Here is a 144,179-nt window from a genome sequence, read left to right on the forward strand (position 1 = left end):
TGGAATGAAATGGAATGGAATGGAATGGAATTCAATGGAATGGAATGGAATGGAATGGAATGGAATTCAATGGAATGGAATGGAATGGAATGGAATGGAATGGAATGGAATGGAATGGAATGGAATTCAATGGAATGGAATGGAATGGAATAGAATGGAATCGAATGGAATCGAATGGAATCGAATGGGATCTAATGGAATGGAATGGAATGGAATGGAATGGAACGGAACGGAATTCTATGGAATGGAATGGAATTCAATGGAATGGAATGGAACGGAACGGAACGGAATGGAATGGAATGAACCCGAGTAGAACGGAATGGAATGGAATGGAATGGAATGGAATGGAATTCAATGGAATGGAATTCAATGGAATGGAATGGAATGGAACGGAATGGAATGGAATGGAATGGAACGGAATTGAATGGAATGGAATGGAATGGAATGGAATGGAACGGAATTCAATGGAATGGTATGGAATGGAATGGAATTCAATGGAATGGAATGGAATGGAATGGAATGGAATGGAATGGAATGGAATGGAATGGAATCGAATGGAATCGAATGGAATCGAATGGAATCGAATGGAATCGAATGGAATGGAATGGCATAGAATGGAATCAACCCCAGTAGAACGGAAGGGAACGGAACGGAACGGAACGGAACGGAACGGAACGGAATGGAAGGGAATAGAATGGAATCAACCCGATTAGAACGGAATGGAATGGAATTTAATGGAATGGAACGGAATGGAACAGAATGGAATGGAACGGAACGGAACGGAAAGGAATGGAATGGAATGAACCCGAGTAGAACGGAATGGAATGGAATGGATTGGAATGGAATGGATTCGAATGGAATGGAATTGAATACAATGGAATCAACCCGAGTAGAATGGAATGGAATGGAATGGAATGGAATGGAATGGAATGGAATGGAATGGAATGGAATGGAACGGAACGCAACGGAATGGAACGGAACAGAATGGAATGGAACGGAATTCAAAGGAATGGAACGGAATTCAATGGAATGGAACGGAATGGAACGGAATGGAACGGAATGGATTGGAATGGAATGGAATGGAATTCAATGGAATGGAATGGAATGGAATGGAATTCAATGGAATCGAATGGAATGGAATGGAGTGGAATGGAATGGAATTCAATGTAATGGAATGGAATGGAATCTAATGGAATCGAATGGAATCGAATGGAATCGAATGGAATGGAATGGAATAGAATGGAATCAACCCGAGTAGAACGGAACGGAATGCAACGGAACGGAACGGAGCGGAACGGAACGGAACGGAATGGAAGGGAATAGAATGGAATCAACCCGATTAGAATGGAATGGAATGGAATTTAATGGAATGGAACGGAATGGAACAGAATGGAATGGAACGGAACGGAACGGAAAGGAATGGAATGGAATGAACCCGAGTAGAACGGAATGGAATGGAATGGATTGGAATGGAATGGATTCGAATGGAATGGAATGGAATACAATGGAATCAACCCGAGTAGAATGGAATGGAATGGAATGGAATGGAATGGAATGGAATGGAATGGAATGGAATGGAACGGAACGGAACGGAATGGAACGGAACAGAATGGAATGGAAGGGAATTCAAAGGAATGGAACGGAATTCAATGGAATGGAACGGAATGGAACGGAATGGAACGGGATGGAACGGAATGGAATGGAATGGAATGGAATGGAATTCAATGGAATGGAATGGAATGGAATGGAATTCAATGGAATCGAATGGAATGGAATGGAGTGGAATGGAATTCAATGGAATCGAATGGAATGGAATGGAATGGAATTAAATGGAATGGAATTCAATGGAATTCAATGGAATGGAATGGAATGGAATGGAATGGAATGGAATGGAATGGAATGGAATGGAATTCAATGTAATGGAATGGAATGGAATCTAATGGAATCGAATGGAATCGAATGGAATCGAATGGAATGGAATGGAATTCAATGGAATCAACCCGAGTAGAACGGAACGGAATGCAACGGAACGGAACGGAACGGAACGGAACGGAACGGAATGGAATGGAATGGAACGGAATTCAATGGAATGGAATGGAATGAAATGGAATTCAATGGAATGGAATGGAATGGAATGGAATGGAATGGAATGGAATTCAATGGAATGGAATGGAATGGAATGGAATGGAATGGAATGGAATGGAATGGAATGGAATGGAATGGAATTCAATGGAATGGAATGGAATGGTATCGAATGGAATCGAATGGAATCGAATGGAATGGAATGGAATGGAATGGAATAGAATGGAATCAACCGAGTAGAACGGAACGGAACGCAACGGAATGGAACGGAATGGAACGGAACGGAACGGAATGGAATGGAACGGAATTCAATGGAATGGAATGGAATGGAATGGAATTCAACGGAATGGAATGGAATTCAATGGAATGGAATGGAACGGAATGGAATGGAATGGAATTCCATGGAATGGAATGGAATGGAATGGAATGGAATGGAATTCAATGGAATGGAATGGAATGGAATCGAATGGAATCGAATGGAATCGAATGGAATCGATTGGAATGGAATGGAATCGAATGGAATGGAATGGAATAGAATGGAATCACCCCGAGTAGAACGGAATGGAATGAAATGGAATGGAATGAAATGGAATGGAATGGAATGGAATTCAATGGAATGGAATGGAATGGAATGGAATGGAATTCAATGGAATGGAATGGAATGGAATGGAATGGAATGGAATGGAATGGAATGGAATTCAATGGAATGGAATGGAATGGAATAGAATGGAATCGAATGGAATCGAATGGAATCGAATGGGATCTAATGGAATGGAATGGAATGGAATGGAATGGAATGGAATGGAACGGTACGGAATTCTATGGAATGGAATGGAATTCAATGGAATGGAATGGAACGGAACGGAACGGAATGGAATGGAATGAACCCGAGTAGAACGGAATGGAATGGAATGGAATGGAATGGAATGGAATGGAATGGAATGGAATGGAATGGAATTCAATGGAATGGAATTCAATGGAATGGAATGGAATGGAACGGAATGGAATGGAATGGAATGGAACGGAATTGAATGGAATGGAATGGAATGGAATGGAATGGAACGGAATTCAATGGAATGGTATGGAATGGAATGGAATTCAATGGAATGGAATGGAATGGAATGGAATGGAATGGAATGGAATGGAATCGAATGGAATCGAATGGAATCGAATGGAATCGAATGGAATCGAATGGAATGGAATGGCATAGAATTGAATCAACCCCAGTAGAACGGAAGGGAACGGAACGGAACGGAACGGAACGGAACGGAACGGAATGGAAGGGAATAGAATGGAATCAACCCGATTAGAACGGAATGGAATGGAATTTAATGGAATGGAACGGAATGGAACAGAATGGAATGGAACGGAACGGAACGGAAAGGAATGGAATGGAATGAACCCGAGTAGAACGGAATGGAATGGAATGGATTGGAATGGAATGGATTCGAAAGGAATGGAATTGAATACAATGGAATCAACCCGAGTAGAATGGAATGGAATGGAATGGAATGGAATGGAATGGAATGGAATGGAATGGAACGGAACGCAACGGAATGGAACGGAACAGAATGGAATGGAACGGAATTCAAAGGAATGGAACGGAATTCAATGGAATGGAACGGAATGGAACGGAATGGAACGGAATGGATTGGAATGGAATGGAATGGAATTCAATGGAATGGAATGGAATGGAATGGAATTCAATGGAATCGAATGGAATGGAATGGAATGGAATGGAATTCAATGTAATGGAATGGAATGGAATCTAATGGAATCGAATGGAATCGAATGGAATCGAATGGAATGGAATGGAATAGAATGGAATCAACCCGAGTAGAACGGAACGGAATGCAACGGAACGGAACGGAGCGGAACGGAACGGAACGGAATGGAAGGGAATAGAATGGAATCAACCCGATTAGAACGGAATGGAATGGAATTTAATGGAATGGAACGGAATGGAACAGAATGGAATGGAACGGAACGGAACGGAAAGGAATGGAATGGAATGAACCCGAGTAGAACGGAATGGAATGGAATGGATTGGAATGGAATGGATTCGAATGGAATGGAATGGAATACAATGGAATCAACCCGAGTAGAATGGAATGGAATGGAATGGAATGGAATGGAATGGAATGGAACGGAACGGAACGGAATGGAACGGAACAGAATGGAATGGAACGGAATTCAAAGGAATGGAACGGAATTCAATGGAATGGAACGGAATGGAACGGAATGGAACGGGATGGAACGGAATGGAATGGAATGGAATGGAATGGAATTCAATGGAATGGAATGGAATGGAATGGAATTCAATGGAATCGAATGGAATGGAATGGAGTGGAATGGAATTCAATGGAATCGAATGGAATGGAATGGAATGGAATTAAATGGAATGGAATTCAATGGAATTCAATGGAATGGAATGGAATGGAATGGAATGGAATGGAATGGAATGGAATGGAATTCAATGTAATGGAATGGAATGGAATCTAATGGAATCGAATGGAATCGAATGGAATCGAATGGAATGGAATGGAATTCAATGGAATCAACCCGAGTAGAACGGAACGGAATGCAACGGAACGGAACGGAACGGAACGGAACGGAACGGAATGGAATGGAATGGAACGGAATTCAATGGAATGGAATGGAATGAAATGGAATTCAATGGAATGGAATGGAATGGAATGGAATGGAATGGAATGGAATGGAATTCAATGGAATGGAATGGAATGGAATGGAATGGAATTCAATGGAATGGAATGGAATGGAATTCAATGGAATGGAATTCAATGGAATTCAATGGAATGGAATGGAATGGAATAGAATGGAATCAACCCGAGTAGAACGGAACGGAACGGAACGGAACGGAACGAAACGGAACGGAATGGAATGATCAACCCGAGTGGAATGGAATGGAATGGAATGGAATGGAATGGAATGGAATAGAATGGAATCAACCCGAGTAGAACGGAACGGAACGGAACGGAACGGAACGGAACGGAAAGGAACGGAACGGAATGGAATGAACCCGAGGAGAAAGGAACGGAAAGGAACGGAACGCAGCGGAGCGGAGCCTAGCAGAGCGGAATGGAATGGAATGGATTGGAAAGGAATTCAATAGAATAGAATGAAATGGAATGGAATGGAATGGAATGGAATCGAATCGAATCGAATGAGATCGAATGGAATCGAATGGAATCGAATGGAATGGAATGGAATAGAATGGAATCAACCTGAGTAGAGCGGAACGGAACGGAACGGAACGGAACGGAACGGAATGGAATTCAATGGAATGGAATTCAATGAAATTCAATTGAATGGAATGGAATGTAATGGAGTGGAGTGGAGTGGAGTGGAGTGGAGTGGTGTGGAGTGGAGTGGAATGGAGTGGAGTGGAATGGAACGGAATGGAGTAGAATGGAATGGAATGGAATTCAATGGAATGGAATGGAATGGAATGGAATGGAATGGAATGGAATGGAATTCAATGTAATGGAATGGAATGGAATCGAATGGAATCGAATGGAATCGATTGGAATCGAATGGAATCGAATGGAATGGAATGGAATAGAATGGAATCAACCCGAGTAGAACGGAATGGAATGGAATGGAATGGAATGGAATGGAATGGAATGGAATGGAATTCAATGGAATCGAACGGAATGGAATGGAGTGGAATGGAATTCAATGGAATCGAATTTAATGGAATGGAATGGAATGGAATTCAATGGAATGGAATTCAATGGAATGGAATGGAATGGAATGGAATGGAATGGAATAGAATGGAATCAACCCGAGCAGAACGGAACGGAACGGAACAGAACGGAACGAAACGGAAAGGAATGGAATGATCAACCCGAGTGGAATGGAATGGAATGGAATGGAATGGAATGGAATAGAATGGAATCAACCCGAGTAGAACGGAACGGAACGGAACGGAATGGAACGGAACGGAATGGAATGAACCCGAGGAGAAAGGAACGGAAAGGAACGGAACGCAGCGGAGCGGAGCCTAGCGGAGCGGAATGGAATGGAATGGAATGGAATGGAATTCAATAGAATAGAATGGAATGGAATGGAATGGAATCGAATGAGATCGAATGGAATCGAATGGAATCGAATGGAATGGAATGGAATAGAATGGAATCAACCCGAGTAGAGCGGAACGGAATGGAACGGAACGGAACGGAACGGAATGGAATTCAATGGAATGGAATTCAATGAAATTCAATGGAATGGAATGGAATGGAATGGAGTGGAGTGGAGTGGAGTGGAGTGGAGTGGTGTGCAGTGGAGTGGAATGGAATGGAGTGGAATGGAACGGAATGGAATGGAATGGAATGGAATGGAATTCAATGGAATGGAATGGAATGGAATGGAATGGAATGGAATGGAATTCAATGGAATGGAATGGAATGGAATCGAATGGAATCGAATGGAATCGATTGGAATCGAATGGAATCGAATGGAAGGGAATGGAATAGAATGGAATCAACCCGAGTAGAACGGAATGGAATGGAATGGAATGGAATGGAATGGAATGGAATGGAATGGAATGGAATAGAATGGAATGGAATGGAATGGAATTCAATGGAATCGAATGGAATGGAATGGAGTGGAATAGAATTCAATGGAATCGAATGGAATGGAATGGAATGGAATTCAATGGAATGGAATTCAATGGAATGGAATAGAATGGAATCAACCCGAGTAGAACGGAACGGAACGGAACAGAACGGAACGAAACGGAAAGGAATGGAATGATCAACCCGAGTGGAATGGAATGGAATGGAATGGAATGGAATGGAATGGAATAGAATGGAATCAACCCAAGTAGAACGGAACGGAACGGAACGGAACAGAACGGAATGGAATGAACCCGAGGAGAAAGGAACGGAAAGGAACGGAAGGGAGCGGAGCGGAGCCTAGCGGAGCGGAATGGAATGGAATGGAATGGAATGGAATTCAATAGAATAGAATGGAATGGAATGGAATGGAATGGAATGGAATGGAATGGAATCGAATGAGATCGAATGGAATCGAATGGAATCGAATGGAATGGAATGGAATAGAATGGAATCAACCCGAGTAGAGCGGAACGGAATGGAACGGAAAGGAACGGAACGGAATGGAATTCAATGGAATGGAATTCAATGAAATCCAATGGAATGGAAAGGAATGGAATGGAGTGGAGTTGAGTGGAGTGGAGTGGAGTGGAGTGGTGTGGAGTGGAGTGGAATGGAATGGAGTGGAATGGAATGGAATGGAATGGAATGGAATTCAATTGAATGGAATGGAATGGAATGGAATGGAATTCAATGGAATGGAATGGAATGGAATAGAATGGAATCGAATGGAATCGAATGGAATCGAATGGCATCTAATGGTATGGAATGGAATGGAATGGAATGGAATGGAATGGAATGGAACGGAATTCTATGGAATGGAATGGAATGGAATTCAATGGAATGGAATGGAATGGAATGGAATGGAATGGAATGGAATTCAATGGAAAGGAATTCAATGGAATTCAATGGAATGGAATGGAATGGAATGGAATGGAATGGAATGGAATGGAATGGCATGGAATTCAATGGAATTGAATGGAATGGAATGGAATGGAATCGAATGGAATGGAATGGAAACGAATGGAATCGAATGGAATCGAATGGAATCGAATGGAATGGAATGGAATAGAATGGAATCAACCCAAGTGGAACGGAACTGAACGGAACGGAACGGAACGGAACGGAACGGAATGGAGTGGAATAGAATGGAATCAAACCGAGTAGAACGGAACGGAATGGAATGGAATTGAATGGAACGGAATGGAACAGAACGGAATGGAACGGAACGGAACGGAACGGAATGGAATGGAATGGAATGGAATGGAACGGAACGCAACGGAATGGAACGGAACAGAATGGAATGGAACGGAATTCAAAGGAATGGAACGGAATTCAATGGAATGGAACGGAATGGAACGGAATGGAACGGAATGGATTGGAATGGAATGGAATGGAATTCAATGGAATGGAATGGAATGGAATGGAATTCAATGGAATCGAATGGAATGGAATGGAGTGGAATGGAATGGAATTCAATGTAATGGAATGGAATGGAATCTAATGGAATCGAATGGAATCGAATGGAATCGAATGGAATGGAATGGAATAGAATGGAATCAACCCGAGTAGAACGGAACGGAATGCAACGGAACGGAACGGAGCGGAACGGAACGGAACGGAATGGAAGGGAATAGAATGGAATCAACCCGATTAGAATGGAATGGAATGGAATTTAATGGAATGGAACGGAATGGAACAGAATGGAATGGAACGGAACGGAACGGAAAGAAATGGAATGGAATGAACCCGAGTAGAACGGAATGGAATGGAATGGATTGGAATGGAATGGATTCGAATGGAATGGAATGGAATACAATGGAATCAACCCGAGTAGAATGGAATGGAATGGAATGGAATGGAATGGAATGGAATGGAATGGAATGGAATGGAACGGAACGGAACAGAATGGAACGGAACAGAATGGAATGGAACGGAATTCAAAGGAATGGAACGGAATTCAATGGAATGGAACGGAATGGAACGGAATGGAACGGGATGGAACGGAATGGAATGGAATGGAATGGAATGGAATTCAATGGAATGGAATGGAATGGAATGGAATTCAATGGAATCGAATGGAATGGAATGGAGTGGAATGGAATTCTATGGAATCGAATGGAATGGAATGGAATGGAATTAAATGGAATGGAATTCAATGGAATTCAATGGAATGGAATGGAATGGAATGGAATGGAATGGAATGGAATGGAATGGAATTCAATGTAATGGAATGGAATGGAATCTAATGGAATCGAATGGAATCGAATGGAATCGAATGGAATGGAATGGAATTCAATGGAATCAACCCGAGTAGAACGGAACGGAATGCAACGGAACGGAACGGAACGGAACGGAACGGAACGGAATGGAATGGAATGGAACGGAATTCAATGGAATGGAATGGAATGAAATGGAATTCAATGGAATGGAATGGAATGGAATGGAATGGAATGGAATGGAATTCAATGGAATGGAATGGAATGGAATGGAATGGAATGGAATGGAATGGAATGGAATGGAATGGAATTCAATGGAATGGAATGGAATGGTATCGAATGGAATCGAATGGAATCGAATGGAATGGAATGGAATGGAATGGAATAGAATGGAATCAACCGAGTAGAACGGAACGGAACGCAACGGAATGGAACGGAATGGAACGGAACGGAACGGAATGGAATGGAACGGAATTCAATGGAATGGAATGGAATGGAATGGAATTCAACGGAATGGAATGGAATTCAATGGAATGGAATGGAACGGAATGGAATGGAATGGAATTCCATGGAATGGAATGGAATGGAATGGAATGGAATGGAATTCAATGGAATGGAATGGAATGGAATCGAATGGAATCGAATGGAATCGAATGGAATCGATTGGAATGGAATGGAATCGAATGGAATGGAATGGAATAGAATGGAATCACCCCGAGTAGAACGGAATGGAATGAAATGGAATGGAATGAAATGGAATGGAATGGAATGGAATTCAATGGAATGGAATGGAATGGAATGGAATGGAATTCAATGGAATGGAATGGAATGGAATGGAATGGAATGGAATGGAATTCAATGGAATGGAATGGAATGGAATGGAATGGAATGGAATTCAATGGAATCGAACGGAATGGAATGGAGTGGAATGGAATTCAATGGAATCGAATTTAATGGAATGGAATGGAATGGAATTCAATGGAATGGAATTCAATGGAATGGAATGGAATGGAATGGAATGGAATGGAATAGAATGGAATCAACCCGAGCAGAACGGAACGGAACGGAACAGAACGGAACGAAACGGAAAGGAATGGAATGATCAACCCGAGTGGAATGGAATGGAATGGAATGGAATGGAATGGAATAGAATGGAATCAACCCGAGTAGAACGGAACGGAACGGAACGGAATGGAACGGAACGGAATGGAATGAACCCGAGGAGAAAGGAACGGAAAGGAACGGAACGCAGCGGAGCGGAGCCTAGCGGAGCGGAATGGAATGGAATGGAATGGAATGGAATTCAATAGAATAGAATGGAATGGAATGGAATGGAATCGAATGAGATCGAATGGAATCGAATGGAATCGAATGGAATGGAATGGAATGGAATGGAATAGAATGGAATCAACCGAGTAGAACGGAACGGAACGCAACGGAATGGAACGGAATGGAACGGAACGGAACGGAATGGAATGGAACGGAATTCAATGGAATGGAATGGAATGGAATGGAATTCAACGGAATGGAATGGAATTCAATGGAATGGAATGGAACGGAATGGAATGGAATGGAATTCCATGGAATGGAATGGAATGGAATGGAATGGAATGGAATTCAATGGAATGGAATGGAATGGAATCGAATGGAATCGAATGGAATCGAATGGAATCGATTGGAATGGAATGGAATCGAATGGAATGGAATGGAATAGAATGGAATCACCCCGAGTAGAACGGAATGGAATGAAATGGAATGGAATGAAATGGAATGGAATGGAATGGAATTCAATGGAATGGAATGGAATGGAATGGAATGGAATTCAATGGAATGGAATGGAATGGAATGGAATGGAATGGAATGGAATTCAATGGAATGGAATGGAATGGAATGGAATGGAATGGAATTCAATGGAATCGAACGGAATGGAATGGAGTGGAATGGAATTCAATGGAATCGAATTTAATGGAATGGAATGGAATGGAATTCAATGGAATGGAATTCAATGGAATGGAATGGAATGGAATGGAATGGAATGGAATAGAATGGAATCAACCCGAGCAGAACGGAACGGAACGGAACAGAACGGAACGAAACGGAAAGGAATGGAATGATCAACCCGAGTGGAATGGAATGGAATGGAATGGAATGGAATGGAATAGAATGGAATCAACCCGAGTAGAACGGAACGGAACGGAACGGAATGGAACGGAACGGAATGGAATGAACCCGAGGAGAAAGGAACGGAAAGGAACGGAACGCAGCGGAGCGGAGCCTAGCGGAGCGGAATGGAATGGAATGGAATGGAATGGAATTCAATAGAATAGAATGGAATGGAATGGAATGGAATCGAATGAGATCGAATGGAATCGAATGGAATCGAATGGAATGGAATGGAATAGAATGGAATCAACCCGAGTAGAGCGGAACGGAATGGAACGGAACGGAACGGAACAGAATGGAATTCAATGGAATGGAATTCAATGAAATTCAATGGAATGGAATGGAATGGAATGCAGTGGAGTGGAGTGGAGTGGAGTGGAGTGGTGTGCAGTGGAGTGGAATGGAATGGAGTGGAATGGAACGGAATGGAATGGAATGGAATGGAATGGAATTCAATGGAATGGAATGGAATGGAATGGAATGGAATGGAATGGAATTCAATGGAATGGAATGGAATGGAATCGAATGGAATCGAATGGAATCGATTGGAATCGAATGGAATCGAATGGAAGGGAATGGAATAGAATGGAATCAACCCGAGTAGAACGGAATGGAATGGAATGGAATGGAATGGAATGGAATGGAATGGAATGGAATAGAATGGAATGGAATGGAATGGAATTCAATGGAATCGAATGGAATGGAATGGAGTGGAATAGAATTCAATGGAATCGAATGGAATGGAATGGAATGGAATTCAATGGAATGGAATTCAATGGAATGGAATAGAATGGAATCAACCCGAGTAGAACGGAACGGAACGGAACAGAACGGAACGAAACGGAAAGGAATGGAATGATCAACCCGAGTGGAATGGAATGGAATGGAATGGAATGGAATGGAATGGAATAGAATGGAATCAACCCAAGTAGAACGGAACGGAACGGAACGGAACAGAACGGAATGGAATGAACCCGAGGAGAAAGGAACGGAAAGGAACGGAAGGGAGCGGAGCGGAGCCTAGCGGAGCGGAATGGAATGGAATGGAATGGAATGGAATTCAATAGAATAGAATGGAATGGAATGGAATGGAATGGAATGGAATGGAATGGAATCGAATGAGATCGAATGGAATCGAATGGAATCGAATGGAATGGAATGGAATAGAATGGAATCAACCCGAGTAGAGCGGAACGGAATGGAACGGAAAGGAACGGAACGGAATGGAATTCAATGGAATGGAATTCAATGAAATCCAATGGAATGGAAAGGAATGGAATGGAGTGGAGTTGGGTGGAGTGGAGTGGAGTGGAGTGGTGTGGAGTGGAGTGGAATGGAATGGAGTGGAATGGAATGGAATGGAATGGAATGGAATTCAATTGAATGGAATGGAATGGAATGGAATGGAATTCAATGGAATGGAATGGAATGGAATAGAATGGAATCGAATGGAATCGAATGGAATCGAATGGCATCTAATGGTATGGAATGGAATGGAATGGAATGGAATGGAATGGAATGGAACGGAATTCTATGGAATGGAATGGAATGGAATTCAATGGAATGGAATGGAATGGAATGGAATGGAATGGAATGGAATTCAATGGAAAGGAATTCAATGGAATTCAATGGAATGGAATGGAATGGAATGGAATGGAATGGAATGGAATGGAATGGCATGGAATTCAATGGAATTGAATGGAATGGAATGGAATGGAATCGAATGGAATGGAATGGAAACGAATGGAATCGAATGGAATCGAATGGAATCGAATGGAATGGAATGGAATAGAATGGAATCAACCCAAGTGGAACGGAACTGAACGGAACGGAACGGAACGGAACGGAACGGAATGGAGTGGAATAGAATGGAATCAAACCGAGTAGAACGGAACGGAATGGAATGGAATTGAATGGAACGGAATGGAACAGAACGGAATGGAACGGAACGGAACGGAACGGAATGGAATGGAATGGAATGGAATGGAACGGAACGCAACGGAATGGAACGGAACAGAATGGAATGGAACGGAATTCAAAGGAATGGAACGGAATTCAATGGAATGGAACGGAATGGAACGGAATGGAACGGAATGGATTGGAATGGAATGGAATGGAATTCAATGGAATGGAATGGAATGGAATGGAATTCAATGGAATCGAATGGAATGGAATGGAGTGGAATGGAATGGAATTCAATGTAATGGAATGGAATGGAATCTAATGGAATCGAATGGAATCGAATGGAATCGAATGGAATGGAATGGAATAGAATGGAATCAACCCGAGTAGAACGGAACGGAATGCAACGGAACGGAACGGAGCGGAACGGAACGGAACGGAATGGAAGGGAATAGAATGGAATCAACCCGATTAGAATGGAATGGAATGGAATTTAATGGAATGGAACGGAACGGAACAGAATGGAATGGAACGGAACGGAACGGAAAGGAATGGAATGGAATGAACCCGAGTAGAACGGAATGGAATGGAATGGATTGGAATGGAATGGATTCGAATGGAATGGAATGGAATACAATGGAATCAACCCGAGTAGAATGGAATGGAATGGAATGGAATGGAATGGAATGGAATGGAATGGAATGGAACGGAACGGAACGGAATGGAACGGAACAGAATGGAATGGAACGGAATTCAAAGGAATGGAACGGAATTCAATGGAATGGAACGGAATGGAACGGAATGGAACGGGATGGAACGGAATGGAATGGAATGGAATGGAATGGAATTCAATGGAATGGAATGGAATGGAATGGAATTCAATGGAATCGAATGGAATGGAATGGAGTGGAATGGAATTCAATGGAATCGAATGGAATGGAATGGAATGGAATTAAATGGAATGGAATTCAATGGAATTCAATGGAATGGAATGGAATGGAATGGAATGGAATGGAATGGAATTCAATGTAATGGAATGGAATGGAATCTAATGGAATCGAATGGAATCGAATGGAATCGAATGGAATGGAATGGAATTCAATGGAATCAACCCGAGTAGAACGGAACGGAATGCAACGGAACGGAACGGAACGGAACGGAACGGAATGGAATGGAATGGAACGGAATTCAATGGAATGGAATGGAATGAAATGGAATTCAATGGAATGGAATGGAATGGAATGGAATGGAATGGAATGGAATTCAATGGAATGGAATGGAATGGAATGGAATGGAATGGAATGGAATGGAATGGAATGGAATGGAATTCAATGGAATGGAATGGAATGGTATCGAATGGAATCGAATGGAATCGAATGGAATGGAATGGAATGGAATGGAATAGAATGGAATCAACCGAGTAGAACGGAACGGAACGCAACGGAATGGAACGGAATGGAACGGAACGGAACGGAATGGAATGGAACGGAATTCAATGGAATGGAATGGAATGGAATGGAATTCAACGGAATGGAATGGAATTCAATGGAATGGAATGGAACGGAATGGAATGGAATGGAATTCCATGGAATGGAATGGAATGGAATGGAATGGAATGGAATTCAATGGAATGGAATGGAATGGAATCGAATGGAATCGAATGGAATCGAATGGAATCGATTGGAATGGAATGGAATCGAATGGAATGGAATGGAATAGAATGGAATCACCCCGAGTAGAACGGAATGGAATGAAATGGAATGGAATGAAATGGAATGGAATGGAATGGAATTCAATGGAATGGAATGGAATGGAATGGAATGGAATTCAATGGAATGGAATGGAATGGAATGGAATGGAATGGAATGGAATGGAATGGAATTCAATGGAATGGAATGGAATGGAATGGAATGGAATGGAATTCAATGGAATCGAACGGAATGGAATGGAGTGGAATGGAATTCAATGGAATCGAATTTAATGGAATGGAATGGAATGGAATTCAATGGAATGGAATTCAATGGAATGGAATGGAATGGAATGGAATGGAATGGAATAGAATGGAATCAACCCGAGCAGAACGGAACGGAACGGAACAGAACGGAACGAAACGGAAAGGAATGGAATGATCAACCCGAGTGGAATGGAATGGAATGGAATGGAATGGAATGGAATAGAATGGAATCAACCCGAGTAGAACGGAACGGAACGGAACGGAATGGAACGGAACGGAATGGAATGAACCCGAGGAGAAAGGAACGGAAAGGAACGGAACGCAGCGGAGCGGAGCCTAGCGGAGCGGAATGGAATGGAATGGAATGGAATGGAATTCAATAGAATAGAATGGAATGGAATGGAATGGAATCGAATGAGATCGAATGGAATCGAATGGAATCGAATGGAATGGAATGGAATAGAATGGAATCAACCCGAGTAGAGCGGAACGGAATGGAACGGAACGGAACGGAACGGAATGGAATTCAATGGAATGGAATTCAATGAAATTCAATGGAATGGAATGGAATGGAATGGAGTGGAGTGGAGTGGAGTGGAGTGGAGTGGTGTGCAGTGGAGTGGAATGGAATGGAGTGGAATGGAACGGAATGGAATGGAATGGAATGGAATGGAATTCAATGGAATGGAATGGAATGGAATGGAATGGAATGGAATGGAATTCAATGGAATGGAATGGAATGGAATCGAATGGAATCGAATGGAATCGATTGGAATCGAATGGAATCGAATGGAAGGGAATGGAATAGAATGGAATCAACCCGAGTAGAACGGAATGGAATGGAATGGAATGGAATGGAATGGAATGGAATGGAATGGAATAGAATGGAATGGAATGGAATGGAATTCAATGGAATCGAATGGAATGGAATGGAGTGGAATAGAATTCAATGGAATCGAATGGAATGGAATGGAATGGAATTCAATGGAATGGAATTCAATGGAATGGAATAGAATGGAATCAACCCGAGTAGAACGGAACGGAACGGAACAGAACGGAACGAAACGGAAAGGAATGGAATGATCAACCCGAGTGGAATGGAATGGAATGGAATGGAATGGAATGGAATGGAATAGAATGGAATCAACCCAAGTAGAACGGAACGGAACGGAACGGAACAGAACGGAATGGAATGAACCCGAGGAGAAAGGAACGGAAAGGAACGGAAGGGAGCGGAGCGGAGCCTAGCGGAGCGGAATGGAATGGAATGGAATGGAATGGAATTCAATAGAATAGAATGGAATGGAATGGAATGGAATGGAATGGAATGGAATGGAATCGAATGAGATCGAATGGAATCGAATGGAATCGAATGGAATGGAATGGAATAGAATGGAATCAACCCGAGTAGAGCGGAACGGAATGGAACGGAAAGGAACGGAACGGAATGGAATTCAATGGAATGGAATTCAATGAAATCCAATGGAATGGAAAGGAATGGAATGGAGTGGAGTTGGGTGGAGTGGAGTGGAGTGGAGTGGTGTGGAGTGGAGTGGAATGGAATGGAGTGGAATGGAATGGAATGGAATGGAATGGAATTCAATTGAATGGAATGGAATGGAATGGAATGGAATTCAATGGAATGGAATGGAATGGAATAGAATGGAATCGAATGGAGTCGAATGGAATCGAATGGCATCTAATGGTATGGAATGGAATGGAATGGAATGGAATGGAATGGAATGGAACGGAATTCTATGGAATGGAATGGAATGGAATTCAATGGAATGGAATGGAATGGAATGGAATGGAATGGAATGGAATTCAATGGAAAGGAATTCAATGGAATTCAATGGAATGGAATGGAATGGAATGGAATGGAATGGAATGGAATGGAATGGCATGGAATTCAATGGAATTGAATGGAATGGAATGGAATGGAATCGAATGGAATGGAATGGAAACGAATGGAATCGAATGGAATCGAATGGAATCGAATGGAATGGAATGGAATAGAATGGAATCAACCCAAGTGGAACGGAACTGAACGGAACGGAACGGAACGGAACGGAACGGAATGGAGTGGAATAGAATGGAATCAAACCGAGTAGAACGGAACGGAATGGAATGGAATTGAATGGAACGGAATGGAACAGAACGGAATGGAACGGAACGGAACGGAACGGAATGGAATGGAATGGAATGGAATGGAACGGAACGCAACGGAATGGAACGGAACAGAATGGAATGGAACGGAATTCAAAGGAATGGAACGGAATTCAATGGAATGGAACGGAATGGAACGGAATGGAACGGAATGGATTGGAATGGAATGGAATGGAATTCAATGGAATGGAATGGAATGGAATGGAATTCAATGGAATCGAATGGAATGGAATGGAGTGGAATGGAATGGAATTCAATGTAATGGAATGGAATGGAATCTAATGGAATCGAATGGAATCGAATGGAATCGAATGGAATGGAATGGAATAGAATGGAATCAACCCGAGTAGAACGGAACGGAATGCAACGGAACGGAACGGAGCGGAACGGAACGGAACGGAATGGAAGGGAATAGAATGGAATCAACCCGATTAGAATGGAATGGAATGGAATTTAATGGAATGGAACGGAATGGAACAGAATGGAATGGAACGGAACGGAACGGAAAGGAATGGAATGGAATGAACCCGAGTAGAACGGAATGGAATGGAATGGATTGGAATGGAATGGATTCGAATGGAATGGAATGGAATACAATGGAATCAACCCGAGTAGAATGGAATGGAATGGAATGGAATGGAATGGAATGGAATGGAATGGAATGGAACGGAACGGAACGGAATGGAACGGAACAGAATGGAATGGAACGGAATTCAAAGGAATGGAACGGAATTCAATGGAATGGAACGGAATGGAACGGAATGGAACGGGATGGAACGGAATGGAATGGAATGGAATGGAATGGAATTCAATGGAATGGAATGGAATGGAATGGAATTCAATGGAATCGAATGGAATGGAATGGAGTGGAATGGAATTCAATGGAATCGAATGGAATGGAATGGAATGGAATTAAATGGAATGGAATTCAATGGAATTCAATGGAATGGAATGGAATGGAATGGAATGGAATGGAATGGAATGGAATGGAATTCAATGTAATGGAATGGAATGGAATCTAATGGAATCGAATGGAATCGAATGGAATCGAATGGAATGGAATGGAATTCAATGGAATCAACCCGAGTAGAACGGAACGGAATGCAACGGAACGGAACGGAACGGAACGGAACGGAACGGAATGGAACGGAATGGAACGGAATTCAATGGAATGGAATGGAATGAAATGGAATTCAATGGAATGGAATGGAATGGAATGGAATGGAATGGAATGGAATTCAATGGAATGGAATGGAATGGAATGGAATGGAATGGAATGGAATGGAATGGAATGGAATTCAATGGAATGGAATGGAATGGTATCGAATGGAATCGAATGGAATCGAATGGAATGGAATGGAATGGAATGGAATAGAATGGAATCAACCGAGTAGAACGGAACGGAACGCAACGGAATGGAACGGAATGGAACGGAACGGAACGGAATGGAATGGAACGGAATTCAATGGAATGGAATGGAATGGAATGGAATTCAACGGAATGGAATGGAATTCAATGGAATGGAATGGAACGGAATGGAATGGAATGGAATTCCATGGAATGGAATGGAATGGAATGGAATGGAATGGAATTCAATGGAATGGAATGGAATGGAATCGAATGGAATCGAATGGAATCGAATGGAATCGATTGGAATGGAATGGAATCGAATGGAATGGAATGGAATAGAATGGAATCACCCCGAGTAGAACGGAATGGAATGAAATGGAATGGAATGAAATGGAATGGAATGGAATGGAATTCAATGGAATGGAATGGAATGGAATGGAATGGAATTCAATGGAATGGAATGGAATGGAATGGAATGGAATGGAATGGAATGGAATGGAATTCAATGGAATGGAATGGAATGGAATAGAATGGAATCGAATGGAATCGAATGGAATCGAATGGGATCTAATGGAATGGAATGGAATGGAATGGAATGGAATGGAACGGTACGGAATTCTATGGAAAGGAATGGAATTCAATGGAATGGAATGGAACGGAACGGAACGGAATGGAATGGAATGAACCCGAGTAGAACGGAATGGAATGGAATGGAATGGAATGGAATGGAATGGAATGGAATGGAATGGAATGGAATTCAATGGAATGGAATTCAATGGAATGGAATGGAATGGAACGGAATGGAATGGAATGGAATGGAACGGAATTGAATGGAATGGAATGGAATGGAATGGAATGGAACGGAATTCAATGGAATGGTATGGAATGGAATGGAATTCAATGGAATGGAATGGAATGGAATGGAATGGAATGGAATGGAATGGAATGGAATCGAATGGAATCGAATGGAATCGAATGGAATCGAATGGAATCGAATGGAATGGAATGGCATAGAATTGAATCAACCCCAGTAGAACGGAAGGGAACGGAACGGAACGGAACGGAACGGAACGGAACGGAATGGAAGGGAATAGAATGGAATCAACCCGATTAGAACGGAATGGAATGGAATTTAATGGAATGGAACGGAATGGAACAGAATGGAATGGAACGGAACGGAACGGAAAGGAATGGAATGGAATGAACCCGAGTAGAACGGAATGGAATGGAATGGATTGGAATGGAATGGATTCGAAAGGAATGGAATTGAATACAATGGAATCAACCCGAGTAGAATAGAATGGAATGGAATGGAATGGAATGGAATGGAATGGAATGGAATGGAATGGAACGGAACGCAACGGAATGGAACGGAACAGAATGGAATGGAACGGAATTCAAAGGAATGGAACGGAATTCAATGGAATGGAACGGAATGGAACGGAATGGAACGGAATGGATTGGAATGGAATGGAATGGAATTCAATGGAATGGAATGGAATGGAATGGAATTCAATGGAATCGAATGGAATGGAATGGAATGGAATGGAATTCAATGTAATGGAATGGAATGGAATCTAATGGAATCGAATGGAATCGAATGGAATCGAATGGAATGGAATGGAATAGAATGGAATCAACCCGAGTAGAACGGAACGGAATGCAACGGAACGGAACGGAGCGGAACGGAACGGAACGGAATGGAAGGGAATAGAATGGAATCAACCCGATTAGAACGGAATGGAATGGAATTTAATGGAATGGAACGGAATGGAACAGAATGGAATGGAACGGAACGGAACGGAAAGGAATGGAATGGAATGAACCCGAGTAGAACGGAATGGAATGGAATGGATTGGAATGGAATGGATTCGAATGGAATGGAATGGAATACAATGGAATCAACCCGAGTAGAATGGAATGGAATGGAATGGAATGGAATGGAATGGAATGGAATGGAACGGAACGGAACGGAATGGAACGGAACAGAATGGAATGGAACGGAATTCAAAGGAATGGAACGGAATTCAATGGAATGGAACGGAATGGAACGGAATGGAACGGGATGGAACGGAATGGAATGGAATGGAATGGAATGGAATTCAATGGAATGGAATGGAATGGAATGGAATTCAATGGAATCGAATGGAATGGAATGGAGTGGAATGGAATTCAATGGAATCGAATGGAATGGAATGGAATGGAATTAAATGGAATGGAATTCAATGGAATTCAATGGAATGGAATGGAATGGAATGGAATGGAATGGAATGGAATGGAATGGAATTCAATGTAATGGAATGGAATGGAATCTAATGGAATCGAATGGAATCGAATGGAATCGAATGGAATGGAATGGAATTCAATGGAATCAACCCGAGTAGAACGGAACGGAATGCAACGGAACGGAACGGAACGGAACGGAACGGAACGGAATGGAATGGAATGGAACGGAATTCAATGGAATGGAATGGAATGAAATGGAATTCAATGGAATGGAATGGAATGGAATGGAATGGAATGGAATTCAATGGAATGGAATGGAATGGAATGGAATGGAATTCAATGGAATGGAATGGAATGGAATTCAATGGAATGGAATTCAATGGAATTCAATGGAATGGAATGGAATGGAATAGAATGGAATCAACCCGAGTAGAACGGAACGGAACGGAACGGAACGGAACGAAACGGAACGGAATGGAATGATCAACCCGAGTGGAATGGAATGGAATGGAATGGAATGGAATGGAATGGAATAGAATGGAATCAACCCGAGTAGAACGGAACGGAACGGAACGGAACGGAACGGAAAGGAACGGAACGGAATGGAATGAACCCGAGGAGAAAGGAACGGAAAGGAACGGAACGCAGCGGAGCGGAGCCTAGCAGAGCGGAATGGAATGGAATGGATTGGAAAGGAATTCAATAGAATAGAATGAAATGGAATGGAATGGAATGGAATGGAATCGAATCGAATGAGATCGAATGGAATCGAATGGAATCGAATGGAATGGAATGGAATAGAATGGAATCAACCTGAGTAGAGCGGAACGGAACGGAACGGAACGGAACGGAACGGAATGGAATTCAATGGAATGGAATTCAATGAAATTCAATTGAATGGAATGGAATGTAATGGAGTGGAGTGGAGTGGAGTGGAGTGGAGTGGTGTGGAGTGGAGTGGAATGGAGTGGAGTGGAATGGAACGGAATGGAGTAGAATGGAATGGAATGGAATTCAATGGAATGGAATGGAATGGAATGGAATGGAATGGAATGGAATGGAATTCAATGTAATGGAATGGAATGGAATCGAATGGAATCGAATGGAATCGATTGGAATCGAATGGAATCGAATGGAATGGAATGGAATAGAATGGAATCAACCCGAGTAGAACGGAATGGAATGGAATGGAATGGAATGGAATGGAATGGAATGGAATGGAATGGAATGGAATGGAATGGAATTCAATGGAATCGAACGGAATGGAATGGAGTGGAATGGAATTCAATGGAATCGAATTTAATGGAATGGAATGGAATGGAATTCAATGGAATGGAATTCAATGGAATGGAATGGAATGGAATGGAATGGAATGGAATAGAATGGAATCAACCCGAGCAGAACGGAACGGAACGGAACAGAACGGAACGAAACGGAAAGGAATGGAATGATCAACCCGAGTGGAATGGAATGGAATGGAATGGAATGGAATGGAATAGAATGGAATCAACCCGAGTAGAACGGAACGGAACGGAACGGAATGGAACGGAACGGAATGGAATGAACCCGAGGAGAAAGGAACGGAAAGGAACGGAACGCAGCGGAGCGGAGCCTAGCGGAGCGGAATGGAATGGAATGGAATGGAATGGAATTCAATAGAATAGAATGGAATGGAATGGAATGGAATCGAATGAGATCGAATGGAATCGAATGGAATCGAATGGAATGGAATGGAATAGAATGGAATCAACCCGAGTAGAGCGGAACGGAATGGAACGGAACGGAACGGAACGGAATGGAATTCAATGGAATGGAATTCAATGAAATTCAATGGAATGGAATGGAATGGAATGGAGTGGAGTGGAGTGGAGTGGAGTGGTGTGCAGTGGAGTGGAATGGAATGGAGTGGAATGGAACGGAATGGAATGGAATGGAATGGAATTCAATGGAATGGAATGGAATGGAATGGAATGGAATGGAATGGAATTCAATGGAATGGAATGGAATGGAATCGAATGGAATCGAATGGAATCGATTGGAATCGAATGGAATCGAATGGAAGGGAATGGAATAGAATGGAATCAACCCGAGTAGAACGGAATGGAATGGAATGGAATGGAATGGAATGGAATGGAATGGAATAGAATGGAATGGAATGGAATGGAATTCAATGGAATCGAATGGAATGGAATGGAGTGGAATAGAATTCAATGGAATCGAATGGAATGGAATGGAATGGAATTCAATGGAATGGAATTAAATGGAATGGAATAGAATGGAATCAACCCGAGTAGAACGGAACGGAACGGAACAGAACGGAACGAAACGGAAAGGAATGGAATGATCAACCCGAGTGGAATGGAATGGAATGGAATGGAATGGAATGGAATGGAATAGAATGGAATCAACCCAAGTAGAACGGAACGGAACGGAACGGAACAGAACGGAATGGAATGAACCCGAGGAGAAAGGAACGGAAAGGAACGGAAGGGAGCGGAGCGGAGCCTAGCGGAGCGGAATGGAATGGAATGGAATGGAATGGAATTCAATAGAATAGAATGGAATGGAATGGAATGGAATGGAATGGAATGGAATGGAATCGAATGAGATCGAATGGAATCGAATGGAATCGAATGGAATGGAATGGAATAGAATGGAATCAACCCGAGTAGAGCGGAACGGAATGGAACGGAAAGGAACGGAACGGAATGGAATTCAATGGAATGGAATTCAATGAAATCCAATGGAATGGAAAGGAATGGAATGGAGTGGAGTTGGGTGGAGTGGAGTGGAGTGGAGTGGTGTGGAGTGGAGTGGAATGGAATGGAGTGGAATGGAATGGAATGGAATGGAATGGAATTCAATTGAATGGAATGGAATGGAATGGAATGGAATTCAATGGAATGGAATGGAATGGAATAGAATGGAATCGAATGGAATCGAATGGAATCGAATGGCATCTAATGGTATGGAATGGAATGGAATGGAATGGAATGGAATGGAATGGAACGGAATTCAATGGAAAGGAATTCAATGGAATTCAATGGAATGGAATGGAATGGAATGGAATGGAATGGAATGGAATGGAATGGCATGGAATTCAATGGAATTGAATGGAATGGAATGGAATGGAATCGAATGGAATGGAATGGAATGGAATGGAATCGAATGGAATGGAATGGAAACGAATGGAATCGAATGGAATCGAATGGAATCGAATGGAATGGAATGGAATAGAATGGAATCAACCCAAGTGGAACGGAACTGAACGGAACGGAACGGAACGGAACGGAACGGAATGGAGTGGAATAGAATGGAATCAAACCGAGTAGAACGGAACGGAATGGAATGGAATTGAATGGAACGGAATGGAACAGAACGGAATGGAACGGAACGGAACGGAACGGAATGGAATGGAATGGAATGGAATGGAACGGAACGCAACGGAATGGAACGGAACAGAATGGAATGGAACGGAATTCAAAGGAATGGAACGGAATTCAATGGAATGGAACGGAATGGAACGGAATGGAACGGAATGGATTGGAATGGAATGGAATGGAATTCAATGGAATGGAATGGAATGGAATGGAATTCAATGGAATCGAATGGAATGGAATGGAGTGGAATGGAATGGAATTCAATGTAATGGAATGGAATGGAATCTAATGGAATCGAATGGAATCGAATGGAATCGAATGGAATGGAATGGAATAGAATGGAATCAACCCGAGTAGAACGGAACGGAACGCAACGGAACGGAACGGAACGGAACGGAACAGAATGGAATGGAACGGAATTCAATGGAATGGAATGGAATGGAATGGAATGGAATGGAATGGAATGGAATGGAATCGAATGGAATCGAATGGAATCGAATGGAATCGAATGGAATCGAACGGAATGGAATGGAATAGAATGGAATCAACCCCAGTAGAATGGAAGGGAACGGAACGGAACGGAACGGAATGGAATGGAATAGAATGGTATCAACCCGACTAGAACGGAATGGAATGGAATGGAATGGAATGGAACGGAATGGAACAGAATGGAATGGAACGGAATGGAACGGAAAGGAATGGAATGGAATGAACCCGAGTAGAATGGAATGGAATGGAATGGAATTAAGTGGAATGGATTCGAATGGAATGGAATGGAATACAATGGAATCAACCCGAGTAGAATGGAATGGAATGGAATGGAATGGAATGGAATGGAATGGAATGGAATGGAACGGAACGGAACGGAATGGAACAGAATGGAACGGAATAGAACGGAATTCAAAGGAATGGAACGGAATTCAATGGAATGGAACGGAATGGAACGGAATGGAACGGAATGGAACGGAATGGAATGGAATGGAATGGAACGGAATTCAATGGAATGGAATGGAATGGAATGGAATTCAATGGAATGGAATGGAATGGAATGGAGTGGAACGGAATTCAATGGAATCGAATGGAATGGAATTGAATGGAATTAAATGGAATGGAATTCAATGGAATTCAATGGAATGGAATGGAATGGAATGGAATGGAATTCAATGGAATGGAATGGAATGGAATCGAATGGAATCGAATGGAATGGAATGGAATAGAATGGAATCAACCCGAGTAGAACGGAACGGAATGCAATGGAACGGAACGGAACGGAACGGAACGGAATGGAATGGAATGGAACGGAATTCAATGGAATGGAATGGAATGAAATGGAATTTAATGGAATGGAATGCAATGGAATGGAATGGAATTGAATGGAATGGAATGGAATGGAATGGAATTCAATGGAATGGAATGGAATCGAATGGAATCGAGTGGAATCGAGTGGAATCGAATGGAATCGAATGGAATGGAATGGAATAGAATGGAATCAACCCGAGTAGAACGGAACGGAAGGCAACGGAATGGAACGGAACGGAACGGAACAGGAACGGAACGGAATGGAAAGGAACGGAATTCAATGGAATGGAATGGAATGGAATGGAATGGAATGGTATCAAATGGAATCGAATGGAATCGAATGGAATCGAATGGAATGGAATGGAATAGAATGGAATCAACCCCAGTAGAACGCAAGGGAACGGAACGGAACGGAACGGAACGGAATGGAATGGAATAGAATGGAATCAACCCGGTTAGAACGGAATGGAATGGAATGGAATGGAATGGAACGGAATGGAACAGAATGGAATGGAACGGAACGGAACGGAAAGGAATGGAATGGAATGAACCCGAGTAGAACGGAATGGAATGGAATGGAATGGAATGGATTTGAATGGAATGGAATGGAATACAATGGAATCAACCCGAGTAGAATGGAATGGAATGGAATGGAATGGAATGGAATGGAATGGAATGGAATGGAACGGAACGGAACGGAATGGAACGGAACGGAACGGAATGGAACGGAATTCAAAGGAATGGAACGGAATTCAATGGAATGGAATGGAATGGAATGGAATTCAATGGAATCGAATGGAATGGAATGGAGTGGAATGGAATTCAATGGAATCGAATGGAATGGAATGGAATGGAAATAAATGGAATGGAATTCAATGGAATTCAATGGAATGGAATGGAATGGAATGGAATGGAATGCAATGGAATGGAATGGAATGGAATGGAATGGAATGGAATGGAATTCAATGTAATGGAATGGAATGGAATTGAATGGAATCGAATGGAATCGAATGGAATCGAATGGAATGGAATGGAATAGAATGGAATCAACCCGAGTAGAACGGAAAGGAATGCAACGGAACGGAACGGAACGGAACGGAACGGAATGGAATGGAATGGAATGGAACGGAATTCAATGGAATGGAATGGAATGAAATGGAATTCAATGGAATGGAATAGAATGGAATGGAATGGAATGGAATGGAATGGAATGGAATTCAATGGAATGGAATGGAATGGAATCGAATGGAATCGAATGGAATCGAATGGAATCGATTGGAATGGAATGGAATCGAAGGGAATGGAATGCAATAGAATGGAATCAACCCGAGTAGAACGGAATGGAATGGAATGGAATGGAATGGAATGGAATGGAATTAAATGGAATGGAATTCAATGGAATTCAATGGAATGGAATGGAATGGAATGGAATGGAATGGAATGGAATGGAATGAAATTCAATGGAATGGAATGGAATCGAATGGAATCGAATGGAATCGAATGGAATCTAATGGAATGGAATGGAATAGAATGGAATCAACCCGAGTAGAACGGAACGGAACGCAATGGAACGGAACGGAACGGAACGGAACGGAACGCAATGGAATGGAATGGAACGGAATTCAATGGAATGGAATGGAATGGAATGGAATTCTATGGAATGGAATGGAATGGAATAGAATGGAATGGAATTCAATGGAATGGAATGGAATTCAATGGAATGGAATGGAATGGAATAGAATGGAATCGAATGGAATCGAAAGGAATCGAATGGGATCTAATGGAATGGAATGGAATGGAATGGAATGGAATGGAACGGAATTCTATGGAATGGAATGGAATGGAATGGAGTGGAATGGAATTCCATGGAATCGAATGGAATGGAATGGAATGGAATTAAATGGAATGGAATTCAATGGAATTCAATGGAATGGAATGGAATGGAATGGAAAGGAATGGAATGGAATGGAATGGAATGGAATTCAATGGAATGGAATGGAATGGAATGGAGTGGAATGGAATTCCATGGAATCGAATGGAATGGAATGGAATGGAATTAAATGGAATGGAATTCAATGGAATTCAATGGAATGGAATGGAATGGAATGGAAAGGAATGGAATGGAATGGAATGGAATGGAATTCAATGGAATGGAATGGAATGGAATCGAATGGAATCGAATGGAATCGAATGGAATGGAATGGAATAGAATGGAATCAACCCGAGTAGAACGGAACGGAATGCAACGGAACGGAACGGAACGGAACGGAACGGAACGGAACGGAACGGAATGGAATGGAATGGAACGGAATTCAATGGAATGGAATGGAATGAAATGGAATTTAATGGAATGGAATGGAATGGAATGGAATGGAATGGAATGGAATGGAATTCAATGGAATGGAATGGAATGGAATGGAATGGAATGGAATTCAATGGAATGGAATGGAATGGAATCGAATGGAATCGAGTGGAATCGAATGGAATCGAATGGAATCGAATGGAATCGAATGGAATGGAATGGAATAGAATGGAATCAACCCGAGTAGAATGGAACGGAACGCAACGGAACGGAACGGAACGGAACGGAATGGAACGGAATGGAATGGAACGGAATTCAATGGAATGGAATGGAATGGAATGGAATGGAATGGAATGGAATGGAATCGAATGCAATCGAATGGAATGGAATGGAGTGGAATGGAATTCAATGGAATCGAATGGAATGGAATGGAATGGAAATAAATGGAATGGAATTGAATGGAATTCAATGGAATGGAATGGAATGGAATGGAATGGAATGGAATGGAATTCAATGGAATGGAATGGAATGGAATCGAATGGAATCGAATGGAATGGAATGGAATAGAATGGAATCAACCCGAGTAGAACGGAACGGAATGCAATGGAACGGAACGGAACGGAACGGAATGGAACGGAATGGAATGGAATGGAACGGAATTCAATGGAATGGAATGGAATGAAATGGAATTTAATGGAATGGAATGGAATGGAATGGAATGGAATTGAATGGAATGGAATGGAATGGAATGGAATTCAATGGAATGGAATGGAATGGAATCGAATGGAATCGAGTGGAATCGAGTGGAATCGAATGGAATCGAATGGAATGGAATGGAATAGAATGGAATCAACCCGAGTAGAACGGAACGGAACGCAACGGAATGGAACGGAACGGAACGGAACGGAACGGAACGGAATGGAATGGAACGGAATTCAATGGAATGGAATGGAATGGAATGGAATGGAATGGAATCGAATGGAATCGAATGGAATCGAATGGAATCGAATGGAATGGAATGGAATAGAATGGAATCAACCCCAGTAGAACGCAAGGGAACGGAACGGAACGGAACGGAACGGAATGGAATGGAATAGAATGGAATCAACCCGGTTAGAACGGAATGGAATGGAATGGAATGGAATGGAACGGAATGCAACAGAATGGAATGGAACGGAACGGAACGGAAAGGAATGGAATGGAATGAACCCGAGTAGAACGGAATGGAATGGAATGGAATGGAATGGATTCGAATGGAATGGAATGGAATACAATGGAATCAACCCGAGTAGCATGGAATGGAATGGAATGGAATGGAATGGAATGGAATGGAATGGAACGGAACGGAACGGAATGGAACGGAACGGAACGGAATGGAACGGAATTCAAAGGAATGGAACGGAATTCAATGGAATGGAATGGAATGGAATGGAATTCAATGGAATCGAATGGAATGGAATGGAGTGGAATGGAATTCAATGGAATCGAATGGAATGGAATGGAATGGAAATAAATGGAATGGAATTCAATGGAATTCAATGGAATGGAATGGAATGGAATGGAATGCAATGGAATGGAATGGAATGGAATGGAATGGAATGGAATGGATTTCAATGGAATGGAATGGAATGGAATCGAATGGAATCGAATGGAATCGAATGGAATCGAATGGAATGGAATGGAATAGAATGGAATCAACCCGAGTAGAACGGAAAGGAATGCAACGGAACGGAACGGAACGGAACGGAACGGAATGGAATGGAATGGAACGGAATTCAATGGAATGGAATGGAATGAAATGGAATTAAATGGAATGGAATAGAATGGAATGGAATGGAATGGAATGGAATGGAATTCAATGGAATGGAACGGAATGGAATCGAATGGAATCGAATGGAATCGAATGGAATCGATTGGAATGGAATGGAATCGAAGGGAATGGAATGCAATAGAATGGAATCAACCCGAGTAGAACGGAATGGAATGGAATGGAATGGAATGGAATGGAATGGAATTAAATGGAATGGAATTCAATGGAATTCAATGGAATGGAATGGAATGGAATGGAATGGAATGGAATGGAATGGAATGGAATGGAATGGAATGGAATGGAATGGAATGAAATTCAATGGAATGGAATGGAATCGAATGGAATCGAATGGAATCGAATGGAATCGAATGGAATCTAATGGAATGGAATGGAATAGAATGGAATCAACCCGAGTAGAACGGAACGGAACGCAATGGAATGGAACGGAACGGAACGGAACGGAACGCAATGGAATGGAATGGAACGGAATTCAATGGAATGGAATGGAATGGAATGGAATTCTATGGAATGGAATGGAATGGAATGGAATGGAATGGAATGGAATTCAATGGAATGGAATGGAATTCAATGGAATGGAATGGAATGGAATAGAATGGAATCGAATGGAATCGAAAGGAATCGAATGGGATCTAATGGAATGGAATGGAATGGAATGGAATGGAATGGAACGGAATTCTATGGAATGGAATGGAATGGAATGGAGTGGAATGGAATTCCATGGAATCGAATGGAATGGAATGGAATGGAATTAAATGGAATGGAATTCAATGGAATTCAGTGGAATGGAATGGAATGGAATGGAAAGGAATGGAATGGAATGGAATGGAATGGAATTCAATGGAATGGAATGGAATGGAATGGAGTGGAATGGAATTCCATGGAATCGAATGGAATGGAAGGGAATGGAATTAAATGGAATGGAATTCAATGGAATTCAATGGAATGGAATGGAATGGAATGGAAAGGAATGGAATGGAATGGAATGGAATGGAATTCAATGGAATAGAATGGAATGGAATCGAATGGAATCGAATGGAATCGAATGGAATCGAATGGAATGGAATGGAATAGAATGGAATCAACCCTAGTAGAACGGAAGGGAACGGAACTGAACGGAACGGAACGGAACGGAACTGAACGGAATGGAATGGAATAGAATGGTGTCAACCCGATTAGAACGGAATGGAATGGAATGGAATGGAATGGAACGGAATGGAACAGAATGGAATGGAACGGAACGGAACGGAAAGGAATGGAATGGAATGCACCCGAGTAGAACGGAATGGAATGGAATGGAATGGAATCGAATGGAATCGAATGGAATCGAATGGAATCTAATGGAATGGAATGGAATAGAATGGAATCAACCCGAGTAGAACGGAACGGAACGCAATGGAACGGAACGGAACGGAACGGAACGGAACGCAATGGAATGGAATGGAACGGAATTCAATGGAATGGAATGGAATGGAATGGAATTCTATGGAATGGAATGGAATGGAATGGAATGGAATGGAATTCAATGGAATGGAATGGAATTCAATGGAATGGAATGGAATGGAATAGAATGGAATCGAATGGAATCGAAAGGAATCGAATGGGATCTAATGGAATGGAATGGAATGGAATGGAATGGAATGGAACGGAATTCTATGGAATGGAATGGAATGGAATGGAGTGGAATGGAATTCCATGGAATCGAATGGAATGGAATGGAATGGAATTAAATGGAATGGAATTCAATGGAATTCAATGGAATGGAATGGAATGGAATGGAAAGGAATGGAATGGAATGGAATGGAATGGAATTCAATGGAATGGAATGGAATGGAATGGAGTGGAATGGAATTCCATGGAATCGAATGGAATGGAATGGAATGGAATTAAATGGAATGGAATTCAATGGAATTCAATGGAATGGAATGGAATGGAATGGAAAGGAATGGAATGGAATGGAATGGAATGGAATTCAATGGAATGGAATGGAATGGAATCGAATGGAATCGAATGGAATCGAATGGAATTGAATGGAATAGAATGGAATCAACCCGAGTAGAACGGAACGGAATGCAACGGAACGGAACGGAACGGAACGGAACGGAACGGAACGGAACGGAATGGAATGGAATGGAACGGAATTCAATGGAATGGAATGGAATGAAATGGAATTTAATGGAATGGAATGGAATGGAATGGAATGGAATGGAATGGAATGGAATTCAATGGAATGGAATGGAATGGAATGGAATGGAATGGAATTCAATGGAATGGAATGGAATGGAATCGAATGGAATCGAGTGGAATCGAATGGAATCGAATGGAATCGAATGGAATCGAATGGAATGGAATGGAATAGAATGGAATCAACCCGAGTAGAATGGAACGGAACGCAACGGAACGGAACGGAACGGAACGGAATGGAACGGAATGGAATGGAACGGAATTCAATGGAATGGAATGGAATGGAATGGAATGGAATGGAATGGAATCGAATGCAATCGAATGGAATGGAATGGAGTGGAATGGAATTCAATGGAATCGAATGGAATGGAATGGAATGGAAATAAATGGAATGGAATTGAATGGAATTCAATGGAATGGAATGGAATGGAATGGAATGGAATGGAATGGAATTCAATGGAATGGAATGGAATGGAATCGAATGGAATCGAATGGAATGGAATGGAATAGAATGGAATCAACCCGAGTAGAACGGAACGGAATGCAATGGAACGGAACGGAACGGAACGGAATGGAACGGAATGGAATGGAATGGAACGGAATTCAATGGAATGGAATGGAATGAAATGGAATTTAATGGAATGGAATGGAATGGAATGGAATGGAATTGAATGGAATGGAATGGAATGGAATGGAATTCAATGGAATGGAATGGAATGGAATCGAATGGAATCGAGTGGAATCGAGTGGAATCGAATGGAATCGAATGGAATGGAATGGAATAGAATGGAATGAACCCGAGTAGAACGGAACGGAACGCAACGGAATGGAACGGAACGGAACGGAACGGAACGGAACGGAATGGAATGGAACGGAATTCAATGGAATGGAATGGAATGGAATGGAATGGAATGGAATCGAATGGAATCGAATGGAATCGAATGGAATCGAATGGAATGGAATGGAATAGAATGGAATCAACCCCAGTAGAACGCAAGGGAACGGAACGGAACGGAACGGAACGGAATGGAATGGAATAGAATGGAATCAACCCGGTTAGAACGGAATGGAATGGAATGGAATGGAATGGAACGGAATGCAACAGAATGGAATGGAACGGAACGGAACGGAAAGGAATGGAATGGAATGAACCCGAGTAGAACGGAATGGAATGGAATGGAATGGAATGGATTCGAATGGAATGGAATGGAATACAATGGAATCAACCCGAGTAGCATGGAATGGAATGGAATGGAATGGAATGGAATGGAATGGAACGGAACGGAACGGAATGGAACGGAACGGAACGGAATGGAACGGAATTCAAAGGAATGGAACGGAATTCAATGGAATGGAATGGAATGGAATGGAATTCAATGGAATCGAATGGAATGGAATGGAGTGGAATGGAATTCAATGGAATCGAATGGAATGGAATGGAATGGAAATAAATGGAATGGAATTCAATGGAATTCAATGGAATGGAATGGAATGGAATGGAATGCAATGGAATGGAATGGAATGGAATGGAATGGAATGGAATGGATTTCAATGGAATGGAATGGAATGGAATCGAATGGAATCGAATGGAATCGAATGGAATCGAATGGAATGGAATGGAATAGAATGGAATCAACCCGAGTAGAACGGAAAGGAATGCAACGGAACGGAACGGAACGGAACGGAACGGAATGGAATGGAATGGAACGGAATTCAATGGAATGGAATGGAATGAAATGGAATTAAATGGAATGGAATAGAATGGAATGGAATGGAATGGAATGGAATGGAATGGAATTCAATGGAATGGAATGGAATGGAATCGAATGGAATCGAATGGAATCGAATGGAATCGATTGGAATGGAATGGAATCGAAGGGAATGGAATGCAATAGAATGGAATCAACCCGAGTAGAACGGAATGGAATGGAATGGAATGGAATGGAATTAAATGGAATGGAATTCAATGGAATTCAATGGAATGGAATGGAATGGAATGGAATGGAATGGAATGGAATGGAATGGAATGGAATGAAATTCAATGGAATGGAATGGAATCGAATGGAATCGAATGGAATCGAATGGAATCGAATGGAATCTAATGGAATGGAATGGAATAGAATGGAATCAACCCGAGTAGAACGGAACGGAACGCAATGGAATGGAACGGAACGGAACGGAACGGAACGCAATGGAATGGAATGGAACGGAATTCAATGGAATGGAATGGAATTCTATGGAATGGAATGGAATGGAATGGAATGGAATGGAATGGAATTCCATGGAATGGAATGGAATTCAATGGAATGGAATGGAATGGAATAGAATGGAATCGAATGGAATCGAAAGGAATCGAATGGGATCTAATGGAATGGAATGGAATGGAATGGAATGGAATGGAACGGAATTCTATGGAATGGAATGGAATGGAATGGAGTGGAATGGAATTCCATGGAATCGAATGGAATGGAATGGAATGGAATTAAATGGAATGGAATTCAATGGAATTCAGTGGAATGGAATGGAATGGAATGGAAAGGAATGGAATGGAATGGAATGGAATGGAATTCAATGGAATGGAATGGAATGGAATGGAGTGGAATGGAATTCCATGGAATCGAATGGAATGGAAGGGAATGGAATTAAATGGAATGGAATTCAATGGAATTCAATGGAATGGAATGGAATGGAATGGAAAGGAATGGAATGGAATGGAATGGAATGGAATTCAATGGAATAGAATGGAATGGAATCGAATGGAATCGAATGGAATCGAATGGAATCGAATGGAATGGAATGGAATAGAATGGAATCAACCCTAGTAGAACGGAAGGGAACGGAACTGAACGGAACGGAACGGAACGGAACTGAACGGAATGGAATGGAATAGAATGGTGTCAACCCGATTAGAACGGAATGGAATGGAATGGAATGGAATGGAACGGAATGGAACAGAATGGAATGGAACGGAACGGAACGGAAAGGAATGGAATGGAATGCACCCGAGTAGAACGGAATGGAATGGAATGGAATGGATTCGAATGGAATGGAATGGAATACAATGGAATCAACCCGAGTAGAATGGAATGGAATGGAATGGAATGGAATGGAATGGAATGGAATGGAATGGAATGGAACGGAACAGAACGGAATGGAACAGAACGGAACGGAATGGAACGGAATTCAAAGTAATGGAACGGAATTCAATGGAATGGAATGGAATGGAACGGAATGGAACGGAATGGAACGGAATGGAATGGAATGGAATGGAAGGGAATTCAATGGAATGGAATGGAATGGAATGGAATTCAATGGAATGGAATGGAATGGAATGGAGTGCAATGGAATGGAATTCAAAGGAATCGAATGGAATGGAATGGAATGGAATTAAATGGAATGGAATTCAATGGAATTCAATGGAATGGAATGGAATGGAATGGAATGGAATGGAATGGAATGGAATGGAATTCAATGGAATGGAATGGAATGGAATCGAATGGAATCGAATGGAATCGAATGGAATGGAATGGAATAGAATGGAATCAACCCGAGTAGAACGGAACGGAATGCAACGGAACGGAACGGAACGGAACGGAACGGAACGGAATGGAATGGAACGGAATTCAATGGAATGGAATGGAATGAAATGGAATTCAATGGAATGGAATGGAATGGAATGGAATGGAATGGAATGGAATGGAATGGAATTCAATGGAATGGAATGGAATGGAATGGAATGGAATCGAATGGAATCGAATGGAATGGAATGGAATAGAATGGAATCAACCCGAGTAGAACGGAACGCAACGGAACGGAACGGAACGGAACGGAATGGAACGGAATGGTATGGAACGGAATTCAATGGAATGGAATGGAATGGAATGGAATGGAATGGAATCGAATGGAATCGAATGGAATCGAATGGAATCGAATGGAATCGAATGGAATGGAATGGAATAGAATGGAATCAACCCCAGTAGAACGCAAGGGAACGGAACGGAACGGAACGGAACGGAATGGAATGGAATAGAATGGAATCAACCCGATTAGAACGGAATGGAATGGAATGGAATGGAATGGAACGGAAAGGAACAGAATGGAATGGAACGGAACGGAACGGAAAGGAATGGAATGGAATGAACCCGAGTAGAACGGAATGGAATGGAATGGAATGGAATGGAATGGAATGGAACGGAACGGAACGGAACGGAACGGAATGGAACGGAACGGAACGGAATGGAACGGAATTCAAAGGAATGGAACGGAATTCAATGGAATGGAATGGAAAGGAATGGAATTCAATGGAATCGAATGGAATGGAATGGAGTGGAATGGAATTCAATGGAATCGAATGGAATGGAATGGAATGGAATTAAATGGAATGGAATTCAATGGAATTCAATGGAATGGAATGGAACGGAATGGAATGCAATGGAATGGAATGGAATGGAATGGAATGGAATGGAATGGATTTCAATGGAATGGAATGGAATGGAATCGAATAGAATCAAATGGAATCGAATGGAATCGAATGGAATGGAATGGAAAAGAATGGAATCAACCCGAGTAGAACGGAAAGGAATGCAACGGAACGGAACGGAACGGAACGGAACGGAACGGAATGGAATGGAATGGAACGGAATACAATGGAATGGAATGGAATGAAATGGAATTCAATGGAATGGAATAGAATGGAATGGAATGGAATGGAATGGAATTGAATGGAATTCAATGGAATGGAATGGAATGGAATCGAATGGAATCGAATGGAATCGAATGGAATCGATTGGAATGGAATGGAATCGAATGGAATGGAATGCAATAGAATGGAATCAACCCGAGTAGAACGGAATGGAATGGAATGGAATGGAATGGAATGGAATGGAATGGAATGGAATTCAATGGAATGGAATGGAATGGAATGGAATGGATTGGAATTCAATGGAATGGAATGGAATCGAATGGAATGGAATGGAATGGAATTAAATGGAATGGAATTCAATGGAATTCAATGGAATGGAATGGAATGGAATGGAATGGAATGGAATGGAATGGAATGGAATGGAATGGAATGGAATGAAATTCATTGGAATGGAATGGAATCGAATGAAATCGAATGGAATCGAATGGAATCGAATGGAATCTAATGGAATGGAATGGAATAGAATGGAATCAACCCGAGTAGAACGGAACGGAACGCAACGGAACGGAACGGAACGCAACGGAACGGAACGCAATGGAATGGAATGGAGCGGAATTCAATGGAATGGAACGGAATGGAATGGAATTCTATGGAATGGAATGGAATGGAATGGAATGGAATGGAATGGAATGGAATTCAATGGAATGGAATGGAGTGGAATGGAATTCAATGGAATCGAATGGAATGGAATGGAATGGAATAGAATGGAATCGAATGGAATCGAAAGGATTCGAATGGGATCTAATGGAATGGAATGGAATGGAATGGAATGGAATGGAACGGAATTCTATGGAATGGAATGGAATGGAATTCTATGGAATGGAATGGAATTCAATGGAATGGAATGGAATGGAATGGAATTCAATGGAAAGGAATTCAATGGAATTCAATGGAATGGAATGGAATGGAATGGAATCGAATGGAATGGAATGGAAACGAATGGAATCGAATGGAATCGAATGGAATGGAATGGAATAGAATGGAATCAACCCAAGTGGAACGGAACGGAACGGAACGGAACGGAACGGAATGGAGTGGAATAGAATGGAATCAAACCGAGTAGAACGGAATGGAATGGAATGGAATTGAATGGAATGGAATGGAACAGAACGGAATGGAACGGAATGGAACAGAACGGAATGGAATGGAATGAACCCGAGTAGAACGGAATGGAATGGAATGGAATCGAATGGAATGGAATGGAATAGAATGGAGTCAACCTGAGTAGAACGTAATGGAACGGAATGGAACGGAATGGAACGGAATGGAACGGAATTCAATGGAATGGAACGGAATGGAATGGATTTCAATGGAATGGAACGGAATTCAATGGAAAGGAACGGAATGGAATGGAACGGAACGGAACGGAATGGAACGGAACGGAACGGAATGGAATTCAATGGAATGGAATGGAATGGAATGGAATGGAATGGAATTGAATGGAATTCAATGGAATGGAATTCAATGGAATGGAATGGAATGGAACGGAATGGAATGGAATGGAATGGAATGGAATGGAATGGAACGGAATTCAATGGAATGGTATGGAATGGAATGGAATTCAATGGAATGGAATGGAATGGAATGGAATGGAATGGAATGGAACGGAATGGAATCGAATGGAATGGAATGGAATAGAATGGAATCAACCCGAGTAGAACGGAACGGAATGGAACGGAACGGAACGGAACGGAACGGAACGGAATGGAATGGAACGGAATTCAATGGAATGGAATGGAATGGAATGGAATGGAATGGAATGGAATGGAATCGAATGGAATCGAATGGAATCGAATGGAATCGAACGGAATGGAATGGAATAGAATGGAATCAACCCCAGTAGAACGGAAGGGAACGGAACGGAACGGAACGGAACGGAACAGAACGGAACGGAATGGAATGGAATAGAATGGTATCAACCCGATTAGAACGGAATGGAATGGAATGGAATGGAATGGAACGGAATGGAACAGAATGGAATGGAACGGAACGGAACGGAAAGGAATGGAATGGAATGAACCCGAGTAGAATGGAATGGAGTGGAATGGAATTAAATGGAATGGATTCGAATGGAATGGAATGGAATACAATGGAATCAACCCGAGTAGAATGGAATGGAATGGAATGGAATGGAATGGAATGGAATGGAATGGAATGGAATGGAATGGAATGGAACGGAACGGAACGGAATGGAACAGAACGGAACGGAATGGAACGGAATTCAAAGGAATGGAACGGAATTCAATGGAATGGAACGGAATGGAACGGAATGGAACGGAATGGAATGGAGTGGAATGGAACGGAATTCAATGGAATGGAATGGAATGGAATGGAATTCAATGGAATGGAATGGAATGGAATGGAGTGGAATGGAATTCCATGGAATCGAATGGAATGGAATGGAATGGAATTAAATGGAATGGAATTCAATGGAATTCAATGGAATGGAATGGAATGGAATGGAAAGGAATGGAATGGAATGGAATGGAATGGAATTCAATGGAATGGAATGGAATGGAATCGAATGGAATCGAATGGAATCGAATGGAATGGAATGGAATAGAATGGAATCAACCCGAGTAGAACGGAACGGAATGCAACGCAACGGGACGGAACGGAACGGAACGGAACGGAACGGAATGGAATGGAATGGAACGGAATTCAATGGAATGGAATGGAATGAAATGGAATTTAATGGAATGGAATGGAATGGAATGGAATGGAATGGAATGGAATCGAATGGAATGGAATGGAGTGGAATGGAATTCAATGGAATCGAATGGAATGGAACGGAATGGAATGGAATGGAATGGAACGAAATTCAATGGAATGGAATGGAATGGAATGGAATTCAATGGAATCGAATGGAATGGAATGGAGTGGAATGGAATTCCATGGAATCGAATGGAATGGAATGGAATGGAATTCAATGGAATGGAATTCAATGGAATTCAATGGAATGGAATGGAATGGAATGGAATGGAATGGAATGGAATGGAACGGAATGGAATGGATTTCAATGGAATGGAATGGAATGGAATCGAATGGAATCGAATGGAATGGAATGGAATGGAATGGAATGGAATGGAATAGAATGGAATCAACCCGAGTAGAACGGAAAGGAATGCAACGGAACGGAACGGAACGGAACGGAACGGAACTGAATGGAATGGAATGGAAAGGAATTCAATGGAATGGAATGGAATGAAATGGAATTCAATGGAATGGAATGGAATGGAGTGGAATGGAATGGAATGGAATGGAATTCAATGGAATGGAATGGAATGGAATCGAATGGAATCGAATGGAATCGAACGGAATCGATTGGAATGGAATGGAATCGAATGGAATGGAATGGAATAGAATGGAATCAACCCGAGTAGAACGGAATGGAATGGAATGGAATGGAATGGAATGGAATGGATTGGAATTCAATGGAATGGAATGGAATGGAATGGAATGGAATGGAATGGAATGGAATCGAATGGAATGGAATGGAATAGAATGGAATCCACCCGAGTAGAACGGAATGGAATGGAATGGAATGGAATGGAATGGAATGGATTGGAATTCAATGGAATGGAATGGAATCGAATGGAATGGAATGGAATGGAATTAAATGGAATGGAGTTCAATGGAATTCAATGGAATGGAATGGAATGGAATGGAATGGAATGGAATGGAATGGAATGGAATGGAATGGAATGGAATCAACCCGAGTAGAACGGAATGGAATGGAATGGAATGGAATGGAATGGAATTCAATGGAATGGAACGGAATGGAATGGAATTCAATGGAATGGAACGGAATTCTATGGAATGGAATGGAATGGAATTCATTGGAATGGAATGGAATGGAATGGAATGGAATGGAATGGAATTCAATGGAAAGGAATTCAATGGAATTCAATGGAATGGAATGGAATGGAATGGAATTGAATGGCATGGAATTCAATGGAATTGAATGGAATGGAATGGAATGGAATCGAATGGAATGGAATGGAAACGAATGGAATCGAATGGAATCGAATGGAATCGAATGGAATCGAATGGAATAGAATGGAATCAACCCAAGTGGAACGGAACGGAACGGAATGGTACGGAACGGAACGGAACGGAATGGAGTGGAATAGAATGGAATCAAACCGAGTACAACGGAATGGAATGGAATGGAATTGAATGGAACGGAATGGAACAGAACGGAATGGAACGGAACGGAACGGAACGGAATGGAATGGAATGAACCCGAGTAGAACGGAATGGAATGGAATGGAATGGAATCGAATGGAATGGAATGGAATAGAATGGAGTCAACCTGAGTAGAACGGAATGGAACGGAATGGAACGGAATGGAACGGAATGGAACGGAATTCAATGGAATGGAATGGAATGGAATCGATTTCAATGGAATGGAACGGAATTCAATGCAATGGAACGGAATGGAATGGAACGGAACGGAACGGAATGGAACGGAACGGAACGGAATGGAATTCAATGGAATGGAATGGAATGGAATAGAATGGAATGGAATTCAATGGAATGGAATTCAATGGAATGGAATGGAATGGAACGGAATGGAATGGAATGGAATGGAATGGAATGGAATGGAACGGAATTCAATGGAATGGTATGGAATGGAATGGAATTCAATGGAATGGAATGGAATGGAATTCAATGTAATGGAATGGAATGGAATGGAATCGAATGGAATCGAATGGAATCGAATGGAATGGAATGGAATAGAATGGAATCAACCCCAGTAGAACGGAAGGGAACGGAATGGAACGGAACGGAACGGAACGGAACGGAATGGAAGGGAATAGAATGGAATCAACCCGATTAGAAGGGAATGGAATGGAATGGAATGGAATGGAATGGAATGGAACAGAATGGAATGGAACGGAACAGAACGGAAAGGAATGGAATGGAATGAACCCGAGTAGAATGGAATCGAATGGAATGGAATGGAATTGGATGGATTCGAATGGAATGGAATGGAATACAATGGAATCAAACCGAGTAGAATGGAATGGAATGGAATGGAATGGAATGGAATGGAATGGAATGGAATGGAACGGAACGGAATGGAACGGAACGGAATGGAATGGAACGGAATTCAAAGGAATGGAACGGAATTCAATGGAATGGAACGGAAAGGAACGGAATGGAACGGAATGGAACGGAATGGAATGGAATGGAATGGAATTCAATGGAATCGAATGGAATGGAATGGAGTGGAATGGAATTCCATGGAATCGAATGGAATGGAATGGAATGGAATTAAATGGAATGGAATTCAATGGAATTCAATGGAATGGAATGGAATGGAATGGAAAGGAATGGAATGGAATGGAATGGAATGGAATTCAATGGAATGGAATGGAATGGAATCGAATGGAATCGAATGGAATCGAATGGAATGGAATGGAATAGAATGGAATCAACCCGAGTAGAACGGAACGGAATGCAACGCAACGGGACGGAACGGAACGGAACGGAACGGAACGGAATGGAATGGAATGGAACGGAATTCAATGGAATGGAATGGAATGAAATGGAATTTAATGGAATGGAATGGAATGGAATGGAATGGAATGGAATGGAATCGAATGGAATGGAATGGAGTGGAATGGAATTCAATGGAATCGAATGGAATGGAACGGAATGGAATGGAATGGAATGGAACGAAATTCAATGGAATGGAATGGAATGGAATGGAATTCAATGGAATCGAATGGAATGGAATGGAGTGGAATGGAATTCCATGGAATCGAATGGAATGGAATGGAATGGAATTCAATGGAATGGAATTCAATGGAATTCAATGGAATGGAATGGAATGGAATGGAATGGAATGGAATGGAACGGAATGGAATGGATTTCAATGGAATGGAATGGAATGGAATCGAATGGAATCGAATGGAATGGAATGGAATGGAATGGAATGGAATGGAATAGAATGGAATCAACCCGAGTAGAACGGAAAGGAATGCAACGGAACGGAACGGAACGGAACGGAACGGAACTGAATGGAATGGAATGGAAAGGAATTCAATGGAATGGAATGGAATGAAATGGAATTCAATGGAATGGAATGGAATGGAGTGGAATGGAATGGAATGGAATGGAATTCAATGGAATGGAATGGAATGGAATGGAATCGAATGGAATCGAATGGAATCGAACGGAATCGATTGGAATGGAATGGAATCGAATGGAATGGAATGGAATAGAATGGAATCAACCCGAGTAGAACGGAATGGAATGGAATGGAATGGAATGGAATGGAATGGATTGGAATTCAATGGAATGGAATGGAATGGAATGGAATGGAATGGAATGGAATGGAATCGAATGGAATGGAATGGAATAGAATGGAATCAACCCGAGTAGAACGGAATGGAATGGAATGGAATGGAATGGAATGGAATGGAATGGATTGGAATTCAATGGAATGGAATGGAATCGAATGGAATGGAATGGAATGGAATTAAATGGAATGGAGTTCAATGGAATTCAATGGAATGGAATGGAATGGAATGGAATGGAATGGAATGGAATGGAATGGAATGGAATGGAATGGAATCAACCCGAGTAGAACGGAATGGAATGGAATGGAATGGAATGGAATGGAATTCAATGGAATGGAACGGAATGGAATGGAATTCAATGGAATGGAACGGAATTCTATGGAATGGAATGGAATGGAATTCATTGGAATGGAATGGAATGGAATGGAATGGAATGGAATGGAATTCAATGGAAAGGAATTCAATGGAATTCAATGGAATGGAATGGAATGGAATGGAATTGAATGGCATGGAATTCAATGGAATTGAATGGAATGGAATGGAATGGAATCGAATGGAATGGAATGGAAACGAATGGAATCGAATGGAATCGAATGGAATCGAATGGAATCGAATGGAATAGAATGGAATCAACCCAAGTGGAACGGAACGGAACGGAATGGTACGGAACGGAACGGAACGGAATGGAGTGGAATAGAATGGAATCAAACCGAGTAGAACGGAATGGAATGGAATGGAATTGAATGGAACGGAATGGAACAGAACGGAATGGAACGGAACGGAACGGAACGGAATGGAATGGAATGAACCCGAGTAGAACGGAATGGAATGGAATGGAATGGAATCGAATGGAATGGAATGGAATAGAATGGAGTCAACCTGAGTAGAACGGAATGGAACGGAATGGAACGGAATGGAACGGAATGGAACGGAATTCAATGGAATGGAATGGAATGGAATCGATTTCAATGGAATGGAACGGAATTCAATGCAATGGAACGGAATGGAATGGAACGGAACGGAACGGAATGGAACGGAACGGAACGGAATGGAATTCAATGGAATGGAATGGAATCGAATAGAATGGAATGGAATTCAATGGAATGGAATTCAATGGAATGGAATGGAATGGAACGGAATGGAATGGAATGGAATGGAATGGAATGGAATGGAACGGAATTCAATGGAATGGTATGGAATGGAATGGAATTCAATGGAATGGAATGGAATGGAATTCAATGTAATGGAATGGAATGGAATGGAATCGAATGGAATCGAATGGAATCGAATGGAATGGAATGGAATAGAATGGAATCAACCCCAGTAGAACGGAAGGGAACGGAATGGAACGGAACGGAACGGAACGGAACGGAATGGAAGGGAATAGAATGGAATCAACCCGATTAGAAGGGAATGGAATGGAATGGAATGGAATGGAATGGAATGGAATGGAACAGAATGGAATGGAACGGAACAGAACGGAAAGGAATGGAATGGAATGAACCCGAGTAGAATGGAATCGAATGGAATGGAATGGAATTGGATGGATTCGAATGGAATGGAATGGAATACAATGGAATCAAACCGAGTAGAATGGAATGGAATGGAATGGAATGGAATGGAATGGAATGGAATGGAATGGAACGGAACGGAACGGAATGGAACGGAACGGAATGGAATGGAACGGAATTCAAAGGAATGGAACGGAATTCAATGGAATGGAACGGAAAGGAACGGAATGGAACGGAATGGAACGGAATGGAATGGAATGGAATGGAATTCAATGGAATCGAATGGAATGGAATGGAGTGGAATGGAATTCAATGGAATCGAATGGAATGGAATGGAATAGAATGGAATCAACCCGAGTAGAATGGAATGGATTGCAACGGAACGGAACGGAACGGAACGGAATGGAATTGAATGGAACAGAATTCAATGGAATGGAATGGAATGAAATGGAATTCAATGGAATGGAATGGAAAGCAATGGAATGGAATGGAATGGAATCGAATGGAATGGAATGGAATGAAATGGAATGGAATGGAATGGAATGGAATGGAATGGAATGGAATGGAATGGAATGGATTTCAATGGAATGGAATGGAATGGAATCGAATGGAATCGAATGGAATGGAATGGAATGGAATGGAATGGAATGGAATGGAATAGAATGGAATCAACCCGAGTAGAACGGAAAGGAATGCAACGGAACGGAACGGAACGGAACGGAACGGAACGGAATGGAATGGAATGGAAAGGAATTCAATGGAATGGAATGGAATGAAATGGAATTCAATGGAATGGAATGGAATGGAGTGGAATGGAATGGAATGGAATGGAATTCAATGGAATGGAATGGAATGGAATCGAATGGAATCGAATGGAATCGAACGGAATCGATTGGAATGGAATGGAATCGAATGGAATGGAATGGAATAGAATGGAATCAACCCGAGTAGAACGGAATGGAATGGAATGGAATGGAATGGAATGGAATGGAATGGAATGGAATGGAATGGAATCGAATGGAATGGAATGGAATAGAATGGAATCAACATGAGTAGAACGGAATGGAATGGAATGGAATGGAATGGAATGGAATGGATTGGAATTCAATGGAATGGAAAGAATCGAATGGAATGGAATGGAATGGAATTAAATGGAATGGAATTCAATGGAATTCAATGGATTGGAATGGAATGGAATGGAATGGAATGGAATGGAATGGAATGGAATGGAATGGAATGAAATTCAATGGAATGGAATGGAATCGAATGGAATCGAATGGAATCGAATGGAATCGAATGGAATCTAATGGAATGGAATGGAACAGAATGGAATGGAACGGAACAGAACGGAAAGGAATGGAATGGAATGAACCCGAGTAGAATGGAATCGAATGGAATGGAATGGAATTGGATGGATTCGAATGGAATGGAATGGAATACAATGGAATCAAACCGAGTAGAATGGAATGGAATGGAATGGAATGGAATGGAATGGAATGGAATGGAATGGAATGGAACGGAACGGAACGGAATGGAACGGAACGGAATGGAATGGAACGGAATTCAAAGGAATGGAACGGAATTCAATGGAATGGAACGGAAAGGAACGGAATGGAACGGAATGGAACGGAATGGAATGGAATGGAATGGAATTCAATGGAATCGAATGGAATGGAATGGAGTGGAATGGAATTCAATGGAATCGAATGGAATGGAATGGAATAGAATGGAATCAACCCGAGTAGAATGGAATGGATTGCAACGGAACGCAACGGAACGGAACGGAACGGAACGGAACGGAAAGGAATGGAATGGAATGGAACGGAATTCAATGGAATGGAATGGAATGGAATGGAATGGAATTCAATGGAATGGAATGGAATGGAATGGAATGGAATGGAATGGAATTCAATGGAATGGAATGGAATGGAATGGAATGGAATGGAATGGAATGGAATGGAACGGAATTCTATGGAATGGAATGGAATGGAATTCAATGGAATGGAATGGAATGGAATGGAATGGAATGGAATGGAATGGAATGGAATTCAATGGAAAGGAATTCAATGGAATTCAATGGAATGGAATGGAATGGAATGGAATGGAATGGCATGGAATTCAATGGAATTGAATGGAATGGAATGGAATGGAATCGAATGGAATGGAATGGAAACGAATGGAATCGAATGGAATCGAATGGAATCGAATGGAATGGAATGGAATAGAATGGAATCAACCCAAGTGGAACGGAACGGAACGGAACGGTACCGAACGGAACGGAACGGAATGGAGTGGAATAGAATGGAATCAAACCGAGTAGAACGGAATGGAATGGAATGGAACTGAATGGAACGGAATGGAACAGAACGGAATGGAACGGAATGGAACGGAACGGAATGGAATGGAATGAACCCGAGTAGAACGGAATGGAATGGAATGGAATGGAATCGAATGGAATGGAATGGAATAGAATGGAGTCAACCTGAGTAGAACGGAATGGAACGGAATGGAACGGAATGGAACGGAATGGAACGGAATTCAATGGAATGGAATGGAATGGAATGGATTTCAATGGAATGGAACGGAATTCAATGGAATGGAACGGAATGGAATGGAACGGAACGGAACGGAATGGAACGGAACGGAACGGAATGGAATTCAATGGAATGGAATGGAATGGAATGGAATGGAATGGAATTCAATGGAATGGAATTCAATGGAATGGAATGGAATGGAACGGAATGGAATGGAATGGAATGGAATGGAATGGAATGGAATGGAACGGAATTCAATGGAATGGTATGGAATGGAATGGAATTCAATGGAATGGAATGGAATGGAATGCAATGTAATGGAATGGAATGGAATGGAATCGAATGGAATCGAATGGAATCGAATGGAAACGAATGGAATCGAATGGAATCGAATGGAATGGAATGGAATAGAATGGAATCAACCCCAGTAGAACGGAAGGGAACGGAATGGAACGGAACGGAACGGAACGGAACGGAATGGAAGGGAATAGAATGGAATCAACCCGATTAGAACGGAATGGAATGGAATGGAATGGAATGGAAAGGAACAGAATGGAATGGAACGGAACGGAACGGAAAGGAATGGAATGGAATGAACCCGAATAGAACGGAATGGAATGGAATGGCATGGAATGGAATTGAATGGATTCGAATGGAATGGAATGGAATACAATGGAATCAACCCGAGTAGAATGGAATGGAATGGAATGGAATGGAATGGAATGGAATGGAATGGAATGGAATGGAATGGAATGGAACGGAACGGAACGGAATGGAACGGAACGGAACGGAATGGAACGGAATTCAAAGGAATGGAACGGAATTCAATAGAATGGAACGGAAAGGAACGGAATGGAACGGAATGGAACGGAATGGAATGGAATGGAATGGAATTCAATGGAATCGAATGGAATGGAATGGAGTGGAATGGAATTCAATGGAATCGAATGGAATGGAATGGAATAGAATGGAATCAACCCGAGTAGAATGGAACGGAATGCAACGGAACGGAACGGAACGGAACGGAATGGAATGGAATGGAACAGAATTCAATGGAATGGAATGGAATGAAATGGAATTCAATGGAATGGAATTGAAAGGAATGGAATGGAATGTAATGGAATCGAATGGAATGGAATGGAATGAAATGGAATGGAATGGAATGGAATGGAATGGAATGGAATGTACCCGAGTAGAATGCAATGGAATGGAATGGAATGGAATGGAATGGAACGGAACGGAACGGAACGAAACGGAAAGGAACGGAACAGAATGGAATGCAATGGAATGGAATGGGATGGAATGCAGTGGAATGCAATGGAATGCAGTGGAATGGAATGGAATGGAATGGAATGGAATGGAATGGAATGGAATGGAATGGAATGGAAATGGAACGGGAGTGGAAATGGAACGGGAGTGGAAATGGAACGGGAGTGGAAATGGAACGGGAGTGGAAAGGGAACGGGAGTGGAAATGGAACGGGAGTGGAAATGGAACGGGAGTGGAAATGGAATGGGAGTGGAATGGGAATGGGAGTGGAAATGGAAGGGGAGTGGAAATGGAACGGGAGTGGAAATGGAACGGGAGTGGAAATGGAAACGGGAGTGGAAATGGAACGGGAGAGGAAATGGAACGGGAGTGGAAATGGAACGGGAGTGGAAATGGAACGGGAGTGGAAATGGAAGGGGAGTGGAAATGGAATGGGAGTGGAAATGGAATGGGAGTGGAAATGGAATGGGAGTGGAAAAGGAACGGGAGTGGAAATGGAATGGGAGTGGAATGGGAATGTGAGTGGAAATGGAATGGGAGTGGAAATGGAACGGGAGAGGAAATGGAATGGGAGTGGAAATGGAACGGGAGAGGAAATGGAACGGGAGTGGAAATGGAACGGGAGTGGAAATGGAAAGGGAGTGGAAATGGAACGGGAGTGGAAATGGAAAGGGAGTGGAAATGGAACGGGAGTGGAAATGGAACGGGAGTGGAAATGTAACGGGAGTGGAAATGGAAGGGGAGTGGAAATGGAACGGGAGTGGAAATGGAACGGGAGTGGAAATGGAATGGGAGTGGCATGGGAATGGGAGTGGAAATGGGAATGGGAATGGGAATGGAATGGGAATGGAATGGAATGGAATGGAATGGAATGGAATGCAATGCAATGGAATGGAATGGAATGGAATGTACCCGAGTAGAATGCAATGGAATGCAATGAAATGGAATGGAATGGAACGGAACGGAACGGAACAGAACGGAACGGAACGGAACAGAATGGAATGCAATGGAATGGAATGGAATGGAATGCAGTGGAATGCAATGGAATGCAGTGGAATGGAAAGGAATGGAATGGAATGGAATGGAATGGAATGGAATCTACCTGACTAGAATGGAATGGAATGGAAATGGAATGGGAGTGGAAATGGAATGGGAGTGGAAATGGAATGGGAGTGGAAATGGAATGGGAGTGGAAATGGAACGGGAGTGGAAATGGAATGGGAGTGGAAATGGAACGGGAGAGGAAATGGAACGGGAGTGGAAATGGAACGGGAGAGGAAATGGAACGGGAGTGGAAATGGAACGGGAGTGGAAATGGAAAGGGAGTGGAAATGGAACGGGAGTGGAAATGGAAAGGGAGTGGAAATGGAACGGGAGTGGAAATGGAAAGGGAGTGGAAATGGAACGGGAGTGGAAATGGAACGGGAGTGGAAATGCAACGGGAGTGGAAATGGAAGGGGAGTGGAAATGGAACGGGAGTGGAAATGGAACGGGAGTGGAAATGGAAAGGGAGTGGAAATGGAACGGGAGTGGAAATGGAACGGGAGTGGAAATGGAACGGGAGTGGTAATGGTACGGGAGTGGAAATGGAACGGGAGTGGAAATGGAAGGGGAGTGGAAATGGAATGGGAGTGGAAATGGAATGGGAGTGGAAATGGAATGGGAGTGGAAAAGGAACGGGAGTGGAAATGGAATGGGAGTGGAATGGGAATGGGAGTGGAAATGGAATGGGAGTGGAAATGGAACGGGAGAGGAAATGGAATGGGAGTGGAAATGGAACGGGAGAGGAAATGGAACGGGAGTGGAAATGGAACGGGAGTGGAAATGGAAAGGGAGTGGAAATGGAACAGGAGTGGAAATGGAAAGGGAGTGGAAATGGAACGGGAGTGGAAATGGAACGGGAGTGGAAATGTAACGGGAGTGGAAATGGAAGGGGAGTGGAAATGGAACGGGAGTGGAAATGGAACGGTAGTGGAAATGGAATGGGAGTGGCATGGGAATGGGAGTGGAAATGGGAATGGGAATGGGAATGGAATGGGAATGGAATGGAATGGAATGGAATGGAATGGAATGCAATGCAATGGAATGGAATGGAATGGAATGTACCCGAGTAGAATGCAATGGAATGCAATGGAATGGAATGGAATGGAACGGAACGGAACGGAACAGAACGGAACGGAACGGAACAGAATGGAATGCAATGGAATGGAATGGAATGGAATCTACCTGACTAGAATGGAATGGAATGGAAATGGAATGGGAGTGGAAATGGAATGGGAGTGGAAATGGAATGGGAGTGGAAATGGAATGGGAGTGGAAATGGAATGGGAGTGGAAATGGAATGGGAGTGGAAATGGAATGGGAGTGGAATGGGAATGGGAGTGGAAATGGGAATTGAATGGAATGGGAATGGAATGGAATGGAATGGTATGGAATGGAATGGAATGGAATGGAATGGAATGGAATGGAATGTACCCGAGTAGAATGCAATGGAATGGAATGGAATGGAATGGAATGGAATGGAATGGAATGGAATTCCAAGGAACGGAATGGAATTCCATGGAATGGAATTCAATGGAATGGAATGGAATGGAATGGAATGGAATGGAATGGAATGGAATTCAATGGAATGGAATGGAATGGAATCGAATGGAATCGAATGGAATCGATTGGAATCGAATGGAATCGAATGGAATGGAATGGAATAGAATGGAATCAACCCGAGTAGAACGGAATGGAATGGAATGGAATGGAATGGAATGGAATGGAATGGAATGGAATGGAATGAACCCGAGTAGAATGCAATGGAATGGAATGGAATGGAATGGAATGGAACGGAACGGAACGGAACGGAACGGAACGGAACAGAACGGAACAGAATGGAATGCAATGGAATGGAATGGGATGGAATGCAGTGGAATGCAATGGAGTGCAGTGGAATGGAAAGGAATGGAATGGAATGGAATGGCATCTACCTGACTAGAATGGAATGGAATGGAAATGGAATGGGAGTGGAAATGGAATGGGAGTGGAAATGGAATGGGAATGGAAATGGAATGGGAGTGGAAATGGAATGCGAGTGGAAATGGAATGGGAGTGGAAATGGAATGGGAGTGGAAATGGAATGGGAGTGGAAATGGAATGGGAGTGGAAATGGAATGGGAGTGGAAATGGAATGGGAGTGGAAATGGAATGGGAGTGGAAATGGAATGGGACTGTAATGGGAATGGAATGGAATGGAATGGAATGGAATGGAATGGAATGGAATGGAATGTACCCGAGTAGAATGCAATGGAATGGAATGGAATGGAATGGAACGGAACGGAACGGAACGGAACGGAACGGAACAGAATGGATTGCAATGGAATGGAAAGAAATGGAATGCAGTGGAATGCATTGGAATGCAGTGGAATGGAAAGGAATGGAATGGAATGGAATTCAATGGAATGGAATGGAATGGAAAGGAATGGAATGGAATTGAATGGAATGGAATTCAATGGAATAGAATGGAATGGAATCGAATGGAATCGAATGGAATCGAATGGAATCGAATGGAATCGAATGGAAAGGAATGGAATAGAATGGAATCAACCCGAGTAGAACGGAATGGAATGGAATGAAATGGAATGGAATGGAATGGAATGGAATGGAATTCAATGGAATTCAATGGAATGGAATGGAATGGAATGGAATGGAGTGGAGTGGAGTGGATTGGAGTGGAGTGGAGTGGAGTGGAGTGGAGTGGAGTGGAGTGGAATGGAATAGAGTGGAAAGGAATGGAATGGAATGGAATGGAATGGAATGGAATGGAATGGAATTCAATGGAATGGAATGGAATGGAATGCAATGGAATGGAATGGAATGGAACGGAACGGAACGGAACAGAACGGAACGGAACGGAACAGAATGGAATGCAATGGAATGGAATGGAATGGAATCTACCTGACTAGAATGGAATGGAATGGAAATGGAATGGGAGTGGAAATGGAATGGGAGTGGAAATGGAATGGGAGTGGAAATGGAATGGGAGTGGAAATGGAATGGGAGTGGAAATGGAATGGGAGTGGAAATGGAATGGGAGTGGAATGGGAATGGGAGTGGAAATGGGAATTGAATGGAATGGGAATGGAATGGAATGGAATGGTATGGAATGGAATGGAATGGAATGGAATGGAATGGAATGGAATGTACCCGAGTAGAATGCAATGGAATGGAATGGAATGGAATGGAATGGAATGGAATTCCAAGGAACGGAATGGAATTCCATGGAATGGAATTCAATGGAATGGAATGGAATGGAATGGAATGGAATGGAATGGAATTCAATGGAATGGAATGGAATGGAATCGAATGGAATCGAATGGAATCGATTGGAATCGAATGGAATCGAATGGAATGGAATGGAATAGAATGGAATCAACCCGAGTAGAACGGAATGGAATGGAATGGAATGGAATGGAATGGAATGGAATGGAATGGAATGGAATGGAATGGAATGGAATTCAATGGAATCGAATGGAATGGAATGGAGTGGAATGGAATGGAATGGAATGGAATGGAATGGAATGGAATGGAATGGAATTCAATGGAATGGAATGGAATGGAATCGAATGGAATCGAATGGAATCGATTGGAATCGAATGGAATCGAATTGAATGGAATGGAATAGAATGGAATCAACCCGAGTAGAACGGAATGGAATGGAATGGAATGGAATGGAATGGAATGGAATGGAATGGAATGGAACGGAATTCAATGGAATCGAATGGAATGGAATGGAGTGGAATGGAATTCAATGGAATCGAATGGAATGGAATGTACCCAAGTAGAATGCAATGGAATGGAATGGAATGGAATGGAACGGAACGCAACGGAACGGAACGGAACGGAACGGAACAGAATGGAATGCAATGGAATGGAATGGGATGGAATGAAGTGGAATGCAATGGAATGCAGTGGAATGGAATGGAATAGAATGGAATGGAATGGAATGGAATGGAAAGGAATGGAATGGAATGGAATAGAATGGAATGGAATGGAATGTACCCGAGTAGAATGCAATGGAATGGAATGGAATGGAATGGAATGGAATGGAATGGAACGGAACGGAACGGAAAGGAACGGAACGGAAGGGAAGAGAATGGAATGCAATGGAATGGAATGGGATGGAATGCAGTGGAATGCAATGGAATGCAGTGGAATGGAATGGAATGGAATGGAATGGAATGGAATGGAATGGAATGGAATGGAATCTACCTGACTAGAATGGAATGGAATGGAAATGGAAAGGGAGTGGAAATGGAATGGGAGTGGAAATGGAATGGGAGTGGAAATGGAATGGGAGTGGAAATGGAATGAGAGTGGAAATGGAATGGGAGTGGAAATGGAATGGGATTGGAAATGGAATGGGGTTGGAAATGGAATGGGAGTGGAAATGGAATGGGGGTGGAAATGGAATGGGAATGGAAATGGAATGGGAGTGGAAATGGAATGGGAGTGGAAATGGAGTGGGTGTGGAAATGGAATGGGAGTGGAAATGGAATGGGAGTGGAAATGTAATGGGAGTGGAAATGGAATGGGAGTGGAAATGGAATGGGAGTGGAAATGGAATGGGAGTGGAAATGGAATGGGAGTGGAAATGGAATGGGAGTGGAAATAGAATGGGAGTGGAAATGGAATGGGAGTGGAAATGGAATGGGAGTGGAAATGGAATGGGAGTGGAAATGGAATGGGAGTGGAAATGGAATGGGAGTGGAAATGGAATGGGAGTGGAAATGGAATGGGAGTGGAAATGGAATGGGAGTGGAAATGGAATGGGAGTGGAATGGGAATGGGAGTGGAAATGGAATGGGAGTGGAATGGGAATGGAATGGAAATGGAGTGGAATGGAAATAATGGAATGGAATGGAATGGAAGGGAATGGAATGGAGTGGAATGGAATGGAATGGAATGGAAAGGAATGGAATGGAATGGAATGTACCCGAGTAGAATGCAATGGAATGGAATGGAATGGAATGGAACGGAACGGAACGGAACAGAACGGAACGGAACGGAACAGAATGGAATGCAATGGAATGGAATGGAATGGAATGCAGTGTAATGAAATGGAATGCAGTGGAATGGAAAGGAATGGAATGGAATGGAATGGAATGGAATGGAATGGAATGGAATGGAATGGAATCTACCTGACTAGAATGGAATGGAATGGAAATGGAATGGGAGTGGAAATGGAATGGGAGTGGAAATGGAATGGGAGTGGAAATGGAATGGGAGTGGAAATGGAATGGGAGTGGAAATGGAATGGGAGTGGAATGGGAATGGGAGTGGAAATGGGAATGGGAATGGGAATGGAATGGGAATGGAATGGAATGGAATGGAATGGAATGGAATGGAATGGAATGGAATGGAATGGAATGTACCCGAGTAGAATGCAATGGAATGGAATGGAATGGAATGGAACGGAACGGAACGGAACGGAACAGAACGGAACGGAACGGAAGAGAATGGAATGCAATGGAATGGAATGGAATGGAATGCAGTGGAATGCAATGGAATGCAGTGGAATGGAAAGGAATGGAATGGAATGGAATGGAATGGAATGGAATCTACCTGACTAGAATGGAATGGAATGGAAATGGAATGGGGTGGAAATGGAATGGGAGTGGAAATGGAATGGGAGTGGAAATGGAGTGGGAGCGGAAATGGAATGGGAGTGGAAATGGAATGAGAGTGGAAATGGAATGGGAGTGGAAATGGAATGGGAGTGGAAATGGAATGGGAGTGGAAATGGAATGGGAGTGGAAATGGAATGGGAGTGGAATGGGAATGGCATGGAAATGGAGTGGAATGGAATGGAATGGAATGGAATGGAATGGAATGGAATGGAATGGAATAGAATGGAATCGAATGGAATCGAATGGAATGGAATGGAATAGAATGGAATCAACCCGAGTAGAAGGGAATGGAATGGAATGCAGTGGAATGCCATGGAATGCAGTGGAATGGAAAGGAATGGAATGGAATGGAATGGAATGGAATGGAATCTACCTGACTAGAATGGAATGGAATGGAAATGGAATGGGAGTGGAAATGGAATGGGAGTGGAAATGGAATGGGAGTGGAAATGGAATGGGAGTGGAAATGGAATGGGAGTGGAAATGGAATGGGAGTGGAATGGGAATGGGAGTGGAAAAGGGAATGGGAATGGGAATGGAATGGGAATGGAACGGAATGGAATGGAATGGAATGGAATGGAATGGAATGGAATGGAATGGAATGGAATGTACCCGAGTAGAATGCAATGGAGTGGAATGGAATGGAATGGAACGGAACGGAACGGAATGGAACAGAACGGAACGGAACGGAACAGAATGGAATGCAATGGAATGGAATGGAATGGAATGCAGTGGAATGCAATGGAATGCAGTGGAATGCAAAGGAATGGAATGGAATGGAATGGAATGGAATGGAATGGAATCTACCTGACTAGAATGGAATGGAATGGAAATGGAATGGGAGTGGAAATGGAATGGGAGTGGAAATGGAATGGGAGTGGAAATGGAATGGGAGTGGAAATGGAATGGGAGTGGAAATGGAATGGGAGTGGAAATGGAATGGGAGTGGAAATGGAATGGGAGTGGAAATGGAATGGGAGTGGAAATGGAATGGGAGTGGAAATGGAATGGGAGTGGAAATGGAATGGGAGTGGAAATGGAATGGGAGTGGAATGGGAATGGGAGTGGAAATGGAATGGAGTGGAATGGGAATGGAATGGAAATGGAGTGGAATGGAAATAATGGAATGGAATGGAATGGAAGGGAATGGAATGGAATGGAATGGAATGGAATGGAATGGAAAGGAATGGAATGGAATGGAATGTACCCGAGTAGAATGCAATGGAATGGAATGGAATGGAATGGAATGGAACGGAACGGAACGGAACAGAACGGAACGGAACGGAACAGAATGGAATGCAATGGAATGGAATGGAATGGAATGCAGTGGAATGAAATGGAATGCAGTGGAATGGAAAGGAATGGAATGGAATGGAATGGAATGGAATGGAATGGAATCTACCTGACTAGAATGGAATGGAATGGAAATGGAATGGGAGTGGAAATGGAATGGGAGTGGAAATGGAATGGGAGTGGAAATGGAATGGGAGTGGAAATGGAATGGGAGTGGAAATGGAATGGGAGTGGAAATGGAATGGGAGTGGAATGGGAATGGGAGTGGAAATGGGAATGGGAATGGGAATGGAATGGGAATGGAATGGAATGGAATGGAATGGAATGGAATGGAATGGAATGGAATGGAATGGAATGTACCCGAGTAGAATGCAATGGAATGGAATGGAATGGAATGGAACGGAACGGAACGGAACGGAACAGAACGGAATGGAACGGAAGAGAATGGAATGCAATGGAATGGAATGGAATGGAATGCAGTGGAATGCAATGGAATGCAGTGGAATGGAAAGGAATGGAACGGAATGGAATGGAATGGAATGGAATCTACCTGACTAGAATGGAATGGAATGGAAATGGAATGGGGTGGAAATGGAATGGGAGTGGAAATGGAATGGGAGTGGAAATGGAATGGGAGCGGAAATGGAATGGGAGTGGAAATGGAATGAGAGTGGAAATGGAATGGGAGTGGAAATGGAATGGGAGTGGAAATGGAATGGGAGTGGAAATGGAATGGGAGTGGAAATGGAATGGGAGTGGAAATGGAATGGGAGTGGAATGGGAATGGCATGGAAATGGAGTGGAATGGAATGGAATGGAATGGAATGGAATGGAATGGAATAGAATGGAATCGAATGGAATCGAATGGAATGGAATGGAATAGAATGGAATCAACCCGAGTAGAAGGGAATGGAATGGAATGCAGTGGAATGCCATGGAATGCAGTGGAATGGAAAGGAATGGAATGGAATGGAATGGAATGGAATGGAATCTACCTGACTAGAATGGAATGGAATGGAAATGGAATGGGAGCGGAAATGGAATGGGAGTGGAAATGGAATGGGAGTGGAAATGGAATGGGAGTGGAAATGGAATGGGAGTGGAAATGGAATGGGAGTGGAAATGGAATGGGAGTGGAATGGGAATGGGAGTGGAAATGGGAATGGGAATGGGAATGGAATGGGAATGGAACGGAATGGAATGGAATGGAATGGAATGGAATGGAATGGAATGGAATGGAATGGAATGTACCCGAGTAGAATGCAATGGAATGGAATGGAATGGAATGGAATGCAACGGAACGGAACGGAACAGAACGGAACGGAACAGAACAGAATGGAATGCAATGGAATGGAATGGAATGGAATGCAGTGGAATGCAATGGAATGCAGTGGAATGCAAAGGAATGGAATGGAATGGAATGGAATGGAATGGAATGGAATCTACCTGACTAGAATGGAATGGAATGGAAATGGAATGGGAGTGGAAATGGAATGGGAGTGGAAATGGAATGGGAGTGGAAATGGAATGGGAGTGGAAATGGAATGGGAGTGGAAATGGAATGGGAGTGGAAATGGAATGGGAGTGGAATGGGAATGGGAGTGGAAATGGGAATTGAATGGAATGGGAATAGAATGGAATGGAATGGAATGGAATGGAATGGAATGGAATGGAATGGAATGGAATGTACCCGAGTAGAATGCAATGGAATGGAATGGAATGGAATGGAATGGAATGGAATGGAATGGAATGGAATTCAATGGAATGGAATTCCATGGAATGGAATGGAATGGAATTCCATGGAATGGAATGGAATTCCATGGAATGGAATTCAATGGAATGGAATGGAATGGAATGGAATCGAATGGAATCGAATGGAATCGATTGGAATCGAATGGAATCGAATGGAATGGAATGGAATGGAACGGAACGGAACGGAACGGAACGGAACGGAACGGAACGGAACAGAATGGAATGCAATGGAATGGAATGGGATGGAATGCAGTGGAATGCAATGGAGTGCAGTGGAATGGAAAGGAATGGAATGGAATGGAATGGAATGGCATCTACCTGACTAGAATGGAATGGAATGGAAATGGAATGGGAGTGGAAATGGAATGGGAGTGGAAATGGAATGGGAATGGAAATGGAATGGTAGTGGAAATGGAATGCGAGTGGAAATGGAATGAGAGTGGAAATGGAATGGGAGTGGAAATGGAATGGGACTGTAATGGGAATGGAATGGAATGGAATGGAATGGAATGGAATGTACCCGAGTAGAATGCAATGGAATGGAATGGAATGGAATGGAATGGAATGGAATGGAATCGAATGAGATCGAATGGAATCGAATGGAATCGAATGGAATGGAATGGAATAGAATGGAATCAACCCGAGTAGAGCGGAATGGAACGGAACGGAACGGAACGGAATGGAATGGAATTCAAAGGAATGGAATTCAATGAAATTCAACGGAATGGAATGTAATGTAATGTAGAGGAGTGGAGTGGAGTGGAGTGGAGTGGTGTGGAGTGGAGTGGAATGGAATGGAGTGGAATGGAACGGAATGGAATGGAATGGAATGGCATAGAATTCAATGGAATGGAATGGAATGGAATGGAATGGAATGGAATGGAATGGAATGGAATGGAATTGAATGGAATGGAATTCCATGGAATGGAATGGAATGGAATCGAATGCAATCGAATGGAATCGATTGGAATCGAATGGAATCTAATGGAATGGAATGGAATAGAATGGAATCAACCCGAGTAGAACGGAACGGAATGCAACGGAATGGAACGGAACGGAACGGAACGGAACGGAACGGAATGGAATGGAACGGAATTCAATGGAATGGAATGGAATGAAATGGAATTCAATGGAATGGAATGGAATGGAATGGAATGGAATGGAATGGAATTCAATGGAATGGAATGGAATGGAATTCAATGGAATGGAATTCAATGGAATTCAATGGAATGGAATGGAATGGAATAGAATGGAATCAACCCGAGTAGAACGGAACGGAACGGAACGGAACGGAACGAAACGGAACGGAATGGAATGATCAACGCGAGTGGAATGGAATGGAATGCAATGGAATGGAATGGAATGCAATGGAATGGAATGGAATGGAATAGAATGGAATGCAATGGAATGGAATGGAATGGAATGCAGTGGAATGCAATGGAATGCAGTGGAATGGAAAGGAATGGAATGGAATGGAATGGAATGGAATGGAATGGAATGGAATCTACCTGACTAGAATGGAATGGAATGGAAATGGAATGGGAGTGGAAATGGAATGGGAGTGGAAATGGAATGGGAGTGGAAATGGAATGGGAGTGGAAATGGAATGGGAGTGGAATGGGAATGGGAGTGGAAATGGGAATGGAATGGAATGGGAATGGAATGGAATGGAATGAAATGGAATGGAATGGAATGGAATGGAATGGAATGGAATGGAATGGAATGGAATGGAATGGAATGTACCCGAGTAGAATGCAATGGAATGGAATGGAATGCAATGGAATGGAATGGAATGGAATGGAATGGAATGGAATAGAATGGAATCGAATGGAATCGAATGGAATGGAATGGAATACAATGGAATCAACCCGAGTAGAAGGGAATGGAATGGAATGGAATGGAATGGAATGGAATGGAATGGAATGGAATTGAATGGAATGGAATGGAACGGAATGGAATTCAATGGAATGGAAAGGAATGGAATGGAGTGGAGTGGAGTGGATTGGAGTGGAGTGGAGTGGAGTGGAGTGGAATGGAATGGAGTGGAATGGAATGGAATGGAATGGAATGGAATGGAATGGAGTGGAATGGAATGGAATTCGATGCAATGGAATGGAATGGAATGGAATGGAATTCAATGGAATGGAATGGAAAGGAATAGAATGGAATCAAATGGAATCGAATGGAATCGAATGGAATCGAATGGAATGGAATGGAATAGAATGGAATCAACCCGAGTGGAACGGAACGGAACGCAACGGAATGGAACGGAACGGAACGGAACGGAACGGAATGGAATGGAACGGAATTCAATGGAATGGAATGGAATGGAATGGAATTCAATGGAATGGAATGGAATTCCATGGAATGGAATGGAATGGATTGGAATTCCATGGAATAGAATGGAATGGAATGGTATGGAATGGAATGGAATTCAATGGAATGGAATCGAATGGAATCGATTGGAATCGAATGGAATCGAATGGAATGGAATGGAATAGAATGGAATCAACCCGAGTAGAACGGAATGGAATGGAATGGAATGGAATGAAATGCAATGGAATGGAATGGAATGGAATGGGATGGAATGGAATGGAATGTACCCGAGTAGAATGCAATGGAATGCAATGGAATGGAATGGAATGGAACGGAACGGAACGGAACGGAACGGAAAGAAACGGAACGGAACAGAATGGAATGCAATGGAATGGAATGGGATGGAATGCAGTGGAATGCAATGGAGTGCAGTGGAATGAAAAGGAATGGAATGGAATGGAATGGCATCTACCTGACTAGAATGGAATGGAATGGAAATGGAATGGGAGTGGAAATGGAATGGGAGTGGAAATGGAATGGGAATGGAAATGGAATGGCAGTGGAAATGGAATGCGAGTGGAAATGGAATGGGAGTGGAAATGGAATGGGAGTGGAAATGGAATGGGAGTGGAAATGGAATGGGAGTGTAATTGGAATGGGAGTGGAAATGGAGTGGGAGTGGAAATGGAATGGGAGTGGAAATGGAATGGGAGTGGAAATGGAATGGGAGTGTAATGGGAATGGAATGGAATGGAATGGAATGGAATGGAATGGAATGTACCCGAGTAGAATGCAATGGAATGGAATGGAATGGAATGGAATGGAACGGAACGGAACGGAACGGAACGGAACGGAACGGAACGGAACAGAATGGAATGCAATGGAATGGAAAGAAATGGAATGCAGTGGAATGCATTGGAATGCAGTGGAATGGAAAGGAATGGAATGGAATGGAATTCAATGGAATGGAATGGAATGGACAGGAATGGAATGGAATGGAATGGAATTCAATGGAATAGAATGGAATGGAATGGAATGGAATCGAATGGAATCGAATGGAATCGAATGGAATCGAATGGAAAGGAATGGAATAGAATGGAATCAACCCGAGTAGAACGGAATGGAATGGAATGAAATGGAATGGAATTGAATGGAATGGAATGGAATTCAATGTAATTCAATGGAATGGAATGGAAAGGAATGGAGTGGAGTGGAGTGGATTGGAGTGGAGTGGAGTGGAGTGGAGTGGAGTGGAGTGGAATGGAATGGAATGGAATGGAATGGAATGGAATGGAATTCAATGGAATGGAATGGAATGGAATGGAATCAACCCGAGGAGAGCGGAACGGAACGGAACGGAACGGAACGGAACAGAATGGAATTCAATGGAATTTAATTCAATGGAATTCAATGGAATGGAATGGAATGGAATGGAGTGGAGTGGAGTGGAGTGGAGTGGAGTGGAGTGGAGTGGAGTGGAATGGAATGGAATGGAATGGAATGGAATGGAATTCAATGGAATGGAATGGAATGGAATGGAATGGAATGGAATGGAATGGAATGGAATGGAATTCAATGGAATAGAATGGAATGGAATGGAATGGAATCGAATGGAATCGAATGGAATCGAATGGAATCAAATGGAATCGAGTGGAATCGAATGGGATCTAATGGAATGGAATGGAATGGAATGGAATAGAATGGAATCAACCCGAGTAGAGCCGAACGGAACGGAATGGAACGGAACGGAACGGAATGGAATTCAATGGAATGGAATTCAATGGAATTCAATGGAATGGAATGGAATGGAATGGAGTGGAGTGGAGTGCAGTGGAGTGGAGTGGAGTGGAGTGGAGTGGAGTGGAATGGAATGGAATGGAATTCAATGGAATTCAATGGAATGGAATGGAATGGAATGGAATGGAATGGAATGGAATGGAATTCAATGGAATGGAATGGAATGGAATGGAATGGAATCGATTGGAATCGAATGGAATCGAATGCAATCGAATGGAATCGAATGGAATGGAATGGAATAGAATGGAATCAACCCGAGTAGAACGGAATGGAATGGAATGGAATGGAATGGAATGGAATGGAATGGAATGGAATGGAATGCAATGGAATGGAATGGAATGGAATTTAATTCAATGGAATTCAATGGAATGGAATGGAATGGAATGGAGTGGAGTGGAGGGAATTGGAGTGGAGTGGAGTGGAGTGGAGTGGAATGGAATGGAATGGAATGGAATGGAATGGAATGGAATGGAATGGAATGGAATTCAATGGAATGTAATGGAATGGAATGGAATTCAATGGAATGGAATGGAATGGTATCGAATGCAATCGAATGGAATGGAATGGAATGGAATGGAATGGAATGGAATAGAATGGAATCAACCGAGTAGAACGGAACAGAACGCAATGGAATGGAACGGAACGGAACGGAATGGAATGGAACGGAATTCAATGGAATGGAATGGAATGGAATGGAATTCAACGGAATGGAATGGAATTCAATGGAATGGAATGGAACGGAATGGAATGGAATGGAATTCCATGGAATGGAATGGAATGGAATGGAATGGAATGGAATGGAATGGAATGGAATGGAATTCAATGGAATGGAATGGAATGGAATCGAATGGAATCGAATGGAATCGATTGGAATGGAATGGAATCGAATGGAATGGAATGGAATAGAATGGAATCACCCCGAGGAGAACGGAATGGAATGAAATGGAATGGAATGAAATGGAATGGAATGGAATGGAATTCAATGGAATGGAATGGAATGGAATGGAATGGAATGGAATGGAATGGAATGGAATTCAATGGAATGGAATGGAATGGAATAGAATGGAATCGAATGGAATCGAATGGAATCGAATGGGATCTAATGGAATGGAATGGAATGGAATGGAATGGAACGGAACGGAATTCTATGGAATGGAATGGAATTCAATGGAATGGAATGGAACGGAACGGAACGGAATGGAATGGAATGAACCCGAGTAGAACGGAATGGAATGGAATGGAATGGAATGGAATGGAATGGAATGGAATGGAATGGAATGGAATCCAATGGAATGGAATGGAATTGAATGGAGTCAACCTGAGTAGAACGGAATGGAACGGAATGGAACGGAATGGAACGGAATTCAATGGAATGGAACGGAATGGAATGGATTTCAATGGAATGGAACGGAATTCAATGGAATGGAACGGAATGGAATGGAACGCAACGAAACGGAATGGAACGGAACGGAACGGAATGGAATTCCATGGAATGGAATGGAATGGAATGGAATGGAATGGAATGGAATGGAATGGAATTCAATGGAATGGAATTCAATGGAATGGAATGGAATGGAACGGAATGGAATGGAATGGAATGGAACGGAATTGAATGGAAAGGAATGGAATGGAATGGAATGGAACGGAATTCAATGGAATGGTATGGAATGGAATGGAATTCAATGGAATGGAATGGAATGGAATGGAATGGAATGGAATGGAATGGAATCGAATGGAATCGAATGGAATCGAATGGAATCGAATGGAATCGAGTGGAATGGAATGGCATAGAATGGAATCAACCCCAGTAGAACGGAAGGGAACGGAACGGAACGGAACGGAACGGAACGGAACGGAATGGAAGGGAATAGAATGGAATCAACCCGATTAGAACGGAATGGAATGGAATTTAATGGAATGGAACGGAATGGAACAGAATGGAATGGAACGGAACGGAACGGAAAGGAATGGAATGGAATGAACCCGAGTAGAACGGAATGGAATGGAATGGATTGGAATGGAATGGATTCGAATGGAATGGAATTGAATACAATGGAATCAACCCGAGTAGAATGGAATGGAATGGAATGGAATGGAATGGAATGGAATGGAATGGAATGGAATGGAACGGAACGGAACGGAATGGAACGGAACAGAATGGAATGGAACGGAATTCAAAGGAATGGAACGGAATTGAATGGAATGGAACGGAATGGAACGGAATGGAACGGAATGGAACGGAATGGAATGGAATGGAATGCAATGGAATTCAATGGAATTGAATGGAATGGAATGGAATTCAATGGAATCGAATAGAATGGAATGGAGTGGAATGGAATTCAATGGAATGGAATGGAATGGAATGGAATGGAATTAAATGGAATGGAATTCAATGGAATACAATGGAATGGAATGGAATGGAATGGAATGGAATTCAATGTAATGGAATGGAATGGAATCTAATGGAATCGAATGGAATCGAATGGAATCGAATGGAATGGAATGGAATAGAATGGAATCAACCCGAGTAGAACGGAACGGAATGCAACGGAACGGAACGGAACGGAACGGAACGGAATGGAAGGGAATAGAATGGAATCAACCCGATTAGAACGGAATGGAATGGAATTTAATGGAATGGAACGGAATGGAACAGAATCGAATGGAACGGAACGGAACGAAAAGGAATGGAATGGAATGAACCCGAGTAGAATGGAATGGAATGGAATGGATTGGAATGGAATGGATTCGAATGGAATGGAATGGAATACAATGGGATCAACCCGAGTAGAATGGAATGGAATGGAATGGAATGGAATGGAATGGAATGGAATGGAATTCAATGGAATGGAATGGAATGGAATGGAATTCAATGGAATCGAACGGAATGGAATGGAGTGGAATGGAATTCAATGGAATCGAATGGATTGGAATGGAATGGAATTAAATGGAATGGAATTCAATGGAATTCAATGGAATGGAATGGAATGGAATGGAATGGAATGGAATGGAATGGAATGGAATCTAATGGAATCGAATGGAATCGAATGGAATCGAATGGAATGGAATGGAATTCAATGGAATCAACCCGAGTAGAACGGAACGGAATGCAACGGAACGGAACGGAACGGAACGGAACGGAACGGAATGGAATGGAATGGAACGGAATTCAATGGAATGGAATGGAATGAAATGGAATTCAATGGAATGGAATGGAATGGAATGGAATGGAATGGAATGGAATGGAATTCAATGGAATGGAATGGAATGGAATGGAATGGAATGGAATGGAATGGAATGGAATTCAATGGAATGGAATGGAATGGAATTCAATGGAATGGTATTCAATGGAATTCAATGGAATGGAATGGAATGGCATAGAATGGAATCAACCCGAGTAGAACGGAACGGAACGGAATGGAACGGAACGAAACGGAACGGAATGGAATGATCAACCCGAGTGGAATGGAATGGAATGGAATGGAATGGAATGGAATGGAATAGAATGGAATCAACCCGAGTAGAACGGAACGGAACGGAACGGAACGGAACGGAACGGAAAGGAACGGAACGGAATGGAATGAACCCGAGGAGAAAGGAACGGAAAGGAACGGAATGCAGCGGAGCGGAGCCTAGCAGAGCGGAATGGAATGGAATGGAATGGAAAGGAATTCAATAGAATAGAATGAAATGGAATGGAATGGAATGGAATGGAATGGAATCAAATGAGATCGAATGGAATCGAATGGAATCGAACGGAATGGAATGGAATAGAATGGAATCAACCTGAGTAGAGCGGAATGGAACGGAACGGAACGGAACGGAACGGAATGGAATTCAATGGAATGGAATTCAATGAAATTCAATTGAATGGAATGGAATGTAATGGAGTGGAGTGGAGTGGAGTGGAGTGGTGTGGAGTGGAGTGGAATGGAGTGGAGTGGAATGGAACGGAATGGAATAGAATGGAATGGAATGGAATTCAATGGAATGGAATGGAATGGAATGGAATGGAATGGAATGGAATGGAATGGAATTCAATGTAATGGAATGGAATCGAATCGAATAGAATCGAATGGAATCGATTGGAATCGAATGGAATCGAATGGAATGGAATGGAATAGAATGGAATCAACCCGAGTAGAACGGAATGGAATGGAATGGAATGGAATGGAATGGAATGGAATGGAATGGAATGGAATGGAATGGAATTCAATGGAATCGAATGGAATGGAATGGAGTGGAATGGAATTCAATGGAATCGAATTTAATGGAATGGAATGGAATGGAATTCAATGGAATGGAATTCAATGGAATGGAATGGAATGGAATGGAATGGAATGGAATGGAATAGAATGGAATCAACCCGAGCAGAACGGAACGGAACGGAACAGAACGGAACGAAACGGAAAGGAATGGAATGATCAACCCGAGTGGAATGGAATGGAATGGAATGGAATGGAATGGAATAGAATGGAATCAACCCGAGTAGAACGGAACGGAACGGAATGGAACGGAACGGAACGGAATGGAAATAACCCGAGGAGAAAGGAACGGAAAGGAACGGAAGGGAGCGGAGCGGAGCCTAGCGGAGCGGAATGGAATGGAATGGAATGGAATGGAATTCAATAGAATAGAATGGAATGGAATGGAATGGAATCGAATGAGATCGAATGGAATCGAATGGAATCGAATGGAATGGAATGGAATAGAATGGAATCAACCCGAGTAGAGCGGAACGGAACGGAACGGAACGGAACGGAACGGAATTCTATGGAATGGAATTCAATGAAATTTAATGGAATGGAATGGAATGTAATGGAGTGGAGTGGAGTGGAGTGGAGTGGAGTGGTGTGGAGTGGAGTGGAATGGAATGGAGTGGAATGGAACGGAATGGAATGGAATGGAATGGAATGGAATTCAATGGAATGGAATGGAATGGAATGGAATGGAATGGAATGGAATGGAATGGAATGGAGTGGAATGGAACTCAATGGAATGGAATGGAATGGAATTCAATGGAATGGAATGGAATGGAATCGAATGGAATCGAATGGAATCGATTGGAATCGAATGGAATCGAATGGAATGGAATGGAATAGAATGGAATCAACCCGAGTAGAACGGAATGGAATGGAATGGAATGGAATGGAATGGAATGGAATGGAATGGAATTCAATGGAATCGAATGGAATGGAATGGAGTGGAATGGAATTCAATGGAGTCGAATGGAATGGAATGGAATGGAATTCAATGGAATGGAATTCCACGGAATGGAATGGAATGGAATGGAATGGAATGGAATAGAATGGAATCAACCCGAGTAGAACGGAACGGAACGGAACAGAACGGAACGAAACGGAAAGGAATGGAATGATCAGCCCGAGTGGAATGGAATGGAATGGAATGGAATGGAATGGAATGGAATAGAATGGAATCAACCCGAGTAGAACGGAACGGAACGGAACGGAAAAGAACGGAATGGAATGAACCCGAGGAGAAAGGAACGGAAAGGAACGGAAGGGAGCGGAGCGGAGCCTAGCGGAGCGGAATGGAATGGAATGGAATGGAATGGAATGGAATGGAATTCAATAGAATAGAATGGAATGGAATGGAATGGAATGGAATGGAATGGAATGGAATGGAATCGAATGAGATCGAATGGAATTGAATGGAATCGAATGGAATGGAATGGAATAGAATGGAATCAACCCGAGTAGAGCGGAACGGAACGGAACGGAACGGAACGGAACGGAATGGAATTCAATGGAATGGAATTCAATGAAATTCAATGGAATGGAATGGAATGGAATGGAGTGGAGTTGGGTGGAGTGGAGTGGAGTGGAGTGGTGTGGAGTGGAGTGGAATGGAATGGAGTGGAATGGAATGGAATGGAATGGAATGGAATTCAATGGAATGGAATGGAATGGAAAGGAATGGAATGGAATGGAATGGAATGGAATTCAATTGAATGGAATGGAATGGAATGGAATGGAATGGAATTCAATGGAATGGAATGGAATGGAATAGAATGGAATCGAATGGAATCGAATGGAATCGAATGGGATCTAATGGAATGGAACGGAATGGAATGGAATGGAACGGAATTCTATGGAATGGAATGGAATGGAATTCAATGGAATGGAATGGAATGGAATGGAATGGAATGGAATGGAATGGAATGGAATGGAATGGAATGGAATTCAATGGAAAGGAATTCAATGGAATTCAATGGAATGGAATGAAATGGAATGGAATGGAATGGAATGGAATGGAATGGCATGGAATTCAATGGAATTGAATGGAATGGAATGGAATGGAATCGAATGGAATGGAATGGAAACGAATGGAATCGAATGGAATCGAATGGAATCGAATGGAATGGAATGGAATAGAATGGAATCAACCCAAGTGGAACGGAACTGAACGGAACGGAACGGAACGGAACGGAACGGAATGGAGTGGAATAGAATGGAATCAAACCGAGTAGAACGGAATGGAATGGAATGGAATTGAATGGAACGGAATGGAACAGAACGGAATGGAACGGAACGGAACGGAACGGAATGGAATGGAATGAACCCGAGTAGAACGGAATGGAATGGAATGGAATGGAATGGAATGGAATGGAATGGATTCGAATGGAATGGAATGGAATACAATGGAATCAACCCGAGTAGAATGGAATGGAATGGAAAGGAATGGAATGGAACGGAATGGAATGGAAAGGAATGGAATGGAATGGAACGGAACGGAACGGAATGGAACGGAATGGAACGGAATGGAACGGAATTCAAAGGAATGGAACGGAATTCAATGGAATGGAACGGAATTGAACGGAATGGAATGGAATGGAACGGAATGGAATGGAATGGAATGGAAGGGAATTCAATGGAATGGAATGGAATGGAATGGAATTCAATGGAATCGAATGGAATGGAATGGAGTGGAATGGAATTCAATGGAATCGAATGGAATGGAATGGAATGGAATTAAATGGAATGGAATTCAATGGAATTCAATGGAATGGAATGGAATGGAATGGAATGGAATGGAATGGAATGGAATGGAATGGAATGGAATTCAATGGAATGGAATGGAATGGAATCGAATGGAATCGAATGGAATCGAATGGAATCGAATGGAATGGAATGGAATAGAATGGAATCAACCCGAGTAGAACGGAACGGAATGCAACGGAATGGAACGGAACGGAACTGAACGGAACGGAACGGAATGGAATGGAATGGAATGGAATCAACCCGATAAGAACGGAATGGAATGGAATGATCAACCCGAGTGGAATGGAATGGAATGGAATGGAATGGAATGGAATGGAATAGAATGGAATCAACCCGAGTAGAACGGAACGGAACGGAACGGAACGGAACGGAAAGGAACGGAACGGAATGGAATGAACCCGAGGAGAAAGGAACGGAAAGGAACGGAACGCAGCGGAGCGGAGCCTAGCAGAGCGGAATGGAATGGAATGGAATGGAAAGGAATTCAATAGAATAGAATGAAATGGAATGGAATGGAATGGAATGGAATGGAATCGAATGAGATCGAATGGAATCGAATGGAATCGAATGGAATGGAATGGAATAGAATGGAATCAACCCGAGTAGAGCGGAACGGAATGGAACGGAACGGAACGGAACGGAATGGAATGCAATGGAATGGAATTCAATGAAATTCAATGGAATGGAATGGAATGTAATGGAGTGGAGTGGAGTGGAGTGGAGTGGAGTGGTGTGGAGTGGAGTGGAATGGAATGGAGTGGAATGGAACGGAATGGAATGGAATGGAATGGAATGGAATTCAATGGAATGGAATGGAATGGAATGGAATGGAATGGAATGGAATGGAATGGAATGGAATTCAATGGAATGGAATGGAATCGAATGGGATCGAATGGAATCGATTGGAATCGAATGGAATCGAATGGAATGGAATGGAATAGAATGGAATCAACCCGAGTAGAACGGAATGGAATGGAATGGAATGGAATGGAATGGAATGGAATCGAATGGAATGGAATGGAGTGGAATGGAATTCAATGGAATCGAATGGAATGGAATGGAATGGAATTCAAAGGAATGGAATTCCAAGGAATGGAATGGAATGGAATGGAATGGAATAGAATGGAATCAACCCGAGTAGAACGGAACGGAACGGAACAGAACGGAACGAAACGGAAAGGAATGGAATGATCAACCCGAGTGGAATGGAATGGAATGGAATGGAATGGAATGGAATAGAATGGAATCAACCCGAGTAGAACGGAACGGAACGGAACGGAACAGAACGGAATGGAATGAACCCGAGGAGAAAGGAACGGAAAGGAACGGAAGGGAGCGGAGCGGAGCCTAGCGGAGCGGAATGGAATGGAATGGAATGGAATGGAATTCAATAGAATAGAATGGAATGGAATGGAATGGAATGGAATGGAATGGAATGGAATGGAATGGAATGGAATCGAATGAGATCGAATGGAAACGAATGGAATCGAATGGAATGGAATGGAATAGAATGGAATCAACCCGAGTAGAGCGGAACGGAACGGAACGGAACGGAATGGAATTCAATGGAATGGAATTCAATGTAATTCAAAGGAATGGAATGGAATGGAATGGAGTGGAGTAGGGTGGAGTGGAGTAGAGTGGAGTGGTGTGCAGTGGAGTGGAATGGAATGGAGTGGAATGGAATGGAATGGAATGGAATGGAATTCAATGGAATGGAATGGAATGGAATGGAATGGAATGGAATGGAATTCAATTGAATGGAATGGAATGGAATGGAATGGAATGGAATTCAATGGAATGGAATGGAATGGAATAGAATGGAATCGAATGGAATCGAATGGAATCGAATGGGATCTAATGGAATGGAATGGAATGGAATGGAATGGAATGGAATGGAATGGAATTCTATGGAATGGAATGGAATGGAATTCAATGGAATGGAATGGAATGGAATGGAATGGAATGGAATGGAATGGAATTCAATGGAAAGGAATTCAATGGAATTCAATGGAATGCAATGGAATGGAATGGAATGGAATGGAATGGCATGGAATGGAATGGAATCGAATGGAATGGAATGGAAACGAATGGAATCGAATGGAATCGAATGGAATCGAATGGAATGGAATGGAATAGAATGGAATCAACCCAAGTGGAACGGAATTGAACGGAACGGAACGGAACGGAACGGAATGGATTGGAATAGAATGGAATCAACCCGAGTAGAAAGGAACGGAACGCAACGGAACGGAACGGAACGGAACGGAATGGAACGGAATGGAATGGAATGGAATGGAACGGAATTCAATGGAATCGAATGGAATGGAATGGAGTGGAATGGAATTCAATGGAATCGAATGGAATGGAATGGAATGGAATTAAATGGAATGGAATTCAATGGAATTCAATGGAATGGAATGGAATGGAATGGAATGGAATGGAATGGAATGGACTTCAATGGATTGGAATGGAATGGAATGGAATGGAATCGAATGGAATCGAATGGAATGGAATGGAATGGAAAGGAATAGAATGGAATCAACCCGAGTAGAACGCAAAGGAATGCAACGGAACGGAACGGAACGGAACGGAACGGAACGGAATGGAATGGAACGGAATTCAATGGAATGGAATGGAATGAAATGGAATTCAATGGAATGGAATGGAATGGAATGGAATGGAATTCAATGGAATAGAATGGAATGGAATCGAATGGAATCGAATGGAATCGAATGGAATCGATCGGAATGGAATGGAATCGAATGGAGTGGAATGGAATAGAATGGAATCAACCCGAGTAGAACGGAATGGAATGGAATGGAATGGAATGGAATGGAATGGAATGGATTGGAATTCAATGGAATGGAATGGAATGGAATGGAATGGAATCGAATCGAATGGAATGGAATGGAATAGAATGGAATCAACCCGAGTAGAACGGAATGGAATGGAATGGAATGGAATGGAATGGAATGGATTGGAATTCAATGGAATGCAATGGAATCGAATGGAATGGAATGGAATGGAATTAAATGGAATGGAATTCAATGGAATTCAATGGAATGGAATGGAATGGAATGGAATGGAATGGAATTCAATGGAATGGAATGGAATCGAATGGAATCGAATGGAATCGAATGGAATCGAATGGAATCTAATGGAATGGAATGGAATAGAATGGAACCAACCCGAGTAGAACGGAACGGAACGCAACGGAACGGAACGGAACGGAACGGAACGGAACGGAATGGAATGGAATGGAACGGAATTCAATGGAATGGAATGGAATGGAATGGAATTCTATGGAATGGAATGGAATGGAATGGAATGGAATGGAATTCAATGGAATGGAATGGAATTCAATGGAATGGAATGGAATTCAATGGAATGGAATGGAATGGAATACAATGGAATCGAATGGAATCGAAAGGAATCGAATGGGATCTAATGGAATGGAATGGAATGGAATGGAATGGAATGGAATGGAACGGAATTCTATGGAATGGAATGGAATGGAATTCTATGGAATGGAATGGAATTCAATGGAATGGAATGGAATGGAATGGAATTCAATGGAAAGGAATTCAATGGAATTCAATGGAATGGAATGGAATGGAATAGAAAGGAATGGCATGGAATTCAATGGAATTGAATGCAATGGAATGGAATGGAATCGAATGGAATGGAATTGAAACGAATGGAATCGAATGGAATCGAATGGAATCGAATGGAATGGAATGGAATAGAATGGAATCAACCCAAGTGGAACGGAACGGAACGGAACGGAACGGAACGGAATGGAGTGGAATAGAATGGAATCAAACCGAGTAGAACGGAATGGAATGGAATGGAATTGAATGGAACGGAATGGAACAGAACGGAGTGGAACGGAATGGAACAGAACGGAATGGAATGGAATGAACCCGAGTAGAACGGAATGGAATGGAATGGAATCGAATGGAATGGAATGGAATAGAATGGAGTCAACCTGAGTAGAACGGAATGGAACGGAATGGAACGGAATGGAACGGAAAGGAACGGAATTCAATGGAATGGAAAGGAATGGAATGGATTTCAGTGGAATGGAACGGAATTCAATGGAATGGAACGGAAAGGAATGGAACGGAACGGAACGGAATGGAACGGAACGGAACGGAATGGAATTCAATGGAATGGAATGGAATGGAATGGAATGGAATGGAATGGAATGGAATGGAATTCAATGGAATGGAATTCAATGGAATGGAATGGAATGGAATGGAATGGAATGGAATGGAATGGAATGGAATGGAACGGAATTCAATGGAATGGTATGGAATGGAATGGAATTCAATGGAATGGAATGGAATGGAATGGAATGGAATGGAATGGAATCGAATGGAATCGAATGGAATCGAATGGAATCGAATGGAATCGAATGGAATGGAATGGAATAGAATGGAATCAACCCCAGTAGAACGGAAGGGAACGGAACGGAACGGAACGGAACGGAACGGAACGGAATGGAAGGGAATAGAATGGAATCAACCCGATTAGAACGGAATGGAATGGAATGGAATGGAATGGAACGGAATGGAACAGAATGGAATGGAACGGAACGGAACGGAAAGGAATGGAATGGAATGAACCCGAGTAGAACGGAATTGAATGGAATGGAATGGAATGGAATGGATTCGAATGGAATGGAATGGAATACAATGGAATCAACCCGAGTAGAATGGAATGGAATGGAATGGAATGGAATGGAATTCAATGGAATCGAACGGAATGGAATGGAGTGGAATGGAATTCAATGGAATCGAATGGATTGGAATGGAATGGAATTAAATGGAATGGAATTCAATGGAATTCAATGGAATGGAATGGAATGGAATGGAATGGAATGGAATGGAATGGAATGGAATCTAATGGAATCGAATGGAATCGAATGGAATCGAATGGAATGGAATGGAATTCAATGGAATCAACCCGAGTAGAACGGAACGGAATGCAACGGAACGGAACGGAACGGAACGGAACGGAACGGAATGGAATGGAATGGAACGGAATTCAATGGAATGGAATGGAATGAAATGGAATTCAATGGAATGGAATGGAATGGAATGGAATGGAATGGAATGGAATGGAATTCAATGGAATGGAATGGAATGGAATGGAATGGAATGGAATGGAATGGAATGGAATTCAATGGAATGGAATGGAATGGAATTCAATGGAATGGTATTCAATGGAATTCAATGGAATGGAATGGAATGGCATAGAATGGAATCAACCCGAGTAGAACGGAACGGAACGGAATGGAACGGAACGAAACGGAACGGAATGGAATGATCAACCCGAGTGGAATGGAATGGAATGGAATGGAATGGAATGGAATGGAATAGAATGGAATCAACCCGAGTAGAACGGAACGGAACGGAACGGAACGGAACGGAACGGAAAGGAACGGAACGGAATGGAATGAACCCGAGGAGAAAGGAACGGAAAGGAACGGAATGCAGCGGAGCGGAGCCTAGCAGAGCGGAATGGAATGGAATGGAATGGAAAGGAATTCAATAGAATAGAATGAAATGGAATGGAATGGAATGGAATGGAATGGAATCAAATGAGATCGAATGGAATCGAATGGAATCGAACGGAATGGAATGGAATAGAATGGAATCAACCTGAGTAGAGCGGAATGGAACGGAACGGAACGGAACGGAACGGAATGGAATTCAATGGAATGGAATTCAATGAAATTCAATTGAATGGAATGGAATGTAATGGAGTGGAGTGGAGTGGAGTGGAGTGGAGTGGTGTGGAGTGGAGTGGAATGGAGTGGAGTGGAATGGAACGGAATGGAATAGAATGGAATGGAATGGAATTCAATGGAATGGAATGGAATGGAATGGAATGGAATGGAATGGAATGGAATGGAATTCAATGTAATGGAATGGAATCGAATCGAATAGAATCGAATGGAATCGATTGGAATCGAATGGAATCGAATGGAATGGAATGGAATAGAATGGAATCAACCCGAGTAGAACGGAATGGAATGGAATGGAATGGAATGGAATGGAATGGAATGGAATGGAATGGAATGGAATGGAATTCAATGGAATCGAATGGAATGGAATGGAGTGGAATGGAATTCAATGGAATCGAATTTAATGGAATGGAATGGAATGGAATTCAATGGAATGGAATTCAATGGAATGGAATGGAATGGAATGGAATGGAATGGAATGGAATAGAATGGAATCAACCCGAGCAGAACGGAACGGAACGGAACAGAACGGAACGAAACGGAAAGGAATGGAATGATCAACCCGAGTGGAATGGAATGGAATGGAATGGAATGGAATGGAATAGAATGGAATCAACCCGAGTAGAACGGAACGGAACGGAATGGAACGGAACGGAACGGAATGGAAATAACCCGAGGAGAAAGGAACGGAAAGGAACGGAAGGGAGCGGAGCGGAGCCTAGCGGAGCGGAATGGAATGGAATGGAATGGAATGGAATTCAATAGAATAGAATGGAATGGAATGGAATGGAATCGAATGAGATCGAATGGAATCGAATGGAATCGAATGGAATGGAATGGAATAGAATGGAATCAACCCGAGTAGAGCGGAACGGAACGGAACGGAACGGAACGGAACGGAATTCTATGGAATGGAATTCAATGAAATTTAATGGAATGGAATGGAATGTAATGGAGTGGAGTGGAGTGGAGTGGAGTGGAGTGGTGTGGAGTGGAGTGGAATGGAATGGAGTGGAATGGAACGGAATGGAATGGAATGGAATGGAATGGAATTCAATGGAATGGAATGGAATGGAATGGAATGGAATGGAATGGAATGGAATGGAATGGAGTGGAATGGAACTCAATGGAATGGAATGGAATGGAATTCAATGGAATGGAATGGAATGGAATCGAATGGAATCGAATGGAATCGATTGGAATCGAATGGAATCGAATGGAATGGAATGGAATAGAATGGAATCAACCCGAGTAGAACGGAATGGAATGGAATGGAATGGAATGGAATGGAATGGAATGGAATGGAATTCAATGGAATCGAATGGAATGGAATGGAGTGGAATGGAATTCAATGGAGTCGAATGGAATGGAATGGAATGGAATTCAATGGAATGGAATTCCACGGAATGGAATGGAATGGAATGGAATGGAATGGAATAGAATGGAATCAACCCGAGTAGAACGGAACGGAACGGAACAGAACGGAACGAAACGGAAAGGAATGGAATGATCAGCCCGAGTGGAATGGAATGGAATGGAATGGAATGGAATGGAATGGAATAGAATGGAATCAACCCGAGTAGAACGGAACGGAACGGAACGGAAAAGAACGGAATGGAATGAACCCGAGGAGAAAGGAACGGAAAGGAACGGAAGGGAGCGGAGCGGAGCCTAGCGGAGCGGAATGGAATGGAATGGAATGGAATGGAATGGAATGGAATTCAATAGAATAGAATGGAATGGAATGGAATGGAATGGAATGGAATGGAATGGAATGGAATCGAATGAGATCGAATGGAATTGAATGGAATCGAATGGAATGGAATGGAATAGAATGGAATCAACCCGAGTAGAGCGGAACGGAACGGAACGGAACGGAACGGAACGGAATGGAATTCAATGGAATGGAATTCAATGAAATTCAATGGAATGGAATGGAATGGAATGGAGTGGAGTTGGGTGGAGTGGAGTGGAGTGGAGTGGTGTGGAGTGGAGTGGAATGGAATGGAGTGGAATGGAATGGAATGGAATGGAATGGAATTCAATGGAATGGAATGGAATGGAAAGGAATGGAATGGAATGGAATGGAATGGAATTCAATTGAATGGAATGGAATGGAATGGAATGGAATGGAATTCAATGGAATGGAATGGAATGGAATAGAATGGAATCGAATGGAATCGAATGGAATCGAATGGGATCTAATGGAATGGAACGGAATGGAATGGAATGGAACGGAATTCTATGGAATGGAATGGAATGGAATTCAATGGAATGGAATGGAATGGAATGGAATGGAATGGAATGGAATGGAATGGAATGGAATGGAATTCAATGGAAAGGAATTCAATGGAATTCAATGGAATGGAATGAAATGGAATGGAATGGAATGGAATGGAATGGAATGGAATGGCATGGAATTCAATGGAATTGAATGGAATGGAATGGAATGGAATCGAATGGAATGGAATGGAAACGAATGGAATCGAATGGAATCGAATGGAATCGAATGGAATGGAATGGAATAGAATGGAATCAACCCAAGTGGAACGGAACTGAACGGAACGGAACGGAACGGAACGGAACGGAATGGAGTGGAATAGAATGGAATCAAACCGAGTAGAACGGAATGGAATGGAATGGAATTGAATGGAACGGAATGGAACAGAACGGAATGGAACGGAACGGAACGGAACGGAATGGAATGGAATGAACCCGAGTAGAACGGAATGGAATGGAATGGAATGGAATGGAATGGAATGGAATGGATTCGAATGGAATGGAATGGAATACAATGGAATCAACCCGAGTAGAATGGAATGGAATGGAAAGGAATGGAATGGAACGGAATGGAATGGAAAGGAATGGAATGGAATGGAACGGAACGGAACGGAATGGAACGGAATGGAACGGAATGGAACGGAATTCAAAGGAATGGAACGGAATTCAATGGAATGGAACGGAATTGAACGGAATGGAATGGAATGGAACGGAATGGAATGGAATGGAATGGAAGGGAATTCAATGGAATGGAATGGAATGGAATGGAATTCAATGGAATCGAATGGAATGGAATGGAGTGGAATGGAATTCAATGGAATCGAATGGAATGGAATGGAATGGAATTAAATGGAATGGAATTCAATGGAATTCAATGGAATGGAATGGAATGGAATGGAATGGAATGGAATGGAATGGAATGGAATGGAATGGAATTCAATGGAATGGAATGGAATGGAATCGAATGGAATCGAATGGAATCGAATGGAATCGAATGGAATGGAATGGAATAGAATGGAATCAACCCGAGTAGAACGGAACGGAATGCAACGGAATGGAACGGAACGGAACTGAACGGAACGGAACGGAATGGAATGGAATGGAATGGAATCAACCCGATAAGAACGGAATGGAATGGAATGATCAACCCGAGTGGAATGGAATGGAATGGAATGGAATGGAATGGAATGGAATAGAATGGAATCAACCCGAGTAGAACGGAACGGAACGGAACGGAACGGAACGGAAAGGAACGGAACGGAATGGAATGAACCCGAGGAGAAAGGAACGGAAAGGAACGGAACGCAGCGGAGCGGAGCCTAGCAGAGCGGAATGGAATGGAATGGAATGGAAAGGAATTCAATAGAATAGAATGAAATGGAATGGAATGGAATGGAATGGAATGGAATCGAATGAGATCGAATGGAATCGAATGGAATCGAATGGAATGGAATGGAATAGAATGGAATCAACCCGAGTAGAGCGGAACGGAATGGAACGGAACGGAACGGAACGGAATGGAATGCAATGGAATGGAATTCAATGAAATTCAATGGAATGGAATGGAATGTAATGGAGTGGAGTGGAGTGGAGTGGAGTGGAGTGGTGTGGAGTGGAGTGGAATGGAATGGAGTGGAATGGAACGGAATGGAATGGAATGGAATGGAATGGAATTCAATGGAATGGAATGGAATGGAATGGAATGGAATGGAATGGAATGGAATGGAATGGAATTCAATGGAATGGAATGGAATCGAATGGGATCGAATGGAATCGATTGGAATCGAATGGAATCGAATGGAATGGAATGGAATAGAATGGAATCAACCCGAGTAGAACGGAATGGAATGGAATGGAATGGAATGGAATGGAATGGAATCGAATGGAATGGAATGGAGTGGAATGGAATTCAATGGAATCGAATGGAATGGAATGGAATGGAATTCAAAGGAATGGAATTCCAAGGAATGGAATGGAATGGAATGGAATGGAATAGAATGGAATCAACCCGAGTAGAACGGAACGGAACGGAACAGAACGGAACGAAACGGAAAGGAATGGAATGATCAACCCGAGTGGAATGGAATGGAATGGAATGGAATGGAATGGAATAGAATGGAATCAACCCGAGTAGAACGGAACGGAACGGAACGGAACAGAACGGAATGGAATGAACCCGAGGAGAAAGGAACGGAAAGGAACGGAAGGGAGCGGAGCGGAGCCTAGCGGAGCGGAATGGAATGGAATGGAATGGAATGGAATTCAATAGAATAGAATGGAATGGAATGGAATGGAATGGAATGGAATGGAATGGAATGGAATGGAATGGAATGGAATCGAATGAGATCGAATGGAATCGAATGGAATCGAATGGAATGGAATGGAATAGAATGGAATCAACCCGAGTAGAGCGGAACGGAACGGAACGGAACGGAATGGAATTCAATGGAATGGAATTCAATGTAATTCAAAGGAATGGAATGGAATGGAATGGAGTGGAGTAGGGTGGAGTGGAGTAGAGTGGAGTGGTGTGCAGTGGAGTGGAATGGAATGGAGTGGAATGGAATGGAATGGAATGGAATGGAATTCAATGGAATGGAATGGAATGGAATGGAATGGAATGGAATTCAATTGAATGGAATGGAATGGAATGGAATGGAATGGAATTCAATGGAATGGAATGGAATGGAATAGAATGGAATCGAATGGAATCGAATGGAATCGAATGGGATCTAATGGAATGGAATGGAATGGAATGGAATGGAATGGAATGGAATGGAATTCTCTGGAATGGAATGGAATGGAATTCAATGGAATGGAATGGAATGGAATGGAATGGAATGGAATGGAATGGAATTCAATGGAAAGGAATTCAATGGAATTCAATGGAATGCAATGGAATGGAATGGAATGGAATGGAATGGCATGGAATGGAATGGAATCGAATGGAATGGAATGGAAACGAATGGAATCGAATGGAATCGAATGGAATCGAATGGAATGGAATGGAATAGAATGGAATCAACCCAAGTGGAACGGAATTGAACGGAACGGAACGGAACGGAACGGAATGGATTGGAATAGAATGGAATCAACCCGAGTAGAAAGGAACGGAACGCAACGGAACGGAACGGAACGGAACGGAATGGAACGGAATGGAATGGAATGGAATGGAACGGAATTCAATGGAATCGAATGGAATGGAATGGAGTGGAATGGAATTCAATGGAATCGAATGGAATGGAATGGAATGGAATTAAATGGAATGGAATTCAATGGAATTCAATGGAATGGAATGGAATGGAATGGAATGGAATGGAATGGAATGGACTTCAATGGATTGGAATGGAATGGAATGGAATGGAATCGAATGGAATCGAATGGAATGGAATGGAATGGAAAGGAATAGAATGGAATCAACCCGAGTAGAACGGAAAGGAATGCAACGGAACGGAACGGAACGGAACGGAACGGAACGGAATGGAATGGAACGGAATTCAATGGAATGGAATGGAATGAAATGGAATTCAATGGAATGGAATGGAATGGAATGGAATGGAATTCAATGGAATAGAATGGAATGGAATCGAATGGAATCGAATGGAATCGAATGGAATCGATCGGAATGGAATGGAATCGAATGGAGTGGAATGGAATAGAATGGAATCAACCCGAGTAGAACGGAATGGAATGGAATGGAATGGAATGGAATGGAATGGAATGGATTGGAATTCAATGGAATGGAATGGAATGGAATGGAATGGAATCGAATCGAATGGAATGGAATGGAATAGAATGGAATCAACCCGAGTAGAACGGAATGGAATGGAATGGAATGGAATGGAATGGAATGGATTGGAATTCAATGGAATGCAATGGAATCGAATGGAATGGAATGGAATGGAATTAAATGGAATGGAATTCAATGGAATTCAATGGAATGGAATGGAATGGAATGGAATGGAATGGAATTCAATGGAATGGAATGGAATCGAATGGAATCGAATGGAATCGAATGGAATCGAATGGAATCTAATGGAATGGAATGGAATAGAATGGAACCAACCCGAGTAGAACGGAACGGAACGCAACGGAACGGAACGGAACGGAACGGAACGGAATGGAATGGAATGGAACGGAATTCAATGGAATGGAATGGAATGGAATGGAATTCTATGGAATGGAATGGAATGGAATGGAATGGAATGGAATTCAATGGAATGGAATGGAATTCAATGGAATGGAATGGAATTCAATGGAATGGAATGGAATGGAATACAATGGAATCGAATGGAATCGAAAGGAATCGAATGGGATCTAATGGAATGGAATGGAATGGAATGGAATGGAATGGAATGGAACGGAATTCTATGGAATGGAATGGAATGGAATTCTATGGAATGGAATGGAATTCAATGGAATGGAATGGAATGGAATGGAATTCAATGGAAAGGAATTCAATGGAATTCAATGGAATGGAATGGAATGGAATAGAAAGGAATGGCATGGAATTCAATGGAATTGAATGCAATGGAATGGAATGGAATCGAATGGAATGGAATTGAAACGAATGGAATCGAATGGAATCGAATGGAATCGAATGGAATGGAATGGAATAGAATGGAATCAACCCAAGTGGAACGGAACGGAACGGAACGGAACGGAACGGAATGGAGTGGAATAGAATGGAATCAAACCGAGTAGAACGGAATGGAATGGAATGGAATTGAATGGAACGGAATGGAACAGAACGGAGTGGAACGGAATGGAACAGAACGGAATGGAATGGAATGAACCCGAGTAGAACGGAATGGAATGGAATGGAATCGAATGGAATGGAATGGAATAGAATGGAGTCAACCTGAGTAGAACGGAATGGAACGGAATGGAACGGAATGGAACGGAAAGGAACGGAATTCAATGGAATGGAAAGGAATGGAATGGATTTCAGTGGAATGGAACGGAATTCAATGGAATGGAACGGAAAGGAATGGAACGGAACGGAACGGAATGGAACGGAACGGAACGGAATGGAATTCAATGGAATGGAATGGAATGGAATGGAATGGAATGGAATGGAATGGAATGGAATTCAATGGAATGGAATTCAATGGAATGGAATGGAATGGAATGGAATGGAATGGAATGGAATGGAATGGAATGGAACGGAATTCAATGGAATGGTATGGAATGGAATGGAATTCAATGGAATGGAATGGAATGGAATGGAATGGAATGGAATCGAATGGAATCGAATGGAATCGAATGGAATCGAATGGAATCGAATGGAATGGAATGGAATAGAATGGAATCAACCCCAGTAGAACGGAAGGGAACGGAACGGAACGGAACGGAACGGAACGGAATGGAAGGGAATAGAATGGAATCAACCCGATTAGAACGGAATGGAATGGAATGGAATGGAATGGAACGGAATGGAACAGAATGGAATGGAACGGAACGGAACGGAAAGGAATGGAATGGAATGAACCCGAGTAGAACGGAATTGAATGGAATGGAATGGAATGGAATGGATTCGAATGGAATGGAATGGAATACAATGGAATCAACCCGAGTAGAATGGAATGGAATGGAATGGAATGGAATGGAATGGAATGGAACGGAACGGAACGGAATGGAATGGAACGGAACGGAATGGAATGGAATTCAAAGGAATGGAACGGAATTCAATGGAATGGAACGGAAAGGAACGGAATGGAACGGAATGGAACGGAATGGAATGGAATGGAATGGAATTCAATGGAATCGAATGGAATGGAATGGAGTGGAATGGAATTCAATGGAATCGAATTGAATGGAATGGAATGGAATTAAATGGAACGGAATTCAAAGGAATTCAATGGAATGGAATGGAATGGAATGGAATGGAATGGAATGGAATGGAATGGAATGGAATGGAATGGAATGGAATTCAATGGAATGGAATGGAATGGAATCGAATGGAATCGAATGGAATCGAATGGAATCGAATGGAATGGAATGGAATAGAATGGAATCAACCCGAGTAGAACGGAACGGAATGCAACGGAACGGAACGCAACGGAACGGAACGGAACGGAATGGAATGGAATGGAAAGGAATTCAATGGAATGGAATGGAATGAAATGGAATTCAATGGAATGGAATGGAATGGAATGGAATGGAATTCAATGGAATGGAAAGGAATGGAATGGAATGGAATGGAATGGAATTCAATGGAATGGAATGGAATGGAATCGAATGGAATCGAATGGAATCGAATGGAATCGAATGGAATCGAATGGAATGGAATGGAATAGAATGGAATCAACCCGAGTAGAACGGAACGGAACGCAACGGAACGGAACGGAACGGAACGGAACAGAATGGAATGGAACGGAATTCAATGGAATGGAATGGAATGGAATGGAATGGAATCGAATGGAATCGAATGGAATGGAATGGAATAGAATGGAATCAACCCCAGTAGAATGGAAGGGAACGGAACGGAACGGAACGGAACGGAACGGAACGGAATGGAATGGAATAGAATGGTATCAACCCGATTAGAACGGAATGGAATGGAATCGAATGGAATGGAACGGAATGGAACAGAATGGAATGGAACGGAACGGAACGGAAAGGAATGGAATGGAATGAACCCGAGTAGAATGGAATGGAATGGAATGGAATTAAGTGGAATGGATTCGAATGGAATGGAATGGAATACAATGGAATCAACCCGAGTAGAATGGAATGGAATGGAATGGAATGGAAAGGAATGGAACGGAACGGAACGGAATGGAACAGAATGGAACGGAATGGAACGGAATTCAAAGGAATGGAACGGAATTCAATGGAATGGAGCGGAATGGAACGGAATGGAACGGAATGGAACGGAATGGAATGGAATGGAATGGAACGGAATTCAATGGAATGGAATGGAATGCAATGGAATTCAATGGAATGGAATGGAATGGAATGGAGTGGAATGAAATTCAATGGAATCGAATGGAATGGAATTGAATGGAATTAAATGGAATGGAATTCAATGGAATTCAATGGAATGGAATGGAATGGAATGGAATGGAATGGAATGGAATGGAATTCAATGGAATGGAATGGAATGGAATCGAATGGAATCGAATGGAATCGAATGGAATCGAATGGAATGGAATGGAATAGAATGGAATCAACCCGAGTAGAACGGAACGGAATGCAATGCAACGGAACGGAACGGAACGGAACGGAATGGAATGGAATGGAACGGAATTCAATGGAATGGAATGGAATGAAATGGAATTTAATGGAATGGAATGGCATGGAATGGAATGGAATGGAATGGAATGGAATGGAATGGAATGGAATTCAATGGAATGGAATGGAATGGAATCGAATGGAATCGAGTGGACTCGAATGGAATCGAAAGGAATCGAATGGAATGGAATGGAATAGAATGGAATCAACCCGAGTAGAACGGAACGGAACGCAACGGAATGGAACGGAATGGAACGGAACGGAACTGAATGGAATGGTATGGAACGGAATTCAATGGAATGGAATGGAATGGAATAGAATGGAATGGAATGGAATGGAATGGAATCGAATGGAATCGAATGGAATCGAATGGAATCGAATGGAATGGAATGGAATAAAATGGAATCAACCCCAGTAGAACGCAAGGGAACGGAACGGAACGGAACGGAACGGAATGGCAGGGAATAGAATGGTATCAACCCGATTAGAACGGAATGGAATGGAATGGAATGGAATGGAACGGAATGGAACAGAATGGAATGGAACGGAACGGAACGGAAAGGAATGGAATGGAATGAACACGAGTAGAACGGAATGGAATGGAATGGAATGGAATGGATTCGAATGGAATGGAATGGAATACAATGGAATCAACCCGAGTAGAATGGAATGGAATGGAATGGAATGGAATGGAATGGAATGGAATGGAATGGAACGGAACGGAACGGAACGGAATGGAATTCAATGGAATGGAATGGAATGGAATGGAATGGAATGGAATGGAATTCAATGGAATGGAATTCAATGGAATGGAATGGAATGGAATGGAATGGAATGGAATGGAATGGAACGGAATTCAATGGAATGGTATGGAATGGAATGGAATTCAATGGAATGGAATGGAATGGAATGGAATGGAATCGAATGGAATCGAATGGAATCGAATGGAATCGAATGGAATCGAATGGAATCGAATGGAATGGAATGGAATAGAATGGAATCAACCCCAGTAGAACGGAAGGGAACGGAACGGAACGGAACGGAACGGAACGGAACGGAATGGAAGGGAATAGAATGGAATCAACCCGATTAGAACGGAATGGAATGGAATGGAATGGAATGGAACGGAATGGAACAGAATGGAATGGAACGGAACGGAACGGAAAGGAATGGAATGGAATGAACCCGAGTAGAACGGAATGGAATGGAATGGAATGGAATGGAATGGAATGGATTCGAATGGAATGGAATGGAATACAATGGAATCAACCCGAGTAGAATGGAATGGAATGGAATGGAATGGAATGGAATGGAATGGAATGGAACGGAACGGAACGGAATGGAATGGAACGGAACGGAATGGAACGGAATTCAAAGGAATGGAACGGAATTCAATGGAATGGAACGGAAAGGAACGGAATGGAACGGAATGGAACGGAATGGAATGGAATGGAATGGAATTCAATGGAATCGAATGGAATGGAATGGAGTGGAATGGAATTCAATGGAATCGAATTGAATGGAATGGAATGGAATTAAATGGAACGGAATTCAATGGAATTCAATGGAATGGAATGGAATGGAATGGAATGGAATGGAATGGAATGGAATGGAATTCAATGGAATGGAATGGAATGGAATCGAATGGAATCGAATGGAATCGAATGGAATCGAATGGAATGGAATGGAATAGAATGGAATCAACCCGAGTAGAAAGGAACGGAATGCAACGGAACGGAACGGAACGGAACGGAACGGAACGGAATGGAATGGAATGGAACGGAATTCAATGGAATGGAATGGAATGAAATGGAATTCAATGGAATGGAATGGAATGGAATGGAATGGAATGGAATGGAATTCAATGGAATGGAAAGGAATGGAATGGAATGGAATGGAATGGAATTCAATGGAATGGAATGGAATGGAATCGAATGGAATCGAATGGAATCGAATGGAATCGAATGGAATCGAATGGAATGGAATGGAATAGAATGGAATCAACCCGAGTAGAACGGAACGGAACGCAACGGAACGGAACGGAACGGAACGGAACAGAATGGAATGGAACGGAATTCAATGGAATGGAATGGAATGGAATGGAATGGAATCGAATGGAATCGAATGGAATCGAATGGAATCGAATGGAATCGAACGGAATGGAATGGAATAGAATGGAATCAACCCCAGTAGAATGGAAGGGAACGGAACGGAACGGAACGGAACGGAACGGAATGGAATGGAATAGAATGGTATCAACCAGATTAGAACGGAATGGAATGGAATGGAATGGAATGGAACGGAATGGAACAGAATGGAATGGAACGGAACGGAACGGAAAGGAATGGAATGGAATGAACCCGAGTAGAATGGAATGGAATGGAATGGAATTAAGTGGAATGGATTCGAATGGAATGGAATGGAATACAATGGAATCAACCCGAGTAGAATGGAATGGAATGGAATGGAATGGAATCGAATGGAATGGAATGGAATAGAATGGAGTCAACCTGAGTAGAACGGAATGGAACGGAATGGAACGGAAAGGAACGGAATTCAATGGAATGGAAAGGAATGGAATGGATTTCAGTGGAATGGAACGGAATTCAATGGAATGGAACGGAATGGAATGGAACGGAACGGAACGGAATGGAACGGAACGGAACGGAATGGAATTCAATGGAATGGAATGGAATGGAATGGAATGGAATGGAATGGAATGGAATGGAATGGAATGGAATTCAATGGAATGGAATTCAATGGAATGGAAAGGAATGGAATGGAATGGAATGGAATGGAATGGAATGGAACGGAATTCAATGGAATGGTATGGAATGGAATGGAATTCAATGGAATGGAATGGAATGGAATGGAATGGAATCGAATGGAATCGAATGGAATCGAATGGAATCGAATGGAATCGAATGGAATCGAATGGAATGGAATGGAATAGAATGGAATCAACCCCAGTAGAACGGAAGGGAACGGAACGGAACGGAACGGAACGGAACGGAACGGAATGGAAGGGAATAGAATGGAATCAACCCGATTAGAACGGAATGGAATGGAATGGAATTGAATGGAACGGAATGGAACAGAATGGAATGGAACGGAACGGAACGGAAAGGAATGGAATGGAATGAACCCGAGTAGAACGGAATGGAATGGAATGGAATGGAATGGAATGGATTCGAAGGGAATGGAATGGAATACAATGGAATCAACCCGAGTAGAATGGAATGGAATGGAATGGAATGGAATGGAATGGAATGGAATGGAATGGAACGGAACGGAACGGAATGGAATGGAACGGAACGGAATGGAACGGAATTCAAAGGAATGGAACGGAATTCAATGGAATGGAACGGAAAGGAACGGAATGGAACGGAATGGAACGGAATGGAATGGAATGGAATGGAATTCAATGGAATCGAATGGAATGGAATGGAGTGGAATGGAATTCAATGGAATCGAATTGAATGGAATGGAATGGAATTAAATGGAACGGAATTCAATGGAATTCAATGGAATGGAATGGAATGGAATGGAATGGAATGGAATGGAATGGAATGGAATGGAATGGAATTCAATGGAATGGAATGGAATGGAATCGAATGGAATCGAATGGAATCGAATGGAATCGAATGGAATGGAATGGAATAGAATGGAATCAACCCGAGTAGAACGGAACGGAATGCAACGGAACGGAACGGAACGGAACGGAACGGAATGGAATGGAATGGAAAGGAATTCAATGGAATGGAATGGAATGAAATGGAATTCAATGGAATGGAATGGAATGGAATGGAATGGAATGGAATGGAATTCAATGGAATGGAAAGGAATGGAATGGAATGGAATGGAATGGAATTCAATGGAATGGAATGGAATGGAATCGAATGGAATCGAATGGAATCGAATGGAATCGAATGGAATCGAACGGAATGGAATGGAATAGAATGGAATCAACCCGAGTAGAACGGAACGGAACGCAACGGAACGGAACGGAACGGAACGGAACAGAATGGAATGGAACGGAATTCAATGGAATGGAATGGAATGGAATGGAATGGAATGGAATCGAATGGAATCGAATGGAATCGAATGGAATCGAATGGAATCGAACGGAATGGAATGGAATAGAATGGAATCAACCCCAGTAGAATGGAAGGGAACGGAACGGAACGGAACGGAACGGAACGGAATGGAATGGAATAGAATGGTATCAACCCGATTAGAACGGAATGGAATGGAATGGAATGGAATGGAACGGAATGGAACAGAATGGAATGGAACGGAACGGAACGGAAAGGAATGGAATGGAATGAACCCGAGTAGAATGGAATGGAATGGAATGGAATTAAGTGGAATGGATTCGAATGGAATGGAATGGAATACAATGGAATCAACCCGAGTAGAATGGAATGGAATGGAATGGAATGGAATGGAATGGAATGGAATGGAATGGAATGGAATGGAACGGAACGGAACGGAATGGAACAGAATGGAACGGAATGGAACGGAATTCAAAGGAATGGAACGGAATTCAATGGAATGGAACGGAATGGAACGGAATGGAACGGAATGGAACGGAATGGAATGGAATGGAATGGAACGGAATTCAATGGAATGGAATGGAATGGAATGGAATTCAATGGAATGGAATGGAATAGAATGGAGTGGAATGGAATTCAATGGAATCGAATGGAATGGAATTGAATGGAATTAAATGGAATGGAATTCAATGGAATTCAGTGGAATGGAATGGAATGGAATGGAATGGAATGGAATGGAATGGAATGGAATGGAATTCAATGGAATGGAATGGAATGGAATCGAATGGAATCGAATGGAATCGAATGGAATCGAATGGAATGGAATGGAATAGAATGGAATCAACCCGAGTAGAACGGAACGGAATGCAATGCAACGGAACGGAACGGAACGGAACGGAACGGAATGGAATGGAATGGAACGGAATTCAATGGAATGGAATGGAATGAAATGGAATTTAATGGAATGGAATGGCATGGAATGGAATGGAATGGAATGGAATGGAATGGAATGGAATGGAATGGAATTCAATGGAATGGAATGGAATGGAATCGAATGGAATCGAGTGGACTCGAATGGAATCGAAAGGAATCGAATGGAATGGAATGGAATAGAATGGAATCAACCCGAGTAGAACGGAACGGAACGCAACGGAATGGAACGGAATGGAACGGAACGGAACTGAACGGAATGGTATGGAACGGAATTCAATGGAATGGAATGGAATGGAATGGAATGGAATGGAATGGAATGGAATGGAATCGAATGGAATCGAATGGAATCGAATGGAATCGAATGGAATGGAATGGAATAGAATGGAATCAACCCCAGTAGAACGCAAGGGAACGGAACGGAACGGAACGGAACGGAATGGCAGGGAATAGAATGGTATCAACCCGATTAGAGCGGAATGGAATGGAATGGAATGGAATGGAACGGAATGGAACAGAATGGAATGGAACGGAACGGAACGGAAAGGAATGGAATGGAATGAACCCGAGTAGAACGGAATGCAATGGAATGGAATGGAATGGATTCGAATGGAATGGAATGGAATACAATGGAATCAACCCGAGTAGAATGGAATGGAATGGAATGGAATGGAATGGAATGGAATGGAATGGAACGGAACGGAACGGAATGGAATTCAATGGAATGGAATGGAATGGAATGGAATGGAATGGAATGGAATGGAATTCAATGGAATGGAATTCAATGGAATGGAATGGAATGGAATGGAATGGAATGGAATGGAATGGAACGGAATTCAATGGAATGGTATGGAATGGAATGGAATTCAATGGAATGGAATGGAATGGAATGGAATGGAATGGAATGGAATCGAATGGAATCGAATGGAATCGAATGGAATCGAATGGAATCGAATGGAATCGAATGGAATGGAATGGAATAGAATGGAATCAACCCCAGTAGAACGGAAGGGAACGGAACGGAACGGAACGGAACGGAACGGAATGGAAGGGAATAGAATGGAATCAACCCGATTAGAACGGAATGGAATGGAATGGAATGGAATGGAACGGAATGGAACAGAATGGAATGGAACGGAACGGAACGGAAAGGAATGGAATGGAATGAACCCGAGTAGAACGGAACGGAATGGAATGGAATGGAATGGAATGGAATGGATTCGAATGGAATGGAATGGAATACAATGGAATCAACCCGAGTAGAATGGAATGGAATGGAATGGAATGGAATGGAATGGAATGGAATGGAATGGAACGGAACGGAACGGAATGGAATGGAACGGAACGGAATGGAACGGAATTCAAAGGAATGGAACGGAATTCAATGGAATGGAACGGAAAGGAACGGAATGGAACGGAATGGAACGGAATGGAATGGAATGGAATGGAATTCAATGTAATCGAATGGAATGGAATGGAGTGGAATGGAATTCAATGGAATCGAATTGAATGGAATGGAATGGAATTAAATGGAACGGAATTCAATGGAATTCAATGGAATGGAATGGAATGGAATGGAATGGAATGGAATGGAATGGAATGGAATGGAATGGAATTCAATGGAATGGAATGGAATGGAATCGAATGGAATCGAATGGAATCGAATGGAATCGAATGGAATGGAATGGAATAGAATGGAATCAACCCGAGTAGAACGGAACGGAATGCAACGGAACGGAACGGAACGGAACGGAACGGAACGGAATGGAATGGAATGGAACGGAATTCAATGGAATGGAATGGAATGAAATGGAATTCAATGGAATGGAATGGAATGGAATGGAATGGAATGGAATGGAATTCAATGGAATGGAAAGGAATGGAATGGAATGGAATGGAATGGAATTCAATGGAATGGAATGGAATGGAATCGAATGGAATCGAATGGAATCGAATGGAATCGAATGGAATCGAATGGAATGGAATGGAATAGAATGGAATCAACCCGAGTAGAACGGAACGGAACGCAACGGAACGGAACGGAACGGAACGGAACAGAATGGAATGGAACGGAATTCAATGGAATGGAATGGAATGGAATGGAATGGAATCGAATGGAATCGAATGGAATCGAATGGAATCGAATGGAATCGAACGGAATGGAATGGAATAGAATGGAATCAACCCCAGTAGAATGGAAGGGAACGGAACGGAACGGAACGGAACGGAACGGAATGGAATGGAATAGAATGGTATCAACCCGATTAGAACGGAATGGAATGGAATGGAATGGAATGGAACGGAATGGAACAGAATGGAATGGAACGGAACGGAACGGAAAGGAATGGAATGGAATGAACCCGAGTAGAATGGAATGGAATGGAATGGAATTAAGTGGAATGGATTCGAATGGAATGGAATGGAATACAATGGAATCAACCCGAGTAGAATGGAATGGAATGGAATGGAATGGAATGGAATGGAATGGAATGGAATGGAATGGAATGGAATGGAACGGAACGGAACGGAATGGAACAGAATGGAACGGAATGGAACGGAATTCAAAGGAATGGAACGGAATTCAATGGAATGGAACGGAATGGAACGGAATGGAACGGAATGGAACGGAATGGAATGGAATGGAATGGAACGGAATTCAATGGAATGGAATGGAATGGAATGGAATTCAATGGAATGGAATGGAATAGAATGGAGTGGAATGGAATTCAATGGAATCGAATGGAATGGAATTGAATGGAATTAAATGGAATGGAATTCAATGGAATTCAGTGGAATGGAATGGAATGGAATGGAATGGAATGGAATGGAATGGAATGGAATGGAATTCAATGGAATGGAATGGAATGGAATCGAATGGAATCGAATGGAATCGAATGGAATCGAATGGAATGGAATGGAATAGAATGGAATCAACCCGAGTAGAACGGAACGGAATGCAATGCAACGGAACGGAACGGAACGGAACGGAACGGAATGGAATGGAATGGAACGGAATTCAATGGAATGGAATGGAATGAAATGGAATTTAATGGAATGGAATGGCATGGAATGGAATGGAATGGAATGGAATGGAATGGAATGGAATGGAATTCAATGGAATGGAATGGAATGGAATCGAATGGAATCGAGTGGAATCGAATGGAATCGAAAGGAATCGAATGGAATGGAATGGAATAGAATGGAATCAACCCGAGTAGAACGGAACGGAACGCAACGGAATGGAACGGAATGGAACGGAACGGAACTGAACGGAATGGTATGGAACGGAATTCAATGGAATGGAATGGAATGGAATGGAATGGAATGGAATGGAATGGAATGGAATCGAATGGAATCGAATGGAATCGAATGGAATCGAATGGAATGGAATGGAATAGAATGGAATCAACCCCAGTAGAACGCAAGGGAACGGAACGGAACGGAACGGAACGGAATGGCAGGGAATAGAATGGTATCAACCCGATTAGAGCGGAATGGAATGGAATGGAATGGAATGGAACGGAATGGAACAGAATGGAATGGAACGGAACGGAACGGAAAGGAATGGAATAGAATGAACCCGAGTAGAACGGAATGGAATGGAATGGAATGGAATGGATTCGAATGGAATGGAATGGAATACAATGGAATCAACCCGAGTAGAATGGAATGGAATGGAATGGAATGGAATGGAATGGAATGGAACGGAACGGAACGGAATGGAATTCAATGGAATGGAATGGAATGGAATGGAATGGAATGGAATGGAATTCAATGGAATGGAATTCAATGGAATGGAATGGAATGGAATGGAATGGAATGGAATGGAATGGAACGGAATTCAATGGAATGGTATGGAATGGAATGGAATTCAATGGAATGGAATGGAATGGAATGGAATGGAATGGAATGGAATGGAATGGAATCGAATGGAATCGAATGGAATCGAATGGAATGGAATGGAATAGAATGGAATCAACCCCAGTAGAACGGAAGGGAACGGAACGGAACGGAACGGAACGGAACGGAATGGAAGGGAATAGAATGGAATCAACCCGATTAGAACGGAATGGAATGGAATGGAATGGAATGGAACGGAATGGAACAGAATGGAATGGAACGGAACGGAACGGAAAGGAATGGAATGGAATGAACCCGAGTAGAACGGAATGGAATGGAATGGAATGGAATGGAATGGAATGGATTCGAATGGAATGGAATGGAATACAATGGAATCAACCCGAGTAGAATGGAATGGAATGGAATGGAATGGAATGGAATGGAATGGAATGGAATGGAACGGAACGGAACGGAATGGAATGGAACGGAACGGAATGGAACGGAATTCAAAGGAATGGAACGGAATTCAATGGAATGGAACGGAAAGGAACGGAATGGAACGGAATGGAACGGAATGGAATGGAATGGAATGGAATTCAATGGAATCGAATGGAATGGAATGGAGTGGAATGGAATTCAATGGAATCGAATTGAATGGAATGGAATGGAATTAAATGGAACGGAATTCAATGGAATTCAATGGAATGGAATGGAATGGAATGGAATGGAATGGAATGGAATGGAATGGAATGGAATTCAATGGAATGGAATGGAATGGAATCGAATGGAATCGAATGGAATCGAATGGAATCGAATGGAATGGAATGGAATAGAATGGAATCAACCCGAGTAGAACGGAACGGAATGCAACGGAACGGAACGGAACGGAACGGAACGGAACGGAATGGAATGGAATGGAACGGAATTCAATGGAATGGAATGGAATGAAATGGAATTCAATGGAATGGAATGGAATGGAATGGAATGGAATGGAATGGAATTCAATGGAATGGAAAGGAATGGAATGGAATGGAATGCAATGGAATTCAATGGAATGGAATGGAATGGAATCGAATGGAATCGAATGGAATCGAATGGAATCGAATGGAATCGAATGGAATGGAATGGAATAGAATGGAATCAACCCGATTAGAACGGAACGGAACGCAACGGAACGGAACGGAACGGAACGGAACAGAATGGAATGGAACGGAATTCAATGGAATGGAATGGAATGGAATGGAATGGAATCGAATGGAATCGAATGGAATCGAATGGAATCGAATGGAATCGAACGGAATGGAATGGAATAGAATGGAATCAACCCCAGTAGAATGGAAGGGAACGGAACGGAACGGAACGGAACGGAACGGAATGGAATGGAATAGAATGGTATCAACCCGATTAGAACGGAATGGAATGGAATGGAATGGAATGGAACGGAATGGAACAGAATGGAATGGAACGGAACGGAACGGAAAGGAATGGAATGGAATGAACCCGAGTAGAATGGAATGGAATGGAATGGAATTAAGTGGAATGGATTCGAATGGAATGGAATGGAATACAATGGAATCAACCCGAGTAGAATGGAATGGAATGGAATGGAATGGAATGGAATGGAATGGAATGGAATGGAACGGAACGGAACGGAATGGAACAGAATGGAACGGAATGGAACGGAATTCAAAGGAATGGAACGGAATTCAATGGAATGGAACGGAATGGAACGGAATGGAACGGAATGGAACGGAATGGAATGGAATGGAATGGAACGGAATTCAATGGAATGGAATGGAATGGAATGGAATTCAATGGAATGGAATGGAATGGAATGGAGTGGAATGGAATTCAATGGAATCGAATGGAATGGAATTGAATGGAATTAAATGGAATGGAATTCAATGGAATTCAATGGAATGGAATGGAATGGAATGGAATGAAATGGAATGGAATGGAATGGAATGGAATGGAATTCAATGGAATGGAATGGAATGGAATCGAATGGAATCGAATGGAATCGAATGGAATCGAATGGAATGGAATGGAATAGAATGGAATCAACCCGAGTAGAACGGAACGGAATGCAATGCAACGGAACGGAACTGAACGGAACGGAACGGAATGGAATGGAATGGAACAGAATTCAATGGAATGGAATGGAATGAAATGGAATTTAATGGAATGGAATGGCACGGAATGGAATGGAATGGAATGGAATGGAATGGAATGGAATGGAATTCAATGGAATGGAATGGAATGGAATCGAATGGAATCGAGTGGAATCGAATGGAATCGAATGGAATCGAATGGAATGGAATGGAATAGAATGGAATCAACCCGAGTAGAACGGAACGGAACGCAACGGAATGGAACGGAACGGAATGGAACGGAACTGAACGGAATGGTATGGAACGGAATTCAATGGAATGGAATGGAATGGAATGGAATGGAATGGAATGGAATGGAATGGAATCGAATGGAATCGAATGGAATCGAATGGAATGGAATGGAATAGAATGGAATCAACCCCAGTAGAACGCAAGGGAACTGAACGGAACGGAACGGAACGGAACGGAATGGCAGGGAATAGAATGGTATCAACCCGATTAGAACGGAATGGAATGGAATGGAATGGAATGGAACGGAATGGAACAGAATGGAATGGAACGGAACGGAACGGAAAGGAATGGAATGGAATGAACCCGAGTAGAACGGAATGGAATGGAATGGAATGGAATGGATTCGAATGGAATGGAATGGAATACAATGGAATCAACCCGAGTAGAATGGAATGGAATGGAATGGAATGGAATGGAATGGAATGGAATGGAATGGAATGGAATGGAATGGAATGGAACGGAACGGAATGGAAGGGAACGGAACGGAATGGAACGGAATTCAAAGGAATGGAACGGAATTCAATGGAATGGAATGGAATGGAATGGAATTCAATGGAATCGAATGGAATGGAATGGAGTGAAATGGAATTCAATGGAATCGAATGGAATGGAATGGAATGGAATTAAATGGAATGGAATTCAATGGAATTCAATGGAATGGAATGGAATGGAATGGAATGGAATGGAATGGAATGGAATGGATTTCAATGGAATGGAATGGAATGGAATGGAATGGAATCGAATGGAATCGAATGGAATCGAATGGAATGGAATGGAATAGAATGGAATCAACCCGAGTAGAACGGAAAGGAATGCAACGGAACGGAACGGAACGGAACGGAACGGAACGGAATGGAATGGAATGGAACGGAATTCAATGGAATGGAATGGAATGAAATGGAATTGAATGGAATGGAATAGAATGGAATGGAATGGAATGGAATGGAATGGAATGGAATTCAATGGAATGGAATGGAATGGAATCGAATGGAATCGAATGGAATCGAATGGAATCGATTGGAATGGAATGGAATCGAATGGAATGGAATGCAATAGAATGGAATCAACCCGAGTAGAACGGAATGGAATGGAATGGAATGGAATGGAATGGAATGGAATGGATTGGAATTCAATGGAATGGAATGGAATGGAATGGAATGGAATGGAATGGAATGGATTGGAATTCAATGGAATGGAATGGAATCGAATGGAATGGAATGGAATGGAATTAAATGGAATTTAATTCAATGGAATTCAATGGAATGGAATGGAATGCAATGGAATGGAATGGAATGGAATGGAATGGAATGAAATTCAATGGAATGGAATGGAATCGAATGGAATCGAATGGAATCGAATGGAATCGAATGGAATCTAATGGAATGGAATGGAATAGAATGGAATCAACCCGAGTAGAACGGAACGGAACGCAACGGAACGGAACGGAACGGAACGGAACGCAATGGAATGGAATGGAACGGAATTCAATGGAATGGAATGGAATGGAATGGAATTCTATGGAATGGAATGGAATGGAATGGAATGGAATGGAATTCAATGGAATGGAATGGAATTCAATGGAATGGAATGGAATTCAATGGAATGGAATGGAATGGAATAGAATGGAATCGAATGGAATCGAAAGGAATCGAATGGGATCTAATGGAATGCAATGGAATGGAATGGAATGGAATGGAACGGAATTCTATGGAATGGAATGGAATGGAATTCTATGGAATGGAATGGAATTCAATGGAATGGAATGGAATGGAATGGAATTCAATGGAAAGGAATTCAATGGAATTCAATGGAATGGAATGGAATGGAATGGAATGGCATGGAATTCAATGGAATTGAATGGAATGGAATGGAATGGAATCGAATGGAATGGAATGGAAACGAATGGAATCGAATGGAATCGAATGGAATCGAATGGAATGGAATGGAATAGAATGGAATCAACCCAAGTGGAACGGAACGGAACGGAACGGAACGAAACGGAATGGAGTGGAATAGAATGGAATCAAACCGAGTAGAACGGAATGGAATGGAATGGAATTGAATGGAACGGAATGCAACAGAACGGAATGGAACGGATTGGAACAGAACGGAATGGAATGGAATGAACCCGAGTAGAACGGAAAGGAATGAAATGGAATCGAATGGAATGGAATGGAATAGAATGGTATCAACCCGATTAGAACGGAATGGAATGGAATGGAAAGGAATGGAACGGAATGGAACGGAATTCAATGGAATGGAACGGAATGGAATGGATTTCAATGGAATGGAACGGAATTCAATGGAATGGAACGGAATGGAAGGGAACGGAACAGAACGGAAAGGAACGGAACGGAACGGAATGGAATTCAATGGAATGGAATGGAATGGAATGGAATGGAATGGAATGGAATTCAATGGAATGGAATTCAATGGAATGGAATGGAATGGAACGGAATGGAATGGAATGGAATGGAATGGAATGGAATGGAACGGAATTCAATGGAATGGTATGGAATGGAATGGAATTCAATGGAATGGAATGGAATGGAATGGAATGGAATGGAATGGAATGGAATGGAATCGAATGGAATGGAATGGAATAGAATGGAATCAACCCGAGTAGAACGGAACGGAACGCAACGGAACGGAACGGAACGGAACGGAACGGAATGGAATGGAACGGAATTCAATGGAATGGAATGGAATGGAATGGAATGGAATGGAATCGAATGGAATCGAATGGAATCGAATGGAATCGAACGGAATGGAATGGAATAGAATGGAATCAACCCCAGTAGAACGGAAGGGAACGGAACGGAACGGAACGGAACGGAACGGAATGGAATGGAATAGAATGGTATCAACCCGATTAGAACGGAATGGAATGGAATGGAATGGAATGGAACGGAATGGAACAGAATGGAATGGAACGGAACGGAACGGAAAGGAATGGAATGGAATGAACCCGAGTAGAATGGAATGGAGTGGAATGGAATTAAATGGAATGGATTCGAATGGAATGGAATGGAATACAATGGAATCAACCCGAGTAGAATGGAATGGAATGGAATGGAATGGAATGGAATGGAATGGAATGGAATGGAATGGAATGGAATGGAACGGAACGGAACGGAATGGAACAGAACGGAACGGAATGGAACGGAATTCAAAGGAATGGAACGGAATTCAATGGAATGGAATGGAATGGAACGGAATGGAACGGAATGGAACGGAATGGAATGGAATGGAATGGAACGGAATTCAATGGAATGGAATGGAATGGAATGGAATTCAATGGAATGGAATGGAATGGAATGGAATGGAATGGAATTCAATGGAATGGAATGGAATGGAATCGAATGGAATCGAGTGGAATCGAATGGAATTGAATGGAATCGAATGGAATCGAATGGAATGGAATGGAATAGAATGGAATCAACCCGAGTAGAACGGAACGGAAAGCAACGGAACGGAATGGAACGGAACGGAACGGAACGGAATGGAATGGAACGGAATTCAATGGAATGGAATGGAATGGAATGGAATGGAATGGAATGGAATGGAATGGAATCGAATGGAATCGAATGGAATCGAATGGAATCGAATGGAATCGAATGGAATGGAATGGAATAGAATGGAATCAACCCCAGTAGAACGCAAGGGAACGGAATGGAACGGAACGGAACGGAATGGAACGGAACGGAACGGAACGGAACGGAACGGAACGGAATGGAATGGAATGGAACGGAATTCAATGGAATGGAATGGAATGAAATGGAATTCAATGGAATGGAATGGAATGGAATGGAATGGAATGGAATGGAATTCAATGGAATGGAAAGGAATGGAATGGAATGGAATGCAATGGAATTCAATGGAATGGAATGGAATGGAATCGAATGGAATCGAATGGAATCGAATGGAATCGAATGGAATCGAATGGAATGGAATGGAATAGAATGGAATCAACCCGAGTAGAACGGAACGGAACGCAACGGAACGGAACGGAACGGAACGGAACAGAATGGAATGGAACGGAATTCAATGGAATGGAATGGAATGGAATGGAATGGAATCGAATGGAATCGAATGGAATCGAATGGAATCGAATGGAATCGAACGGAATGGAATGGAATAGAATGGAATCAACCCCAGTAGAATGGAAGGGAACGGAACGGAACGGAACGGAACGGAACGGAACGGAATGGAATGGAATAGAATGGTATCAACCCGATTAGAACGGAATGGAATGGAATGGAATGGAATGGAACGGAATGGAACAGAATGGAATGGAACGGAACGGAACGGAAAGGAATGGAATGGAATGAACCCGAGTAGAATGGAATGGAATGGAATGGAATTAAGTGGAATGGATTCGAATGGAATGGAATGGAATACAATGGAATCAACCCGAGTAGAATGGAATGGAATGGAATGGAATGGAATGGAATGGAATGGAATGGAATGGAATGGAATGGAACGGAACGGAACGGAATGGAACAGAATGGAACGGAATGGAACGGAATTCAAAGGAATGGAACGGAATTCAATGGAATGGAACGGAATGGAACGGAATGGAACGGAATGGAACGGAATGGAATGGAATGGAATGGAACGGAATTCAATGGAATGGAATGGAATGGAATGGAATTCAATGGAATGGAATGGAATGGAATGGAGTGGAATGGAATTCAATGGAATCGAATGGAATGGAATTGAATGGAATTAAATGGAATGGAATTCAATGGAATTCAATGGAATGGAATGGAATGGAATGGAATGAAATGGAATGGAATGGAATGGAATGGAATGGAATTCAATGGAATGGAATGGAATGGAATCGAATGGAATCGAATGGAATCGAATGGAATCGAATGGAATGGAATGGAATAGAATGGAATCAACCCGAGTAGAACGGAACGGAATGCAATGCAACGGAACGGAACGGAACGGAACGGAACGGAATGGAATGGAATGGAACAGAATTCAATGGAATGGAATGGAATGAAATGGAATTTAATGGAATGGAATGGCACGGAATGGAATGGAATGGAATGGAATGGAATGGAATGGAATGGAATTCAATGGAATGGAATGGAATGGAATCGAATGGAATCGAGTGGAATCGAATGGAATCGAATGGAATCGAATGGAATGGAATGGAATAGAATGGAATCAACCCGAGTAGAACGGAACGGAACGCAACGGAATGGAACGGAACGGAATGGAACGGAACTGAACGGAATGGTATGGAACGGAATTCAATGGAATGGAATGGAATGGAATGGAATGGAATGGAATGGAATGGAATGGAATCGAATGGAATCGAATGGAATCGAATGGAATGGAATGGAATAGAATGGAATCAACCCCAGTAGAACGCAAGGGAACTGAACGGAACGGAACGGAACGGAACGGAATGGCAGGGAATAGAATGGTATCAACCCGATTAGAACGGAATGGAATGGAATGGAATGGAATGGAACGGAATGGAACAGAATGGAATGGAACGGAACGGAACGGAAAGGAATGGAATGGAATGAACCCGAGTAGAACGGAATGGAATGGAATGGAATGGAATGGATTCGAATGGAATGGAATGGAATACAATGGAATCAACCCGAGTAGAATGGAATGGAATGGAATGGAATGGAATGGAATGGAATGGAATGGAATGGAATGGAACGGAACGGAATGGAACGGAACGGAACGGAATGGAACGGAATTCAAAGGAATGGAACGGAATTCAATGGAATGGAATGGAATGGAATGGAATTCAATGGAATCGAATGGAATGGAATGGAGTGAAATGGAATTCAATGGAATCGAATGGAATGGAATGGAATGGAATTAAATGGAATGGAATTCAATGGAATTCAATGGAATGGAATGGAATGGAATGGAATGGAATGGAATGGAATGGAATGGATTTCAATGGAATGGAATGGAATGGAATGGAATGGAATCGAATGGAATCGAATGGAATCGAATGGAATGGAATGGAATAGAATGGAATCAACCCGAGTAGAACGGAAAGGAATGCAACGGAACGGAACGGAACGGAACGGAACGGAACGGAATGGAATGGAATGGAACGGAATTCAATGGAATGGAATGGAATGAAATGGAATTGAATGGAATGGAATAGAATGGAATGGAATGGAATGGAATGGAATGGAATGGAATTCAATGGAATGGAATGGAATGGAATCGAATGGAATCGAATGGAATCGAATGGAATCGATTGGAATGGAATGGAATCGAATGGAATGGAATGCAATAGAATGGAATCAACCCGAGTAGAACGGAATGGAATGGAATGGAATGGAATGGAATGGAATGGAATGGAATGGATTGGAATTCAATGGAATGGAATGGAATGGAATGGAATGGAATGGAATGGAATGGATTGGAATTCAATGGAATGGAATGGAATCGAATGGAATGGAATGGAATGGAATTAAATGGAATTTAATTCAATGGAATTCAATGGAATGGAATGGAATGCAATGGAATGGAATGGAATGGAATGGAATGGAATGAAATTCAATGGAATGGAATGGAATCGAATGGAATCGAATGGAATCGAATGGAATCGAATGGAATCTAATGGAATGGAATGGAATAGAATGGAATCAACCCGAGTAGAACGGAACGGAACGCAACGGAACGGAACGGAACGGAACGGAACGCAATGGAATGGAATGGAACGGAATTCAATGGAATGGAATGGAATGGAATGGAATTCTATGGAATGGAATGGAATGGAATGGAATGGAATGGAATGGAATTCAATGGAATGGAATGGAATTCAATGGAATGGAATGGAATTCAATGGAATGGAATGGAATGGAATAGAATGGAATCGAATGGAATCGAAAGGAATCGAATGGGATCTAATGGAATGCAATGGAATGGAATGGAATGGAATGGAACGGAATTCTATGGAATGGAATGGAATGGAATTCTATGGAATGGAATGGAATTCAATGGAATGGAATGGAATGGAATGGAATTCAATGGAAAGGAATTCAATGGAATTCAATGGAATGGAATGGAATGGAATGGAATGGCATGGAATTCAATGGAATTGAATGGAATGGAATGGAATGGAATCGAATGGAATGGAATGGAAACGAATGGAATCGAATGGAATCGAATGGAATCGAATGGAATGGAATGGAATAGAATGGAATCAACCCAAGTGGAACGGAACGGAACGGAACGGAACGAAACGGAATGGAGTGGAATAGAATGGAATCAAACCGAGTAGAACGGAATGGAATGGAATGGAATTGAATGGAACGGAATGCAACAGAACGGAATGGAACGGATTGGAACAGAACGGAATGGAATGGAATGAACCCGAGTAGAACGGAATGGAATGAAATGGAATCGAATGGAATGGAATGGAATAGAATGGTATCAACCCGATTAGAACGGAATGGAATGGAATGGAAAGGAATGGAACGGAATGGAACGGAATTCAATGGAATGGAACGGAATGGAATGGATTTCAATGGAATGGAACGGAATTCAATGGAATGGAACGGAATGGAAGGGAACGGAACAGAACGGAAAGGAACGGAACGGAACGGAATGGAATTCAATGGAATGGAATGGAATGGAATGGAATGGAATGGAATGGAATGGAATGGAATGGAATGGAATTCAATGGAATGGAATTCAATGGAATGGAATGGAATGGAACGGAATGGAATGGAATGGAATGGAATGGAATGGAATGGAACGGAATTCAATGGAATGGTATGGAATGGAATGGAATTCAATGGAATGGAATGGAATGGAATGGAATGGAATGGAATGGAATGGAATGGAATCGAATGGAATGGAATGGAATAGAATGGAATCAACCCGAGTAGAACGGAACGGAACGCAACGGAACGGAACGGAACGGAACGGAACGGAATGGAATGGAACGGAATTCAATGGAATGGAATGGAATGGAATGGAATGGAATGGAATCGAATGGAATCGAATGGAATCGAATGGAATCGAATGGAATCGAACGGAATGGAATGGAATAGAATGGAATCAACCCCAGTAGAACGGAAGGGAACGGAACGGAACGGAACGGAACGGAACGGAACGGAATGGAATGGAATAGAATGGTATCAACCCGATTAGAACGGAATGGAATGGAATGGAATGGAACGGAATGGAACAGAATGGAATGGAACGGAACGGAACGGAAAGGAATGGAATGGAATGAACCCGAGTAGAATGGAATGGAGTGGAATGGAATTAAATGGAATGGATTCGAATGGAATGGAATGGAATACAATGGAATCAACCCGAGTAGAATGGAATGGAATGGAATGGAATGGAATGGAATGGAATGGAATGGAATGGAATGGAATGGAATGGAATGGAATGGAACGGAACGGAACGGAATGGAACAGAACGGAACGGAATGGAACGGAATTCAAAGGAATGGAACGGAATTCAATGGAATGGAATGGAATGGAACGGAATGGAACGGAATGGAACGGAATGGAATGGAATGGAATGGAACGGAATTCAATGGAATGGAATGGAATGGAATGGAATTCAATGGAATGGAATGGAATGGAATGGAATGGAATGGAATTCAATGGAATGGAATGGAATGGAATCGAATGGAATCGAGTGGAATCGAATGGAATTGAATGGAATCGAATGGAATCGAATGGAATGGAATGGAATAGAATGGAATCAACCCGAGTAGAACGGAACGGAACGCAACGGAACGGAATGGAACGGAACGGAACGGAACGGAATGGAATGGAACGGAATTCAATGGAATGGAATGGAATGGAATGGAATGGAATGGAATGGAATGGAATGGAATCGAATGGAATCGAATGGAATCGAATGGAATCGAATGGAATCGAATGGAATGGAATGGAATAGAATGGAATCAACCCCAGTAGAACGCAAGGGAACGGAATGGAACGGAACGGAACGGAATGGAACGGAATTCAAAGGAATGGAACGGAATTCAATGGAATGGAATGGAATGGAACGGAATGGAACGGAACGGAACGGAACGGAATGGAATGGAATGGAATGGAACGGAATTCAATGGAATGGAATGGAATGAAATGGAATTCAATGGAATGGAATCGAATGGAATGGAATGGAATGGAATGGAATGGAATTCAATGGAATGGAATGGAATGGAATCGAATGGAATCGAATGAAATCGAATGGAATCGATTGGAATGGAATGGAATCGAATGGAATGGAATGGAATAGAATGGAATCAACCCGAGTAGAACGGAATGGAATGGAATGGAATGGAATGGAATGGAATGGATTGGAATTCAATGGAATGGAATGGAATGGAATGGAATGGAATCGAATGGAATGGAATGGAATAGAATGGAATCAACCCGAGTAGAACGGAATGGAATGCAATGGAATGGAATGGAATGGATTGGAATTCAACGGAATGGAATGGAATCGAATGGAATGGAATGGAATGGAATTAAATGGAATGGAATTCAATGGAATTCAATGGAATGGAATGGAATGGAATGTAATGGAATGGAATGGAATGGAATGGAATGGAATGGAATGGAATAGAATGGAATCAACCCGAGTAGAACGGAACGGAATGCAACGGAACGTAACGGAACGGAACGGAACGAAACGGAACGGAATGGAATGGAATGGAACGGAATTCAATGGAATGGAATGGAATGAAATGGAATTCAATGGAAAGGAACGGAATGGAATGCAATGGAATGGAATGGAATGGAATAGAATGGAATTCCATGGAATGGAATGGAATGGAATGGAATGGAATGGAATGGAATGGAATGGAATTCAATGGAATGGAATGGAATGGAATCGAATGGAATCGAATGGAATCGAATGGAATCGAATGGAATCGAATGGAATGGAATGGAATAGAATGGAATCAACCCGAGTAGAACGGAGCGGAACGCAACGGAACGGAACGGAACGGAACGGAACGGAATGGAATGGAACGGAATTCAATGGAATGGAATGGAATGGAATGGAATGGAATGGAATGGAATGGAATCGAACGGAATCGAATGGAATCAAACGGAATCGATTGGAATGGCATGGAATCGAATGGAATGGAATGGAATAGAATGGAATCAATCCGAGTAGAACGGAATGGAATGGAATGGAATGGAATGGAATGGAATGGAATGGAATGGATTGGAATTCAATGGAATGGAATGGAATGGAATGGAATGGAATGGAATGGAATCGAATGGAATGGAATGGAATAGAATGGAATCAACCCGAGTAGAACGGAATGGAATGGAATGGAATGGAATGGAATGGAATGGATTGGAATTCAATGGAATGGAATGGAATCGAATGGAATGGAATGGAATGGAATTAAATGGAATGGAATTCAATGGAATTCAATGCAATGGAATGGAATGGAATGGAATGGAATGGAATGGAATGGAATGGAATGAAATTCAATGGAATGGAATGGAATCGAATGGAATCGAATGGAATCGAATGGAATCGAATGGAATCGAATGGAATGGAATGGAATAGAATGGAATCAACCCGAGTAGAAAGGAACGGAATGCAACGGAACGGAACGGAACGGAACGGAACGGAACGGAATGGAATGGAATGGAATGGAACGGAATTCAATGGAATGGAATGGAATGGAATGGAATGGAATTCTATGGAATGGAATGGAATGGAATGGAATGGAATGGAATGGAATGGAATTCAATGGAATGGAATGGAATGGAATGGAATGGAATGGAATGGAATGGAATGGAACGGAATTCTATGGAATGGAATGGAATGGAATTCAATGGAATGGAATGGAATGGAATGGAATGAAATGGAATGGAATGGAATTCAATGGAAAGGAATTCAATGGAATTCAATGGAATGGAATGGAATGGAATGGAATGGAATGCCATGGAATTCAATGGAATTGAATGGAATGGAATGGAATGGAATCGAATGGAATGGAATGGAAACGAATGGAATCGAATGGAATCGAATGGAATCAAATGGAATGGAATCGAATAGAATGGAATCAACCCAAGTGAAACGGAACGGAACGGAATGGTACGGAACGGAACGGAACGGAATGGAGTGGAATAGAATGGAATCAAACCGAGTAGAACGGAATGGAATGGAATGGAATTGAATGGAACGGAAAGGAACAGAACGGAATGGAACGGAACGGAACGGAACGGAATGGAATGGAATGAACCCGAGTAGAACGGAATGGAATGGAATGGAATGGAATCGAATGGAATGGAATGGAATAGAATGGAGTGAACCTGAGTAGAACGGAATGGAACGGAATGGAACGGAATGGAACGGAATTCAATGGAATGGAATGGAATGGAATGGATTTCAATGGAATGGAACGGAATTCAATGGAATGGAACGGAATGGAATGGAACGGAATGGAACGGAATGGAACGGAACGGAACGGAATGGAATTCAATGGAATGGAATGGAATGAAATGGAATGGAATGGAATTCCATGGAATGGAATTCAATGGAATGGAATGGAATGGAACGGAATGGAATGGAATGGAATGGAATGGAATGGAATGGAATGGAACGGAATTCAATGGAATGGTATGGAATAAAATGGAATTCAATGGAATGGAATGGAATGGAATGCAATGTAATGGAATGGAATGGAATGGAATCGAATGGAATCGAATGGAATCGAATGGAATCGAATGGAATCGAATGGAATCGAATGGAATGGAATGGAATAGAATGGAAACAACCCCAGTAGAACGGAAGGGAACGGAATGGAATGGAACGGAACGGAACGGAACGGAATGGAAGGGAATAGAATGGAATCAACCCGATTAGAACGGAATGGAATGGAATGGAATGGAATGGAATGGAATGGAATGGAATGGAATGGAATGGAATGGAACAGAATGGAATGGAACGGAACGGAACGGAAAGGAATGGAATGGAATGAACCCGAGTAGAATGGAATGGAATGGAATGGAATGGAATGGAATGGATTCGAATGGAATGGAATGGAATACAATGGAATCAAACCGAGTAGAATGGAATGGAATGGAATGGAATGGAATGGAATGGAATGGAATGGAACGGAACGGAACGGACTGGAACGGAACGGAATGGAATGGAACGGAATTCAAAGGAATAGAACGGAATTCAATGGAATGGAACGGAAAGGAACGGAATAGAACGGAATGGAACGGAATGGAATGGAATGGAATGGAATTCAATGGAATCGAATGGAATGGAATGGAGTGGAATGGAATTCAATGGAATCGAATGGAATGGAATGGAATAGAATGGAATCAACCCGAGTAGAATGGAACGGAATGCAACGGAACGGAACGGAACGGAACGGAATGGAATTGAATGGAACAGAATTCAATGGAATGGAATGGAATGAAATGGAATTCAATGGAATGGAATGGAAAGGAATGGAATGGAATGGAATGGAATCGAATGGAATGGAATGGAATGAAATGGAATGGAATGGAATGGAATGGAATGGAATGGAATGGAATGGAATGGAATGCATTTCAATGGAATGGAATAGAATGGAATCGAATGGAATCGAATGGAATCGAATGGAATGGAATGGAATGGAATGGAATGGAATGGAATGGAATAGAATGGAATCAACCCGAGTAGAACGGAAAGGAATGCAACGGAACGGAACGGAACGGAACGGAACGGAACAGAATGCAATGGAATGGAAAGGAATTCAATGGAATGGAATGGAATGAAACGGAATTCAATGGAATGGAATGGAATGGAGTGGAATGGAATGGAATGGAATGGAATTCAATGGAATGGAATGGAATGGAATCGAATGGAATCGAATGGAATCGAACGGAATCGATTGGAATGGAATGGAATCGAATGGAATGGAATGGAATAGAATGGAATCAACCCGAGTAGAACGGAATGGAATGGAATGGAATGGAATGGAATGGAATGGAATGGAATGGAATGGAATGGATTGGAATTCAATGGAATGGAATGGAATGGAATGGAATGGAATGGATTGGAATGGAATGGAATGGAATGGAATAGAATGGAATCAACACGAGTAGAACGGAATGGAATGGAATGGAATGGAATGGAATGGATTGGAATTCAATGGAATGGAATGGAATCGAATGGAATGGATTGGAATTCAATGGAATGGAATGGAATCGAATGGAATGGAATGGAATGGAATTAAATGGAATGGAATTCAATGGAATTCAATGGAATGGAATGGAATGGAATGGAATGGAATGGAATGGAATGGAATGGAATGGAATGGAATGGAATGAAATTCAATGGAATGGAATGGAATCGAATGGAATCGAATGGAATCGAATGGAATCGAATGGAATCTAATGGAATGGAATGGAATAGAATGGAATCAACCCGAGTAGAACGGAACGGAACGCAACGGAACGGAACGGAACGGAACGGAACGGAATGGAATGGAATGGAATGGAACGGAATTCAATGGAATGGAATGGAATGGAATGGAATTCTATGGAATGGAATGGAATGGAATGGAATGGAATGGAATGGAATTCAATGGAATGGAATGGAATGGAATGGAATGGAATGGAATGGAATGGAATGGAACGGAATTCTATGGAATGGAATGGAATGGAATTCAATGGAATGGAATGGAATGGAATGGAATGGAATGGAATGGAATGGAATTCAATGGAAAGGAATTCAATGGAATTCAATCGAATGGAATGGAATGGAATGGAATGGAATGGCATGGAATTCAATGGAATTGAATGGAATGGAATGGAATGGAATCGAATGGAATGGAATGGAAACGAATGGAATCGAATGGAATCGAATGGAATCGCATGGAATGGAATGGAATAGAATGGAATCAACCCAAGTGGAACGGAACGGAACGGAACGGTACGGAACGGAACGGAACGGAATGGAGTGGAATAGAATGGAATCAAACGGAGTAGAACGGAATGGAATGGAATGGAACTGAATGGAACGGAATGGAACAGAACGGAATGGAACGGAATGGAACGGAACGGAATGGAATGGAATGAACCCGAGTAGAACGGAATGGAATGGAATGGAATGGAATCGAATGGAATGGAATGGAATAGAATGGAGTCAACCTTAGTAGAACGGAATGGAACGGAATGGAACGGAATGGAACGGAATGGAACAGAATTCAATGGAATGGAATGGAATGGAATGGATTTCAATGGAATGGAACGGAATTCAATGGAATGGAACGGAATGGAATGGAACGGAACGGAACGGAATGGAACGGAACGGAACGGAATGGAATTCAATGGAATGGAATGGAATGGAATGGAATGGAATGGAATGGAATTCAATGGAATGGAATTCAATGGAATGGAATGGAATGGAACGGAATGGAATGGAACGGAATGGAATGGAATGGAATGGAATGGAATGGAATGGAACGGAATTCAATGGAATGTTATGGAATGGAATGGAATTCAATGGAATTGAATGGAATGGAATGCAATGTAATGGAATGGAATGGAATGGAATCGAATGGAATCAAATGGAATCGAATGGAATCGAATGGAATCGAATGGAATCGAATGGAATCGAATGGAATAGAATGGAATCAACCCCAGTAGAACGGAAGGGAACGGAATGGAACGGAACGGAACGGAACGGAATGGAATGGAAGGGAATAGAATGGAATCAATCCGATTAGAACGGAATGGAATGGAATGGAATGGAATGGAAAGGAACAGAATGGAATGGAACGGAACGGAACGGAAAGGAATGGAATGGAATGAACCCGAGTAGAACGGAATGGAATGTAATGGAATGGAATGGAATTGAATGGATTCGAATGGAATGGAATGGAATACAATGGAATCAACCCGAGTAGAATGGAATGGAATGGAATGGAATGGAATGGAATGGAATGGAATGGAATGGAACGGAACGGAACGGAATGGAACGGAACGGAACGGAATGGAACGGAATTCAAAGGAATGGAACGGAATTCAATGGAATGGAACGGAAAGGAACGGAATGGAACGGAATGGAACGGAATGGAATGGAATGGAATGGAATTCAATGGAATCGAATGGAATGGAATGGAGTGGAATGGAATTCAATGGAATCGAATGGAATGGAATGGAATAGAATGGAATCAACCCGAGTAGAATGGAACGGAATGCAACGGAACGGAACAGAATGGAACGGAATGGAATGGAATGGAACAGAATTCAATGGAATGGAATGGAATGAAATGGAATTCAATGGAATGGAATGGAAAGGAATGGAATGGAATGGAATGGAATCGAATGGAATGGAATGGAACGAAATGGAATGGAATGGAATGGAATGGAATGGAATGGAATGGAATGGAATGGAATGGAATGGAATGTACCCGAGTAGAATGCAATGGAATGGAATGGAATGGAATGGAATGGAACGGAACGGAACGGAACGGAACGGAAAGGAACGGAACAGAATGGAATGCAATGGAATGGAATGGGATGGAATGCAGTGGAATGCAATGGAATGCAGTGGAATGGAATGGAATGGAATGGAATGGAATGGAATGGAATGGAATGGAATGGAATGGAATGGAATGGAATGGAATGGAATGGAATGGAACGGGAGTGGAAATGGAAGGGGAGTGGAAATGGAATGGGAGTGGAAATGGAACGGGAGTGGAAATGGAAAGGGAGTGGAAATGGAATGGGAGTGGAAATGGAACGGGAGAGGAAATGGAAGGGGAGTGGAAATGGAACGGGAGTGGAAATGGAACGGGAGTGGAAATGGAACGGGAGTGGAAATGGAACGGGAGTGGAAATGGAAGGGGAGTGGAAATGGAATGGGAGTGGAAATGGAATTGGAGTGGAAATGGTATGGGAGTGGAAATGGAATGGGAGTGGAAATGGAATGGGAGTGGAATGGGAATGGGAGTGGAAATGGAATGGGAGTGGAAATGGAAGGAGAGAGGAAATGGAAGGGGAGTGGAAATGGAATGGGAGTGGAAATGGAATGGGAGTGGAAATGGAACGGGAGTGGAAATGGAACGGGAGTGGAAATGGAACGGGAGTGGAAATGGAAGGGGAGTGGAAATGGAAGGGGAGTGGAAATGGAAGGGGAGTGGAAATGGAACGGGAGTGGAAATGGAATGGGAGTGGAAGTGGAACGGGAGTGGAAATGGAACGGGAGTGCAAATGGAACGGGAGTGGAAATGGAACGGGAGTGGAAATGGAACGGGAGTGGAAATGGAACGGGAGTGGAAATGGAACGGGAGTGGAAATGGAAGGGGAGTGGAAATGGAAGGGGAGTGGAAATGGAATGGGAGTGGAAATGGTATGGGAGTGGAAATGGAATGGGAGTGGAAATGGAATGGGAGTGGAATGGGAATGGGAGTGGAAATGGAAAGGGAGTGGAAATGGAATGGGAGAGGAAATGTAAGGGGAGTGGAAATGGAAGGGGAGTGGAAATGGAACGGGAGTGGAAATGGAACGGGAGTGGAAATGGAACGGGAGTGGAAATGGAACGGGAGTGGAAATGGAACGGGAGTGGAAATGGAACGGGAGTGGAAATGGAAGGGGAGTGGAAATGGAAGGGGAGTGGAAATGGAACGGGAGTGGAAATGGAACGGGAGTGGAAATGGAATGGGAGTGGAATGGGAATGGGAGTGGAAATGGAACGGGAGTGGAAATGGAAAGGGAGAGGAAATGGAAGGGGAGTGGAAATGGAAGGGGATTGGAAATGGAACGGGAGTGGAAATGGAACGGGAGTGGAAATGGAACGGGAGTGGAAATGGAACGGGATTGGAAATGGAACGGGAGTGGAAATGGAAGGGGAGTGGAAATGGAACGGGAGTGGAAATGGAACGGGAGTGGAAATGGAACGGGAGTGGAAATGGAAGGGGAGTGGAAATGGAAGGGGAGTGGAAATGGAACGGGAGTGGAAATGGAACGGGAGTGGAAATGGAATGGGAGTGGAATGGGAATGGGAGTGGAAATGGAAAGGGAGTGGAAATGGAACGGGAGAGGAAATGGAAGGGGAGTGGAAATGGAACGGGAGTGGAAATGGAACGGGAGTGGAAATGGAACGGCAGTGGAATGGGAATCGGAGTGGAAATGGAATGGGAGTGGAAATGGAACGGGAGAGGAAATGGAACGGGAGTGGAAATGGAACGGGAGTGGAAATGGAACGGGAGTGGAAATGGAATGGGAGAGGAAATGGAATGGGAGTGGAAATGGAACGGGAGTGGAAGTGGAACGGGAGTGGAAATGGAACGGGAGTGGAAATGGAACGGGAGTGGAAATGGAACGGGAGTGGAAATGGAACGGGAGTGGAAATGGAAGGGGAGTGGAAATGGAAGGGGAGTGGAAATGGAACGGGAGTGGAAATGGAAGGGGAGTGGAAATGGAACGGGAGTGGAAATGGAATGGGAGTGGAAATGGAATGGGAGTGGAAATGGAAGGGGAGTGGAAATGGAACGGGAGTGGAAATGGAAGGGGAGTGGAAATGGAACGGGAGTGGAAATGGAAAGGGAGAGGAAATGGAACGGGAGTGGAAATGGAACGGGAGTGGAAATGGAGCGGGAGTGGAAATGGAACGGGAGTGGAAATGGAACGGGAGTGGAAATGGAACGGGAGTGGAAATGGAGCGGGAGTGGAAATGGAACGGGAGTGGAAATGGAATGGGAGAGGAAATGGAATGGGAGTGGAAATGGAATGGGAGTGGAAATGGAATGGGAGTGGAAATGGAACGGGATAGGATATGGAACGGGAGTGGAAATGGAACGGGAGTGGAAATGGAACGGGAGTGGAAATGGAACGGCAGTGGAATGGGAATGGGAGTGGAAATGGAATGGGAGTGGACATGGAACGGGAGAGGAAATGGAACGGGAGTGGAAATGGAACGGGAGTGGAAATGGAACGGGAGTGGAAATGGAATGGGAGAGGAAATGGAACGGGAGTGGAAATGGAATGGGAGTGGAAATGGAAGGGGAGTGGAAATGGAACGGGATAGGATATGGAACGGGAGTGGAAATGGAACGGGAGTGGAAATGGAACGGGAGTGGAAATGGAACGGGAGTGGAAATGGAACGGGAGTGGAAATGGAACGGGAGTGGAAATGGAACGGGAGTGGAAATGGAACGGGAGTGGAAATGGAAGGGGAGTGGAAATGGAACGGGAGTGGAAATGGAACGGGAGTGGAAATGGAACGGGAGTGGAAATGGAAGGGGAGTGGAAATGGAACGGGAGTGGAAATGGAACGGGAGTGGAAATGGAACGGGAGTGGAAATGGAAGGGGAGTGGAAATGGAAGGGGAGTGGAAATGGAACGGGAGTGGAAATGGAACGGGAGTGGAAATGGAACGGGAGTGGAAATGGAACGGGAGTGGAAATGGAACGGGAGTGGAAATGGAACGGGAGTGGAAATGGAAGGGGAGTGGAAATGGAAGGGGAGTGGAAATGGAACGGGAGTGGAAATGGAACGGGAGTGGAAATGGAACGGGAGTGGAAATGGAACGGGAGTGGAAATGGAACGGGAGTGGAAATGGAAGGGGAGTGGAAATGGAACGGGAGTGGAAATGGAACGGCAGTGGAATGGGAATGGGAGTGGAAATGGAATGGGAGTGGAAATGGAACGGGAGAGGAAATGGAACGGGAGTGGAAATGGAACGGGAGTGGAAATGGAACGGGAGTGGAAATGGAATGGGAGAGGAAATGGAATGGGAGTGGAAATGGAATGGGAGTGGAAATGGAACGGGAGTGGAAATGGAACGGGATAGGATATGGAACGGGAGTGGAAATGGAACGGGAGTGGAAATGGAACGGGAGTGGAAATGGAACGGGAGTGGAAATGGAAGGGGAGTGGAAATGGAATGGGAGTGGAAATGGAATGGGAGTGGAAATGGAATGGGAGTGGAAATGGAAGGGGAGTGGAAATGGAACGGGAGTGGAAATGGAAGGGGAGTGGAAATGGAACGGGAGTGGAAATGGAAAGGGAGAGGAAATGGAACGGGAGTGGAAATGGAACGGGAGTGGAAATGGAGCGGGAGTGGAAATGGAACGGGAGTGGAAATGGAACGGGAGTGGAAATGGAACGGGAGTGGAAATGGAGCGGGAGTGGAAATGGAACGGGAGTGGAAATGGAACGGGAGTGGAAATGGAACGGGAGTGGAAATGGAACGGGAGAGGAAATGGAACGGGAGTGGAAATGGAACGGGAGTGGAAATGGAACGGGAGTGGAAATGGAATGGGAGTGGAAATGGAAGGGGAGTTGAAATGGAACGGGAGTGGAAATGGAAGGGGAGTGGAAATGGAACGGGAGTGGAAATGGAAAGGGAGAGGAAATGGAACGGGAGTGGAAATGGAACGGGAGTGGAAATGGAGCGGGAGTGGAAATGGAACGGGAGTGGAAATGGAACGGGAGTGGAAATGGAACGGGAGTGGAAATGGAGCGGGAGTGGAAATGGAACGGGAGTGGAAATGGAACGGGAGTGGAAATGGAACGGGAGAGGAAATGGAACGGGAGTGGAAATGGAACGGGAGTGGAAATGGAACGGGAGTGGAAATGGAACGGGAGTGGAAATGGAACGGGAGTGGAAATGGAACGGGAGTGGAAATGGAACGGGAGTGGAAATGGAACGGGAGTGGAAATGGAACGGGAGTGGAAATGGAACGGGAGTGGAAATGGAACGGGAGTGGAAATGGAACGGGAGTGGAAATGGAACGGGAGTGGAAATGGAAGGGGAGTGGAAATGGAACGGGAGTGGAAATGGAACGGCAGTGGAATGGGAATGGGAGTGGAAATGGAATGGGAGTGGAAATGGAACGGGAGAGGAAATGGAACGGGAGTGGAAATGGAACGGGAGTGGAAATGGAACGGGAGTGGAAATGGAATGGGAGAGGAAATGGAATGGGAGTGGAAATGGAATGGGAGTGGAAATGGAACGGGAGTGGAAATGGAACGGGATAGGATATGGAACGGGAGTGGAAATGGAACGGGAGTGGAAATGGAACGGGAGTGGAAATGGAACTGCAGTGGAATGGGAATGGGAGTGGAAATGGAACGGGAGTGGAAATGGAACGGGAGTGGAAATGGAAGGGGAGTGGAAATGGAACGGGAGTGGAAATGGAACGGGAGTGGAAATGGAACGGGAGTGGAAATGGAACGGGAGTGGAAATGGAACGGGAGTGGAAATGGAACGGGAGTGGAAATGGAAGGGGAGTGGAAATGGAACGGGAGTGGAAATGGAACGGGAGTGGAAATGGAACGGGAGTGGAAATGGAAGGGGAGTGGAAATGGAACGGGAGTGGAAATGGAACGGCAGTGGAATGGGAATGGGAGTGGAAATGGAATGGGAGTGGAAATGGAACGGGAGAGGAAATGGAACGGGAGTGGAAATGGAACGGGAGTGGAAATGGAACGGGAGTGGAAATGGAATGGGAGAGGAAATGGAATGGGAGTGGAAATGGAATGGGAGTGGAAATGGAATGGGAGTGGAAATGGAACGGGATAGGATATGGAACAGGAGTGGAAATGGAACGGGAGTGGAAATGGAACGGGAGTGGAAATGGAACGGCAGTGGAATGGGAATGGGAGTGGAAATGGAATGGGAGTGGAAATGGAACGGGAGAGGAAATGGAACGGGAGTGGAAATGGAACGGGAGTGGAAATGGAAGGGGAGTGGAAATGGAATGGGAGAGGAAATGGAACGGGAGTGGAAATGGAATGGGAGTGGAAATGGAATGGGAGTGGAAATGGAACTGGAGTGGAAATGGAACGGGAGTGGAAATGGAACGGGAGTGGAAATGGAAGGGGAGTGGAAATGGAAGGGGAGTGGAAATGGAAGGGGAGTGGAAATGGAAAGGGAGAGGAAATGGAACGGGAGTGGAAATGGAACGGGAGTGGAAATGGAGCGGGAGTGGAAATGGAACGGGAGTGGAAATGGAACGGGAGTGGAAATGGAACGGGAGTGGAAATGGAACGGGAGAGGAAATGGAACGGGAGTGGAAATGGAACGGGAGTGGAAATGGAACGGGAGTGGAAATGGAACGGGAGTGGAAATGGAACGGGAGTGGAAATGGAAGGGGAGTTGAAATGGAACGGGAGTGGAAATGGAAGGGGAGTGGAAATGGAACGGGAGTGGAAATGGAAAGGGAGAGGAAATGGAACGGGAGTGGAAATGGAACGGGAGTGGAAATGGAGCGGGAGTGGAAATGGAACGGGAGTGGAAATGGAACGGGAGTGGAAATGGAACGGGAGTGGAAATGGAGCGGGAGTGGAAATGGAACGGGAGTGGAAATGGAACGGGAGTGGAAATGGAACGGGAGTGGAAATGGAACGGGAGAGGAAATGGAACGGGAGTGGAAATGGAACGGGAGTGGAAATGGAACGGGAGTGGAAATGGAACGGGAGTGGAAATGGAACGGGAGTGGAAATGGAACGGGAGTGGAAATGGAACGGGAGTGGAAATGGAACGGGAGTGGAAATGGAACGGGAGTGGAAATGGAACGGGAGTGGAAATGGAACGGGAGTGGAAATGGAACGGGAGTGGAAATGGAACGGGAGTGGAAATGGAACGGGAGTGGAAATGGAAGGGGAGTGGAAATGGAACGGGAGTGGAAATGGAACGGCAGTGGAATGGGAATGGGAGTGGAAATGGAATGGGAGTGGAAATGGAACGGGAGAGGAAATGGAACGGGAGTGGAAATGGAACGGGAGTGGAAATGGAACGGGAGTGGAAATGGAATGGGAGAGGAAATGGAATGGGAGTGGAAATGGAATGGGAGTGGAAATGGAACGGGAGTGGAAATGGAACGGGATAGGATATGGAACGGGAGTGGAAATGGAACGGGAGTGGAAATGGAACGGGAGTGGAAATGGAACTGCAGTGGAATGGGAATGGGAGTGGAAATGGAACGGGAGTGGAAATGGAACGGGAGTGGAAATGGAAGGGGAGTGGAAATGGAACGGGAGTGGAAATGGAACGGGAGTGGAAATGGAACGGGAGTGGAAATGGAACGGGAGTGGAAATGGAACGGGAGTGGAAATGGAACGGGAGTGGAAATGGAAGGGGAGTGGAAATGGAACGGGAGTGGAAATGGAACGGGAGTGGAAATGGAACGGGAGTGGAAATGGAAGGGGAGTGGAAATGGAACGGGAGTGGAAATGGAACGGCAGTGGAATGGGAATGGGAGTGGAAATGGAATGGGAGTGGAAATGGAACGGGAGAGGAAATGGAACGGGAGTGGAAATGGAACGGGAGTGGAAATGGAACGGGAGTGGAAATGGAACGGGAGTGGAAATGGAAGGGGAGTGGAAATGGAAGGGGAGTGGAAATGGAAGGGGAGTGGAAATGGAAGGGGAGTGGAAATGGAACGGGAGTGGAAATGGAACGGGAGTGGAAATGGAAGGGGAGTGGAAATGGAACGGGAGTGGAAATGGAAGGGGAGTGGAAATGGAACGGGAGTGGAAATGGAAAGGGAGTGGAAATGGAACGGGAGTGGAAATGGAACGGGAGTGGAAATGGGGCGGGAGTGGAAATGGAAGGGGAGTGGAAATGGAACGGGAGTGGAAATGGAACGGCAGTGGAATGGGAATGGGAGTGGAAATGGAATGGGAGTGGAAATGGAACGGGAGAGGAAATGGAACGGGAGTGGAAATGGAACGGGAGTGGAAATGGAACGGGAGTGGAAATGGAATGGGAGAGGAAATGGAATGGGAGTGGAAATGGAATGGGAGTGGAAATGGAATGGGAGTGGAAATGGAACGGGATAGGATATGGAACGGGAGTGGAAATGGAACGGGAGTGGAAATGGAACGGGAGTGGAAATGGAACGGCAGTGGAATGGGAATGGGAGTGGAAATGGAATGGGAGTGGAAATGGAACGGGAGAGGAAATGGAACGGGAGTGGAAATGGAACGGGAGTGGAAATGGAAGGGGAGTGGAAATGGAATGGGAGAGGAAATGGAACGGGAGTGGAAATGGAATGGGAGTGGAAATGGAATGGGAGTGGAAATGGAACGGGATAGGATATGGAACGGGAGTGGAAATGGAACGGGAGTGGAAATGGAACGGGAGTGGAAATGGAACGGGAGTGGAAATGGAACGGGAGTGGAAATGGAACGGGAGTGGAAATGGAACGGGAGTGGAAATGGAACGGGAGTGGAAATGGAACGGGAGTGGAAATGGAAGGGGAGTGGAAATGGAACGGGAGTGGAAATGGAACGGGAGTGGAAATGGAACGGGAGTGGAAATGGAACGGGAGTGGAAATGGAACGGGAGTGGAAATGGAACGGGAGAGGAAATGGAACGGGAGTGGAAATGGAACGGGAGTGGAAATGGAACGGGAGTGGAAATGGAACGGGAGTGGAAATGGAACGGGAGTGGAAATGGAACGGGAGTGGAAATGGAACGGGAGTGGAAATGGAACGGGAGTGGAAATGGAACGGGAGTGGAAATGGAACGGGAGTGGAAATGGAACGGGAGTGGAAATGGAACGGGAGTGGAAATGGAACGGCAGTGGAATGGGAATGGGAGTGGAAATGGAATGGGAGTGGAAATGGAACGGGAGAGGAAATGGAACGGGAGTGGAAATGGAACGGGAGTGGAAATGGAACGGGAGTGGAAATGGAATGGGAGAGGAAATGGAATGGGAGTGGAAATGGAATGGGAGTGGAAATGGAATGGGAGTGGAAATGGAACGGGATAGGATATGGAACGGGAGTGGAAATGGAACGGGAGTGGAAATGGAACGGGAGTGGAAATGGAACGGCAGTGGAATGGCAATGGGAGTGGAAATGGAACGGGAGTGGAAATGGAACGGGAGTGGAAATGGAAGGGGAGTGGAAATGGAACGGGAGTGGAAATGGAACGGGAGTGGAAATGGAACGGGAGTGGAAATGGAACGGGAGTGGAAATGGAACGGGAGTGGAAATGGAACGGGAGTGGAAATGGAACGGGAGTGGAAATGGAACGGGAGTGGAAATGGAACGGGAGTGGAAATGGAAGGGGAGTGGAAATGGAACGGGAGTGGAAATGGAACGGGAGTGGAAATGGAACGGGAGTGGAAATGGAACGGGAGTGGAAATGGAACGGGAGTGGAAATGGAAGGGGAGTGGAAATGGAACGGGAGTGGAAATGGAACGGCAGTGGAATGGGAATGGGAGTGGAAATGGAATGGGAGTGGAAATGGAACGGGACAGGAAATGGAACGGGAGTGGAAATGGAACGGGAGTGGAAATGGAACGGGAGTGGAAATGAAATGGGAGAGGAAATGGAATGGGAGTGGAAATGGAATGGGAGTGGAAATGGAATGGGAGTGGAAATGGAACGGGATAGGATATGGAACGGGAGTGGAAATGGAACGGGAGTGGAAATGGAACGGGAGTGGAAATGGAACGGCAGTGGAATGGGAATGGGAGTGGAAATGGAATGGGAGTGGAAATGGAACGGGAGAGGAAATGGAACGGGAGTGGAAATGGAACGGGAGTGGAAATGGAACGGGAGTGGAAATGGAATGGGAGAGGAAATGGAACGGGAGTGGAAATGGAATGGGAGTGGAAATGGAATGGGAGTGGAAATGGAACGGGATAGGATATGGAACGGGAGTGGAAATGGAACGGGAGTGGAAATGGAACGGGAGTGGAAATGGAACGGGAGTGGAAATGGAACGGGAGTGGAAATGGAACGGGAGTGGAAATGGAACGGGAGTGGAAATGGAACGGGAGTGGAAATGGAACGGGAGTGGAAATGGAAGGGGAGTGGAAATGGAACGGGAGTGGAAATGGAACGGGAGTGGAAATGGAACGGGAGTGGAAATGGAAGGGGAGTGGAAATGGAAGGGGAGTGGAAATGGAACGGGAGTGGAAATGGAACGGGAGTGGAAATGGAACGGGAGTGGAAATGGAATGGGAGTGGAAATGGAACGGGAGTGGAAGTGGAACGGGAGTGGAAATGGAACGGGAGTGGAAATGGAACGGGAGTGGAAATGGAAGGGGAGTGGAAATGGAACGGGAGTGGAAGTGGAACGGGAGTGGAAATGGAACGGGAGTGGAAATGGAACGGGAGTGGAAATGGAACGGGAGTGGAAATGGAACGGGAGTGGAAATGGAACGGGAGTGGAAATGGAAGGGGAGTGGAAATGGAACGGGAGTGGAAATGGAACGGCAGTGGAATGGGAATGGGAGTGGAAATGGAACGGGAGTGGAAATGGAACGGGAGAGGAAATGGAACGGGAGTGGAAATGGAACGGGAGTGGAAATGGAACGGTAGTGGAAATGGAATGGGAGAGGAAATGGAATGGGAGTGGAAATGGAATGGGAGTGGAAATGGAACGGGAGTGGAAATGGAACGGGATAGGATATGGAACGGGAGTGGAAATGGAACGGGAGTGGAAATGGAACGGGAGTGGAAATGGAACGGCAGTGGAAATGGAACGGGAGTGGAAATGGAACGGGAGTGGAAATGGAACGGGAGTGGAAATGGAAGGGGAGTGGAAATGGAACGGGAGTGGAAATGGAACGGCAGTGGAATGGGAATGGGAGTGGAAATGGAATGGGAGTGGAAATGGAACGGGAGAGGAAATGGAACGGGAGTGGAAATGGAACGGGAGTGGAAATGGAACGGGAGTGGAAATGGAATGGGAGAGGAAATGGAATGGGAGTGGAAATGGAATGGGAGTGGAAATGGAATGGGAGTGGAAATGGAACGGGATAGGATATGGAACAGGAGTGGAAATGGAACGGGAGTGGAAATGGAACGGGAGTGGAAATGGAACGGCAGTGGAAATGGAACGGGAGTGGAAATGGAAGGGGAGTGGAAATGGAAGGGGAGTGGAAATGGAATGGGAGTGGAAATGGTATGGGAGTGGAAATGGAACGGGAGTGGAAATGGAACGGGAGTGGAAATGGAACGGGAGTGGAAATGGAACGGGAGTGGAAATGGAAGGGGAGTGGAAATGGAAGGGGAGTGGAAATGGAATGGGAGTGGAAATGGTATGGGAGTGGAAATGGAATGGGAGTGGAAATGGAATGGGAGTGGAATGGGAATGGGAGTGGAAATGGAAAGGGAGTGGAAATGGAATGGGAGAGGAAATGTAAGGGGAGTGGAAATGGAAGGGGAGTGGAAATGGAACGGGAGTGGAAATGGAACGGGAGTGGAAATGGAACGGGAGTGGAAATGGAACGGGAGTGGAAATGGAACGGGAGTGGAAATGGAACGGGAGTGGAAATGGAAGGGGAGTGGAAATGGAAGGGGAGTGGAAATGGAACGGGAGTGGAAATGGAACGGGAGTGGAAATGGAATGGGAGTGGAATGGGAATGGGAGTGGAAATGGAACGGGAGTGGAAATGGAAAGGGAGAGGAAATGGAAGGGGAGTGGAAATGGAAGGGGATTGGAAATGGAACGGGAGTGGAAATGGAACGGGAGTGGAAATGGAACGGGAGTGGAAATGGAACGGGATTGGAAATGGAACGGGAGTGGAAATGGAAGGGGAGTGGAAATGGAACGGGAGTGGAAATGGAACGGGAGTGGAAATGGAACGGGAGTGGAAATGGAACGGGAGTGGAAATGGAAGGGGAGTGGAAATGGAACGGGAGTGGAAATGGAACGGGAGTGGAAATGGAATGGGAGTGGAATGGGAATGGGAGTGGAAATGGAAAGGGAGTGGAAATGGAACGGGAGAGGAAATGGAAGGGGAGTGGAAATGGAACGGGAGTGGAAATGGAACGGGAGTGGAAATGGAACGGCAGTGGAATGGGAATGGGAGTGGAAATGGAATGGGAGTGGAAATGGAACGGGAGAGGAAATGGAACGGGAGTGGAAATGGAACGGGAGTGGAAATGGAACGGGAGTGGAAATGGAATGGGAGAGGAAATGGAATGGGAGTGGAAATGGAACGGGAGTGGAAGTGGAACGGGAGTGGAAATGGAACGGGAGTGGAAATGGAACGGGAGTGGAAATGGAACGGGAGTGGAAATGGAACGGGAGTGGAAATGGAAGGGGAGTGGAAATGGAAGGGGAGTGGAAATGGAATGGGAGTGGAAATGGAAGGGGAGTGGAAATGGAACGGGAGTGGAAATGGAATGGGAGTGGAAATGGAACGGGAGTGGAAATGGAAGGGGAGTGGAAATGGAACGGGAGTGGAAATGGAAGGGGAGTGGAAATGGAACGGGAGTGGAAATGGAAAGGGAGAGGAAATGGAACGGGAGTGGAAATGGAACGGGAGTGGAAATGGAGCGGGAGTGGAAATGGAACGGGAGTGGAAATGGAACGGGAGTGGAAATGGAACGGGAGTGGAAATGGAGCGGGAGTGGAAATGGAACGGGAGTGGAAATGGAATGGGAGAGGAAATGGAATGGGAGTGGAAATGGAATGGGAGTGGAAATGGAATGGGAGTGGAAATGGAACGGGATAGGATATGGAACGGGAGTGGAAATGGAACGGGAGTGGAAATGGAACGGGAGTGGAAATGGAACGGCAGTGGAATGGGAATGGGAGTGGAAATGGAATGGGAGTGGAAATGGAACGGGAGAGGAAATGGAACGGGAGTGGAAATGGAACGGGAGTGGAAATGGAACGGGAGTGGAAATGGAATGGGAGAGGAAATGGAACGGGAGTGGAAATGGAATGGGAGTGGAAATGGAATGGGAGTGGAAATGGAACGGGATAGGATATGGAACGGGAGTGGAAATGGAACGGGAGTGGAAATGGAACGGGAGTGGAAATGGAACGGGAGTGGAAATGGAACGGGAGTGGAAATGGAACGGGAGTGGAAATGGAACGGGAGTGGAAATGGAACGGGAGTGGAAATGGAAGGGGAGTGGAAATGGAACGGGAGTGGAAATGGAACGGGAGTGGAAATGGAACGGGAGTGGAAATGGAAGGGGAGTGGAAATGGAACGGGAGTGGAAATGGAACGGGAGTGGAAATGGAACGGGAGTGGAAATGGAAGGGGAGTGGAAATGGAAGGGGAGTGGAAATGGAACGGGAGTGGAAATGGAACGGGAGTGGAAATGGAACGGGAGTGGAAATGGAACGGGAGTGGAAATGGAACGGGAGTGGAAATGGAAGGGGAGTGGAAATGGAACGGGAGTGGAAATGGAACGGCAGTGGAATGGGAATGGGAGTGGAAATGGAATGGGAGTGGAAATGGAACGGGAGAGGAAATGGAACGGGAGTGGAAATGGAACGGGAGTGGAAATGGAACGGGAGTGGAAATGGAATGGGAGAGGAAATGGAATGGGAGTGGAAATGGAATGGGAGTGGAAATGGAACGGGAGTGGAAATGGAACGGGATAGGATATGGAACGGGAGTGGAAATGGAACGGGAGTGGAAATGGAACGGGAGTGGAAATGGAACGGGAGTGGAAATGGAAGGGGAGTGGAAATGGAATGGGAGTGGAAATGGAATGGGGTGGAAATGGAATGGGAGTGGAAATGGAAGGGGAGTGGAAATGGAACGGGAGTGGAAATGGAAGGGGAGTGGAAATGGAACGGGAGTGGAAATGGAAAGGGAGAGGAAATGGAACGGGAGTGGAAATGGAACGGGAGTGGAAATGGAGCGGGAGTGGAAATGGAACGGGAGTGGAAATGGAACGGGAGTGGAAATGGAACGGGAGTGGAAATGGAGCGGGAGTGGAAATGGAACGGGAGTGGAAATGGAACGGGAGTGGAAATGGAACGGGAGTGGAAATGGAACGGGAGAGGAAATGGAACGGGAGTGGAAATGGAACGGGAGTGGAAATGGAACGGGAGTGGAAATGGAACGGGAGTGGAAATGGAATGGGAGTGGAAATGGAAGGGGAGTTGAAATGGAACGGGAGTGGAAATGGAAGGGGAGTGGAAATGGAACGGGAGTGGAAATGGAAAGGGAGAGGAAATGGAACGGGAGTGGAAATGGAACGGGAGTGGAAATGGAGCGGGAGTGGAAATGGAACGGGAGTGGAAATGGAACGGGAGTGGAAATGGAACGGGAGTGGAAATGGAGCGGGAGTGGAAATGGAACGGGAGTGGAAATGGAACGGGAGTGGAAATGGAACGGGAGTGGAAATGGAACGGGAGAGGAAATGGAACGGGAGTGGAAATGGAACGGGAGTGGAAATGGAACGGGAGTGGAAATGGAACGGGAGTGGAAATGGAACGGGAGTGGAAATGGAACGGGAGTGGAAATGGAACGGGAGTGGAAATGGAACGGGAGTGGAAATGGAACGGGAGTGGAAATGGAACGGGAGTGGAAATGGAACGGGAGTGGAAATGGAACGGGAGTGGAAATGGAACGGGAGTGGAAATGGAACGGGAGTGGAAATGGAAGGGGAGTGGAAATGGAACGGGAGTGGAAATGGAACGGCAGTGGAATGGGAATGGGAGTGGAAATGGAATGGGAGTGGAAATGGAACGGGAGAGGAAATGGAACGGGAGTGGAAATGGAACGGGAGTGGAAATGGAACGGGAGTGGAAATGGAATGGGAGAGGAAATGGAATGGGAGTGGAAATGGAATGGGAGTGGAAATGGAACGGGAGTGGAAATGGAACGGGATAGGATATGGAACGGGAGTGGAAATGGAACGGGAGTGGAAATGGAACGGGAGTGGAAATGGAACTGCAGTGGAATGGGAATGGGAGTGGAAATGGAACGGGAGTGGAAATGGAACGGGAGTGGAAATGGAAGGGGAGTGGAAATGGAACGGGAGTGGAAATGGAACGGGAGTGGAAATGGAACGGGAGTGGAAATGGAACGGGAGTGGAAATGGAACGGGAGTGGAAATGGAACGGGAGTGGAAATGGAAGGGGAGTGGAAATGGAACGGGAGTGGAAATGGAACGGGAGTGGAAATGGAACGGGAGTGGAAATGGAAGGGGAGTGGAAATGGAACGGGAGTGGAAATGGAACGGCAGTGGAATGGGAATGGGAGTGGAAATGGAATGGGAGTGGAAATGGAACGGGAGAGGAAATGGAACGGGAGTGGAAATGGAACGGGAGTGGAAATGGAACGGGAGTGGAAATGGAATGGGAGAGGAAATGGAATGGGAGTGGAAATGGAATGGGAGTGGAAATGGAATGGGAGTGGAAATGGAACGGGATAGGATATGGAACAGGAGTGGAAATGGAACGGGAGTGGAAATGGAACGGGAGTGGAAATGGAACGGCAGTGGAATGGGAATGGGAGTGGAAATGGAATGGGAGTGGAAATGGAACGGGAGAGGAAATGGAACGGGAGTGGAAATGGAACGGGAGTGGAAATGGAAGGGGAGTGGAAATGGAATGGGAGAGGAAATGGAACGGGAGTGGAAATGGAATGGGAGTGGAAATGGAATGGGAGTGGAAATGGAACGGGAGTGGAAATGGAACGGGAGTGGAAATGGAACGGGAGTGGAAATGGAAGGGGAGTGGAAATGGAAGGGGAGTGGAAATGGAAGGGGAGTGGAAATGGAAAGGGAGAGGAAATGGAACGGGAGTGGAAATGGAACGGGAGTGGAAATGGAGCGGGAGTGGAAATGGAACGGGAGTGGAAATGGAACGGGAGTGGAAATGGAACGGGAGTGGAAATGGAACGGGAGAGGAAATGGAACGGGAGTGGAAATGGAACGGGAGTGGAAATGGAACGGGAGTGGAAATGGAACGGGAGTGGAAATGGAATGGGAGTGGAAATGGAAGGGGAGTTGAAATGGAACGGGAGTGGAAATGGAAGGGGAGTGGAAATGGAACGGGAGTGGAAATGGAAAGGGAGAGGAAATGGAACGGGAGTGGAAATGGAACGGGAGTGGAAATGGAGCGGGAGTGGAAATGGAACGGGAGTGGAAATGGAACGGGAGTGGAAATGGAGCGGGAGTGGAAATGGAGCGGGAGTGGAAATGGAACGGGAGTGGAAATGGAACGGGAGTGGAAATGGAACGGGAGAGGAAATGGAACGGGAGTGGAAATGGAACGGGAGTGGAAATGGAACGGGAGTGGAAATGGAACGGGAGTGGAAATGGAACGGGAGTGGAAATGGAACGGGAGTGGAAATGGAACGGGAGTGGAAATGGAACGGGAGTGGAAATGGAACGGGAGTGGAAATGGAACGGGAGTGGAAATGGAACGGGAGTGGAAATGGAACGGGAGTGGAAATGGAACGGGAGTGGAAATGGAACGGGAGTGGAAATGGAAGGGGAGTGGAAATGGAACGGGAGTGGAAATGGAACGGCAGTGGAATGGGAATGGGAGTGGAAATGGAATGGGAGTGGAAATGGAACGGGAGAGGAAATGGAACGGGAGTGGAAATGGAACGGGAGTGGAAATGGAACGGGAGTGGAAATGGAATGGGAGAGGAAATGGAATGGGAGTGGAAATGGAATGGGAGTGGAAATGGAACGGGAGTGGAAATGGAACGGGATAGGATATGGAACGGGAGTGGAAATGGAACGGGAGTGGAAATGGAACGGGAGTGGAAATGGAACTGCAGTGGAATGGGAATGGGAGTGGAAATGGAACGGGAGTGGAAATGGAACGGGAGTGGAAATGGAAGGGGAGTGGAAATGGAACGGGAGTGGAAATGGAACGGGAGTGGAAATGGAACGGGAGTGGAAATGGAACGGGAGTGGAAATGGAACGGGAGTGGAAATGGAACGGGAGTGGAAATGGAAGGGGAGTGGAAATGGAACGGGAGTGGAAATGGAACGGGAGTGGAAATGGAACGGGAGTGGAAATGGAAGGGGAGTGGAAATGGAACGGGAGTGGAAATGGAACGGCAGTGGAATGGGAATGGGAGTGGAAATGGAATGGGAGTGGAAATGGAACGGGAGAGGAAATGGAACGGGAGTGGAAATGGAACGGGAGTGGAAATGGAACGGGAGTGGAAATGGAATGGGAGAGGAAATGGAATGGGAGTGGAAATGGAATGGGAGTGGAAATGGAATGGGAGTGGAAATGGAACGGGATAGGATATGGAACAGGAGTGGAAATGGAACGGGAGTGGAAATGGAACGGGAGTGGAAATGGAACGGCAGTGGAATGGGAATGGGAGTGGAAATGGAATGGGAGTGGAAATGGAACGGGAGAGGAAATGGAACGGGAGTGGAAATGGAACGGGAGTGGAAATGGAAGGGGAGTGGAAATGGAATGGGAGAGGAAATGGAACGGGAGTGGAAATGGAATGGGAGTGGAAATGGAATGGGAGTGGAAATGGAACGGGAGTGGAAATGGAACGGGAGTGGAAATGGAACGGGAGTGGAAATGGAAGGGGAGTGGAAATGGAAGGGGAGTGGAAATGGAAGGGGAGTGGAAATGGAATGGGAGTGGAAATGGAACGGGAGTGGAAATGGAACGGGAGTGGAAATGGAAGGGGAGTGGAAATGGAACGGGAGTGGAAATGGAAGGGGAGTGGAAATGGAACGGGAGTGGAAATGGAAAGGGAGTGGAAATGGAACGGGAGTGGAAATGGAACGGGAGTGGAAATGGGGCGGGAGTGGAAATGGAAGGGGAGTGGAAATGGAACGGGAGTGGAAATGGAACGGCAGTGGAATGGGAATGGGAGTGGAAATGGAATGGGAGTGGAAATGGAACGGGAGAGGAAATGGAACGGGAGTGGAAATGGAACGGGAGTGGAAATGGAACGGGAGTGGAAATGGAATGGGAGAGGAAATGGAATGGGAGTGGAAATGGAATGGGAGTGGAAATGGAATGGGAGTGGAAATGGAACGGGATAGGATATGGAACGGGAGTGGAAATGGAACGGGAGTGGAAATGGAACGGGAGTGGAAATGGAACGGCAGTGGAATGGCAATGGGAGTGGAAATGGAACGGGAGTGGAAATGGAACGGGAGTGGAAATGGAAGGGGAGTGGAAATGGAACGGGAGTGGAAATGGAACGGGAGTGGAAATGGAACGGGAGTGGAAATGGAACGGGAGTGGAAATGGAACGGGAGTGGAAATGGAACGGGAGTGGAAATGGAACGGGAGTGGAAATGGAACGGGAGTGGAAATGGAACGGGAGTGGAAATGGAAGGGGAGTGGAAATGGAACGGGAGTGGAAATGGAACGGGAGTGGAAATGGAACGGGAGTGGAAATGGAACGGGAGTGGAAATGGAACGGGAGTGGAAATGGAAGGGGAGTGGAAATGGAACGGGAGTGGAAATGGAACGGCAGTGGAATGGGAATGGGAGTGGAAATGGAATGGGAGTGGAAATGGAACGGGACAGGAAATGGAACGGGAGTGGAAATGGAACGGGAGTGGAAATGGAACGGGAGTGGAAATGGAATGGGAGAGGAAATGGAATGGGAGTGGAAATGGAATGGGAGTGGAAATGGAATGGGAGTGGAAATGGAACGGGATAGGATATGGAACGGGAGTGGAAATGGAACGGGAGTGGAAATGGAACGGGAGTGGAAATGGAACGGCAGTGGAATGGGAATGGGAGTGGAAATGGAATGGGAGTGGAAATGGAACGGGAGAGGAAATGGAACGGGAGTGGAAATGGAACGGGAGTGGAAATGGAACGGGAGTGGAAATGGAATGGGAGAGGAAATGGAACGGGAGTGGAAATGGAATGGGAGTGGAAATGGAATGGGAGTGGAAATGGAACGGGATAGGATATGGAACGGGAGTGGAAATGGAACGGGAGTGGAAATGGAACGGGAGTGGAAATGGAACGGGAGTGGAAATGGAACGGGAGTGGAAATGGAACGGGAGTGGAAATGGAACGGGAGTGGAAATGGAACGGGAGTGGAAATGGAACGGGAGTGGAAATGGAAGGGGAGTGGAAATGGAACGGGAGTGGAAATGGAACGGGAGTGGAAATGGAACGGGAGTGGAAATGGAAGGGGAGTGGAAATGGAAGGGGAGTGGAAATGGAACGGGAGTGGAAATGGAACGGGAGTGGAAATGGAACGGGAGTGGAAATGGAAGGGGAGTGGAAATGGAACGGGAGTGGAAGTGGAACGGGAGTGGAAATGGAACGGGAGTGGAAATGGAACGGGAGTGGAAATGGAAGGGGAGTGGAAATGGAACGGGAGTGGAAGTGGAACGGGAGTGGAAATGGAACGGGAGTGGAAATGGAACGGGAGTGGAAATGGAACGGGAGTGGAAATGGAACGGGAGTGGAAATGGAACGGGAGTGGAAATGGAAGGGGAGTGGAAATGGAACGGGAGTGGAAATGGAACGGCAGTGGAATGGGAATGGGAGTGGAAATGGAACGGGAGTGGAAATGGAACGGGAGAGGAAATGGAACGGGAGTGGAAATGGAACGGGAGTGGAAATGGAACGGTAGTGGAAATGGAATGGGAGAGGAAATGGAATGGGAGTGGAAATGGAATGGGAGTGGAAATGGGACGGGAGTGGAAATGGAACGGGATAGGATATGGAACGGGAGTGGAAATGGAACGGGAGTGGAAATGGAACGGGAGTGGAAATGGAACGGCAGTGGAATGGGAAAGGGAGTGGAAATGGAACGGGAGTGGAAATGGAACGGGAGTGGAAATGGAAGGGGAGTGGAAATGGAACGGGAGTGGAAATGGAACGGGAGTGGAAATGGAACGGGAGTGGAAATGGAACGGGAGTGGAAATGGAACGGGAGTGGAAATGGAAGGGGAGTGGAAATGGAACGGGAGTGGAAATGGAACGGGAGTGGAAATGGAACGGGAGTGGAAATGGAAGGGGAGTGGAAATGGAACGGGAGTGGAAATGGAACGGCAGTGGAATGGGAATGGGAGTGGAAATGGAATGGGAGTGGAAATGGAACGGGAGAGGAAATGGAACGGGAGTGGAAATGGAACGGGAGTGGAAATGGAACGGGAGTGGAAATGGAACGGGAGTGGAAATGGAATGGGAGAGGAAATGGAATGGGAGTGGAAATGGAATGGGAGTGGAAATGGAATGGGAGTGGAAATGGAACGGGATAGGATATGGAACGGGAGTGGAAATGGAACGGGAGTGGAAATGGAACGGGAGTGGAAATGGAACGGGAGTGGAAATGGAACGGGATAGGATATGGAAAGGGAGTGGAAATGGAACGGGAGTGGAAATGGAACGGGAGTGGAAATGGAACGGGAGTGGAAATGGAACGGGAGTGGAAATGGAACGGGAGTGGAAATGGAACGGGAGTGGAAATGGAACGGGAGTGGAAATGGAACGGGAGTGGAAATGGAACGGGAGTGGAAATGGAACGGGAGTGGAAATGGAACGGGAGTGGAAATGGAACGGGAGTGGAAATGGAACGGGAGTGGAAATGGAACGGGAGTGGAAATGGAACGGGAGTGGAAATGGAACGGGAGTGGAAATGGAACGGGAGTGGAAATGGAACGGGAGTGGAAATGGAAGGGGAGTGGAAATGGAACGGGAGTGGAAATGGAACGGGAGTGGAAATGGAACGGGAGTGGAAATGGAAGGGGAGTGGAAATGGAACGGGAGTGGAAGTGGAACGGGAGTGGAAATGGAACGGGAGTGGAAATGGAACGGGAGTGGAAATGGAACGGGAGTGGAAATGGAAGGGGAGTGGAAATGGAAGGGGAGTGGAAATGGAATGGGAGTGGAAATGGAATGGGAGTGGAAATGGAATGGGAGTGGAAATGGAATGGGAGTGGAAATGGAATGGGAGTGGAAATGGAAGGGGAGTGGAAATGGAACGGGAGTGGAAATGGAAGGGGAGTGGAAATGGAACGGGAGTGGAAATGGAAAGGGAGTGGAAATGGAACGGGAGTGGAAATGGAACGGGAGTGGAAATGGGGCGGGAGTGGAAATGGAACGGGAGTGGAAATGGAACGGGAGTGGAAATGGAACGGGAGTGGAAATGGAGCGGGAGTGGAAATGGAACGGGAGTGGAAATGGAAGGGGAGTGGAAATGGAACGGGAGTGGAAATGGAAGGGGAGTGGAAATGGAACGGGAGTGGAAATGGAACGGGAGTGGAAATGGAACGGGAGTGGAAATGGAACGGGAGTGGAAATGGAACGGGAGTGGAAATGGAACGGGAGTGGAAATGGAAGGGGAGTGGAAATGGAACGGGAGTGGAAATGGAACGGGACTGGAAATGGAACGGGAGTGGAAATGGAAGGGGAGTGGAAATGGAACGGGAGTGGAAATGGAACGGCAGTGGAATGGGAATGGGAGTGGAAATGGAATGGGAGTGGAAATGGAACGGGAGAGGAAATGGAACGGGAGTGGAAATGGAACGGGAGTGGAAATGGAACGGGAGTGGAAATGGAATGGGAGAGGAAATGGAATGGGAGTGGAAATGGAATGGGAGTGGAAATGGAATGGGAGTGGAAATGGAACGGGATAGGATATGGAACGGGAGTGGAAATGGAACGGGAGTGGAAATGGAACGGGAGTGGAAATGGAACGGCAGTGGAATGGGAATGGGAGTGGAAATGGAATGGGAGTGGAAATGGAACGGGAGAGGAAATGGAACGGGAGTGGAAATGGAACGGGAGTGGAAATGGAACGGGAGTGGAAATGGAATGGGAGAGGAAATGGAATGGGAGTGGAAATGGAATGGGAGTGGAAATGGAATGGGAGTGGAAATGGAACGGGATAGGATATGGAACGGGAGTGGAAATGGAACGGGAGTGGAAATGGAACGGGAGTGGAAATGGAACGGGAGTGGAAATGGAACGGGAGTGGAAATGGAATGGGATAGGATATGGAACGGGAGTGGAAATGGAACGGGAGTGGAAATGGAACGGGAGTGGAAATGGAACGGGAGTGGAAATGGAACGGGAGTGGAAATGGAACGGGAGTGGAAATGGAACGGGAGTGGAAATGGAAGGGGAGTGGAAATGGAACGGGAGTGGAAATGGAAGGGGAGTGGAAATGGAACGGGAGTGGAAATGGAACGGGAGTGGAAATGGAACGGGAGTGGAAATGGAAGGGGAGTGGAAATGGAACGGGAGTGGAAGTGGAACGGGAGTGGAAATGGAACGGGAGTGGAAATGGAACGGGAGTGGAAATGGAACGGGAGTGGAAATGGAAGGGGAGTGGAAATGGAAGGGGAGTGGAAATGGAATGGGAGTGGAAATGGAATGGGAGTGGAAATGGAACGGGAGTGGAAATGGAATGGGAGTGGAAATGGAATGGGAGTGGAAATGGAAGGGGAGTGGAAATGGAACGGGAGTGGAAATGGAAGGGGAGTGGAAATGGAACGGGAGTGGAAATGGAAGGGGAGTGGAAATGGAACGGGAGTGGAAATGGAAAGGGAGTGGAAATGGAACGGGAGTGGAAATGGAACGGGAGTGGAAATGGGGCGGGAGTGGAAATGGAACGGGAGTGGAAATGGAACGGGAGTGGAAATGGAACGGGAGTGGAAATGGAGCGGGAGTGGAAATGGAACGGGAGTGGAAATGGAAGGGGAGTGGAAATGGAACGGGAGTGGAAATGGAACGGGAGTGGAAATGGAACGGGAGTGGAAATGGAACGGGAGTGGAAATGGAACGGGAGTGGAAATGGAACGGGAGTGGAAATGGAACGGGAGTGGAAATGGAACGGGAGTGGAAATGGAAGGGGAGTGGAAATGGAACGGGAGTGGAAATGGAACGGGACTGGAAATGGAACGGGAGTGGAAATGGAAGGGGAGTGGAAATGGAACGGGAGTGGAAATGGAACGGCAGTGGAATGGGAATGGGAGTGGAAATGGAATGGGAGTGGAAATGGAACGGGAGAGGAAATGGAACGGGAGTGGAAATGGAACGGGAGTGGAAATGGAACGGGAGTGGAAATGGAATGGGAGAGGAAATGGAATGGGAGTGGAAATGGAATGGGAGTGGAAATGGAATGGGAGTGGAAATGGAACGGGATAGGATATGGAACGGGAGTGGAAATGGAACGGGAGTGGAAATGGAACGGGAGTGGAAATGGAATGGGAGTGGAAATGGAACGGGAGTGGAAATGGAACGGGATAGGATATGGAACGGGAGTGGAAATGGAACGGGAGTGGAAATGGAACGGGAGTGGAAATGGAACGGGAGTGGAAATGGAACGGGAGTGGAAATGGAACGGGAGAGGAAATGGAACGGGAGTGGAAATGGAACGGGAGTGGAAATGGAGCGGGAGTGGAAATGGAGCGGGAGTGGAAATGGAGCGGGAGTGGAAATGGAACGGGAGTGGAAATGGAACGGGAGAGGAAATGGAACGGGAGTGGAAATGGAACGGGAGTGGAAATGGAACGGGAGTGGAAATGGAACGGGAGTGGAAATGGAACGGGAGTGGAAATGGAACGGGAGTGGAAATGGAACGGGAGTGGAAATGGAACGGGAGTGGAAATGGAACGGGAGTGGAAATGGAACGGGAGTGGAAATGGAACGGGAGTGGAAATGGAACGGGAGTGGAAATGGAACGGGAGTGGAAATGGAACGGGAGTGGAAATGGAAGGGGAGTGGAAATGGAACGGGAGTGGAAATGGAACGGCAGTGGAATGGGAATGGGAGTGGAAATGGAATGGGAGTGGAAATGGAACGGGAGAGGAAATGGAACGGGAGTGGAAATGGAACGGGAGTGGAAATGGAACGGGAGTGGAAATGGAATGGGAGAGGAAATGGAATGGGAGTGGAAATGGAATGGGAGTGGAAATGGAACGGGAGTGGAAATGGAACGGGATAGGATATGGAACGGGAGTGGAAATGGAACGGGAGTGGAAATGGAACGGGAGTGGAAATGGAACTGCAGTGGAATGGGAATGGGAGTGGAAATGGAACGGGAGTGGAAATGGAACGGGAGTGGAAATGGAAGGGGAGTGGAAATGGAACGGGAGTGGAAATGGAACGGGAGTGGAAATGGAACGGGAGTGGAAATGGAACGGGAGTGGAAATGGAACGGGAGTGGAAATGGAACGGGAGTGGAAATGGAAGGGGAGTGGAAATGGAACGGGAGTGGAAATGGAACGGGAGTGGAAATGGAACGGGAGTGGAAATGGAAGGGGAGTGGAAATGGAACGGGAGTGGAAATGGAACGGCAGTGGAATGGGAATGGGAGTGGAAATGGAATGGGAGTGGAAATGGAACGGGAGAGGAAATGGAACGGGAGTGGAAATGGAACGGGAGTGGAAATGGAACGGGAGTGGAAATGGAATGGGAGAGGAAATGGAATGGGAGTGGAAATGGAATGGGAGTGGAAATGGAATGGGAGTGGAAATGGAACGGGATAGGATATGGAACAGGAGTGGAAATGGAACGGGAGTGGAAATGGAACGGGAGTGGAAATGGAACGGCAGTGGAATGGGAATGGGAGTGGAAATGGAATGGGAGTGGAAATGGAACGGGAGAGGAAATGGAACGGGAGTGGAAATGGAACGGGAGTGGAAATGGAAGGGGAGTGGAAATGGAATGGGAGAGGAAATGGAACGGGAGTGGAAATGGAATGGGAGTGGAAATGGAATGGGAGTGGAAATGGAACGGGAGTGGAAATGGAACGGGAGTGGAAATGGAACGGGAGTGGAAATGGAAGGGGAGTGGAAATGGAAGGGGAGTGGAAATGGAAGGGGAGTGGAAATGGAATGGGAGTGGAAATGGAACGGGAGTGGAAATGGAACGGGAGTGGAAATGGAAGGGGAGTGGAAATGGAACGGGAGTGGAAATGGAAGGGGAGTGGAAATGGAACGGGAGTGGAAATGGAAAGGGAGTGGAAATGGAACGGGAGTGGAAATGGAACGGGAGTGGAAATGGGGCGGGAGTGGAAATGGAAGGGGAGTGGAAATGGAACGGGAGTGGAAATGGAACGGCAGTGGAATGGGAATGGGAGTGGAAATGGAATGGGAGTGGAAATGGAACGGGAGAGGAAATGGAACGGGAGTGGAAATGGAACGGGAGTGGAAATGGAACGGGAGTGGAAATGGAATGGGAGAGGAAATGGAATGGGAGTGGAAATGGAATGGGAGTGGAAATGGAATGGGAGTGGAAATGGAACGGGATAGGATATGGAACGGGAGTGGAAATGGAACGGGAGTGGAAATGGAACGGGAGTGGAAATGGAACGGCAGTGGAATGGCAATGGGAGTGGAAATGGAACGGGAGTGGAAATGGAACGGGAGTGGAAATGGAAGGGGAGTGGAAATGGAACGGGAGTGGAAATGGAACGGGAGTGGAAATGGAACGGGAGTGGAAATGGAACGGGAGTGGAAATGGAACGGGAGTGGAAATGGAACGGGAGTGGAAATGGAACGGGAGTGGAAATGGAACGGGAGTGGAAATGGAACGGGAGTGGAAATGGAACGGGAGTGGAAATGGAAGGGGAGTGGAAATGGAACGGGAGTGGAAATGGAACGGGAGTGGAAATGGAACGGGAGTGGAAATGGAACGGGAGTGGAAATGGAACGGGAGTGGAAATGGAAGGGGAGTGGAAATGGAACGGGAGTGGAAATGGAACGGCAGTGGAATGGGAATGGGAGTGGAAATGGAATGGGAGTGGAAATGGAACGGGACAGGAAATGGAACGGGAGTGGAAATGGAACGGGAGTGGAAATGGAACGGGAGTGGAAATGGAATGGGAGAGGAAATGGAATGGGAGTGGAAATGGAATGGGAGTGGAAATGGAATGGGAGTGGAAATGGAACGGGATAGGATATGGAACGGGAGTGGAAATGGAACGGGAGTGGAAATGGAACGGGAGTGGAAATGGAACGGCAGTGGAATGGGAATGGGAGTGGAAATGGAATGGGAGTGGAAATGGAACGGGAGAGGAAATGGAACGGGAGTGGAAATGGAACGGGAGTGGAAATGGAACGGGAGTGGAAATGGAATGGGAGAGGAAATGGAACGGGAGTGGAAATGGAATGGGAGTGGAAATGGAATGGGAGTGGAAATGGAACGGGATAGGATATGGAACGGGAGTGGAAATGGAACGGGAGTGGAAATGGAACGGGAGTGGAAATGGAACGGGAGTGGAAATGGAACGGGAGTGGAAATGGAACGGGAGTGGAAATGGAACGGGAGTGGAAATGGAACGGGAGTGGAAATGGAACGGGAGTGGAAATGGAAGGGGAGTGGAAATGGAACGGGAGTGGAAATGGAACGGGAGTGGAAATGGAACGGGAGTGGAAATGGAAGGGGAGTGGAAATGGAAGGGGAGTGGAAATGGAACGGGAGTGGAAATGGAAGGGGAGTGGAAATGGAACGGGAGTGGAAATGGAAAGGGAGTGGAAATGGAACGGGAGTGGAAATGGAACGGGAGTGGAAATGGGGCGGGAGTGGAAATGGAAGGGGAGTGGAAATGGAACGGGAGTGGAAATGGAACGGCAGTGGAATGGGAATGGGAGTGGAAATGGAATGGGAGTGGAAATGGAACGGGAGAGGAAATGGAACGGGAGTGGAAATGGAACGGGAGTGGAAATGGAACGGGAGTGGAAATGGAATGGGAGAGGAAATGGAATGGGAGTGGAAATGGAATGGGAGTGGAAATGGAATGGGAGTGGAAATGGAACGGGATAGGATATGGAACGGGAGTGGAAATGGAACGGGAGTGGAAATGGAACGGGAGTGGAAATGGAACGGCAGTGGAATGGCAATGGGAGTGGAAATGGAACGGGAGTGGAAATGGAACGGGAGTGGAAATGGAAGGGGAGTGGAAATGGAACGGGAGTGGAAATGGAACGGGAGTGGAAATGGAACGGGAGTGGAAATGGAACGGGAGTGGAAATGGAACGGGAGTGGAAATGGAACGGGAGTGGAAATGGAACGGGAGTGGAAATGGAACGGGAGTGGAAATGGAACGGGAGTGGAAATGGAACGGGAGTGGAAATGGAACGGGAGTGGAAATGGAACGGGAGTGGAAATGGAACGGGAGTGGAAATGGAACGGGAGTGGAAATGGAACGGGAGTGGAAATGGAAGGGGAGTGGAAATGGAACGGGAGTGGAAATGGAACGGGACTGGAAATGGAACGGGAGTGGAAATGGAAGGGGAGTGGAAATGGAACGGGAGTGGAAATGGAACGGCAGTGGAATGGGAATGGGAGTGGAAATGGAATGGGAGTGGAAATGGAACGGGAGAGGAAATGGAACGGGAGTGGAAATGGAACGGGAGTGGAAATGGAACGGGAGTGGAAATGGAATGGGAGAGGAAATGGAATGGGAGTGGAAATGGAATGGGAGTGGAAATGGAATGGGAGTGGAAATGGAACGGGATAGGATATGGAACGGGAGTGGAAATGGAACGGGAGTGGAAATGGAACGGGAGTGGAAATGGAATGGGAGTGGAAATGGAACGGGAGTGGAAATGGAACGGGATAGGATATGGAACGGGAGTGGAAATGGAACGGGAGTGGAAATGGAACGGGAGTGGAAATGGAACGGGAGTGGAAATGGAACGGGAGTGGAAATGGAACGGGAGAGGAAATGGAACGGGAGTGGAAATGGAACGGGAGTGGAAATGGAGCGGGAGTGGAAATGGAGCGGGAGTGGAAATGGAGCGGGAGTGGAAATGGAACGGGAGTGGAAATGGAACGGGAGAGGAAATGGAACGGGAGTGGAAATGGAACGGGAGTGGAAATGGAACGGGAGTGGAAATGGAACGGGAGTGGAAATGGAACGGGAGTGGAAATGGAACGGGAGTGGAAATGGAACGGGAGTGGAAATGGAACGGGAGTGGAAATGGAACGGGAGTGGAAATGGAACGGGAGTGGAAATGGAACGGGAGTGGAAATGGAACGGGAGTGGAAATGGAACGGGAGTGGAAATGGAACGGGAGTGGAAATGGAAGGGGAGTGGAAATGGAACGGGAGTGGAAATGGAACGGCAGTGGAATGGGAATGGGAGTGGAAATGGAATGGGAGTGGAAATGGAACGGGAGAGGAAATGGAACGGGAGTGGAAATGGAACGGGAGTGGAAATGGAACGGGAGTGGAAATGGAATGGGAGAGGAAATGGAATGGGAGTGGAAATGGAATGGGAGTGGAAATGGAACGGGAGTGGAAATGGAACGGGATAGGATATGGAACGGGAGTGGAAATGGAACGGGAGTGGAAATGGAACGGGAGTGGAAATGGAACTGCAGTGGAATGGGAATGGGAGTGGAAATGGAACGGGAGTGGAAATGGAACGGGAGTGGAAATGGAAGGGGAGTGGAAATGGAACGGGAGTGGAAATGGAACGGGAGTGGAAATGGAACGGGAGTGGAAATGGAACGGGAGTGGAAATGGAACGGGAGTGGAAATGGAACGGGAGTGGAAATGGAAGGGGAGTGGAAATGGAACGGGAGTGGAAATGGAACGGGAGTGGAAATGGAACGGGAGTGGAAATGGAAGGGGAGTGGAAATGGAACGGGAGTGGAAATGGAACGGCAGTGGAATGGGAATGGGAGTGGAAATGGAATGGGAGTGGAAATGGAACGGGAGAGGAAATGGAACGGGAGTGGAAATGGAACGGGAGTGGAAATGGAACGGGAGTGGAAATGGAATGGGAGAGGAAATGGAATGGGAGTGGAAATGGAATGGGAGTGGAAATGGAATGGGAGTGGAAATGGAACGGGATAGGATATGGAACAGGAGTGGAAATGGAACGGGAGTGGAAATGGAACGGGAGTGGAAATGGAACGGCAGTGGAATGGGAATGGGAGTGGAAATGGAATGGGAGTGGAAATGGAACGGGAGAGGAAATGGAACGGGAGTGGAAATGGAACGGGAGTGGAAATGGAAGGGGAGTGGAAATGGAATGGGAGAGGAAATGGAACGGGAGTGGAAATGGAATGGGAGTGGAAATGGAATGGGAGTGGAAATGGAACGGGAGTGGAAATGGAACGGGAGTGGAAATGGAACGGGAGTGGAAATGGAAGGGGAGTGGAAATGGAAGGGGAGTGGAAATGGAAGGGGAGTGGAAATGGAATGGGAGTGGAAATGGAACGGGAGTGGAAATGGAACGGGAGTGGAAATGGAAGGGGAGTGGAAATGGAACGGGAGTGGAAATGGAAGGGGAGTGGAAATGGAACGGGAGTGGAAATGGAAAGGGAGTGGAAATGGAACGGGAGTGGAAATGGAACGGGAGTGGAAATGGGGCGGGAGTGGAAATGGAAGGGGAGTGGAAATGGAACGGGAGTGGAAATGGAACGGCAGTGGAATGGGAATGGGAGTGGAAATGGAATGGGAGTGGAAATGGAACGGGAGAGGAAATGGAACGGGAGTGGAAATGGAACGGGAGTGGAAATGGAACGGGAGTGGAAATGGAATGGGAGAGGAAATGGAATGGGAGTGGAAATGGAATGGGAGTGGAAATGGAATGGGAGTGGAAATGGAACGGGATAGGATATGGAACGGGAGTGGAAATGGAACGGGAGTGGAAATGGAACGGGAGTGGAAATGGAACGGCAGTGGAATGGCAATGGGAGTGGAAATGGAACGGGAGTGGAAATGGAACGGGAGTGGAAATGGAAGGGGAGTGGAAATGGAACGGGAGTGGAAATGGAACGGGAGTGGAAATGGAACGGGAGTGGAAATGGAACGGGAGTGGAAATGGAACGGGAGTGGAAATGGAACGGGAGTGGAAATGGAACGGGAGTGGAAATGGAACGGGAGTGGAAATGGAACGGGAGTGGAAATGGAACGGGAGTGGAAATGGAAGGGGAGTGGAAATGGAACGGGAGTGGAAATGGAACGGGAGTGGAAATGGAACGGGAGTGGAAATGGAACGGGAGTGGAAATGGAACGGGAGTGGAAATGGAAGGGGAGTGGAAATGGAACGGGAGTGGAAATGGAACGGCAGTGGAATGGGAATGGGAGTGGAAATGGAATGGGAGTGGAAATGGAACGGGACAGGAAATGGAACGGGAGTGGAAATGGAACGGGAGTGGAAATGGAACGGGAGTGGAAATGGAATGGGAGAGGAAATGGAATGGGAGTGGAAATGGAATGGGAGTGGAAATGGAATGGGAGTGGAAATGGAACGGGATAGGATATGGAACGGGAGTGGAAATGGAACGGGAGTGGAAATGGAACGGGAGTGGAAATGGAACGGCAGTGGAATGGGAATGGGAGTGGAAATGGAATGGGAGTGGAAATGGAACGGGAGAGGAAATGGAACGGGAGTGGAAATGGAACGGGAGTGGAAATGGAACGGGAGTGGAAATGGAATGGGAGAGGAAATGGAACGGGAGTGGAAATGGAATGGGAGTGGAAATGGAATGGGAGTGGAAATGGAACGGGATAGGATATGGAACGGGAGTGGAAATGGAACGGGAGTGGAAATGGAACGGGAGTGGAAATGGAACGGGAGTGGAAATGGAACGGGAGTGGAAATGGAACGGGAGTGGAAATGGAACGGGAGTGGAAATGGAACGGGAGTGGAAATGGAACGGGAGTGGAAATGGAAGGGGAGTGGAAATGGAACGGGAGTGGAAATGGAACGGGAGTGGAAATGGAACGGGAGTGGAAATGGAAGGGGAGTGGAAATGGAAGGGGAGTGGAAATGGAACGGGAGTGGAAATGGAAGGGGAGTGGAAATGGAACGGGAGTGGAAATGGAAAGGGAGTGGAAATGGAACGGGAGTGGAAATGGAACGGGAGTGGAAATGGGGCGGGAGTGGAAATGGAAGGGGAGTGGAAATGGAACGGGAGTGGAAATGGAACGGCAGTGGAATGGGAATGGGAGTGGAAATGGAATGGGAGTGGAAATGGAACGGGAGAGGAAATGGAACGGGAGTGGAAATGGAACGGGAGTGGAAATGGAACGGGAGTGGAAATGGAATGGGAGAGGAAATGGAATGGGAGTGGAAATGGAATGGGAGTGGAAATGGAATGGGAGTGGAAATGGAACGGGATAGGATATGGAACGGGAGTGGAAATGGAACGGGAGTGGAAATGGAACGGGAGTGGAAATGGAACGGCAGTGGAATGGCAATGGGAGTGGAAATGGAACGGGAGTGGAAATGGAACGGGAGTGGAAATGGAAGGGGAGTGGAAATGGAACGGGAGTGGAAATGGAACGGGAGTGGAAATGGAACGGGAGTGGAAATGGAACGGGAGTGGAAATGGAACGGGAGTGGAAATGGAACGGGAGTGGAAATGGAACGGGAGTGGAAATGGAACGGGAGTGGAAATGGAACGGGAGTGGAAATGGAACGGGAGTGGAAATGGAAGGGGAGTGGAAATGGAACGGGAGTGGAAATGGAACGGGAGTGGAAATGGAACGGGAGTGGAAATGGAACGGGAGTGGAAATGGAACGGGAGTGGAAATGGAAGGGGAGTGGAAATGGAACGGGAGTGGAAATGGAACGGCAGTGGAATGGGAATGGGAGTGGAAATGGAATGGGAGTGGAAATGGAACGGGACAGGAAATGGAACGGGAGTGGAAATGGAACGGGAGTGGAAATGGAACGGGAGTGGAAATGGAATGGGAGAGGAAATGGAATGGGAGTGGAAATGGAATGGGAGTGGAAATGGAATGGGAGTGGAAATGGAACGGGATAGGATATGGAACGGGAGTGGAAATGGAACGGGAGTGGAAATGGAACGGGAGTGGAAATGGAACGGCAGTGGAATGGGAATGGGAGTGGAAATGGAATGGGAGTGGAAATGGAACGGGAGAGGAAATGGAACGGGAGTGGAAATGGAACGGGAGTGGAAATGGAACGGGAGTGGAAATGGAATGGGAGAGGAAATGGAACGGGAGTGGAAATGGAATGGGAGTGGAAATGGAATGGGAGTGGAAATGGAACGGGATAGGATATGGAACGGGAGTGGAAATGGAACGGGAGTGGAAATGGAACGGGAGTGGAAATGGAACGGGAGTGGAAATGGAACGGGAGTGGAAATGGAACGGGAGTGGAAATGGAACGGGAGTGGAAATGGAACGGGAGTGGAAATGGAACGGGAGTGGAAATGGAAGGGGAGTGGAAATGGAACGGGAGTGGAAATGGAACGGGAGTGGAAATGGAACGGGAGTGGAAATGGAAGGGGAGTGGAAATGGAAGGGGAGTGGAAATGGAACGGGAGTGGAAATGGAACGGGAGTGGAAATGGAACGGGAGTGGAAATGGAAGGGGAGTGGAAATGGAACGGGAGTGGAAGTGGAACGGGAGTGGAAATGGAACGGGAGTGGAAATGGAACGGGAGTGGAAATGGAAGGGGAGTGGAAATGGAACGGGAGTGGAAGTGGAACGGGAGTGGAAATGGAACGGGAGTGGAAATGGAACGGGAGTGGAAATGGAACGGGAGTGGAAATGGAACGGGAGTGGAAATGGAACGGGAGTGGAAATGGAAGGGGAGTGGAAATGGAACGGGAGTGGAAATGGAACGGCAGTGGAATGGGAATGGGAGTGGAAATGGAACGGGAGTGGAAATGGAACGGGAGAGGAAATGGAACGGGAGTGGAAATGGAACGGGAGTGGAAATGGAACGGTAGTGGAAATGGAATGGGAGAGGAAATGGAATGGGAGTGGAAATGGAATGGGAGTGGAAATGGAACGGGAGTGGAAATGGAACGGGATAGGATATGGAACGGGAGTGGAAATGGAACGGGAGTGGAAATGGAACGGGAGTGGAAATGGAACGGCAGTGGAATGGGAATGGGAGTGGAAATGGAACGGGAGTGGAAATGGAACGGGAGTGGAAATGGAAGGGGAGTGGAAATGGAACGGGAGTGGAAATGGAACGGGAGTGGAAATGGAACGGGAGTGGAAATGGAACGGGAGTGGAAATGGAAGGGGAGTGGAAATGGAACGGGAGTGGAAATGGAAGGGGAGTGGAAATGGAACGGGAGTGGAAATGGAACGGGAGTGGAAATGGAACGGGAGTGGAAATGGAAGGGGAGTGGAAATGGAACGGGAGTGGAAATGGAACGGCAGTGGAATGGGAACGGGAGTGGAAATGGAATGGGAGTGGAAATGGAACGGGAGAGGAAATGGAACGGGAGTGGAAATGGAACGGGAGTGGAAATGGAACGGGAGTGGAAATGGAACGGGAGTGGAAATGGAACGGGAGAGGAAATGGAACGGGAGTGGAAATGGAATGGGAGTGGAAATGGAACGGGAGTGGAAATGGAACGGGAGTGGAAATGGAACGGGAGTGGAAATGGAACGGGAGTGGAAATGGAACGGGAGTGGAAATGGAACGGGAGTGGAAATGGAACGGGAGTGGAAATGGAAGGGGAGTGGAAATGGAACGGGAGTGGAAATGGAACGGCAGTGGAATGGGAATGGGAGTGGAAATGGAATGGGAGTGGAAATGGAACGGGAGAGGAAATGGAACGGGAGTGGAAATGGAACGGGAGTGGAAATGGAACGGGAGTGGAAATGGAATGGGAGAGGAAATGGAATGGGAGTGGAAATGGAATGGGAGTGGAAATGGAACGGGAGTGGAAATGGAACGGGATAGGATATGGAACGGGAGTGGAAATGGAACGGGAGTGGAAATGGAACGGGAGTGGAAATGGAACTGCAGTGGAATGGGAATGGGAGTGGAAATGGAACGGGAGTGGAAATGGAACGGGAGTGGAAATGGAAGGGGAGTGGAAATGGAACGGGAGTGGAAATGGAACGGGAGTGGAAATGGAACGGGAGTGGAAATGGAACGGGAGTGGAAATGGAACGGGAGTGGAAATGGAAGGGGAGTGGAAATGGAACGGGAGTGGAAATGGAACGGGAGTGGAAATGGAACGGGAGTGGAAATGGAAGGGGAGTGGAAATGGAACGGGAGTGGAAATGGAACGGCAGTGGAATGGGAATGGGAGTGGAAATGGAATGGGAGTGGAAATGGAACGGGAGAGGAAATGGAACGGGAGTGGAAATGGAACGGGAGTGGAAATGGAACGGGAGTGGAAATGGAATGGGAGAGGAAATGGAATGGGAGTGGAAATGGAATGGGAGTGGAAATGGAATGGGAGTGGAAATGGAACGGGATAGGATATGGAACAGGAGTGG

The sequence above is a fragment of the Gorilla gorilla genome, chromosome 14 (genome assembly GCF_029281585.2).
Source record: "Gorilla gorilla gorilla isolate KB3781 chromosome 14, NHGRI_mGorGor1-v2.1_pri, whole genome shotgun sequence".
Classification (NCBI taxonomy): domain Eukaryota; kingdom Metazoa; phylum Chordata; class Mammalia; order Primates; family Hominidae; genus Gorilla; species Gorilla gorilla.